Source organism: Ochotona curzoniae, unplaced genomic scaffold (assembly GCF_017591425.1).
Source record: "Ochotona curzoniae isolate NIBS_2020 unplaced genomic scaffold, NIBS_Ocur_1.0 contig_4064, whole genome shotgun sequence".
In the NCBI taxonomy this organism is placed as follows: Eukaryota; Metazoa; Chordata; class Mammalia; order Lagomorpha; family Ochotonidae; genus Ochotona; species Ochotona curzoniae.
Window position 1 is genome coordinate 554,696 of NW_024466107.1, and position 137,223 is coordinate 691,918.

The 137,223-nt window shown below is 52.4% G+C and overlaps 2 protein-coding genes across 6 annotated transcripts; both read right to left on the bottom strand.

The window, feature by feature from the left end:
- Nucleotides 1–3,064: 3,064 nt before the first annotated feature.
- SNRNP48 (small nuclear ribonucleoprotein U11/U12 subunit 48) lies at nt 3,065–29,256 on the bottom strand. 3 transcript variants are annotated; one of them, XR_005884293.1, is made up of 10 exons: nt 29,101–29,256; nt 24,276–24,389; nt 23,968–24,028; nt 23,317–23,388; nt 18,904–19,092; nt 17,861–17,982; nt 12,649–12,737; nt 12,177–12,338; nt 7,607–7,763; nt 3,065–3,194 (listed from the first exon to the last, which is right to left on the bottom strand). XR_005884293.1 is itself a non-coding variant. In XM_040984014.1 (9 exons), exons 1-9 carry the CDS (start codon nt 29,239–29,241, stop codon nt 7,718–7,720), a joined length of 996 nt encoding a protein of 331 aa, XP_040839948.1. In that variant the 5' UTR covers nt 29,242–29,256; the 3' UTR covers nt 6,104–7,717. The 3 variants fall into 3 exon arrangements, 1 of the variants encoding a protein (XP_040839948.1); XR_005884292.1 differs by lacking the exon at nt 3,065–3,194 and adding an exon at nt 5,838–5,874; XM_040984014.1 differs by lacking the exon at nt 3,065–3,194 and having other exon boundaries at nt 6,104–7,763.
- A 3,405-nt stretch (nt 29,257–32,661) lies between these two features.
- LOC121159024 (desmoplakin) lies at nt 32,662–74,986 on the bottom strand. 3 transcript variants are annotated; one of them, XM_040984013.1, is made up of 24 exons: nt 74,765–74,986; nt 63,730–63,832; nt 61,198–61,346; nt 60,154–60,325; nt 56,860–56,988; nt 55,592–55,642; nt 53,964–54,125; nt 53,445–53,549; nt 52,713–52,808; nt 52,285–52,410; nt 51,671–51,823; nt 50,298–50,452; nt 48,880–49,006; nt 48,052–48,253; nt 47,264–47,490; nt 45,876–46,042; nt 44,863–45,001; nt 43,126–43,319; nt 42,111–42,273; nt 41,584–41,667; nt 41,087–41,194; nt 40,474–40,572; nt 39,232–39,729; nt 32,662–36,577 (listed from the first exon to the last, which is right to left on the bottom strand). In XM_040984013.1, exons 1-24 carry the CDS (start codon nt 74,935–74,937, stop codon nt 33,329–33,331), a joined length of 6,831 nt encoding a protein of 2,276 aa, XP_040839947.1. In that variant the 5' UTR covers nt 74,938–74,986; the 3' UTR covers nt 32,662–33,328. The 3 variants fall into 3 exon arrangements, with proteins under 3 accessions (XP_040839947.1, XP_040839946.1, XP_040839945.1); XM_040984012.1 differs by having other exon boundaries at nt 38,764–39,729; XM_040984011.1 differs by having other exon boundaries at nt 37,435–39,729.
- Nucleotides 74,987–137,223: the final 62,237 nt, after the last annotated feature.

Sequence of the window (137,223 nt, forward strand, 5' to 3'; positions counted from 1 at the left end):
TTGCATGGCATGTATGTCTTTAATAGAGATGTTGGGAGCTGGCACCCTTTCTCACAGCCAAATACTGGGCACAGGTTCCCCCGGGCTCTGCTTTCAACAGGGGCCTGAATGAGTTCACCCACAGGACAGGACAGTGTGACACTTTGGGGAGTAGCCTGGACTGCCTGTGACCTCGAATTCTCTGTTTGTTGGGCCACAGTCAAGTGGTCATTGAGTAAAGAAACAAACAGAATGGCTCCGGGGGAGAGCACAGTGGACACAGCGGGTAAAGCTGCTGCCTGCAGCACAATATCCCCCATGGGCACCAGTTCAAGCCCTGGCTGCTCCACTTCCAGTCCGGCTCCCTGCTAATGTGCCTGAGAAAGCAGTGGAGCACGGTCCGAGTGTTTTAAGCTCCAGCACACCGGTGGATGGACCTGGAAGAAGCTCCTGGCTCCTGGCATCCACCTGACCCTGTTGAGGTCATCTGCAGACAGCAGACAGGGGTGTGTGTGTGTGTGTGTGTGTGTGTGTGTGTGTGTATGACTCTGCCTTTCTCTTTTTCCAAGATTTTTTTTTTTTAATTGGAAAGTCAGACTTACAAAGAGAAGGAGAGACAAAAGGAAATATCTTCTGTCTATGGTTCACTCCCCAAGCGGTCACAAATGCAGCTGAGCCGATGTGAAGCTGGGACACAAGCCGGCGCCCACAGAAAATCCCAGTGTGGAAGACAAGGATTCAGCCACTGAGCCTGAGCCATGACACCAGGCTTCTGCCTTTCAAATAAATAAAGAAGTCTTTAAAAAAAAAGCTGGATTCCAGATTGAATGGAAACTTCGGGTGCCAGGACCCAGCACCCCAGGCATACGTTGCTCCCAGAGGTGACACAGGGGCCAGGCTGCCTGCTGCAGCGGATGGATTCTGCAGGAAACCATGCAGGCTGCACATGCCGAGGGCCAAATCGGGTCTCTCCACATCCCCACCACCACCAAAGTCAAGTGTGACTTGGTGAGGCAACAGTCATTCAAAAGCTCAGGAAGTTCAGGCGGGGCCACTCTCATCCAAGGACAGGTGTCCTCAAAGAGACATGAGCTCGCACGGGAACGCACGCGCGCGCGCGCACACACACACACACACCCCTTCCTTCCGTGGCTTCATCTGTTCTTTATCTGCTTAAAATACACATGCAACGTCTCCGAAGAGAAGCCACCTAGTCAGACCCAGCACCCCGGCTAGCACCTCTGAGTAATGTGCAATTCTGTCAGTGAACTCTGACCGCTGTGCCTCAATCATCTCATGGCCTACAGCCAAATGAGCACCTTAACCACCTTGGACACACTGTCACAACAGCAGGGAAAGATCTGTTATGAAGGGCCCAGGGCGATAGCCTGATGGCTTAAGTCCTCGTCCTGCATCCGCCAAGATCCCATATGGGTACTGGTTCCAATCCCAGCTGCTCCACTTCCCATCCAACTCCTTGCTTGTGGCCTGGGAAAGCAGTTGAGGACAGCCTAGGGTCTTGGCTCCCTACACCCACATGGGAGACCCAGAGGACGCTCCTGGCTCCTAGATTCAGATTGGCTCAACTCTGGCATTACAGTCACATGGGGAATGAAGCAGCAAGTAAAAGATTTTTCTGTTTCTCCTCTCTCTGTAAATCTGAATAATAAAAATAAATAATTTTTTAAAAACAGTGATAACTATCACGGAGCCACCATTTGGGCAAGGCAAGAGTGAGAGACAGCGTGCAGCATTTACTAACACAGAGCACCTGTGACGTTCCACCAGTGGGCACAGTACCCACCTCCAGGTCGCTGGTCCCTGACTGGCCAACGGCCACAGCAAGCTTTCAGAGCTCCCTTTCCTTGCACGGCCCATGAAAACAGAATCTCCACTTACATAGCTCATGTAGCTAGAACTAATTTGGTTCCAAAAGACAGAAAAAAACACATACGTAACCTGAACGGGACTAGCAGCTCCTGAAGAAATGGATTAGCTAAAATATCTGCAAACACCCACGGGCAGTTTCCTGCAGCGTCCGGAGCAAATGTCTAGCAACGTTGCCAGAATCCAGTTCCCTTCATCACATGGACTAGCGACTCGGCTCTATTTTGTGTTCTGACATTTTCAGTCTTTCCACATTTCTACAGGAAACCTGGGATGTATATCTTCCCGCTTTTAAGCTCACTCAGAGTTCATCTCATTGGACTGCGTCGTATTCGATGCCAAGAAACTGGGATGTCTTGATTGCTCATACAGGAGCCACATGTTCCAGATGTTGAAGCAGACAGGATGAAAGAGGGTTGAAGATGGGTCTCCCTGAGAGATAGTGGGACGTGGATATCAGAGAAGCGGATGGATTCTGGGCAGCACAAGATGGAGCGTGTGGCTGTCCTGGCTGTCCACCCTCTGGCTTACCAGAGCGACGTTCAGAGCTGCCCAGACGCTGATGGTGGTACACTCAGTGGGGAGGCAGCTGCATCAATGACTCCGGGGGCCAGGGAATTCACACAGAGGAAACCCCAAGACAGGAAGCCACCGGAAAACAGCGTGGGTCGTGCATATGTCAGAAGGCATTACCCTGAGCTCTGACTGTTCTGAATCCAACTGGAAAGTTCTTTTCCATTCATCATGCTAACATCTGACGACTTTGTGTGTACCCACCCAAACATTCAGTTTTGTGAAGAAATAAGCTCTGTGAGTTGCTCAAGAATATTGTAGGTTAGGAGCGGGTGTCCATACTTCTCAATTCCAATGCCAAAAAGTTGCAAATCTAGAGAATAGCAAGAACAATATGATATGTGCCTTCAGAAATTATCTTTTGTCCAGTAGTAATGAGTGTGAGGCATTGCTTGTGTGACGAGCACTCATCCACATGAAATGTTTACATTAATTTTTAGGCAAGCCGCTGCAGGCACAGCTTCACGTTTACTGTGAAGACACAATACAAAATAACTTGCATAGAGAGAAGAGTCTTAAAAAGCTTCTTTTCCCAGACAGAGCTCAGGAACGCTGGTCCCAATCCAAGAACCCTCTGAGCAGAGAGCATCGCGGAGGCAGGGTCTGTGCAGTAGCCCGAGGGAGCAGCCACTGTGTATTGTGGACTGGTGCGCCAGTTTCTCATCCCAACAGATTCTCAGAGAAACTATTTGAAATCTAAGGTGAAGAGGACTCTTGTGGGAGTAAATAGAATTTGCAGATATGGAACTACAAGGCTTGGAAAAAAAAAACCTCATTTTTGCAACTCACATTTGTTGGCAGGGCACACGCAAGAGTCTCGTAGGTGGGGGCAACAATCCACTGGGGAATAGTCTCAAGAGATAAGAAAATAAAAAAACAAATGCTACACTTCCATAGAATAGGAGAGTGGAGTGGTAACAAAAGAAACATGAGCTCTTCTGCCATTTTGGTCTGTTTCATTCATTTTCATTTATTTACCTGAAGATTAGGAGACATCAAGAGAACTGGCAGCCAGAGATGAGCAGCGTCTACTCCCCCTGTCGCTTGCACCGTCAGGCGGGCCAGGCCAAGCCGGGAGCTGAAGTGCAGTCCACATCTCCCGGTGTGTGGTGGGCTACAAGCCCGGGCCATCACGTCCCTCCCCTCAGCTCCGCTGTGGGCAAATGGGCAGCTGGCTAAGTGTGGGCAGGACCAATCTCACTTTCCTTCCCAGAACACACCTGCCGTTTGTTCATCCTGCATTGGATGAGGCCCGCGGCCTCACACAGGAGGCTGGGCGTGGGGGAAGGGCTCGGCAGCACTGACCGCCGGGAGGCAGCTCTGTCTCACCGAAGCCCCACCCCGGCTCCCTCAGGATGGCTGTATTCATGCATGGTGGGCAGCATTCATGTGTGAACGTATGTTTACCACTGCCACATAAGTCCTGTTCTCACTTGTATAAAACATAGATGGATGTCTGCACTACGAGTTGTTATGGTTGTGGGGACAAGCACGGTAGGGAAATGAGGGGCTGGCACAACAAGCTCACAGAAGCTGCCTGTGGCACCAGCTTCCCACAGGAGTACCTGTTTGTGCCCCGCTGCTCCGCTTCTAATCCAGCTGACAACACATCTGGAAAAGCAGAGGAGGATGGCTCAGGTGCTTGGGACCCTGCAGCCACCTGGGAGACCCAGAGGAAGCTCCTGGATCCTGGATTCACACCCAGCACAGCTCTAGACATTGTGGCCACTTGGACATTTTGGCAAATGGAAGATCCCTCTGTCTCTCTCTCTGTCTCTATGTCTCTCTCTCTGTCTCTAACTTTGATTTTCAAATAAGAAAATTGATAATTATTTCTTTGTAAAGTAAACAGAGGTACCAAGGACCAGGTCACTGCCGTCCGTCTTCGCTGGGAAGCAGGAGCCGAGATGCAATCCTGCACTCGGGCTTGGGGAGTGGCAGCTTAAACTGCATCATAACCACTAAGCCAAATGCCAGCCCTCTTAGATTTTGAGGAAAGATCTCTCTGTGTCAGCATTACAACTTTCTAAAACTGAAAGCAAACAATATTGACCTTTTTAAGGAGTTGATATCCTCAGGTGGAACACACACTCACGTGTCCATTACAGCCCAGAAAGCCCAAAGGGAATCATGTGGCTTTGGGAAGGTTGCAGAATTTATTGTGAGTGTTTTCAACTTTCTGACACGGGGTGGCAGTGGTGAGCGGCACATAAACCAAAGAGCCGGCAAAGGCTGGACTGCCAAGGTAGGCATTAAAGACAAGTGTCCTGCGAGACAGGACTGCCCTGGGGCCCAGCTCCGGCCACTCAGAGCTTCCCTGTCCGAGCTGTCCAAGCAGGAAGAGCCACAGGCTCTGGAGGACCTGCTCCACTGCAGCGCACGTGGAGTTGGCCTGAGCACAACTACAGGGATTTACTTTAAAGTTCAAATTGTTTACTAAGAACTCATCTGTTAGGCTCTTACAATACACATTCCCACAGGATGTGGCCAGTGGTGACACGTTCCACAAGTCCACAGACACGAAGTGCGACCCATGCGAAGTGTTGCTGGGTGCTACTGCAGCACCTCGGAGGCACCTGCCGAGACAGCGGGTAGGCAAGGCGGTCAATGAGAGACGGTTGAGCCAGAAGCCTTTCCAACTCAGCTGCTGGAGTCTGAGCAGCTAAGGAAGTGAGGAGGGCGGGAACTGCAGACATTCCTTGCAAACAGCGGGATTTATACTGTCCAGTTTGCTTCAGCCATCACGACCCTGGCCCCTCCTTCGTCCCGGCCATGGCCGTAACTGGGAGCTGTCCCCAGCGTAATTTTCAGATGAATAGAAGATGGCCTCTGGGCCTGCGTGGGGAGCAATACATCTTCCTCTCTCATGCTCGCTCTCCTCTCCCCTGTCACTCTGTCACACAAATATCCAAATGATTCGTTTCCAGTTTTTCACTTATCTACTTGAAAGGTAGAGCAACAGAGGAAGGGAGAGATGGAGATCTTCAGCCCACCCCACCGTGGCCACGGCAGCCGGGCTAGGGCAATGGAAGCGGGAGCGAAGGATGCATGTGTCTGCATCCCCACATGCAGCAGGGACTCAAGCATCTGGGCCTTTCCACTGCTGCCCTAGGAAGGTCAGCAAGGAGCTGGACTGCCAGTGCAGCCGCCAGGACACGAACTGGAATTCCATACTGATGCTGGTATTTCTTCTTGATTCACCATCTTTTTAAAGATTTCTTCATTTTTACTGCAAATTCAGATACACAGGGAGAAGAGGAGAGACAGAGCGGAAGATCTTCCATCCATTCATTGACTCCCCAAGTGGTCACAACAGCCAGAGCTGCATCGATCCGAAGCCAGGAGCCAGGAGCTTCTTCCAGGTCTCTCGTGCAGGTGCAGGGTCCCAAGACAGCGTGCCATCCTCCACTGCTTGTCCAGTCCATAAGCAGGGAGCTGGAAGGGAAGTGGAGCAGCTGGACACAAACCATTGCCCATGTGGGATCTTGGACATGCAAGGCAAGAATTTAGCCACTAGGCTACCATGCTGGGCCCTAAAATAAATCTTTACAAGAACCAAGAAAGAGTAGGGGGTGGGTTTAGCTCAAAAATAGTCAAGGTAGGGGAACCCAACATGAAACCCTAGCTAAAAATGGCTCTGTGTGTGTGTGTGTGTGTGTGTGTGTGTGTGAAGGGGCAAGCTCCCCAACCAATGCTTCACTTCCCAAATGCCCACCACAGTGGCAGTCAGGCCAGAGTCAAGGCCGGGAGCTGGAAGTTAATCCGGTTTATCCACGGCGCCCAGGCCTCTGGGTGGGGAGGCCACTGAAATAGTTCAGTCCACATTCAGCCACTGAGCATGAGGCCTAAGAGCAGCTGGCTCCCCCAGGGCGCCCTGCCCAGGACACCTGCCGCAGGTGGGCTGCCATGCCCCCGCCTCGGAGTAACGGATTCTGCATTCCCGTGATCCCCGGGGCTTCAACAATGCGCTAGGCCGTCGGGACACTCGGGAATCCCGCATCCGCAGCCTGGGACAGCCAACTGGAGAGACACAGGACGAGGGAAGGACACACAGCGTCCGTGGCCTCCCGGGGAGCAGGGCCAGCAGCGCCTCCCGGAGCGGGCAGCACGGTCAGCCAGGCAGTTCTCCCAGCCGGCTCGCCTGCGTTCCCACTGGCTTCAGCTTACACACACACTGGTGATCGTGGTTGCCTGCTCAGTTCCGTCCCCAGCCCCTCATCCCATGCAAACCTAGGCTTACTGCAGCCCAGCGCAGCATACCACAGACCTACCAGCAGCCTACTTGGGGCGACCCCGATAACCCCTATCAAGCCTGCTCCCAGCCCTGTTCCTGCGCGTGCTAGTCTACGCGACAGACTAGTCTGTGCCACATCCCAGTTGGGTTCTCAGATATACCTAACAGTGTTGCAGCTGAGCTCGCTCTGCCACATGAACTAGTCCAAGCTGATATGGGTGATGGACTGAACCAGACCCTGTGAGTCAGATCTGGGGCCACCCCAGGAGGTTTCTTGGGAGAATCCCCAATCGGACCATTGGACTCAAAACTCCGGCCACAGGCAGTCATAGAATTTGTGGTCTGACTTTAGAATGCACATACTGGCACTAGGCCCTCCTGACTGCTGATGCCTATGCAGTGGACAGCATGCCCAGGTGCATAACGGGGACATGATGGCCAGCTCATTGGGGTTGGCAGAGGATGTGGAGTGCCATGTCACACGATGGAGAACAGAACAGGTTGGACAACTCTCCAGCAAGTGTCTGGGTAAGTGGATGTGCTAGGGTGCACTCTGTCAGCCAATGGACCTTGGAAGGATTTTCTCAGCATCACAGAAGCAAAACCAACACCATCTTGGAACCATCAAAACCACTCACGCAATACCCTCAGAGCATTCTCCACATCACGTGAACATCCCACCGCCAGGCACTGGTGCAGTCTGGCAGCTGGGAGCAGCCCCTCCCCAACACCCTGACACAGGCCATAAAGGAAAATGGAGAGCATCTGTCCCACCCACCTTCCTCTGCACTGCAACCTTCACTGCCCTGGTCAGTGGTCCTCAGGGGCCTTTATTCTTGTTAACATCAAAAATTAAAATTTAAAAAAAAAGTAACAGCATATAATTTATATACTTTAAATAAATGCCCAAAAAGACATAAACAAAGTAAGTACCAGGCAGCAAATCTTCAAAGTCAGTTGAAGCACACGAATTTACTGAAGAACAGTGAGCACCAATCCACCACACAGGCGTTCCCCAGGCGGCCACGAGCGCACGCGCGCACATCACATCTGCTTCCTTCTTTTATGACTATGGTGTCTCTCACCATCCCTGAAACGAAAGGAGTATTAAAAAACAATTATAAATGATGAACATTTTAACATCAAATTTAAAATAATTCAACAGTAATATACTTTTATCAGATATAAACTAGGACATGTTAAAACATGCATTTGGAACTCAGTAGTAAAAACAAGAAAGAACTGACCAGGATTTCTTTTAAAAATAAATTATTTGAGGGACACATGGAATGTGCAGAGAGAGCTCCTATCAGCTAGCTCTCTCCCCAAAGGCCTACAACGGCAGGACCAGGCGGAGTCAAAGCCAGAGCCGGGAGCTCCCCCAGGTCTCCCAGGACCGGCAGGAGCCCCAGTGCGGGCTCTGCTGCAGCCTCCGGGGTCCACACTAGGGCACAGCCAGAGCCGGGAGCTGCCCCCAGGTCTCCCAGGACCGGCAGGAGCCCCAGTGCGGGCTCTGCTGCAGCCTCCGGGGTCTGCACTAGGGCACAGCTGGGAACTCAGAAACAGGAACTCACTGAACTGCTAGGCTGAAGAGTGATTTTTTAAAGAGTAACCAAATTATTACTTATTAAAGAAAACAAATAATTAAAATCAATGAGCAAAATTAAAATATGGAGTAGCAAAATGAATGTTAAAAAGTGTTTTAAATTTCCCTTTTAAAATTAACTTTGAATCTGTATGAATGCTGGATGAATAAAGAATGCATCTCAAATGACTAAGTCACAGCATTCAGACAGGGTCCTTACCCTGGCTCCTCTCTCAGCTCCCCGGAAGTCATCGCACCCCCAGGGGTCGGCACCCAAGAGGATGACCCTCCTCTCCCGACAAGGATTTCACTAACACCAAGCTCACTTCACTAAAGGATCTCAGGCTTAGACTCTCAATGTTCACATTTCTATTTCTACTTCAAAGGCAAAGCCACAGAGACAAACTTCACGTGCTGGTTCAGCTTCTCCGACACCTTCAATAGCCAGAGACTGGGCCAGGCCAAAGCCAGGGGAGCGGCACTCTATTTGGGTCTGAAGGGGCCAGATCTGGTGCTGGCCAGACTGGGGTCCTTGGGGGTTGCCCCAACCAAGCCAGAGGACCCCGGAGTGCATGCAAGGTTGGGTCCAGAGTGGACGTGGAAGGGGTTTTCAAGGCTGGCCAGGCCAGGCTGCAGCACCCACCAGCACTTGCTACCAGTTCATGGGTCAGGTCTGGGGGCAGTCTGGGACACAGCACCTGCTGGCATGCACTGGGGCCAGGTCTGGGCCTGGGCCCGGCTGGGGTTTGCAGGGGTCACCCCAACCAGAAAGCGTCACCCACTGCTACATGTTGGGCTGGCATTGAGGACAGGCTGGGCTGCAGTACCCACTGTGCACACAAGAGCCAGGACTGAGGACCAACTCAGCAGGAACTCTCATAAGCTGGCCCGAAGGGTCCACTGCACCAGACCCCCAACCTCAGCCAACACCACACGGCCGCCTGCCTTGGCCTCAGAGCACGCTCTATAGGACTGGGCCGCCCCACTGCTGACTCCACAAAAGGAAAACCAACATACTGGGATGCACACCCAAGACAGGACAGCCAGCCTCTCTGGTTCCACAGAGGACCCGAGTGCCTCATCAAAAGACACAAAGAGCAGGTCAGACAGCACCACAGGCCAGGCTTTCTCCCCCAGGCATCTAAGGCTGTCGACACACCAGACAGACGGCAAGTACGGGAAGTGGTCACACCTGACCGCAGAAGCCTAGGCCATCTCAGAACAGTCAGACCACTCAGGACATTCCCCATCAGGCGACCAGCTCGCACAGCAACGAGCAACACCTCTGCAATCCCCACCCAGAGACCTGTATGGGTCTGCAACCCCCTTGCCTGTGTAACAAACATTTAAGAATGAATACATTAAAAAAAAAATCACATGAATTACAGGGAATTACCAGGCAACGGTTTCCCTTTTATAAGAGAACAACTATATCACAGCTAATTTTAAGCCTATGAAACTGAACAGTTCACAGTGAACAAAATGATGCTCAAAGCAGAACAAGAAGCTTCACAAAGCGGTGGCTCCCCGCCACTCTGGGCCGGGGCTCAGCTGCAAGCCCGCCATCTGCTAAGGGCACGCGCTGGAGCTGCCGTCTGGGGACAAAGTCCAAATACACGTGTGCCTGGGTGGAATCATGGCAAAATGGAAGACAATCAGCTGCAGCTGCATGAAAGAAGGGTCAGGGGATGACTGAGCTGCGCCCTCTGAGGAGCAGCGAGGTCAGCACGCAGCCGAACACAGGACTAAGAGCAGTGACGTGGCCAAGCAAAGAGAAACTGGCAGAAAATGCTCAGGTCCCAAGCTGTACACTTCAGGGCCTGTGCAGACATACAGAGAAGCAGGCAGCTGCCCTCCATCCAAGCTGGTGAGCTGCTCTCAGGAGGGCCTGTGCAGACACACGGAGACGCAGGCAGCTGCCCTCCATCCAAGCTGGTGAGCTGCTCTCAGGAGGGCCTGTGCAGACACACGGAGAAGCAGGCAGCCGCCCTCCGTCCAAGCTGGTGAGCTGCTCTCAGGAGGGCCTGTGCAGACACACGGAGACGCAGGCAGCTGCCCTCCATCCAAGCTGGTGAGCTGCTCTCAGGACGGGAATGGATTCCTGTGGGATTAGCTTAGAGATGAGCCTAGCTTGAGGAAAGCGCCAGCATTTCCAGATGAGCAACAGGGACAGAGGGCAGGGGCTGCAGGCGAGGCTTGCTCTGGCACAAGTGACAGGAGTCATGGCTGACTAGATGGCAAGCACTGAGAAGCGACAATGATCCCTTCAACTCTGGCTGAACCAAAAGAGGGTCCTTCCATGAACCAGCACAGGAAGGCTAGGCAAGGAGGAACAGACCTGGTGCACCTGCGTTATGGGAGATTCCAGAAAGCTCTGGAAACACAGCAACAGACCTCAGCTGTTTTAAAGTTATCTTAGCATTAAGTCACCTCTCTCCAGCTATCCAAATCTTGCTAATAAGGGAAAAAGTTAACTGATGTTTAAATTGGATCTTCTGACCCTATATATCCTGTAACCAAGGAATTGCCATCAGAGAAACGGGCAGAGGAGAGTTTGGCAAGCATCTTTTTAACAGCCAACACTGGGGTGATGCTGTGGCACAGGCAGGTTAAGCCACCCGCGACCCCAACACTCCACATGAGCAACACTGGTCTGAGGCCCAGCTGTGCCACCGCCACGGCACCTGCGAAAGCAGCAGCAGGTGGCCCAAGTCATAGCAGAGTCGCGGATGGCGTTCTACGTTCCTGGCTTTTGCCTGGCAGCTTGACACAGACCTGGCCATTGCAGCCAGCTGGGGACTGAGCAAGCAGACAGAAGGCAGATGGAATCATCCATCTCTCTCCCTTGGCGGTTCTGCCTTTCAAATAAATAAATAAATAAATGTTTACAAGAAAGTCAGCACACTACACAGATCACTTCCATTTGTCTTACTGAGAAAGCAGTGACAAAAAGGCAACCCAACATGCAATCACGTGTACCCAACAGTCACTGGAGCTACAGTCATCTGACATGAGCAACCAACGGGCATCTTATCAGACACTCTTTATCACAAGGGGCACAGCACGTCAAGCTGCTGCCTGAAACCAGCATCCCGTATGGGCGCCAGCTCAAGTCCTGCCAGCCTACCTAGAAAAGCAGCAGAGAATGAGCCATCCCACGGAGGTCTGGGCTCTGGCTTCATCCTGGCTCAGCTCTGATTGCTGCAGAAATTTGAGTAGTAAGCCAATAGATGAAAAATTTTCTCTCTGTCCAAACTGCCTTTGAAATAAACAAATAACAAACCTTGGGGCTCGAATTTTGGCGTAGCAGCAAAGGCCGTCACCTGTGACACTGCTTGGTGTCCTGGCTGCTCCACTTGGGATCCTACGTCTTACTAATCGCCCAGGAAAGGGCACGTGGCCCCTACCGCCCATGGGAAGCTCCAGGCTCTTGGCTTTGTCCTGGCTCGGTTTAGGTGACTAGGAACACTGAGAAAACGAGCCAGCAGATCGAATCCCTCTGCAAAGCCTTTCAAACAAATCTTACCAACTAACTAAAAGATGCCAGTGCAGGCATGGCAGGTACCACTGGCATCCCACATGCACAATGGTTCCTGTGTCAGCTGTTCCACTTCTGACCCAGCTCCCTACTGACTTCCTGGGAGGATGGCCCAGGAGTTGGTGCCCCTGTGCCCACAGGGGAGACCCGGAGAAGCCCTGGCTCTGGCCTGGCCATTGCAGGCATCGGGGGATGAGTGGTCCATCTCTCCCTGTCTCTCCAGAACTCTAAATTTCAAAAGAAAAAAAGGTAAACAGGAATTTAAAAAAATCTTCATTAATCAGTATCTCTTCCTGCCTTATTCTTATAATCTGTGATTTCCTCACAGCTACAGCAGCAGACCCTGCTGTTTCCTGTTCCGCCAGGGGGGTGAGACTCACCTCTCCTTCCTTCTTCTCGACTCACTGCTTTTGTCTTTCTCTTTATTCCGTTTTCTCTTGTGTGGGCTCCGACTCCGACCCCTTCTCCGGGAACCCTCAGTGTCAAAGTAGCTGCCAGCAGACTGTCGCGAATCTGCCGATGCTGACCGCCGCTCTTCCTTCCTGGAAAAGAAGGGGACGTGGGCCAGCTGGCGACACGCACAGACACAGACACAGACACAGACACACCAGCCAGTCGCTACTCCAGCACACCAGTGACAGGCAGGATCCAGGCACACAGGCTGATCCTCCACCTTGGACAGCATGGGAAACACCAAGCTCTCACACTGGATCACTTATTTCAGACAGCGTTGTCCCAAAGGCAAAGCCATATGGTCACTCTGAGTGCGTGATTCTGAGCACTGGTAGCAGTGCGCAGTAAGTATCTCGAAGGTCCCAGAAATGCAGCGACAACAGCCGAGCTGGGATGTACCTGGTGGCGCCGCCCTCGGCCTTGCCCTGCTCTTCTTTCCAGTGGTTACCGAGTTCTTCCATGTGCACGCTGATCACGTCCCGGATCACCTGAGGGGAAGCCGAATTCCAGGTAAGAAACTGGCCCCAAACCAGACTGCCCAGCTGGGAAAAGCACTGGTAGCCATCAACCATGTACTTACTAAGAACTATGAGTCAGAGCACTGTGGGACATGCGCAGTTTGGAGAGTAAAAAAAAAGATGCAAACTTGATTATAGATGGTACATGAAAATTCTTTCTCACCACCGCACCTTAGGCTGGTAACTGCACAATGATTGTGTTAAGAAATGTGCCTACTCGAGCCCAGCACGATAACCTAGTGGCTAGATTCTCGCTTTGCATCCACCGGGATCCCATATGAGCGCCAGCTCATGTCCCAGCTGCTCCACTTCCTATCCAGCTCCCTGCTTGTGGCCTGGGAAAGCAGTGGAGGATGACACAAAGCCTCGGGACCCTGCATCCATGGGGAAGGCCCTGTAGAAGCTCCTGCTCCCAGCTTCAGATCAGCTCAGCTCCTGCCACTGTGGCTACTTGGGGAATGAACCAGCAAATGCAAGATCAAGATCTGTCTCTCCTCTCTGTAAATCTGACTCTCCAATAAAAATAAATAAATCTTTAAAAATATGTATCTACTCCAATAAAATGCATTCTAACTGCTGAGGGGGATGGAGTCATGCTGTATGTATCCTAGCAGGGACAAGGTGTGTAAACAGGACTGGCAGAGCACACGATGGACCTGGGGCACACGACACGCATACAGGTAGAACAATGCTGCATGAACGACCTGGGCATGCGCTGAGTTCCAGGCTACAGAGACTTTTACAACAAGTTCCTCAAAAAAATCCAAATTAGGTCAAGATAGCAAAGTGCAAACCATTATGGTTATTTTCTGGATGTCCCAGTGAGCTACCAATCCCGTGTAAGTAATTCTAGCTAAGCTTTTCTCCTTTCTTAGTTATCCGTGCCTTCAAGCGGGGAGGCAGAGACGAAACGGAAACAGAATTCAAGTTTCCCTCATGTCTGATTGATGAAATTTTTCTAAAAAAAGATTTATTATTTTTATTGGAAAGTTAGATACACAGAAAGGAGGAGAGACATAGAAGATTTTCCATCGGGCCTGGCGCAGTGGCCTAGCGGCTGAAGTCCTCGCCTTGAATGTGCTAGGATCCCATATCGGGGCCGGTTCTAATCCCGGCAGCTCCTCTTCCCCTCCAGCTCCTTGCTTGTGGCCGGGGAAAGCAGTAGAGGATGGCCCAAAGCTTTGGGATCCTGCACCCATGTGGAGACCCAGCTTCGGATTGGCTCAGCTCCAGCCATTGTGGCCACTTGGGGAGTGAATCATCAGACGCAAGATCTTCCTCTCTGTCTCTCCTCCTTTCTGTATATCTGACTTTGTAACAAAAACAAATAAATCTTTAAAAAAAAAAAAAAAGATCTTCTATCTGCTGATTTGCTTCCCAAGTGACCACAATGGCTGCAGCTGAGCCAATTTGAAGCCAGGAACCAGGAGCTTTCGGGTCTCCCATGTGGGTACAGGGTCCCAAGGCTCTGGGCAGTTGAGGGCCAAACTGGAGCCGATGCAGAATCCCAGAGTGTGCAGGGTGAGGATTTGGCCTCTAGGCTACTGTGTCAGGTCCCCTGATGGGATATTCTTAGAAAGTGACTGCTCAGGCCCCATGCGGCTCAGTGCGGTAGCCTAGCAGCTAAAGTCCTCGTCTTGCACATGCTGGGATCTCATAAGAGCACTGGTTCTAATCCCAGTGGCCCCACTTTCCCACCCAGCTTCCTGCTTGTAGCCTGGGAAAGCAGTTGAGGACGGCCCAAAGCCTTGGGACCCTGTGCCCGTGTGGGAGATCTGGAACAGGCTCCTGGCTTCAGATCGGCACAGCTCTGGCAGTTGCAGCTGCTTGGGGAGTGAATCAACAGACAGATCTTCATCTCCCTCTCCCTGCCTGTATATCTGCCTTTCCAATTAAAAAAAAAAAAAAAAAAAGGAAAGAAAGAAAAGAAAAAAAGGGATTGTTCTCGGGTTCCAGGCTCAGAAGAAGTAGGGTCCTCTGTTTCCTTTCCTGGCACACTCTGTTCCTCAACAATAAACATTATTACTTTGTGTATCCAAAAGATTAAAAAAAAAAAAAAAAAAAAAACAAAGAGGAAGATTCAGGACTCAATGCATTTCCACATCCGTTAAACAAGCTGTTCACAGTTCCCAGCAGGCAAGGGGAAAAGGTTCAAACACCATGAAAGAGCTTTCACCACCCTCCATGACCCAACCACACCACACCCTGGGAGCCGGCCTCCTCTCACAGGGCCCCAGAACCTACCGCACCGCACTGCACCGCACCACACCGCACCACACCTCACCTCACCTCACCTCACCACACCTCACCTCACCTCACCTCACCTCACCACACCACACCTCACCACACCTCACCTCACCACACCACACCTCACCACACCTCACCGCACCGCACCACACCTCACCTCACCTCACCTCACCACACCACACCTCACCTCACCACACCTCACCTCACCTCACCACACCACACCTCACCTCACCACACCACACCTCACCTCACCTCACCTCACCTCACCTCACCTCACCTCACCACACCTCACCTCACCTCACCACACCACACCTCACCTCACCTCACCTCACCTCACCACACCACACCACACCTCACCTCACTGCACCGCACCACACCTCACCTCACCACACCTCACCTCACCTCACCTCACCACACCACACCTCACCACACCTCACCTCACCGCACCTCACCACACCACACCTCACCACACCACACCACACCTCACCTCACTTCACCTCACCACACCTCACCTCACCGCACCACACCTCACCTCACCTCACCTCACCTCACCATACCACACCTCACCTCACCACACCACACCTCACCTCACCTCACCACACCACACCTCACCTCACCACACCTCACCTCACCACACCTCACCACACCTCACCTCACCGCACCGCACCACACCTCACCTCACCTCACCATACCACACCTCACCTCAACTCACCACACCACACTTCACCACACCTCACCTCACCACACCTCACCTCACCTCACCACACCTCACCACACCACACCTCACCACACCTCACCTTAACACACCGCACCATACCATACCACACCACATCACACCACACAGGAGTAGGCCTCCTTCTCAGGGACAGCTCCTCAGGACCTCACCACACCACACCACACCAAACGCACACACACCTCACTTCACAGCACAACACACCACACACCATACCATACCATACCTCACCGCACCACACCACACACACCTCATCACACTTCACCACACCCAGCACACCACACATCTCACCACATCTCACCACACCACACCACACCACACCACATATCACATCACATCATAACTCACAGTGGGAGCAGGCCTCCTCTCATGAGGCAGCTCCCCTCACCTCACCACACCATACCACACATCTCACCATACCATACCACACCACACATCTCACCACACCACACCACACACCACACCATACCACACCACACCACATCACACATCACACCACACCACACCATACCACACCACACCACACCACACCACACCACACCACACCACACACCTCACCACAGAGTGGGAACTGGCTTCCTCTCACAGAACTCCTGTGCAGGAGCTCCCATCCCTGCCACTCCTGCCTCCAGGAGTTCCACTGGCCACAGACTGAAGATACTCAGCGCACTCCCCTAAAATGTGTCTGTGCTGAACAACTGCACACACGTTTCTTGTCACCGCCTTCTAACCCATACAGCATAATTACTATTTACACAGCACTTCCACTGTACTAGGTAGTATAAGCAACACAGAAATATTCCGCCCCCTTATGATCTCAGCATGCATCTTGCAATCAATCCCTCCCTGGTACTGAGGGCTAACTACACTTCTGCTTCCCTTAAGAACGGCTGCTGGTTTCCATCTAGAAAATCCTGATGTACCACTCTCCTGCCCCCACTCTTTCTGTGGAAAATTTAAACTAGGCCATGTCTCAGCTAGCAGTGACGTGAGTCATACGCCTGCACTCAACGCCGAGGTCCGCCCTTCCGGGGGCAGCCCCACCAGAGGGCTCTCTGTGGCTGTCCGCCGGCCCCGCACAGGCTGTCGGTGTGGCCCCGCACAGGCCGCCCAGCACAAGCTGCTGAGCAAGGTCGGTGAGCAGAGCCTGCGTTAGCCTCCCCGCTTCTCCTTGGCCTTCCACCGTCACCTTCTCTAGAAGCTCAGACCAAGTCTGTCTGAAAAAAGAATCATTCTCTCCTCCCATACATGTGATCTGATCATTATTTTAATACTTAAACACAATTCATACTTTGAATATCTGTTTTACTTGTTCAACTATTAAGTTGGGGGTGGATCTATGCGCCATTAATCTTAGGTATCCACATTTGTGTGCTATGCACAGTAATCATAGCATGTCATCAACGTTTTATTGAAATATGTCCTAACCCAGGACAAAACATATAAAACATCAAAGAAGGGAGAAACAGATAAAATGTTGAAAAAAACCACTATGATATGATGAATCATCAAAAGATTTGTACACATAAGTAGAGACAGATGAAAGATACTTGGAGTCTACTTTGAAAATCACCAATGAGGGAGCGGAGAAGACAGGCAAAGAATGTGGGACCAACAGGCCTAGGGCGCACCTGCTGGCCGCTGAGGACGGGGAATGAAGGCGTAAGCGTTCCTCACTTCAGAAATGTTCACTGACAATGGAATGACAAGATGAGTTCATCGTGGTGCAAGTTTCTAACCCATGTATATGATGAAGTCTTCAAAAATGTTCACAGTGGCCCAGAGCGATAGCCTAGTAGCTAAATCCTCACCTTGCACGCACCAGGATCCGTTGCAGGCACTGATTTGTGTCCCAGCTGCTCCACTTCCCATCCAGCTCCCTGCTTGTGGCCTGGGAAAGCAGTGGAGGACGGCCCAAAGCCTTGGACCTGAAGAAGCTCCTGGCTCCTGGCTTTGGGTCAGCTCAGCTCCAGCCATTGCAGCCACATGGGCAGTAAACCAGTGCATGCAAAATCTTTCTCTTTGTCTCTCCTCCTCTCTGTACATCTGCCTTCCCAATAAAAATCAATACATCTTTAAAAAGAAAAAGAGAAACAGATGGAGCCCAGCGTACCTCAGTGTACGATTTCTTAGTTATGTGGACATTCTTGGCTCTGTAGGACTGACGCCTCCTTTTGTAGTCTCTCACTTCTGCCAGGATTTCAAGGTAAGATTTTGGACTTTTTCGACTATTCTCTAAAGAGAGAAGAAATTAACATTAATCCTTTGAAGTTATAAATTCTTACGACTTAGCAGGTTAAGAAGAGCACAGTGGTATTTCAACATGTTTCAAAGCAGCACAGAAATACATAAAAGCTTCTACAGTCCCTGTGTGTACATACAGACGTGGGTATATTTAGATATGGGCCAAGTCATTCCTTCCTCTGGCAGTCAGTTGGACATTGACTGCCGAGGTACACAGATGAATAAAGCATAGTTGCAAGTAACAGCCCTCACAAAGAACATACACTCAATATTCCCATCTTATGTGGGGCCAGTGCCACAGCATACAAGCCTAAGTCTCAGCAACGCATAAGGACACTGGTCCAGATCCTGGCTGCTTTGTTTCTGATGCAGCACCCTGCTTGTGGCCTGGGAAAGCGTGGAAGATGGTTCAAGCCCTTAACCCCCGCACCCCCACGAGAAAGCTCCTGGCTTCAGCTCAGCTCCGCTCTGCTCATTGCAGCCATCTGGGGAGTGAACCAGTGGATGGAAGACTGTCGCCTTTAACTCTGCTATTCAAACAAAATCACGAAAAAATCTTACACACACACAGAGAGACATACAGATTGCTATCTGATGATACAGATTCATCCTATTCCAACTACAACTGGTCTGGAAAGCCATCTGAATGCACAGGATCTAGCGTGCAGCATCAGAGCGCAGGCTCAAGTTCCATTTGCTCCACTTCCAACTCAACCTCCCACTAAGGCAGCTGGGAAAACAGTGGGCGAGGGCCCAAACTCGGATCCCTGCCACCCAGGGAGAGAGCCAGGTGCTGCCTCTGGTCTAGCCCAGAACTGGGTACTACCAGTTAGGGAATGGCCTGTAGACTGACATCTCTAACCCCTCCCCACTGCCGTAAGAAGCAACGTAAGCCTGGAACGTTCCTCAGACCTTGATTGACCTTGGCGGCCAAGTCCACGAAGAGATCAGTGTCGTTGTCGATGGTCTGGGAATCGGAGCGCTGCTTCTTGGTCTCTTCAACCACGAAGTCGTAGAGGGCAAGGCGATCGGCTTGGGTCAGATCACAAACAGACCGTTTGTGGTTCAGAGGAACTTCAACAGGCGCTGAAGAATAGATTCCTAAAGTAAAGATAAAACCACAAGACTAAACAATACATGAAACACCTGGATTTAGCATCTACCGTTTACTGAACATGCGCCAAAATAATGTCATATTAATACCAACGACTTCTTCCCATAGTAATCGCTGAATACATAAGACATCAATCTCTGATCAACGCTGACTCTCCTGAATGCTAAATCCAGAGTCAGGACATACTAGAGATGCTTGCTACACAGGCAGAACTACCGAAGAGAATCTTGGGTAAGCATTTCTCACGGGCTATCTGTATCACGAAAGTCTTTCTTTCTGTGCTTGTTTCCCCAGAGATGCTGAAAAAAAACCTTAACAGATAACACATTATAGTCTCTGAAAATAAATTATAAAAAAATTTGTTTTTGAAAAAAAGTTTTTTTTGCATAAAGTATCAAGCTTCAAGTTCATATTCAAAGTAACTGTATAACGACTTAGAAGTAAGGGCCAGAAGCCGACTGGGCAGCAAATCTGCCACACTTCCTCAGACCGGAAACACAGCACAAATGAGAACTGAATCTAATTTCTCGAGGAGGAAGTGTACTGGTGTAACCAACTTAACTGAAGACCCTGAATCGCACTGCCCCACCCCCTCCCAACAGTCACAGAACTTTCTAAATCTGTTCATTAATGAAAAAAAGTAAATACAATACCTTGGTATGATGTATTAAACATTGAAGAAAATTTGTTTGGGACTCAAATTTTCTCAAATAAAAATGATTACAACTGTAAATAAAACAATTTAAAACAATTCTCTTTCTAGACTTCAGGCCTCACTAGCGCAAGCAGAGAACATGAGCTACAAAGGACTCGTCTCAGTGTCTCCTGGTTGATGGCAGAGCAGCGCTGCATCCGTCACAGCTCGTTCCAGGTCCCCACATTCGACAGCCTCTAACTGCTTCCGGGTGAAGGGGCACCCGGGCTCCAATGAGAGCTTGCTGAGCTAGGCACTACAACCGCGAGAGACGACTTGCCGTCAGCGTCCACGTCCAGGGGACAGCGACAGTGGACTGGAAGCCATGCTTTAACAGCTACGGGGAACAAGACACAGGCCACTCGTCCTAATCAGGGATTCATGGGGAAGAAGGGTTCCCTCTCCAGGCAATTTTTGACTCAAATTCTGGCAGGAAGTGGAACAGCCCCTCCATGCAGCCAGGGGTTAAAACATGTAACTTCATAGCAGAATGATCAGAAGTTAGCTTTCGTAAGCCTACCTCCTTTGAACACTAGAAATCAGTGACGATTTACAAACAAGCTCCACATGAACTCTGCCTGTCATTTTTAAACAAAGAAATACAATTTCTTCTTAAACAATTGTGGCATTTCATTTTAAATTTCTCCAGGATATCTTCAGACTGACACTTAAATTCCTTCAAATTCAACCAAAACTCCAAATCAGGACCACAATATTGCAACAGCTATTGAACTAAAGGTTAGAAATGTGAGTGACACTTTTAAAAGGATATCATTTGCAAAAAGGATACTGCATATCTTTAAATAAGGAGTACATTCAGGTTCCTAATTCCTCTTTATACTCACCCCAATTACTGAAAAAGAAAAAGTACAGGAAAAGTTAAACAACAAACTGCATTCAAATCATTCAGAACACAGATATTTCTGACAAAAAGAGAAAGATGGAGAAATACTTCCATAAGCGCACATTCCTATAAAACGTAACTCTTCACACGTTTCGGTATGCTGCCATTAGCCATCCCCAGCCCCCCAACTCCCTGATCTTTGGCAGTTTTAAAAACAATGGCAACAATAAGAGCTCAAGTCTGACCATTTAACTATCTTCAAACACACGGGCCCAGTCCTGGGCCACCATGTATGCTCCGCACAGCTGTGGAAGCCCCTCTACTCACCTGCCAAACCGGAAATCTAACCTGCTTTTTAGAATAACACTCTCTCAGCCTGTTTGTCCCTTCTGCCATCTCGGGACATTTTCGAGTAAAACAAAGAATATTAAACAGTAGTCTCAAAAACACAAATTCAGATTTTGTAAAAGAATTCAGACAATTCCATAACATTAGAAACAAACTGAGGCCCACTGAAATAAAATTCTAAGTAGCAGGAACAGACTGGGTCTGAAGTTACTGAATCCTGGTTCCAGAAGGTTCCTGCACAGCACACTGGACTTAAAGTCATGGACGTGCATCAAGCACAATGCATGAAGTTGGAGCACAGCAACTCGTGTATTTAACATTACAGGAAAAAGACAAAGCACGAAACAGAAAATGAACGTAAGTGATTGTGTCTGCAATTAACATCTTGGCTATAAAATTAACCAAAGCATATCTGAAAATAAACAAGATCCAATGATTGTTCAAACTTTCATAGAGTCGATGACTCAGGGGTCTATACTCAAGCTAGGCCTGGGCCCTGACAAAATTCAAACATAAATACAGCCCTGTCAAAAAACTGACATTTTAATGCATCACAAATATTAGATCAGAAAACATAAAACTGCTCGTGTGAGACATTCTTCTTCCTTCAACACACCAACAGAGAAATTTTAAAATGTCAAAGTAAAAGCAGATCACAAAAATCCTGGTGCTGAGCAGCTCCAGAACTCCACGCAGAATCTGAAGAGTGGTCTCAAACTGCGCACAGCCTGAGGACAGCTGGGAGTATTTTCCAAGACACGGGAAGCCGTCCTCTGCGTCACCATGTGTTGGTCTCCCAATGCCTGAGCATGGGCTAGGTGGCCAGCAGGGACCCTGTCCCCGGGAAGAAAGCAGAAACAGGCACGAGGCTGTCACGCCTCCAAGGCTTACTTCCCCACGATGAACTGATGCAGGAACAGCAGTGACACGAGAAGGCATGCGTGGGAAGTTTGTGATATTCTTCTATGGAATGAATAACAAAAACGAGCACATCTGAGCATGTGCACGGATTTGCAGACCCCTGACCTAGGAGAGCTGCTTGGTGAGGCAGTGTGCCACACCTCAGAACTTGGTCCGGATCCAGCTTTGCTCTCACGCAGCAGAAGAGAGCTACTGCCCCTGTGCCTGCTTCTCACCAAACAAGGGAAAGACACTGTGCAGCCAGCATTGTTGTGAAAGAGAAATGAAATACACAAGAGCTTTGCAGAAGAACCATTAAAACCTGACGTTGTGAAGAGCCTGGCAACGCGCGGAGCAGACCTGATTCAGTCTGTCACAGGTTCCCTTGTCTGCAGAAAGCACATGGACCCTGACTGGATCCCCGCGGCCTCTCCCATCTCTGACATGAACTCAGCCAATCAACCGCACCACTTAAGCCTCAAATGTTCACTCTTTCAAAACCCTAAACTTCTATTTTTGCACTGGTTCATTAACTAAACGGGGCAATGGCAGAAGCAGTAACAGGCTTGGCTGCTCACGGCTCAGCAACCTCTAGGAACACCACTAAAGCCCAACATCTTCCCAAAGAAACCTGGCCCCTGGCTCACAGGCTCTGAGGCTGGCCCCTGGCTCACAGGCACTGAAGCTGGCCCCTGGCTCACAGGCACTGAGGCTGGCCCCTGGCTCACAGGCTCTGAGGCTGGCCCCTGGCTCACAGGCACTGAAGCTGGCCCCTGGCTCACAGGCACTGAGGCTGGCCCCTGGCTCACAGGCACTGAGGCTGGCCTCTCCAGCAGGCAGCAGAACAAGTGTGCTTTAGCCAGCGATCCAGGAGCCCCGACTCAGGGCAAGCAGCCTTCCTCTGAGCCTGGGCACCCCGGGGAAATCAAGGCCAGGCATCTGAACCTGCACACTAGAAAAAAACCAACCCTCACTACAGCCTGCTCTTGTGGGAGAGGAGATCCCAGCATAGCCACAGATGCCAAACCTGCTGGGCTCCTGGGTAAAGCTGTGTCTGCTCTTGTGGGGGAGGGGATCCCAGCACGGACGCAGAGGCCTGTCTGGCCTACATGTCCACTGTGACAACCCACCAGCACCTTCAGGAGCAAAGCTTGGGGCAAGTATTCACTAGAAAAGAAATTCACTCATTAGGTAATTCCAAAATATCAATCTGCAGCTAAGACGGTGCCCACATGAGCCACATCTGAGCAAGACATACTCAACAAATGAAACGGGAACAGTGGGTTGGCCTCAGGTCTAAAGGTAAAACTTCACCTTCCCCAGGTAGGCTTTCAGCATTGGTTTGTCTCAAGCAATCTGCAGCAGGTGCTCACGGAAGAAAACTTACTTAATTCACCGAGTTAGTTCCACTACGAGGTTACTTACTTTGGTTGCACTCGCCATCCTTCCCCGCTGCAGCTCTAGCCTGTTTAATGACGTGGAATTGTGAGTCCTTATCTGCCAGATAAAGAGGTAACGCGTAAGCGCGTCAGAAACCGCGAGTCCACAGTTACCTGATTCACCAGTTCACAGAGCTGCCTGTGTCACCTGGACACAGAACGCCTTCACGTCTGTCCAGAGCCTAAGTGACCATACCTCCAACTGACCAACCAAGCGCCAGGCAGGCCGCCCTGCCGCAGCGGTTACACACTCTGGACTAATAACAGCTAACATGGCTTCTGCTTCGGCCGAGAGCCACGCCCAACTCCAAACATCATTATTTAATCCTCACGAAGTAATTCTCTCATCATCCCCATTTTATAAAGAAACTTAGGCAACCAACTCTGAAAGTGACAGGGCTGTTACTGACTAACCCAGGAGCCCAAGACCTGACCTCCATCCGCCGTGTCTTCAGACATACCTCTAGTCTGAGGCGACTGTCCCACCACACTGAGGGTTGCCTGAGTACCAGAGGGCATGACCTAGGCCCAGTGAACATGGAGCCTCAACTCTTCTCAAGTTCTCAGTGTCCTCCATGTCCTTACAATGCTTAGGAAATTCATTATCATTCAGAAAAGGACAATGACTAATACTTACTCAAAGTAATTGAAGGTACTTTTACATTCTCATAGAAAAAACCAGGATTATACATTTCTTCCTAATAGTAAAAAAAAAAAAAAAGTTAGTGCTCTCAAATTTCAAAAATGGCTTACGTTAAGATTAGTACAACTTACACACTTTTGGAACTATGACATTAGAAAACTGTCATCCTTTCCTATAACCTCTGTTTTGAATAAGGGTCACTGAAGCTACTGAAGGCATATCGGAAGACACCTTCCAAATGCTGCCATTTCCTCATGCACAGACGGCACGGCACGCATGTACAGCACATGAACACACACTACCTCTTCTTCCTTGGTGTAGCCCAGCTTCCTCAGTCTGCACGATTCCACATGTTTTGCTAACGAGGATTTTGGCATGCGATGATTTGAATCATAAGGACATATCACAATTTCATCCTATAAAATACAAAATTTTCAAAATATTCGCAACATAATTGTACCAACAAACGTTATTGCTTGATTGGGGTGTGACATGGCATCTTCTCCTCAGGTGTCCCTCAACTCAGGTATGTTCAAGTGTTTTAGAAAAACTGCCCCATTCCTCCATCTTGCTGAGACCTCCGCCCTCTCCTGGGCTACAGAGATGGAGGGTGAACCCAGCAGAGGAGCTGTGGGAGCAGTGGCCAGTGGCTCCTGCTGCTGAACATGACAACCGGGACCCAGTCGGGCAGGGCTGCAACCCAGGCTGGGCAGGGCTACAGCACCCACTGGTCTGCATGGGAGCTGGGTTGGGGGAGAGCCAGGCTGGGCCTAAGCGACCACACCCACTGGTGCATGCATGAGCCACAGTTAAGTGCAGGCTGGCTGGGCTTTGCTGCAGCATCAGCTGGCAAGTGCTGAGATTAGGGGCAAGTCCTGTGCCTGGAAAGTGCAAGATTCAGGGCTGGGAGTGGACCCAACAGGGAAACTGTGGGCTGCAGCTCCTACTAGTGAGCAGGAGAACCAGGGCTGGGTCAGACCTGGCGACACAAGCATGAGCGTGGGTTGAATAGTGGGGTCAGTTGGATTGAGCCAATGCCCAACGATGTGTAAAAGTTGAATGGGATGCAGGACAGATTGGACCAGTCTGCTGCACATACCAGCATGCACAGGAAACTGGGTTGGAGGTGGGCCTCGTAGGGACTATTGGAGGTCCCTGGGACTAGGCTGCAGTTCTCACTGGTGTGCACGAGGGTCAAGTGTGTGGAGGGCAGGGTTAGGATGGCACGCAGCATCCGCTGGTTTGCCCATGACATTGGGCTGGGGACAGAACTGACCATGCGACTATAGTCACAAGTGTGATCTATGTGGGCAACAGAGTGAGCCAGACCCCAAACTGGCTGAAACACATAGGAGTCAGGTCTGGGGTCACCTCTGGCCAAGTGTCTTTGGGGACTCCCCCAACTGGATCACTGGACTCAGAACTCCAACCATAGTGCAAATCACAGCACCTGTGCTCTGACCATGCTCAGGGGAGACATAACAACCAGTTCAAGGAGGCCTGCAGAGGACATCTAGCACCATGGAGGACAGGCCAAATTGGATAGTCTCCTGGACAAATACTTCAGCAAGTCGAGACCCTAAGCTGGACAACGTAAGCCAATGGACCCTGGAAGGATTTCCTTAACCTTGGAGCAATGAAATCAACAGCATTTCAGAAGAATCAAAACCACTTAGGCAGTATCCTAGGAACATGCTCCACATTGGGGATGCTGGGATGACACTGGGTGGCTGTGCTCCTTTCCTGGGTACTGGGAGTTACCCACAGAGGGCTGGGAGCGACCCTCTCCCCTTCTCTCTCTACTTTCCCCAGATACAGAAAGAAACAATGAGATTGGAGGCAGTTGTCTCATCCACTTTGCCCCATTCCTCCACCCTCCCCACCCTCACCGGTGCCCCACAAGGCCATGCATTCGTCCTCTGTAGCCCCGGACGGCTGGTGCCCCACAAGGCCATGCATTTGCCCAGTGATTCCTCATCGCTCCTGAAGCCGGTTAGCAGCTCACCCACCGAAGCTACAGAACAACTCAGTCTTTACGGAAGGTCACCTGCAGTGCCCACCCACACTGGTTCCACTGGGCCCCTGAAGGTCGGGGTTCCATGTGTGCCCAGTGACCGATTACTCTTCTATCCACACTTGTACAAGACCTCACTCTGCAGATGACTCCCAAAACCTACATCTTCACAACTTGCTCTTCTGAGTACTTTAAAGACACAAGTCAGCACAAGCAAAAAATGAATTTGTTACATTCATAGTCTCCTATAAACCTGAAACCTGGTCCTCTCTGTTTTCCTACTTAACTCACAGGTCCCACTTGTTTAAGCCAAAAACCAAACAAAACACCTGTTCTTTCTCCACTCAAATGCACTCAATCACCCGTCCTGCCATTTTATTCCTAGATACCCTGGAAGTCCCTGCCACGGTCTGGCCACAGGGCCCTGCCCCAGAGCTCAGTGCCCAGCTGCAGCACACCAGCGGCACCCACTACCCGCTCGTGCTCACACTACCTGCTTCCTGTCTTGCTGCCACCCAGCCCACTCTCCACGCTGGGACTCGTGTCAGCCTCGGCTCTGCCACTTGCTGGACCAAGCAGGTAACCTGTCTGCCCTCACCCACCAGACACACTCAGCAGGACCTTATGAAGTGATCCTGGAAACTAAATTATTAATATATTATATTAAGTTGTTACACACAAGTCCACGCTCTGGCTGAACTGGAGTCAGAGAGGCAGGAAAAGGGGACACATTGCCCGCCTCCCCTGCCATGGAGGCCTCCCCATTGCCTCCCAGTGTCTGCAGGGCAGGAAGCTGGAACCAGGTCCTTACAAACAGTAAGCACAGGCAGTTATCACTGCATTAAAGGACAGATGTGACTGTGACATATCACTCCTCTATTGGCCTCATTTTTAAAAGAGAAATCTAGAAGTTTTGTGCCCCAGGTGAGTGGTGGCCTGATGCTGGTACCCCACACTGTAGCACTGGCTCAAGGCCTCACTGCTCTGCTTCCAATCTAGCTCCTTGCTGCACAGGGCTGGGAAAGCAGCACAACCCTGCTACCAAGTGAAGATCACAATAAAGTTTCTGGCCCCTGGTTTTGGCCTGAGCAGACCCGGCCACTGCGGCTACCAGGTTAGCCAACAGATAAAATATTTCTTTGTCTCTCCCTTTCACTCTGCCTTTCAAAGAAATACATCAGTCTTCAAAATAAAAATAAAAAGATCCAGACTCCCTAACAGCCTGCCAAAGGTCCTGCCCTTCACCCAGGCCTGCCAAGGACCTGTGGGATGCGGGTCCCGCCGCTGTGCCCAGGCCTGCCAAGGACCTGCAGGATGCGGGTCCCGCCGCTGTGCCCAGGCCTGCCAAGGACCTGTGGGATGCGGGTCCCGCCCCTGTGCCCAGGCCTGCCAAGGACCTGTGGGATGCGGGTCCCGCCGCTGTGCCCAGGCCTGCCAAGGACCTGTGGGATGCGGGTCCCGCCGCTGTGCCCAGGCCTGCCAAGGACCTGCAGGATGCGGGTCCTACCGCTGTGCCCAGGCCTGCCAAGGACCTGTGGGATGCGGGTCCCGCCGCTGTGCCCAGGCCTGCCAAGGACCTGTGGGATGCGGGTCCCGCCCCTGTGCCCAGGCCTGCCAAGGACCTGTGGGATGCGGGTCCCGCCGCTGTGCCCAGGCCTGCCAAGGACCTGTGGGATGCGGGTCCCGCCGCTGTGCCCAGGCCTGCCAAGGACCTGCAGGATGCAGGTCCTGCCGCTGTGCCCAGGCCTGCCAAGGACCTGCAGGATGCGGGTCCTACCGCTGTGCCCAGGCCTGCCAAGGACCTGATCACCACGCTCCTTCCACCTACACGTGATACTTCACTCATGTTGGCATCCCTTTGTCTCTAGATTCTCTTTTGTGTTGTTGGTGTTGCAGTTGTATTTGCCTGTTTCTTCCCTTGGCAGTTTAGAGTTTATTTCTGCCCTAAATTACTTCCTGAATAACAAGAGTGGAACAGCCAAACAGCATTTACACTGTGTTAGGCACAAGTAAAATAGAGATAAAGTGCAGGGAAGATGGTCATAGGTTATTTGCAAATACTACATCATTCTGTAACAGGAACTGAACTTGCACAGAATCCGGTATCTGCCAGGGTGTCTTGGAAGCGACACCCACTGGCCTGGCACGGTGGTCTAACGACTAAAGTCCTTGCCTTGCATGCCCGGGATCCCATACGGGTGCTGGTTCTAGTCCAGGAGGCCCCATTTCCCACCAGCTCCCTGCTTGTGCCTGGAGAAGCAGTCAAGGACAACCCAAAGCCTTGGGACCCTGCACCACGTCGGAAACCCAGAAGACGCTCCTGGCTCCTAGCCTTACATTGGTTCAGCTCTGGTGATTGGGGCTGCTTGGGGAGTGAACCAGCACATGGGGGATCTTCCTCTCTCTCTCTCTCTCCTCCTCTCTGAATATCCAACTTCCCAATAAAAATAAATTAAATCTTAAAAAAAAAAAAAAAACACACCCACCGCCTCACAGATAACCGAGGGTGGCTGTCTCTTCCTCCCCGACACCACACAGTGGCTTCTGAGGACAGGAACGGTGGAGGAAACCGCATGCGAGCAGAAACGTGGGTTCAGCACCCAGGAACTGCGGGTGTCACTTGACCAGATGTTTAACTTGGCCTCGCTCCCTTATAAAGTCAAGTGCCCCCGGAGCAGAAGCCAGGATGCCGCGTGCAGCCCACTGCTGCCAGTTACCAGCAGGAGTCCCGGACAGCCCCGCTCTGTCAGGAGTGGCCACAGCGCCTTCCTCCCAGGGTGACCCTGCCATGTGCCGGCAGGAGCCCTGGACAGGAGTGGCCACAGCGCCTTCCTCCCAGGGTTGTCCGGCTGTAGGACCAAGTAAACGGGCGTCCGCGGGGTCCCGGCCCGGTGCGCCCGGCCGCTGCCCGCCATGCCCTCCCGACCTTCCCGGGGCCCTCCATGCCCTCCCGGGGCCCTCGCCGCTGCCCGCCATGCCCTCCCGACCTTCCCGGGGCCCTCGCCGCTGCCCGCCATGCCCTCCCGACCCTCCCGGTGCCCTCCATGCCCTCCCGGGGCCCTCGCCGCTGCCCGCCCGGTGGACTCGGAGCGCGCCTGCCCCTTTCTCTGCACCTCCGCCGCGTCCAGCTGCTCCAGGCTCCAGCCCAGCGACGCCGTGACCTCGTCCAGCGTCCGCCAGCAGCTCTCCACGAACTCGCTCAGCTCCGCCTGCAGCCGTCGCCGCTCCTCCAGCGAAGGAGGTTCGGCCGCCATGGCCACGGCCCACCCGCCCGGAGAAGGCGGAAGGGGCGGGGCTGGCGGCGGCGCGCGCGGGCCGCTGGGAACTGGGGGCGCGGCCACCTCCGCCACGTGACTGCGCCCGGGCAGGGCGGGAGCTGTGGTTTTGAGAGATGGTTTCCGGTACGCTCCAGCGACTTCCTGTATGGTGTTCCTTAGCTGCTGCCGCTTGCTGGTCTACGTTCTATCCTCTCCTGCAACTTTATTGCTTTTTATTTATTTTTTTTTAAAGATTTATTTTTGTTATTTTTTATTGGAAAGGCGGATATACAGAGAGGAGAGACAGAGAGGAAGATCTTCCTCCGATGATTCACTCCCCAAGTGAGCGCAACGGGCCGATACTATGCCCATCCGAAGCCAGGAGCCTCTTCCGGGTCTCCCACGCGGGTGCAGGGTCCCAAAGCTTTGGGCCGTCCTCGACTGCTTTCCTAGGCCACAGGCAGGGAGCTGGAAGGGAAGCGGGGCTGCCGGGATTAGAACCGGCGCCCATATGGGATCCCGGGCGTGCAAGGCGAGGACTTAACCACTTGCGCCACCGCGCCGGGCCCCACTTTATTGCTTTTTAAAAGAAAAAAAAAAAAAATGTGTATCCTTCTGCTCCTTAACCATTCCCATTTTGCCGCGCTTGGTTTCTCTTGGAGTGTTATCATACATTGTCACGCATTCCTAAAAATGTTCCATTTCTCACTTGTCCCTCAAATTCTTTCTGCCAATTTTATTGCTTCAATGCATCAGTCATATTTACTCACGGTCCCTTTTACCCTAGAACACTCTTCTCCAACTTCCTTATTTAAGATTTATTTTTATTGGAAAGTCAGATATGCAGAAGAGGAGAGACAGAGAGGAAGATCTCCCTTGTGCTGGTTCACTCCCCAAGTGGCTGCAATGGCTGGAGCTGAGCCGATCAGGAGCCAGGAGCCTCTTCTGGGTCTCCGACGTGGGTGCAGGGTCCCAAGGCTTTAGACCATCTTCCACTGAATTCCTAGGACACAGCAGGGAGCTGGACAGGAAGGGGAGCAGCTAGGACTTGAACCATATGGGATCCTGGCACATGCAAAGCAAGGATTTAGCTGCTAAGCTGTTGGGCTGGACCTCCAACTTCCTTTTTAAATTAAGACTGTGGGACTTTGCCACCCACATGGCACACTTGGGTGCCTGGTCTGAGTCCACCCCAGGAGGCAGGGGCAACGGCTCAGGTGGAAGGTCCCTCCCTGCCTCTGGGATGAGACACCCAGATGGAGTTCCTGGCTCCCTGGCCTCTGCCTGGCCCGGGCCATTTGTGCCAGCATTTGGAGACCGAACCAGTAGATGAGGGAACCCATCTCCCTGCCCTTCAAGTTAAATCTAAAAAAATAGAGGGATCTGCATGGTGGTATTTTCATTATTCACTAAATATATTCGCATAGAGTTTGCTTTGTGGTAGGCATCTTTATCTTGAAAAGATTTAAAGTATATGGGAGGATGGACGTGGGCATTTTAATAAGGCACTGGAACAGCCGCAGATTTTATCCCCATGGTGCTGAGAGAACTGCAGTGTTCTTTTCAAAAAAGAAAAATGATGACAAAAGTCTGATCAGTACCCAAAAATATGAAAGTGGACCAATAGCTGCAGGGAGGTGTGGATTAAGGTGTGAGTTTACCAGTCATATATTAACATCCTTCTCATCTCCGTGGTTAGATTGTGTGGGAAGCGGGGATCTAGTCGTGGCTGTAGCATGCTGACTCCGTAGCAGTTACATGAGTTTCCATGGTCTGTAATGTACCATGTATGGGAACCTTACCCCAAACATGACCTGCGCTGGGCCAAGCGTGTGCCCTGTGCAGGACACAGACCTCTCAGTGCAGTGACAAATTAGCCAGCAGTTTGTGACTGGTCAGCACTTGTCCACTGACTGCACCCTCTTGCTGTTACTGTAACATGAGCAGCCGTTCACCGGTGCCACCACCATCTGTGGAATCATCACACTGCAGGCGGATTGCCAGACCCATGCTAGGAAGCTTTGTCAAAACTCAGTCGGGTCCCCTTTCACCCATATGTTACAGCCCTACACTACCAAGTGCTGTGGGGCTGTAGATGAGGGTTGTAAGACGGTGATCTGGGTTATATGGGTGGGCCCCTCACTTTGTGAGACATTGCTTACCATTTGCTCAATGTGAGCGCCATCATAAGACACGCCTATGAGCTACAAGGTGGTGTCCCCAGAAAGCAGCCATGACCGTCTCCTGATCTTCAGAGCTGCATGAGGGCAGCCTGCAGTGGCAGCCAGCTCCCCAGCCCTAGCCCAAGCAAGCACATCTCCACAGCAGAACTGGCTGCTGCTTATTTCTGTACCATGCATTTCCAGTGGGAATTCATGGCTTCTAGAACAGTGCATGGCACACAGACATCAGTACTCTGAAAGATATGATCTTCAAGGCTTCGAAATTAGGAGTGTACCAGGAGCGAGAGAAGGAGAGGTGAGCTAAGGAGGAGAGCATTGCCCTGCAGGAGAGGTGAGCTAAGGAGGAGAGCATTGCCCTGCAGGAGAGGTGAGCTAAGGAGGAGAGCATTGCCTTGCAGGAAAAATGGCTGTTTAATGAGGAAGGGGAGGTTTTCAGTCTAAGTGCCAAAAGCCTTCATTAGGCAAGTATTACCCCAAGTCATGATCTTTTTGATTCTATACAGGTAGTGTTTGATCTGCTCTCTTTTCTCTGGAACCTGTCTTTGAAAGCGATCCCACTGATGGCTTTACGTGTGCCTTCTACCCCGCTGCAAGTACAAACCAGTAACACTCAGGGAATTTGTCTATTCTTCTGAATCTTCGAGATACCCAGCTCGATACTAGACATGGTACAAGTTCAGTAAACTCATGTCAGATTTAATGACAAACGTCTGGCTTTCATAGCTTCTCTTCGATCAAAGCGAATCGGCTTATATATTACACTGGCATTCAGTAGAGAACCACAAAGTTTTCTGGAATAATTTTCAAAGATTGAAAGACTGAAGAACAGCTTTGTTCCCCTCTTAGGGACAAAATGAAATACCCTCTATTTTTGAGGGTACCTAAAAAAGGAATGTAACCAACTTTTATGCTGTTTTTTCCCCCCAATTCTGAGATACTGACTTTTTGCCACTGCTACTTGGCACTTACTGCCCAGAATAAACTAGGTGAGCTCCAAGCTGGCCTCTTTCTACCAGTTCATTCCTGAGCAAACTATATGACAGGCACTCAACAAATACTAGAAGAACCAAGTTCCGAGGAAACCCTCTAACAAGAATTCTAAGACTGCTTAAGGTCTTGCTTCCCAGGATCTAGCTAACAAGTAGTTTTAGGCCTACTCTACAATAAATTAAAAACCTGCTCTTAAAGGCCCTTGTGGATACAAACAATGTTCAATGAAAACACAGAAACTTCAAAAGTCTAAAAGTTTATTGCTAGAACTGCAAACTTCATAAAGATGCTTTTTTAAAGTACATAGAAAATGACAAGCAAAATAAACAGAGAACTTTGACCCAAGAAAACTAAAGATTACTGCTATCACGCCAATACAGTCAAATTAATAGCAAACCAAACAAGTACATTAAAGGGCATATGGGCTTTACAATCCACATCCTAAAGGATCCTAACAAGGACTCACTCCCAAACAGTCGGGATAGGGATGGTTGTGCAGGGATGCGATTTTCTCCTAATACAGAACATGAAAATATATGGATGAGGGGCCGAACGGCTAACGTTACCAGTGACCAGTTTATTTCCAAGTACTGAAATCTGGATTATAGTCCAAAGAAGTTGAAGCAGAATTGGTCAGAAATCTAAACAGAGCGGAAACAAATTCTAACTTCGATTTGTGCTATCCTTACAGCTGATCATTCGGCACACCAGTGCACTGCATTACATGAACTAAAAAGAAAATGCCACCACAGCCTTTCGCTAGCTGATGTCAAGCATGGCTGTTTTCTTGAAGCACAGCAAAATTCTATCACTATATCGCCAAGCACCATTTTTTAAAATTGTTATTATTATCACTACCTAAGTGGAAATCAATGCCAACGAGGGCACAGAACACCCGCCCAAGAAGCCCACTAGTGCCCGATAGAGCTACTACTGAAGGAGTAGGAATAGGAGAAGGAGGAGTTGCCCGTGGCGTCGAAGCTTCCCCTCCGGGAGCCGGAGCGCGAGCCGGAGCGCGACCCTGACCGCGAGCCGGAGCGCGAGCCGGAGCGCGAGCCGGGCGCCGAGGACATGTTGTAGGGGCTGGGTAAGCCCTTGGAGGACACGGACGCGGCCTCCAGAAGGCGTAGCCCCGTGATATCCTCCACCATGGAGCGATTCATGGCATCCTTGTAGGAGATTTTCAACTTGGTCTTGGGGCAGGTGAGGATCTTGGCGTAGCTGCTGGTGTCTTGCAGCCTCTGGGCGGCTCGGCCGTCAATGAAGCCCTTCCTGATGGCCTCCTCTGTGCTTATCCGGCCGTGCACTTCGGGGTCGACGAGGCCCCCCGTGAGGAACTGGAACTCCAGGAAGCGCTGCCCGGCCTCATAGGGGAGCCACTTCTCTTTCACGGCCTCGGCGGCCGACATCTTCTTCTTGCCCTTGACGCCCTCGAAGCCGATGAAGGCTTTCTGGGCGGGCTTGAGCCTCGTGGCCATATCCTGGTCAATGAGCCCCTGGGAGACGGCGTCCTGCAGCGACAGCTTCTGCCCTGTGGTGGGGTGGATGATGCCGCCCGTGCACGCCTGGGCCTCCAGCAGCCGCTGCCCAGTGATGCTGTCCACGATGCCCCGCTCGATGCCCTCCGTGATGGAGATCTTCTCCAGGTTTTCCGTGTCAAAGATGGCCGCAATGGGGCTGGACTCTTCCAGCGGGTCGGACAGCGAGCTGCTGCGGATGGTCAGATTCCGGACGCTGGAGATGGTGGAGATCTTGCTGACGGACTCGTGTCTGGAGCTACTGAAGACATCGTCACCGATGCTCCCGGCTAGGCCGGCCCCTCCGCCGCCACCGCCACTGGCGCCGTTTTTCAAGGAGATCATGTCGGCAAACTGAGTGAGACTGAGGCTGCCGGACCGGTACTGATCAAAGAACTTCCTCTCCACCAGGCCCTTGTCAATGGCGTCCTGAATGTCGTACTGGCTGCCCGTCTTCCTGTCGACCAGCACGACGCGCGTGGAGCCGTCGGAGCCCGTGATGGTGATCTCCTCCCACTCGCACTCCTGCTCACACAGCTCCTTGAAGGTCTCGTAGTCGATCAGGCCCTTCTTGTAGGCCTCCTGCACGGACATCTCCTTGCTGCTCTCTGGGTCCACTATGACCACTCTCCGTTTCCGCAGGGTGTTCTTCTGGGACGTCTGCACCTGCTTCTTCTTTTCCTTCAAGGGCAGAAGACAGAGCCCCGTCTCCTCGTCCTTAATGCATCTTTCTTTGAGCTGCAGGTACGTGAGATTTTCTTCCGTGTTGGGATCAAAGAATCCTTTCGTGTCGTCGCTCGGATCGGAAAGGATCTCGCTGAGCTCCTCATTGAAATAGCCCCGCTTGTAGGCCATGTCCACGGGTAGGCGATGGCTCTCCTTGGGGTCAATGATGCCCCCGGTGGCGATCTGGGCTTCCAGTAGGCGGATGCCGTGGCCCTTCTCGATGAGCTCCTTGTTCATGGCTTGGAACAGAGAGATGATATTTCCGGTCTCGGGGTCGTTATAACCTGTCACGGCTCGCTCCGCAGACAGCAGCTTCTCCTTGAACTCGATCCCCACCAGGCCTCTTTTATAGGCCTCCTCCACCGGTAACCTCAAGTTGCTCACAGGGTCTACGATGAAGCCAGTCGCAGCCTGGGCTTCCAGCAATTCCAGAGCGGTGCCTGGTCGGACCAAGCCAATTTTCATGGCCTCATAGATGCCGAGCTTCTGCTTGGTGGTCTCATTGTAGATGCCTGCTATGCAGCTCGAACCCTGGAGGAAGTCCTTAATTCTTTCGCCGACCTCATCGTAAGAAATCTGGCCCGACTCCAGCTCGTTCACGGTGGACGGCCTCAGGATCCCGGAATCTACGAGCTCAGTGACGGTCACGGGCTGGCGGATGCCCTGGAAGGACATGCTCCTCTTCTGGACCGACAGCAGGAGCAGACCCGTGTGCGGCTCCACGCGGCACCGCTCCCGCAGCTGCATGTAACTCACCTTCTTCTTCGTGACTGGATCCACAAAGTTTTTCTGACTGTCTCGGGGATCGTTCAGGGACCGGTACAAATCTCTGTCAATGAGCCCGCGGGCCAAAGCGACATCTTTTGGCAAAAAGACACTGTTCACGGGGTCCACCACGCCCCCCGAAGCAAGCTGGGCTTCCAGCAGGCGCATGCCAGTCTCCCTGTCGATCAAATTTTTCTTGATGGCTTCCGACACAGACACCGTCTTGCCTGAAAATGGGTCATCGAAACCCGTGATGGCCTTTTCCGCCATGTAGATCTGCTGGCGGTCGTCGAAGTCGATGAGGTCCCGCGCGATGGCGTTGTCCACGGTCAGCTTTTCATTCCGGTGGGGGTCGATGACGCCGCCCGTGGCCGCCTGGGCCTCCAGGAGCATGACCGTGGCCTCCGGGCTGATGAGCTTCTTCCTCTTGGCCTCCACCAACGAGTATTTCTCCTTGGGAGAAGCAGACGCTCCAGCGATGGCGCCCGCGCCCCGGAGGAAAGGCTGGATTTCCGAGGCAACCTCTTCCACCGACTTCTTGCCCTTCAACAGCTTGTCCAGCGTCGTCTTGTCGATCAGCTGGCACTCGTAGAGCTGCATGGCTGTCACCTTCTTCCTCAGCCCGTCGAACACCAGCTTGGAGGAGTCGACAGTCCACTCGCACTCGGTCTGGGTCTCCCGGTGGGACCCGTACGGGCGCTGCTGCAGCTTCTCGATCTCCCGCTGCAGCCGGGAGCGCTCGGTCTCGAGCTGCGACTGCGTCTCCCGGCTCGAGTCCTCCAGCTTGCGCCGGCACCGCTCCTCGATCCTCTTGATCTCGGCCTGCAGCCGCTCGATCTCGCTCCGCAGGCTGTTCTTCTCCCGCTCGCTCTTCTCCCGCTCCGACTCGATCTTCCGGATGGCCTCCTCCTTGCGGGAATACTGCGTCTTCCACTGGTTCAGGTCGTTCTGGATCTGCTGCTTCTCGCTCTCCAGGCGCTGCTTCACCCTGGTCTCCGCCTCGAGCGTGGCCTTGGCGCGGCTCAGCTCGTCCTCCAGCCTCTGCAGCCTCGCCTTGTCCTGCTCCAGGACTTTGATCTTCACCAGCAGGCTCTCCCTTTCCTGTACCACGTGGCTGCACTGGTTCTTCGATTCCTGAATCCTATTAGATGCCTAGGATTTAGAAACAAAGAAAAGAGAGAAAAAGAATCATGACTGCCAGAATTTAACTTCCTTCTCCATCTTAAACAAAAATGAGTTCAATTCTTTTCCTCTCTGTGTTCTCTGGATATACTTTTAGTTATCACAAATGCATGGCACATTCTAGAGACCTGCGTTTGCCATTTTCATAAATGGCAGATACTGTCATGATACTGATTTCCACACAGGAACTCTACAGCTGTCTTGTTAATCATCGACAAACACGCACAGGTTCATTCCAGGCCATCCTACCTGCTCTGTATCTACAGCTCATCAACCCTGGCTACACTGCCACGCTTACTGAAGCAACACGACACGTGAACACATGGCCGCCCCACCCAGCCCCACACAGACACTGTCTATGAAAGGCAGACGTATTAGAAATTAAGTTATTTTTGTATTAGGAGTTAAACGGACAAGACCAAGTAAAAAGAAGTGCATTAGGATCAGGAGCAAAGGAGAACAGCCATGCTTGCAGGAAAATCTTCAAGCAGAAAAGTGATTTTGAAATTGCGCCGAGTCACGGCTCACTCAACAAGCACGCTCTCCCGGACGGTAGCGTGGCACACTCAGAGGCGGCGGCACGTGCCAGGCGTTCCGAGCGGGGCCACGTGAGCTGCACACGTGGCCTTTGACGCACTGACAGAACGGGCCAAGCAAGCAAGGACGTTGCTCTAAAGCAGTTATCTGGGTTATGGCAAGCAGTGGCGGAACAAAAGAAAAGTCAGACTTGTAAAGGCATCCGTGCAGACAGCAGAAGCACAGTTCAGCCTGCGTGAGAGTTAACGAGGCGACACACAGTGAAGCTGGGATCAAATATTTGTGAATACCTCTAAAGCCTGCTTTTGGAATTTTTCAATTTCCTGTCTCAAATTTTCCCTCTCTCTCTGCAAATCATTAATGAGGCCCTGCAGCTCCAGGGTCCGGTTGTTGCTGATCTGCAGCTGGCTCCTGAGCTCGGAGATGGTGGCGTTCTTGTCGCTGTCGGCCTCGCTGCGGCCCCGTCGCAGGTCGTCGTACTCCAGCCGCAGGTTGCGCAGCTCCTCCTCCAGCATCAGGTGCTCCTTGGTCAGGTTCTCCGTGAGGGACTGCAGCCTCTCGATCTCGATTTTGCTTTCGTTGAGGCTCCTGCTCTTCTCTTCTATGGCCTTCTGGAAATGCTCGTTCCTCAAGTGGGCCTGCTTGACGCTCTCCTGCTCCTGCACCAGCTGCCGCCGCAGGGCCTCCACCTCAGCGGAGAGCCTGCGCAGGTCCTCCTGCGTCCTCTGCTTCTCCCGCAGGTGGCCCTCCAGCACGTCCCTCTGCTGCCGGAGGTCGTCCTCGCTCCTCTTCTTGACCACGGATGCCTGCTCCAGCTGCTGGGTCAGGCTGCTGATTCTGGTGGCCTGCTCCTTCAGAGACCTCCTCATGCCTTCTAGCTCCTCTTCCAGCTTCTTCCTCTTGGAGGAGTCTTCGGAGGCCGTCCTCTTGAGCCAGCTCAGCTCCTCTTCCACCTTCTGCTTCTGCACCTGCAGCTCTTTGAGAGAGCTCTGGAACCGCGCGAGATCCTGGTCCTTGGTGGCCCTCTCCTGAGCCACCCGCTCGTAGTCGAGCCTCAGGCGCGTCAGCTCCTGCTCCTGCACCTTGAGCTTGCCGATCGTCTCGGTGGCACTGCTGTTTGCCTTCTGCAGGTCGTACTGGACCCTTTGCAGCTTCACGTTCTCGTCTTCCAGGCACTTCCGCTCTTTGGTCTCTTTGTCTATCAGCTGCTTCAGTCTTTCGATCTCCTTGTTTTTGTCCTGAATCGTCTTGGCAGCGTCGTCGAGAGACTGCTTGTACCGCAGGCCCTCCTCCGTGCGCATCTGGGTCACCTGCCTGAGCTCGGCCTCCAGCTGCTGCTTGCGCTGGGCCATCTCCGAGCCGCTGGCCTTCTGCTGCTGCATGCTGTCCTCCACCCTGCGGAGGCTGTCGGTGGCCTGCGCGAGGGTGCTCTTGAGCCGCTTGACCTCCTCCGACAAGCTCCGGTTCTCCCTGGTGAGCTGGTCAATCTGTGCGCGGTACCCGCTCGTGTCCTCCTCCTTCTGCATGGTCAGCTGGTGGATGGTGGTCTTGGTGATGTTGATCTCCGTCTCGAACTGGTTCTTCAGGCTGATGATCTGCTCATCGTAACTGTTCCTTACCTTACCCAGTTCATTCTCATACTCCCAGCGGCGCTTGGCCTCCGCCTGGAACTCGGCCTTGAGCCGCTCGATCTCCTTGTTCTTGTCCTGGATGGTCTTGGCGGCCTCCTCCAGGGACTGCTTGTGCCTGGCGTTGTCCTCCGAGCGCTGCTGGATGACCTGCTTCAGCTCCAGCTCCAGGTGCTGCTTCTTCTGCTGCATCTCCGAGCCGCTGGCCTTGTGCTGCTGGGCGGTCTCCTCGGCGCGCCGGCGCTGCTCGCTGGCCTGCACGATGCCGTCGTTGAGCCGCACGATCTCGTCCTTCAGGTCCCGGTTCTCCCGGGACAGCCGGTCCAGCTGATTCCGCAGGTTTTTGGAATCATCCTCTTTCTGCATGGATATCTCCTTGATGGTGGTCTTCGTTATGTTAATCTCTGTTTCGTACTTGTTCCTTAAATTACTCATCTCCTCATTATAGTGGTTCCTTACCTTTGCCAGCTCACTCTCATACTCTCTCTTCCGGGCGCCCTCCTCCTGCAGCAGGACCCTCAGCCTCTCTATCTCGTACTCCTTCTCCTTGATGGCTTTCTCAGACTCTAGCTTCTGCCAGCCGAGGCTCTCCTTCTCGCTCTGCCTGGCTTTCTGCAGCTGGTCGTAGTCGCTCTTCTGCTGGTCGAATCTGTCTTCCACGGTCTTCCTCCTCCTCTTCTCGTCCTCAATCTCGTACGTGAGCCGCGTGATCTTCTCGTTGAGCTCTTTGATTTGGGTGTAGCACTTGTCCAGGTTCTGCTTGGCCGACTTCCCGTCCAGCTCTGCCTGTCTCTTGAGCTCCTCCAGGCTCACGAGCTTCGCCTTGAACTGGGAGCACTCCGCCTGGTACTTCTGCAGGTTCTGATCCAGGAACTTGTTCTTGTTGCAATTTTCTGAGTTGGCATCTCGGGCCAGTCTGAGCTCCTCTTCCAAAACCTCAATCTTGGTATTTTTCAGCTGTGGAAGACAAAGCAGAAATTACATTGTATTCACATCATAAGATAGCAGCCGTTCTTTCCCTCCCAGGCACTCTGCATTCTCACCAACACACACACACACACACACACACACACACACACACACACACACACACGCACACACACGTGCACACATGCGTGCACACACGCACACACTCGTGTGCGCGCACGCCCTCTTAAAGTATGATCCAAGGGGAAACTACGAGACAAACATTCGAGAAGCTTGGATTCTTAATTTTCCCATCAGCTACTGGTTGGCATGATTTTAATCAATGATGCTTGTTTCCTTATCAGTTAAAATGATGTGATTTTATGCAAGATCAAAAGCGATGGTCTCCTAGATGATGTTCCATATAAACTCCAGGCCAGTATCAGAAATGAAAAGTGAACTGAACACGCACAATTCCAACCCAGTCTGCCCAGGAGGCACGTGTATCCAGAACTCCGACACCAAGGGTGAAGCAGTGAGCCACCCAAGCACGAACTGGAGTGACTGCTTCTTGACAAAGGCAGGTAAGTGCAATTTTGCAACTATCCCCAAAGTCTCTGTGGGCAGCACTGTGGAGCAACTGATCCCTGCCTTAGGAACACGCTGTCTACTCAATCCAAAATTTACAGGAAACACAGTTGGAACTGTATGTTTTGGTTATAAGTGGCAGTAATAATAACAGTCTCTCCTTGTGTGTTTCTTTGATGCGCCAAGGAAATAAAGTCAGGGGGTTACCTTCAGATCCTCTAAACTCTTCAGCATCTCGCTTAAGAATCTGTAATAGTCTCCAGATCTTGTAAGTAATTCTATGTACCGAGCGTGGATATCTGCAGCCTGGAAAAAACAAACAAACAAATAAATAAACTCAAGAAAAGTTATATTCAAGTTGACCAACTTTGTTTTCTAAAATAATGAAAATAGTGACGTAATGCCCTTTTTTGGTGAGGAATGTAATGGCCTTCTCTCTATCAGGCTAATTCCAAAACCTGGAATCACAACAAAACAAATGCAGAAGTGAAAGCAGCCCTTCCCCATAGCCCCAGCTAGCTTCCCTAAACCAGCCGGCAGGTGACAGGCTCTGCTGTCTTCGGGAAGTTGTCATTTTAGAACTCTGGTATGCACTGTCACTTTTTAGAGCTGTCCCCAACCCCATGCAAGAAATCTAAGTTCCATTTGGCAAAGACTCTAATCTCAAAATGGTATACTCAAGCCTTGCCCTGGTCATTTCCTCAGCAGTGTCACATGCCACAGCCGTAAGAGAGGGGGCATAAACCCAGCCTAGCTGAGGGGCGAGTGCAGACACTGCGGGGCGAGGGAAGCGAGGAAGGCAGACGGATGGCACACGCACCTCCTGCATGATCACCCCGGAAGGGGACTGCACCATTGATCTCTTGATGGGTATGTTCAGGAGAGTCTCCAGCCCCGAAGTGTACGACGCCAGCTGGAGTTCGTAATCCTGCAGGAGAACCGAGTTAAGACAGTCTAAGTGTGCTGGAAGGCCAACTGACATCTGTGATCCATCATTCTAAGTCATCACGCCGTGCTTTGAATAACCAGCCTCAGAAGCCGCATGACCCTCTGCTCACCTGACTAAAATTATGCAATGATGCATCTTTGCACTCTAAGAATTTTGCACATATCACTAAAGAATAAAGACTAACCCGTTCCCACAAATACCATCAACACACCGTGAAGTCAAGTTAGGGAATTGCCAACTTTGCTGGTTTGTTTTGGACAGAATAAACAGCCCCATGACCGTGCTCACGGAGTTCATCCCCGCGAAGGCAAACTGGCAAGCAGGCGCTGATGACGCTTCTGAGGGAGCCGCAGGTGAAACCAACTTACCTTAATCGAATTTGCACAAAGTTCAGCAACTTTTTGTACTTCCTCTGATTTGTCTCGTTTGCCAGATATTTCATTGTGCAAATTCTAAACAAAAAAGAATATATTTACAAACATTACAATACACAAATGTTTTAAAATTTTTTTGATTTTGTTTTTACTGTAAGAGTTTTCGGTTTGTTACTACTACTCATAGTTTTGGTCACAGCTTAGGAAAAGGAAGGAAAGTCTTCCATTCTATGTTATCTAGAAGGGCTTCTTGTCTAGTTGGCACTGCTCTTTGGTCCTCAATTTGCAAGGACACTTTGCAATAACACAAAAGCAACATCAGATTTATACATGATTTATATGTTCACAAGTGCATCTCTGCAAATATCTCAATGGCTTTTCCTCCAGGCATTCTTTAAACATTTATGACAAGGAGGGACAATATAAATTCATCGTTTCAGACTCAGTCGCTGCTGTGAAAACGGGGCCACGCAGTTTCTAGCGCACTAACTCCCACACAGCCGCGGAACGGCAGGTGCTACCTTCTGCTCATTCAAGAAGCGCATGACGGTGTTGGAATCCCCAAACTTCATGGATTCCAAGGAGTCCTGGCGGCGCTTGGCATCATAGAGCCACTTGCAGAATCCTTGGTAGTTATCGCGATAATTCCTCAGTTGCTTGATTTGTTTCTCCAGGTCCCATAATCTGGGGGAAGCAGATAGAACAAAATTACTGTTAGTATTTCCTAACATGCGTAATGCAGAGCTGCCCAGCACCACTACCTGGGACAAACCCAGGAGAGATGAAACCTCTGCCCTCTGCTGCTGAATCTGAATATAATAAAATCCACTGAATTTTACTTTAAATCAATAACTGTAAGACAGATGAGTTATAGCTCAATAGCAACGCTTTTCAGAAACACCCACGAAAGCTGGCAGCTTGATGGCACAGCAGGTTCAGCCACTGCCTGCGACACTGGCATCCTCTGAGCACTGGCATGAGTCCCGCCGCCTCCCTGCTAATGGCCTGGCAAAGCAGCACAAGGTGGCCCAAGTCCAGGGCTCGGGCGCCCAGGCGGGAGACCCGAGGAAGCTCCTGGCTGCTGGCTCCAGCCTTCCTGGCCCAGGAACAGTGGCTACTGAGTGGATGAGGCCACTGATGGAAGGTCTCTCACTCGTCTCTTCCTTCCTCTCTCTTTCACATAAATTAAAACCAAAACCAAATATTGCTTAAACAAAAACGCTGCCAGTGAAACAGACTACAAGAAAGGCCATTTGGGAAGTACGTGAGGCTTTTATCTGCAGTCATAAAAGTTTGGGAAAAGTTCACTCTCGGTAGCTGTACCAGCTGACATCATAACAAGAGCTCTCAGGGAACCAGACGAGCCTGTTAAACGCCCCCCGTATTTCTACAAGAACCTGGAAGACTATCACAGTAAGTCCTCTTTCGTTTAGAAGAAGCAAGTCCATGAGAAGAGGCAGCCGTGGGGGCAGCCGATGCGGGGGCCTGAGACACCCTGCCCACTTGTCCCCCGCGGCCGAGGCTGGGCCCGCGCACCTGTAGTCGATCTGCTTGTCGATTCTCTGCCAGCGGTCGGTCAGCTGCGTGACTTTCTCACTGAGCTTGCCCAGGTCCAGGTCATACAGCGGGTACTGCTGTGAGGTCTGAGAGTGGATCTGCTGAGCTTTCTGCAGCTCTGTCTTCATGGTGGCCAACAGGGACTTCTTCAAGTTCAAGTCGTTCTTTATTTTCTGCGAGAGTAGGAAGAAAAAAAGGGCTTTCAACCCTATTTGTATTTTTCAGTGATAACAATCAATCCAAGAAAATAAATCTGCTGAATTGTGTTTTCCAGTATTTCTTCTACTAAACTAGTTCCCTTTTAAAACAGACGAAAGATTCAACATGCAAGCTCCTTGGAGAAACGCTGCAGCGCCTATGGCATGCCCGCAGCCATGTGACATCTGTGACGACGGTCCCAGTGCAGGGGTCTGCGGAGGCCGGAGCCCGGTTTCACTCAGTACTCCCCAAGCAAACACCAGCACAGACCACTTGCCCAAATATGTGGTGACTTCAAAGAGTTTATGGAAAATGGTATTAACAGATCTTTTTAAATGCAAAATTTTTTTTTGAGACTCTTGCATTTTTTCCATAAAAACACACTGTTCATGTGCTTTTTGAAGGCCCTTTATATGAATGGATTTACAAATTTTTTGCTTTGGGACCTGGCGCAGTAGTCTAGCAGTTTTAAGTTCTTGCCTTGCATGCAGCCAGGATCCCATATGGGTGCTGGTTCTAATCCCGGCAGCTCCACTTCCCATCCAGCTCCCTAGTTATGGCCTGGGAAAGCAGTTGAAGATGGCCCAAAGCCTTGGGACCCTGCATCCATGTGGGAGACCCAGAAGAGGCTTCTGGCTCCTGGCTTTGGATCAGCTCAGCACCAGCTGTTGTGACCGCTTTGAGAGTGAATCAATGGACAGAAGATCTTTCTCTCTGTCTCTCCTCCTCTCTGTATATTTGACTTTCTAATGAAAAGTAAAATAAATCTTAAAAAATATTTTTTTTCTCTGAAATAAACTTAAGAGATAAGTTTATTTAATAGAGGTTTATTTAATTCTATTTTCTCTAAACTTTGTGAGGTCACCTCACAGTTCCTCTAACTGGGACAAATGGTACCAAGCATAAATGGCCAATGAAACTGAGAAACCCTGCAAACATAGATACCCGGTGAGCTCTAACAACTGGGAAGGGGGTTCTTGTGCTGTTTCTTGTAACTGTCCCCTGCCACAGGCTCAGGGTGGAGAGGCAGCATGCTCATCTGCTTAACCCAGCCTCACATGACAGGCCAAGGCTGGAAGGCAAAACTCTAACTGCATGAGTCGTCCCCTGCTGCCTCCCGGGGCTGCGTGAGCAAGAAACTGCATGCAGCAGCTGCAGCTGGGCATCACACTCCAGGGCTCTGCTGTGGGCATCCCACCATGGACAAAGAGCCCGCTACTGTGGGCATCCCACCATGGAGAAAGAGCCCTCTGCTGCAGACATCCCACCATGGACAAAGAGCCCGCTACTGTGGGCATCCCACCATGGACAAAGAGCCCGCTACTGTGGGCATCCACCATGAACAAAGAGCCCTCTGCTACGGGCATCCCACCATGTACCAAAGCCCTCTGCTGCGGGCATCCCACCATGGACAAAGAGCCCTCTACTGCGGGCATCCCCACCATGGACCAAAGCCCTCTGCTGCAGGCATCCCACCGTGGACCAAGAGCCCACCCCAGAGAGAAGCTGCCCTGCTACCTTCAGTCCACAGCGGTAAGCTTCCACTTTGTCAAGATCCAGGCACACCGTCTCTTCTTCAGTGAGTCTGGCTTCGTAAACCTTCAACATGTCTTCAGTTTGCAGGATGGCCTGGAGCAGGGCTCGCACCGCGCACAAGCTGGGACGAGCAGGAAAAACGCCAATGACAATCAGACTGGGAACATCCTGTTCTCATCACTATTAATGCAGCAGAGGTGGTCCAGCAGATGAGATTTTATTTTGCCTGTGTTACAAGCTGCAGGAGCAGTAGACTGTTCTTGTACCATGATTCTGACTATGACACATTCACAAGGGAATTCAGAGATATGGGCCTCGGGACCATCAAAAGAGCTCAACTGGCTAATCCTCTGCCTTCAAGCGCCCAGCCTATGGACCCGATTGGCAGCCTGGCTATTCCACTTGCCATGCAACTTCCTGCTGGTGGCCTGGGAAAGCAGCAAGGGATGGCCTAAAGCCTTGGGACCCCGCACCCATATGAGAGACCCAGAAGAAGCTCCTGGCTCAGCAATGGCCACTTGCAGCCACTTTGGGGCATGAACCAGTGAATGGAAGATCTTTGTCTCTCCTCTCTGAAAAATCTGCCTTTCCAGTAAAAATAAATAAAATTTTTATAAAAGAAGATATGGCTCTAAAAGTAAACCTTACTTCTAAGACATGTTAGATTTCAACAGAATGAACCCAAGATGATAGAATATTCTCTAAACCTGAAAGCTCTCTGCCCCGCCCCCCCCCAGAGCAGAGACCCCAGGCCCCCACACAGAGCAGAGACCCCGGCCCCCCCACACAGAGCAGAGCCCCCAGGCCCCGCAACACAGAGCAGAGTCCCCGGCCCCCCCACACAGAGCAGAGCCCCCAGGTCCCCCCCCACAGAGCAGATCCCCCAATCCCCCCCACACAGAACAGAGCCCTCAGGCACCCCAATCCCCCCACACACAGAGCAGACAAAGCCGGAGCAAAGCAGAACAGCTGAGGGTGGGATCCGCTGAGCCAACCTGTTTAAATAGCCATCTGTAACACCATTGATATTCTCCAGCTTCTGGAACAATCCAAACACTTCATTCTGAAGATAGCAGTACTTCTCGGAACCTCGGAAGTTGGCAAGCAGGTCTTTGAGCTGGTTGAGAACTTCAGCAATTGCTTGTGAATCATTCTGCACGCTCTGTTAAGGACACAGGTACGGATGTTTTAATTTTCTAGTGTATAATTTTCAGATGCACGATTCACCGCTTTGCCATATGGGGCAAAATGTGCTACAGGTGAGCAAGTGACCGTGTGTGGCACCTTCCACAGTTGCCCTGCTTGGACATGGCAAAAGCACCTAAAATAGATCCTCAGCCAACTACAAACATATGCATCATGATAACACACAGTCCTCCTGCTGCACATTACACTGGAACCTTTAGGCCTGGTCACCCCACATAACTGACCTCCCGTACCCCGCCCCCAGCCCACCATCTCCGACTGTCTCAAGATCCCACATGCACGTGAGAGCACCCGCTCTCCGCCCTCGGTGTTAGACACACTGTCCTCTAGGAGCAGCCATGTTGCGGCCCATGGTGGAGCCTCCTTCAAGGCCACATGACACTCCACTGTGTGTGCGTGTGTTTACCCTACTCCTCTGGCCTGCCACGGTCATGCTCACATACCAGCTGTGTGAGTCTTCTGCCTTTGAAAAGTCCAGGATTCAACAAACAGAGGCACGAGAGACCCAATGTTTCTTATCTAATAATGGCCTTCTTACTTCAATGCTCTCACTTGCGACATGCCAATACAGCAAACCAGGCCTGGCTGGGACACACCTGGATCATGGTCGAAGCTGTCTACACCTCTGAGATCATGTCAGTTCCCTTCCTAGGAATGAAGACAACCCCATCTATCCACAGGGTGTTAGGTAGAAGCCAAACCGACATTTACGAAAGCTTCTGAACTAGACCAACAGGAGAAATGGCTGGAAAGCAGTTCGCTTTGGGACCAGCATACTGGAGCAGTAGGTTAATTCTCTGTCTCAAGGGCTGGGATCCCATATGGGTGCCGGTTCATGCCCCGGCCACTCCACTTCTGATCCAGTCCTTTGCTTATTGTCTAGGAAAGCAGCGGGAGATGGCCCAAAGCCTTGGGACTCTGCACCCGCATGGGAGACCCAGAAAGAAGCTCCTGGTTTCAGATCAGCTCAGCTCCAGTCACTGTAGCCATTTGGAGAGTGAACCAGTGGATAGAAGATTATTCTCTGTCTCTCTGTGTAAATTCTGCCTTTCAATAAAAATACATAAATCTTTTTAAAAATTTAAAAACAGAAATTGCTATTTCTTGCCTACAGACATTGAAACGATTTCCTGCTTGGTTCACACACGGACCAGGCAAAGCACGAAGCTACACCTGCCTTGAGCTCGTTGATTTTCACTGTGATGTGGTGGGAGGAGCCTTGGTCAGTCAGAAGGAGGTTCTTCAGGCTCATCCTGCCCTCACAGTGCTCCATCTGCCGCCGAATCTTCTGCAGCTCCATCAGCAGCCACGTTTCCTGCTTGTCATTTTCTCTGTTGGTTTCAATTACCTTATTATGGTTCACGTCTTGGCAGGAACCAACATGGGTGATCTCGGTTGTGGTAACTGGAAACAAAAAGTCGAGACCACAAAAATTAGAACTCTTGGTGTAAGGAGGCTAGACCTCAAAAATTAACCACATTGTATAAAAATATACCAACACTTCTGACTTTCTGATGAAAATCTAATATTCCTACAACTCGATGTGGTTTGTCCCCAAAGTTTCTGGGCTAAGGGCTTGGGTGTTAGAGGCGAGCAGGTGCAGCTCTCAGGGACATGACTGGATCAGGGGCCAGCATCCCCAGAGAGGATGGGAGCCCTGGGTCTCTCAACAAGGGGTTGTCATCAGGCGAGGCCTGGCCCCTCTGCACGTGGTCATTTCTTCTCAGTGTCTCTGCCCGTTTTCCTGCAGGCACTGGGAGGCCCTAACCACGTCCCAGCCTCCAGACTCCATCAAGAGTTCAACAAAGTCCCACTTGACGAAGTGCCCAGTTTTAGGGATTTTGTCATCATAACATGAAATTAGACTACAATAACACCTTTCAGTGAAATGAAAGGTCCCAAGGTAAAGTTTTATAGAAAGCAGTTTTCTTTGCTAAGCGCCCACGCGGGCTTGCCCCAGCTGACCTGTCTGATGCTGCGGGTGGCCGGGCAGCTGGATGACCAGCGTCTGGTAGTGTTTCTGGGCGTCGGTGAACTGGGACTGTATCTTGCGCTTGTCATCGTCACCGAACATCTCTGAGCCCTGGCTGTTGCGGATGAACTCTTGGTAATGCAACTCCAGGTCGGAGATGGTCTTCATGTAGTCTTCCTGCCTCATGGTCTTCAGCTGGAAGAAGAGCAGGTATGGCTTAGGACACCTGCTTATCTCTACAATGCCTCCAAGAGGCTGAAAAATACCCCCCACGGTCCATTAAGACACAAAGAGCTTGTCCTCAATGGATCCTAATTGTTTCCCGTGGCATTTCTCCTTCAAATGAAACACACTCCGGAAAGGCCCAAATGTAAAAAAAGGGGCACAGCAAAGCTGCTCTGGTTGAAACGAGAAAAGGGGTCCGGGGCCCCCTAAACACAGCTATTCTGCGCTCCTCTCCTGACAATCCTGTCGCCCTACAGATTCCATACCTGGCAATCTGCAGGCCACAGCTGGAAAGTCACTCGCTTAGAGCAGCCAACGAACACTCTGGGTTCTTCCCAGAGTGTGATCCCACCTTCCCTGTGACACAGTGAATGCCTCATGACCAACTCCTTTACTACGACTAAGAAGAATCGCCACCAGCCAGTGCTAGCCCCTGCTGCTCTCTGCCGGATGGACCCAGACTTCTCAGCGAGACAGGGCCGACTCCTGCACTCAGGGTTAGGGTGAGGGTTGGGTTTAGGGTTTAGGGTTAGGGCTTAGGGGTTAGTGCCCACAGCCTCTCGTTGCAGGCAGCCCACGTGGAGCCGAGCACACACCTTGGCAATGGTCATGGCCCTGATTTTCTCAATGTCGATCATGCAGTAGTGCCAGGACACCAGGCTCTTCATGTTGATGTACAGCTGGTTCCACAGGGCCAAGATAGCTTCATAGTACTGCTCAATCCTACGAAGCAAGCGGAAGCCGGTTACAGCCACACTGCCGCACCAGCAGGAAGCCGGGCCAGGCTCGCCCACTGGGTTATACAGCCACAATCACCGCTGGCAACGCAGCAGGACGAGCTCTGACTTTCTAAGCTGTCAATGCTCCAATGATGGGAGCTAAGCTGCTCCCTGGAAGGCCATGTCCTCCGTCACTGGGATCACTCCAGCTGAAACAGTTCTGTGGTGGCCCTGCTGGGCTGACTCTCCGCGATTCTGGCTAAGTCTCTCAGAGGAGGCTGCCTGCCACTGCTTGGCCCTAAGTCCGTGCCAGTTCACAGGACCGTCCTCCATACTCTGCTTGGGGCTGAGCAAACTTGGGCAAGGAGTTCTCACGGTCATACTAAAAGCATTATAAATCCATGGCTCCACATGAAAGGACCCACTTCCCAGGACTTGGAAATCACATACTTCCAACAAAGTAAGCTACACTTTGGTGCCAAAAACTGCAGAAAAATTTTGTGAAATCTTTTCAGAGTTTTTTTATAACATGCCTTCCACGGACTTCTTGAAGGTCCCATGTGGGTGTGGCCTTCACACTTCTTTTTGGTAGCAAAATAAACTTATCTTTTTAATTCCGTGTTTCACCGTCTGTTTGAAATGTCCCTGTATTATTGTTTTAATACATTTTAATTACTTGTTTACGTTTATATACTTGAAAGGCAAAGAGACAGCCTGCACCACACAAGGCTGGGGCCACAGCCAAGGGTCAGAAATCCACTGGGGTCTCCCCTGTGCATGACAAGGCTTCAAACGCCTGGGCCAGCAGCGGCTGCCCCCAGAGCAGCAAGCTGGACAGAAGCTGGGCCACACACGCACCTGAGCCCTCCGATGTACAGGCAGGTGTCCCAAGACGTGTCCAAATGCCACCCGCCCCGACTAGAACCAGTACCTTCCTGCGATGGCACACACACAGGGTTTCTTGTCAGCAGGCCATTCTAGTAAGGAACTGCTTTTTACATAAATAAATGTCTTACTTATTAACATAATTCATGTATTTGAAAGGCAGATAGTGTCAGATCTCCCATCTGCTGACTCACTCCCTAAATGACCATGACGGATGGCCTGGACCAGGGCCGAAGCCAGGAACCAGAAACAAAGTCTAGGTCTCGCCCTTGTGCCTCCCCAAGCGTCACTGTTAGCAGGAAGCTGCCATCGGGCAGAGCTGGGAACTGAACCTCTGATGTCCACCCCCGGAGCCATCTAAGTTCCCTGCCCAGGCACTGGCTGCCTTTTGGCTGACTTGCACATCTTACTTGGAGGAGAGCTCCACGGCCAGGGGGTTCGGCGGCGGGATGATGAGGCTGACCGAGGGCACGAGCATGTCCACGCCCCCCGGGCCGGTGACGTACCACTTGCTGCGCTCGTTGTTGTCCTTGAGGATACACTCGTCCCCTTTGTGCACGATTTTCTGAAAGGCAAGCGGCCCTGCCTTCAGCTTTGCTCAGAAGCACACAGCCTTGGTTTTTGTTTTTTCCCAAAGGAAGCATCACGAAAAATGAGCAAAGCAGTGGAGCTTTCAGCTGACTGTCCGCCTCCCCGGCGAAGCTGATCGCTTCGCAATCCGGCCATACCTACAGCTTAATAATGAGTGTGGGTCTGAAACGTGTGAAAGAAGGAAGGACTGTGCAAACACAGCCCGAGGGAGCCCACCGTTCCTTCCAGAAAGCAAGCCTGCTCCCTTCCTGGCTCTGTTTCCAGGAGCTCGTGTTTTATGTATTAGCTCCTAGCGTGGTGGTTCACTTGTGTCACTCGTTTGCTCTTAAATTAAAAAAAAAAAAACAAAACATCAAAACAAAAGCATTCTGATCTGTCTCCAGAAAAGCAGCTTTTTCAAAATTATCTCCAGCTTAGAGATCTCAAAGTGGCAGCTTAACACGAGAACCATTGTCTGGACTAACAGAGTGGGACAAGCCTGATTGTCAAGAATGCCCACCTCCCATTTCAACTCACTGTCTCTTACTGCACAAGCTCTGAAAAATATTTCTGCCTGGCTAAACAGACTCCAGTGTTTTAGAAGTTAATCTTCATTGCCCTGAAAGTTTATCTTCCCAACAGGTCACAGTTCATGTGTCTAAGTCCTCCATAATTTTATAAGGAAATAGCTGTGGGAGCCAGATGAGCCCCGCAGACCAGGATCTTTCTAAACGCTATGTTTCACAGAGGCCAGAACTGCTGGCTCAGTCAGCATCGCTTCTGAGGCAGCATAGCCACATCCTCTCTCATCTCTTAGGTTAGGCGGGACCACGGGCCCGTCGGAAGGAGTGAGCTTTCAGAAGAATTTGAGCTTTGAGAGCAACTGTGGTCCTGCCTGGCTCAGAGCGGTCTGCTGCTTTACACAGACGCCGTGCTTAGTGAGGCTGGGTCACACCTGGTTCTCTCAAGTCACAAGACTCTGTCCATGAGCGGTGGGCAGTGTGCAATCCTCTGGCCACAAAAGACCCTTGGACCGCTGGACTCAACATTTAAAACCATTTATATGCTGCAGGCTAATTTTTAAGTCCATGAACTTGTATGGCCAGTGAAGGGTGCTACAAATAGCCAGATGGTCCCTGGCAGGAGAGAGGGCCCCCGCCTCTGCCCAGGCAATCCCAGGTGATTCCAGGCACAGGGCGGCGGCCGGGCATACCTGGTCCTGCTTGTAGTCGCAGAGCGCCCTCAGGATGATGGGCTTGCTGCTCCTGTAGTCTGGGTTCCGCGGCTTCAGCTGCACAATCTTCTTGGACTTGTTCACCAGGTTCTGCACCTGGCGTTTGTATTCCAGGATTTTCTCTCGCTCTTTCTGCAATTGCAAAGAAAATCGTACGTTAATGTCACCTGATACAGACCACAACAGAGACACCCAGGGGCATTGAGAGATCTTCAAATGAACGGAACTGCCACGACGTTGTGAGCTCAACAGCACTGGAATTGCATCAGCAGGAAATGTGAGAAGCTGTCCTGCCAGGCCTCCCTGCGTGCTTGGCAGCCACGGATGCAGGGGACAGGAAAGCCTTGTGTGAAAGGCCTAAGTGACAGAACCCGAAGCACGCTTTCCCAATGGAACATCAGGGCTCTGCATTTATGCTCTGAGCAGATCACCCACATGCTGAAGCGCAAAGAAGTTCCCTGCGGGGGCCGAGCACAGGAAGCACACTTTGAGAGACCCCTGTGAAGTTGCGCAGGGGGGACAGGGCAAGTGTGTGCGCTCCGCACATCAGAGCAGCTCAGCAGCGCGAGCTGCACCGGGGAGCAGCACCCTACCTCGAGCTCTTTGATCTGCTCCAGCAGGTGTTGCAGGGGCATGTTCTTGTCACAGGGGTACTTCTTCCTGATGGAGTCCTGGAGGCCCTTCAGGTAGGCTTCAGTGGACTGTGCCTCTTCAAAAAACTGTGGGAGAAGAGCAGGATGCCCAGGTCACAGTGAGCAAAGCAACAACTCCAGACACAGCAGCAAGTCCTAAGCAGCACCCTCCACTCGCTCCGTGTCAGGGACCGCCATCCCTGAGCTGTTCAGCAGGTGGCTAAAGGAGCTGAGAGCAGAACGTATCTACACAGTGGCCTCGGGAGACCAAGCGTGATGGGTGGCCAGTCTAAAATCGAAGCCCCTCGAAGCGAAAAGCAGCAATACAGGACGCGTGCAATAGTTCCTTTTTAGAGTTTTTAGAAACCCAGTCGAGAGCTAAGACAAACCTGGAAGTAGGCGGCGTTCTCCTTGAGGTGCACGTCGATGCACTTGGTGATCTGCAGAATCCAGCTCCACTGCGTCTGCAGGGTGTCCATGTACGCCTGAAACGGGGAGACGGCGCCTTAGCCTCGCAGGCGCCCAGCAAGCCCCGGCTCCCACGCCGACGCAAGCAAGGCTTGGTTTCCGGAAACTGACAACAGAACTTGCCACCAAGAACTCTTGGCATGGTGGAAATCTTGAAATCAGCTTTCAGAAACAGATGGAGTGTTGCTGCAGAGCAGGCCCCGGGCACCACGCCTGGGCAGGATCGTGCTGCCACAGCCTGGGCTGCTGCTGGACAGCTTTGAGATCACAGCGCGCCCCCTTAGCAGGGAGTCCCGTGGCATGCACAGCCGGGAGTCGCTCCAAGTCAAGGACCATGGCCACGTCAGTGCCAGCAGCTCAAGTCAGCTGGACACGACCCACAAGTGACCGCCTCAGACAGAGGCTTCTGCGTGGCCGCAGGCCATCTACGCCCTGCAAGATCACCGGGTCTGGCCCTGCCTGCCAAGGGAAGTGCAGGCGGAACCTGGGATTCAGTCAGTTTTTAAGCTGGTGATTGTTTCCGGCCCATGAATGATGCTGCAAATATCCAAGCAGTCCTGGGTGAAAGACCCATCCGTCCCTGCTCACCTAGGCAGCCATGCCGTACGGAAGGGCCCTTTCCCGAGGAAAAAGTTAACTCTCATGACGCCTACCTCGATTTTGTCAGAAGCCGGATGCTGATTGAGGACAAGCTGGTCACTTTCTTGTTTGAGTTTATTCAGTTCTTTTTCCTTGACTTCCAGTTGACTCATGCGTATCTGGGAATGAAAGAGGAGGAGGTTAACGCTTTCTAGCAGGTCCCTCCTGGTCCTGCAGCCTGCCTGCAGCAGCTGGGGCAAGGCGTGCATGAACCCATGGGGGTTGGTGCCGTGTCTTCCGCTCGTAAGGCCAAGAGGCACGCGGCTGGGACCGGACCAGTGGCACGGCTTGGCCCAGACCGCGACAGCGCAGTCCCATCCTGAGCACTGATTCCTAACTCCACATTTCAATCCGGCATGCGGCAGGGCCACAGAAATGCCCGCTGAGCTTGTCAGAAGGAACCGACCCTCATCTCGCCTAACCCCTTCCATCTGCCGGGATATCGCTCAGGTCAAGCTGAGAAAGGCCCCGAGAGAGGAGGGCTTGCACCTCGGCCGCTCGGCGTGGCGAGCGACACCGAGCACCGCGCTCACCGAGAAGGCCTCCTGCTTCTGAGCGATGTTGGTGTTCTTGTCGCTCCAGTCGTACAGCAGCTCCTCCTCCTCGCAGTCGTTGATCCACATGATCTCGCGGGAGGTGGCCTGGATGATGTTCTGCAGCTGCCGCAGGTGGTCCATCCTCTCGAAGGATGCTTTCTGCACAGCCAAGCCAAAGGCAGCGTTAGAACGGCGACCCCAGAGCCCGGAGCCCTCCCAGACGCGCCCCGTGCGAGCCCTTCTTCCAGAACAATCACAGGGCAGGAAACCTGAGTGCTTGGGTGGGACAAAGACTCATTCAACTTGGTAGGAGCCGAAAAGCAACTTCAGAATCAACTCCGAAGGGTCTTGATTCAAACATACTCAATTATAAGGTTTAGACCATATGGGGAAAATGGGATCTTCAATAAATAAATTAAACTTCTCCTACCATCTCCTTCACCTCTCCATGCACACATCAGGAAAAAACAAATTTTCCAGATGCCGTTGGTCCCCTCTCGGCCATGTTCGGCCATAAAAGGGAAAGGCCGTGGCAGCGCTAGCCAGGGCACTTGGCGGACGAGTACTGCCAATGAGGAAGCAGTGACGAAGTGAGGGCAAAGGTGGCACAGCCAGGCATGAGTCAGGCACCCCACGATGAGACGGCCGCAGTGTGAACCAGGGGCCATACACACCATGGTGGGCCCTTAACATTCCACTGCCAGTGATTTCCAGTGAGCTGCCAGCTGCGCCCGTCGACCCAGTCCTCAGCCACCTGCCTGTCATGAAGCACCACGCGACTGCTCCTCTTCCAGGAGCCAAGTGACCGAGAGCCTGCACAGGACACCGATGACCTCACCAGCACACTGGTCTCGGGAAAACCAGGGGCTTTTGTGTGTCTGATGCTTCCTCAAAACAATGTAATTCAGACTGCACGGCTTTAACTGCCAAGTGCCCTTGCCATGACATTTACCGAGAAAACAAGGGCTGGGCGCTACCTTAAAATAAACCTAAACCTGGCCTGGAAACACAATAGCTGCAGCCACCAGATGAGCGCCTAAGAGTAAGGGAGGAGCACCCAGCCCAGGGACCCGGCAAGCACCCAGCCCAGGGACCCAGCTCAGCACCCAGCCCAGGGACCAGGCTCAGCACCCAGCCTGAGGACCAGGTTCAGCACCGGGCCCAGGGACCAGGCGCAGCACCCAGCCCAGGGACCCAGCAAGCACCCGGCCCAGGGACCCAGCTCAGCACCCAGCCCAGGGACCAGGCTCAGCACCCGGCCCAGGGACCCAGCAAGCACTCAGCCCAGGGACCAGGCTCAGCACCCGGCCCAGTGAACCCACAGACCAGGGACCAGGCTCGGCACCCAGCCCAGGGACCCAGCTCAGCACCCAGCCCAGGGACCCAGCAAGCACCCGGCCCAGGGATCAGGCTCAGCACTCTGGCAGGGACCAGGTTCAGCACCCGGCCCAGGGACCCAGCTCAGCACCCGGCCTGAGGACCAGGCTCAGCACCCGGCCCAGGGACCAGGCTCAGCACCCTGGCAGGAACCAGGCGCAGCACCCGGCCCAGGGACCCCGCAGGCCAGGGACCAGGCGCAGCACCCGACCCAGGGACCCCGCAGGCCAGGGCTGATAGAGGCTCACCAGCAGGTTCTCATACTCCTCCTCCAGCTGGTAGATGGCAGACTTCTCACGCTGCAATAGAACAACAACAAAAAGTGTTAGCCTCTTGTGGCTTTGTGGCCCAGAAGCAGCCCTGCTAAGCCCTTCTCGGTCAGCTGCTGGCCCTCTGGGCTTCAGCACAACCAAGTGCTAGCTCGGATGCCTGCGAGTGTCACAACTGGCCCAGAGTCACTGACACCTAACGGCTCACTGGGGACAACTGGTTTTTTGTTTGTTTGTTTGTTTTAACCAGTTTCAAAATGAGGGTAGGTAGCTACCCTCTCACAGCCAAAGCCCTCCGGCAGGGAACCAGTACTAAAGTGAGACAAATATGGGGGCCCAGCGCAGTCTGGCCTAGCGATTAAAGTCCTCACCTTGCATGTGCCAGGATCGCATATGGGTGCCAGTTCTAACTCTGGTAGTCCCGCTTCCCATCCAGCTCCCTGCTTGTGGCCTGGGAAAGCAGTTGAGGACGGCTCAAGGCCTTGGGACCCTGCAACCCATGTGGGAGACCCAGAAGAGACTCCAGGCTCCTGGCTTTGGATCGGCCCAGCTCCAGCCATTGCAGCCAATCAACGGAAGGTCTTTCTCTCTGTCTCTCCTCCTCTCTGAATATCTGACTTTCCAATAAAAATAAGTAAATCTAAAAAAAAAAAAAAAAGAAGAAAGTGCATGGAAAGTAGAACTGAAAGGGCCATTTATTTTCAGTGCCAAAAAGTGTTGAAATCCATATAAATTATATAGAGGGTCTTCAAAAGCCCATGGGGGAATGCAGACTACACAGGCAGTTATGGAAATTTTCGTTCCGACATTAATGGTCCTTCCACTTTCCCACGAGCCACCGTTGGACTCCACACTGCCCCTCCAAGTGTGACTGCTGCTTGTTCTTGGTTTTGTTTTCATTTTGCCAAGCACAGGAGAAGCGGCAGGCTGAGCCAGGAATTCGCTCCATAGAAAGTGTGTCTTAGATAAAAACGGTATCACGGTCCCGTGGTTTTTCCTCATGGAAGAAATGCCGAGCCACCAGCGCTGCCCGAGTGCCCGCCTCCCCTCGGCCATTCGTTTGGCTCCTGCTCGGGGCAATGTCACAGGGGCCTCCATTCTGCTCCCCATCTTCAGAATGGATTTTTACAAAGCTTCCAGTCTCAGCAAGGAACCAGGAACCTAAACGTGTGCACCCAGCTCCCTGGCAGAGCAACCACGCCACCGCCCGGTGACCGGGAGAACCCAGCAAGGGAACGGGCAGGTACCAGGTCGGCCTTGATCTTGTCCAGCTGCCAGCGGTAGTCCCCGATGGCGTTGTGGATGCTCCTGTGGCTGTTGATGTGCTGCTCCACCGAGGCCAGATCCACACCCCAGGCCATCATGTCCATCTCCGCCTGCCAGGGGAGAGGGGAGACAGGTGGCCTTAGTTCTGACTCACTTCCTTCCCCGTCCTGGGTCAGAGTCCAGGTGATACACACACACACACACACACACACACACACACACCCCCCACTGGGCTCCAGGACAAAGGCAGGACAGAAGCGGAAAGCGTTTTGGAAGCCGACGTGTTTCTCCAGAGGCTCCCGGACAGCTGGTGGGGCTTGCCAAGTCCTTCCCTTGGTTTGTTGATCAAGGACCTTTGGAAGGGAGATCCTTGCATCCAGGACGAGGACACCAAAGACAAGGAATTCTAAACGTACACACACCAGCACACATGTGGAAGGCTATTACAATGTGTGCACATATATTAATAACATTATAAAATATTGTTCATTCTCACTCTAAAATGCTCATCTAAATCACCAAGCACTGCTTCCCAAACCTGGATAAACTGATTTCGTTTGAGTCTCAAATTTGACAATGTCACATGGCAAGAAGCCACAAGTTTCACACCAGAGCAAGCCCGTGCCCTCATCCTTCTTGGCACAAGGACACGCAGAATTCCAGATCACCTATGTCATCTCTCGGCCATGCCGACAGTAAACACCCCGGTCTAGGATGGCAGCAGAAACAAACACACATTGTTCCGAGCCACGATCTCACATGCTTGGCAGGGCTTCAGGAAGGGGAGCCATGTCAGAGTCGGACAGAGGTTACCCGGGACTTTGGCCCTGCTCTCCTGCAACTGTTTGGGCTTTAGAAACAAAGCTGCCGGCTGCACACACCAGGAAGTTCATGAGACGGCCAGGCTGCGGCTCGCACAGTTCATTACCGACCAGGTGTGTGCTATCTGACCCAACCATCAGCAGCAGCACAAACCAAGGAAACCAAACCTAGCCTGGCACAGGACGAGGTGTGTCTGTGCCCTGGCCGCCTGCTGGCGGACCGCCTCTCTATCAGCCAGGTCCCAGCGCGGGCTCTCCCGGGAGAGAGAGCAATGCGGGCTAGGCTTGGGGGAGCAGAGAAGGGAGACCAAGGGCCACGGGGGACGCCAGAGCCACCAGCGGTGGGTGAGGCACGCATCTGGCACGGCTGGCTGCCTGCCAGGCCCCCAGAGCTCCATGACAGCCTGGTACAAAATGACAGGCAACCAAGCCCGTGGGAGATGCCGCCTTCTGAAACTTCAGACTGGTGAGTCTTTGCTAGAGCGTGTTCCCACAGAGCTACACCTCCTGTGAACCCAGGATGCCACACTGCGGGCATTCCTTTACAGCACTGACATGCCAAGAAGCAATTAGCAGAGACATGTCCTCTAACAGCTCCAAGGCCCCCCTTGGAGGATCCCTAAAATCCAAGGCCGCCTGTAATTCCCACTCGGTGTGGGCTGGGACACCCGCCTCCCCCACTGCTAAGCAAGCGAGACTTCGTCACGGCCTCATGTGGCCATCAGTCACGCATGGGTCTGCATGGCACCCTGGGCATCGGGACGTATGTGTCTAATTTTCTTCCATAATATTCACTGTCAGGACTGCCCGCTGAAGCCTCCATTCCTGCCACAGCACAGATGTGCACAGACTCTGCAGGCACTTGTGGCAAGGGTCCGAGGGAATGGGAGCACGCGCAAATGTCTGCTTTTAGGGCTCCGAGAGGTCTTCACCGATTCCTGTTCTGGGAAAACCTTGCCACTTGGAACACCTCAAAGTCTGTATAAATCAGAGAAAAAGCTAAGAGGGAATGAGTGGCTGGATATATATCCTCCAAAGTGCTCAGTACTTAGGGGAGAACACATGAGAGAGGTCGAACCCGGCTGGCCGGCAATGCACACACGGCTACCGGCCTCAGCACCACTGGCCTGCACCGTGGTCGCCACAGCTGGCCTGCACCGTGGTCGCCATAGCTGGCCTGCACCGTGGTCGCCGCAGCTGGCCTGCACCGTGGTTGCCTCAGCTGGCCTGCACAGTGGTCACTGTAGCTGGCCTGCACCGTGGTCGCCGCAGCTGGCCTGCACCGTGGTCGCCGTAGCTGGCCTGCACCGTGGTCGCCATAGCTGGCCTGCACCGTGGCCGCAGCAGCTGGCCTGCACCGTGGACCACTCTCACAGCCACTCCTGAGGAGCGGCTCCATTAGCAGTAGGCTTTCATTACAGAGTTCCCAGGTGCCTGATGATGGCATGGTTCTCTCACCACCTGTTCATTACAGGGCATAATTACTATGTGAAACCACAGGATAATTAGCATTGAAAATGCTCCTGTAGAAACTCGAGTTCCAGAGAGAATGTCAGCACCTTCCCTCCCACACTGGTGACACGATGGCTGCCCAAGGAGAGGACAGACACTTCAAAAACCTCAGGTGAGCCACCAGCCACGGAGCCCAAGCCAGGACATCCAGTTCCACCGTGCTGCCAGCGCCCCCCGTAGATAGCATTTTAAACAAACCAACACAATGTGGGGCTTTTTGTTTTCCAAAATGCTTATCAGTATCAGTAATGTGGAAATACGGATAGGTACTTTTATAGTCTGAGGACACTCTGCGGCTCCGTAATACAGACGAGCGCTAGAACTTCATTCGTCAATGAAGTTCTTGGTCACAAAGCGCCGTAGCAGGCATGTGGTAGTTTATAAGATAAATATGCAAACTCCACTTCAATGATACCTGCCAAACATCACCTATGTGACAAAGCTATGGGCTGATTCCCTAAATGACACAGGGAAAAAAAGTTGCCTGAAATATTTATTCCAAAATAGAAGTCCACTTTCAAATTATATAAGAGCGGACCCATACTGGAGCAGCGGTTAGAGTCCCGGCTGCTCATTTCCAATCCAGCTCCATGTTAATAACCCCGGGGAAGGCAGGGGAAGATGGCCCACATGGGTGCTCAGGCCCCGTCACCCATGTGGGAGGTCTGGATGGAGTTCCAGGCTGCTGGCCTTGGCCTAGTCCAGCCCCAACTGTCACAGCCATTTGGGAGAGCAAAGCAAAGGATGGCAGTCCTTCTCTCTCTTTAACTGCATCTTTCAAATGAATTAATGAGACAAAATCCTTTTCTGTTAATTGTAGAGGAGAAACATTGAAAAATTATATATGTGAACCATACAGCTGAAGCCATCACAGGCTTGGGGTGTCCACGCAGGCTTGGGGTGCCCACGCAGGTTCGGGGTGCCCACGCAGGCACTGCTTACCCTTTGCTGCCTCATCCACCCCACACACTCGCTGGTGAGGCGCTTGGTGAACTCGTCCCACCCGGAGCCGCTCTGACACGTGTATCCACCGCCCTTGGAGCTGGCCCTGCGCACGCGGGGGACGCTGATGGCTTTGTAAAGGGCTCGCATTTGCTCCTGGAGCTGCAGCAGTCTGAAAGAAAAGGGGACCGTTAGGGCCCTGCAGGAAAGCAGCTAGGAACACCGGGCCACCTCAGCCTTCCCTGTCTCGCTCAACACAGACGTCACAAATGTTGGCTTGGGGAACTTTCTTTTCTATACACCCAAAAAACTTCTGTCTCAGCAAGTTGCTCAAACACAGTCATACCGCAGGATGCCAAAGTACCTCGGCTTAACCTGTCGGCACCTTTGGTTTTTCCTGAGTTTTGCGCTGGGGATTTGCATTGATCGTATCAAGCTTGACCTGATGTGGGGTTTATCAAGTCAGACACTGGACGAGAACTTTCTATCCCTCCCAAACAGAGGGGCATCAATATTTACTCTGCAGAGTAAGAACTAGAGGGGCCGGCACTGTGGTACAGCCGGTACGGCTGCCGTTTGCTGTGCTAGCATATGTGTGCTGGTTCCAGTCCTGGCTACTCAACTCTGATCCAGCTCCCTGCTTATGTGCCTGCGGAACCATGGCAGGATGGCGCCAAGTACGTGGACCCTGCACCCACGTGGAGACCAGGAAGAAGCCCCAGGCTTCAGTCTGCCCAACACGGCCACTGCAGCCATCAGGGGATGTGAACCAGCAGACAGAAGAGCCCTCTCTGACTCCCCCTCTAACTCTGCCTTTCAAATAAGTCTTTAAAAAATCAAGTGAATAAGAACTAGCCTTTCTGAGAGGCCACACTGCCACAAGGCAGTTGGAGGTTTGAGCACAGCGGGCAGGGATGTAGAAAAGGCACATGGGGCAATAAGCCATCACCAAGCCTTCGTCAGGGAGATACAGGCACCCTGGCAGCCTGGCCTGCCCCTAGGCCCAGTGTGCCCCTCGCAGGGCCCAGCCCGCCAGGCCCTCACCTCTTCTGGTAAGCGTCACACGGCTGGCCCATCTGCCGCATCTCCCGGAGCAAGCTGTCGGTGACTTCCATCTGCTCGTTGGCCTGCGCGAAGCACTCATCCAGCTCTCTGCTCCGGGCCAGCTGTATTCCATCTCCGTACTTCAGTTCCTAGAAGAGAATATTCATGATGCGCCAGGAAAGGCTTCAGGGGCGCAGATGGGAGCTAAACTTCTGGCCGTACTTGGCTTTTATTTATTTATTTATTTGCTTATTTATTTACTATTGGAAAGGCAGATATACAGAGAGGAGAGATAGAGAGGAAGATCTTCCATCCGATGATTCACTCCCCAAGTGAGTGCAACAGCCGGTGCTGTGCCGATTCAAAGCCAGGAGCCAGGAACTTCCTCCAAGTCTCCCACACGGGTGCAGCATCCCAAAGCATTGGGCCGTCCTCCACTGTTTTCCCAGGCCACAAGCAGGGAGCTGGATGGGAAGTGGAGCTGCCGGGATCAGAATCTGCGCCCATATGGGATCCTGGCGTGTTCAAGGCGAGGACTTTAGCCGCTAGGGCCACGCCGCTGGGACCTGTACTTGGCTCTTAAAACACATTCATGGGATGCTAAACTTGGCCTTGTTTCCATAGGTTAAATGCCTTCATCACAACGACACGCGTGCAGGGCCGGGCTCTGTCGCGTTGTCATGGGAAGCCACTGGGGAGCCTGGTTTGCTTTCCACACACGAATGCAGACACCTCTCTGAGCCTTATGGGGCTGGGGCGGGGAGCACGCTTCACGGCCCCATCGAGAGACAACCAGGACTGGAAGCTGGACTGCTGACCCCCAAATACCTGAACTAAAGCCAAGTGCTTTCTGAAATGGACAAAATGACCCAGATGCAAGAACCCACACGACACCCCCACTAAGAACACCGATCACCTCCAAACAGAACACATGGGCTTGCGTGGAAGATCTGCGCGTCGGACACAGACCACATACCGGGGCTCTGGGAGCAGGTGCTTCTCACTTGCAGCCCTGACATGAAAATATCCGCATCTGGAACACAGCTCCTTGCTGGAAACGCAATCCGCCCGGAAGGGCAGCTAGAGCCTCACCAATCCCGACCTGCTATTAGCAGCTGCAGGGCAAACACAGAACTACGCAGCTAAAATCAGGAACCTGGATTTCTAAGGTTCCTTAAGCTACCTGTTGTGCAGCTGTCACAAAAGTCCCAGCAACTTGACACGTTCCTCAGTTTTCCAGCTGCTTAGTTCTCCACTAGCAGATGTTTTCCAAGATGGTTCCTCACGCCCTCCCCATAACTAATTAAGCAGATGTAGCATAGGGTTGACGCTGTGGCACAGCCAGTTAAACTGCCACTTGCAACAGTTGCATCACATGGGCACAAATTCAAGTCCTGGCCACTCCACCTCCAGTCCAGCTTCCCGCTAATGCACCCGGGAGAGCAGTGCACGACAGTCCAAGTGCTTGGGCCCCTGCACCCTCGGGGGAGACCCGGTTGGTGCCCTGGCTTCTGGCTTCAGCTTGAACCAGCCTCGGCATTGCGGCCATCTGGGGAGTGAACCACCGAATGGAAGAGCTCTCTGCCTCTTCCTCCACCCCTTCCCTCACTGCTCTGCTTTTCAAATAACTAAATCCTAAAAGAAAAAATTTACGCATAAATATAAAAAAAAAACAGGTCAGGCTGCATTTCTAGGAGGAAAAAGTAACATACACACCAACTAATGGCTGAAACTCCAGAAGGGAAGCCTTCCGCAGTGTAAACATGTGTGAACACTGGGACGCCCACACTCCACTTACATTAAGGAGACATGCCCTCCAACTCACGTTCAAACCGATCCTCTATGAAACACAGAAAGGCGGGATCTCACAGAGGCGTGCGGGGCTCACGCATTATTCGAGAGTGGGTTTCTACAGAACCAGTGGTGTGTGGCACCACTCCTGCCCGCAGCAGGGCCAGAATCCTGAAGCCAAGCTGCCTCTCTACTCTGCAGACAAGGTCAGAGCTGAGCAGTGGCGTCCACATTAGGGGAAGCAGGGAGGCTGGGAGGTGCCAGCTGGAGTGTGAGGGGTTGTAGGGGGGAGGCTGGGAGGTGCCAGCCGGCAGGTGAGGGGCTGTGGGGGAGGCTGGGAGGTGCCAGTCGGAGGGCGGGGGCTGTGGGGGAGGCTGGGCAGGTGCCAGCCGGAGGGCAAGGGCTGTGGGGGAGGCTGGGAGGTGCCAGCCGAAGGGCGGGGGCTGTGAGGGAGGCTGGGAGGTGCCAGTCGAAGGGCGGGGGCTGTGGGGGATGCTGGGAAGTGCCAGCCGGAGGGCGGGGGCTGTGGGGGAGGCTGGGCAGGTGCCAGCCGGAGGGCGGGGGCTGTGGGGGAGGCTGGGAGGTGCCAGCCGGAGGGCGGGGGCTGTGGGGGAGGCTGGGAGGTGCCAGCCGGAGGGCGGGGGCTGTGGGGGAGGCTGGGAGGTGCCAGCCGGAGGGCGGGGGCTGTGGGGGAGGCTGGGAGGTACCAGCCGAAGGGCGGGGGCTGTGGGGGAGGCTCACCGGCTGCACGATCAGCTCCGCCCGCATCAGGCAGTCAGCGCAATTCTGCAGCAGCTCCTGGATGGTGTTCTGGTTCTGGTGCCTGGGCATCGTGCCAGTTTGGCTGAGGAGACAAATGCAAACAGATCAGCCATGAGCTCGCACCTCTCCCCGGCCACTTGGTTTTGAAGTCATTTGGAACTCTCAGGAAGGCTGCACGTCTCACACAACCCTGCAGACTTCAAGCCGATTCCCTGGCCACACCGCTGGTCCTCGGCAATCGGGCTCTTCAGCGTGCTTTTTTCTTTCTTTCTTTTTTTCTCCTTATTGGAAATGCAGATTTACAGAGAGCAGGTAAGACAGAAAGATCTTCCATCCACTGGTTCACCCCCAAAATGGCCAAGATGGAGCTGATCTGAAGCCAGGAGCTTCTGGGCCCCCATGTGGGGGTAGCGTCCCAAGGCTTTGGGCCATTGTCCACTCCTCTTCCAGCCACAGGCAGGGAGCTGGATGGGAAGTGGAGCAGCTGGGACACAAACCAGTGCCCGCAACAAATCCTGGTGTTTGCAAGGTAAGAATTAAGCCGTTGAGCGTCATATTGGGCCCATTCAACATGTATTTCTAAATAAGGCCTTTTCCTGGAAGGTGTGTGGTAGGAAATTTAAAGAAGAATATTAGAGATGGCACAGAGTTTAAATAAAGAAAAGGAAACATTAATAAAACAATCTGAGGGCTTTTTTCCTAAGACTCATTTTTGGGAAAGGCACAGTGGTGGGGGTGTTCGCGGGGTGGCTACAGGAGACACACACACACACACACGTTCCATCCCAAATGGCCCCAGCTGCCAGGACTTGACCAGACTGAAGCCATGTCGGCAGCGTTTGAGCCTCCACCCATCTCCCAGGCACACCAACAGGAAGCTGGGTCGGAAGAGCCAGGACTCGAAGAAGTTTCCCAAGCGGCAGCTTGACCCATTGCACAACACTTTAAGAGACATGCTTAAAAGTTAAAATCCATCAAATCAGCATGTGATGTCTGTGAGAGACTCATGAATACGCCAGGAGGAGCCTCAGTTCCTGCAGGGTTTGGTGATCCCAGGCCTCACCCAGGGCCTGCCTGGGCTTGTTTCCGACTGGCCAATGCCTACCTGGCACACCGGCCTTTCTCCTGCGTGTGTGTGTGTGTGTGTGAAAGGCTCTCACTGTTGAAAAGGAAGCATTGGCAGCACAGGCTGTGTTCTGGCAGCTGGGATGGGCTCACGAGCATGTGGGAACTTCTCCCACAGCACCTGACTACGCCTCATCTCCCAGAGGGAAGCACTTTTTGCTTTCGCTACCATCTATCTGAGTCCCTCCCTGCATGCCAGGCCCCTCAACAAGTTAGCACTGGCTGGCGGGTGGGAGAGCAAGCCAGCCTCCAGGGAACTACTCCCAGTGATGACGGCAGCTCCCCGAGGCAGGCCCAGGCAGGGCGTCTGAGCCATCCGCCTATCAAAACGGGGAAACGCCCCTGCCTCCCGGGGGACGCAGCCCAGGACGGGCCAACTGGCACAGCCCTGGTGCTGAGATCTACAGACTACCTCCCAGCCACTGTCCCAACTTGTGCCGAACCATTCCGCGATGCACCTGCTAGGAAACAACAGGCAGAAACAGTCAAGAGACAGAGGAAAAAGTTATGAAACACGGAAAGTCTGTTGCGGCACAGGGTGTTTGGGAATTAGCAAGGTCCCAGGTCCTAACGCTGGTTTTCCTGCTGGAAGAGAATGAGAACAAGTTTCTTGGGAAGCATGCAGCAATTCTGCTTGGCAACCTACCTCAGACTGACTGCCACAGAGAATGCCAGCCCCCGGGCCCAACGACAGCGACGACTGAATACAATGACATGCTACGTGTGCCCATGTAAAAGCCACCGCCGACTGGGCTGCACGGGTGGAGGCCGGTGGGGAAGCTGGGAGAGACACACACGAACTTCGCACTTCCAAAATCACACATGTAGCTATTTGGGAGGCAGAGAGCTACATACTAGATACGGGGGCTCGCTGACCAAATAACCACAGGAACTGAGGCTGGGTGGGGGCTGAAGCCAGGAGCCAGGAGGCTGGCAGGAAGCCAACCACTAGAAATCAAACCTGGGGACTCTGATGTGAAGCGGAGGCTGACCGCTCATACCCAAGAACTCTGCATAATCGGGACAACTTGATCGCAAACCTAAAAGCACTCCAAGAAAACTGCGTTTAAGGGGTCTGGCGCAGTAGCTTAGCGGCGAAAAGTCCACACCTTGCATGCCCGGGATCCCATATGGTCACTGGTTCTAATCCCAGCCACCCCACTTCCCATCCAGCTCCCTGCCTGTGGCTGGGAAAGCAGTCGAGGACGGCCCAAAGCCTTGGGACCCTGCAACCACGTGGGAGACCTGGAGGAAGCTCCTGGCTCCTGGCTTCAGATCGATTCAGCTGCAGCCATTACAGACACTTGGGGAATGAATCAACGGACAAATCTTCCTCTGTCTCTTCTCTGTATATCTGACTTTCCAATAAAAAGAAAATAAATAATTTAAAAATTCATTTCAAAGTATTACAAATGGGCAGAGGCAAGAGTCTTTCTGTGAATTAAAGAGTGCGTACAAAGCTTTTTTCTTTTTCCTAAATGTTTGCTTTTCATCCACTTGAAAGGCAGAGCAACAGAGGCAGAGAGAGCTCTCCCATCATCTGGCTCATTCCCTGGTACCTAACCAGCAGGGCTGGACCAAGGCAAGCCCAGGCACGCAGAACTCGTCCGGTCTCTCGGGCAGAGGGCAGGGGCCTGGCCGAGACACTCGCGTCCTCCCAGGCACGTGAGCAGGCGTGGGAGGCTGAGAACCCAGGGCTCAACTGACTCGTCCAATGCACGATGCTGCTGCCACTACAACAGACCTTCCAAGATTTTTTGAATAGAAGTCCCTTTGATAACGTGTTGTGATACATGAGACATGGAAGATCAGCAGCAGAAGTGTACAGAAATGTGGCCTTGCCATTGTGCTGGCAGAGATGCCCTCAACCCACTCTGTATGTTGGGGTTCAGTTCTCCACTACGCCCCCGACTGCTGCTTCCCACTATCGTACCCTGACAGGTAACAGACTCAAACAGCCACATCACTGTCCCCTGGGGGAGGCCTGGATGCAGTGCCCAGCCCCCACTGCAGCCTGGTCCAGGGCCAGCCTTGGTGGGCATCTGCCAAATGACCCTGGATGCAGTGCCCGGCCCCCACTGCAGCCTGGTCCAGGGCCAGCCTTGGTAGGCATCTGCCAAATGACCCTGCAAATGAGAACTGTGATTTTTTTCTCCTTTTCCATGAATAACTAAATACAAATCAAAAAGACAGTAATAAAATAGAACAATTATAATAACAACAGATTAGAATAAAATTATTTAAATTGACACATCATTTATTTCTGGAATTTTCCTCTTGTACCTCCACCTGCAGGTAACTGACACGATGAAAAGTGCACCTGTGGCTTAGGGCGAGGCAGAGTGGTCCCAAAGGCATGGCCTCCTAGCCTGTCTTGCATCGGCAACAGCCCACCCCCATTGGCAGTGAGGCCAAAGACCTCCTTGGCCAGCACTGCCGGGCCAGACAGGAAGCCAGCTGGATACCTTGAAGGTGCCTCAGTCCATCTGAGATCACAGATGGGTGCCAGGGAGGTGCTGGATAAAGGCACACAGAGCCAGCTGGGCCTACAGGTGAGAGGGTTTCCACCCGTGAGGTTGGCGTGACACCCCGTACACCAGCAGCCAGGCGCAGCAGCCCAGGTTACGCAGGAGGCGCTCCAGGGAGCACACACGTGTTTCCAAAGTGCCGTGTAACCAAGCGTGCGGGGCTCAGCATGCATTTTATTAGCATATACTTTTAGATCATTGGTTTTAATCTCAGAAAATGCATCTAAAATTGCTTTGGCTCATTCATCCTGTAACTCTCATATTGGAAAAAGCTTTCCTCATTGAAACCAATATGAGAGTCGCTAAAACTGGCATTGTGGTATTATGGGTTAAGCTGGGATCTGCAGTGCCAGCATCCCATATGGATGCCAGTCTGAGTCCTGGCTGCTCTACCTCTGATTCAAATTCCTGCCAATGTGCACAGGAAGCTACAGAGGGTGGCCGATGAGCCTGGGGCCCTGCACCTACGTGGGAGATTGGATCTCGGCTTCACTTACAGTTACCTGGGGAGTGACCCAGCAGGTGTAACTTCCCCATCTCTCTCCTCCCCCTCCCCCAGCCCATGACTTTGCCTTTCAAATACATAAAATAAAATTCTTTGTAAAACAAAGTCTCTGCTCTGGTTTGTAGTTACTAAGTTTCTTCTTCAACTGACACAGTGCACTTCAGAAAAATGCAAATTCCGCCCAAGCTAAAGAAATAATTTGAAATAGGACTTTCTAATCTCACAGTCAATACCACTGCTTCTATTCAGAAAGTGGAGATTTTAAATCATGTTGGGAACAGAACTGACAAAACCCAAGGTTGTGAAATTGTTAAAATCTATTTCAGTGGCATGGAAAATTGAAAAGATCAGCTTGAAGAAACAGGAAATTTACCTGCATCAAATCAAGCAAAGGAATACTGATTTCTAAATTGAACAACTGACTTTGGAAAAAACTAAGATTCATGCTTGAAAGTTTTTCATTCTGTCAAACTGTTTCACCTTCAGACTCACGAGGCCAGTGATCGAACTGACAAAGACACTGCCGCGCAAACGTTGTCCCTTAAAGCTGAACACTAAAACTTGTTGAAACAAATCATGGCTCCAGTGTTTATACACATCCTTCCCCAGTGCTGAAAGAAAAACCCAGCCTGGTCTGCTCTGAGCACAGGTCACCAACACACGTCTTCCTTCCTTGTTCCTCCTCTGCCTCAGCTCCGTCTTGATTCAATCAGCAAGCGGAGTCTCCGTGACTCTCTCTGTGCTCAGGTTCAAGGGACAAAGTCCAGGAAACACTGTGTAAATCTTCGTTGGCCATTGTAATTACGTAACGCATGGCTGCTGACCACAAGGCCTGTTTGCTTAGCTCTTTGTAATGTTTCGTGGCATTTCCCACATACAATATGGGAATTTCTTCAAAAGCTTGTAAGTGAAAAGGAAAAAACCATGTCTCCTTCTTCGTTTCCGGTTGTTAGCTTACCCTCCAGACCAAGAGAGCCCTCACATACCAGCTCAAGAGTCAGGTGCTGGTCTCCAGAAGCTGCAAACCAAACGCACTCGGCCTCCACTTGGGCTCTAGCTTTTGGCACGCCGGTGGCCCTGCTGCTGGGGAGTCACGGCTCCCCCACGCTCAGGACGCAGAGGTTTGCACGCAGACAGTACTGAGTGCATGTCTGGCTGGCTGAGTCAGGCAGGAGGTAAAACAGAAGACCAGCTCAGAACATCGCCACTTGCTACCCTGATTTCAAAAGCTCCCCCAGGGAGTGCAGCCAGCGCTCCAGGTCCCATCCCGACCGCATGCAGAAAGGGGCTTCTCTTCTTAGCATGCAGGAAGACAGCCTTATCTGAATCTTTATTTTGTCCTCGTCCGTGAGCTGTGAATTCCTTTCTGGGACGCTCACTCTCCAATTTTACACTGTCAGTTGCTGGACTTCAAGGAGGGGCACAAAGCAATCATCTGTCATGGACTTCACCAGGACTTTGAAGCCACGCAGAGGCGGAACGCACACCCAGCTCTGACCCTGCAGGTGCACACCGAGACACTGAGCACACAGGAGGGACGTCCACTCACGGACAGGCAGAACACACACCAGCTCTGTCCCTGCAGGTGCACACCAAGACACTGAGCACACAGGAGGGACGTCCACTCACTGTGCCTGGACTATCCACACCTGCCACAGTTGGGGACACTGACATGGGGGTGGAGGTGAGGCTGGCACAGGACAGAAGCCAAGTCCTCACTTCCTGAACTCTCCCTGCAGGGCTACTGTTGTTAGGGCACAGCTCTGAGATTTTAATTTGCATTTCTGTCTTGGTCCCAGTCTATTATTTTAAAGACATCTCCTGCAGCAAATGGGATGGGGCAAGAAAAGCAGAAAGAGAAGAAAAAATGAATTGGGTATGCAGGGTAAGGCCTTCTCCAGAATTCCTAACAACGCTGGAGGGGCTGGCATTGTGGCAGTGAGCAAGGCCTCCCCTTGCAATGCTGGCACCCCAGATGGGCACTGACTGGAGTCTCAGCTGTCCCACTTCCAACTCATCACCCTGCTGATGGCGTGGCGAAGCAGTGGAAGACAGCTCAAACGTGTGGGCCTTGCGACCCAACGTGACAGACAGCGAAGACAGGTTTCAGCCTGGCTGAGCCTCGGATGTTGCGGCCTTTTCGGGAACGAATCCGTTGATGGAAGATTGGACTCTTTCCCTCCCTTGCTCTGTGACTCTTTCAAATAAATCAATCTTTAAAAATAAATAAATAGGGCCCAGCGCGGTGGCGCAGTGGTTAAGGTCCTCACCTTGCACGCCCGGGATCCCATACGGGTGCCGGTTCTATCCCGGTGGCCCCGCTTCCCTTCCAGCTCCCTGCCTGTGGCCCGGGAAAGCAGTTGAGGACGGCCCAAAGCTTTGGGACCCTGCACCCGCGTGGGAGACCCGGAAGAGGCTCCTGGCTTCGGATCGGCATAGCATCGGCCATTGTGCTCACTTGGGGAGTGCATCATCAGACGGAAGATCTTCCTCTCTGTCTCTCCTCTCTGTATATCCGCCTTTCCAATAAAAAAAAAATAATAAAAAGAAATCTTTTAAAAATAAATAAATAAATAAATAAGGGCCTGGCACAACAGCAGTAAGCTCCTTCTGGGTCTTCCACGCAGATGCAGGGAGCTCTAAGTGGAGCAGCCAGGACTTGAATCGTGCCCACATGGGATGCCAGAGCTGCAGACAGAGGCTTAACCTGTGATGCCATGGCACTGGCCCAGCGAGTGGCACATCTTAACAGCATGAAAGAAATTAAGCGGGGATGACATATGAACATCTGGTCCTTACAAATCCAATGCCAAACCAACATTTCTATTTGGAATTATTTCCCTATGCAAAAACTTGCATTTGTAGGATGGCAGCCTAAAAAGTCACTGCCAAGATTTCTGGCTTTCCATCAAAGAGCCGACTCCTCCCACTGCCCCATTCCCAGGTGTCAGACAGCGCTAGGGAAGTCACGTTCGTGTCAAAGTGTCTCATTCCGAACAAGCCTCATCCCATCACAGTGTTCATGAAACTGGACTTCACACTCACGAAATGTTTCAAAGACACCGCCCCTCCCAGCCCAAGGTACTGGGGGTGAAAGGGAGTGTTTTATTGAAAGGAATGATTTGCTGTCCAAATCTTGGGGTCTATGGGACCACAACTTTGACCCCTCCCAAGGGGCGGGACCACTGAATCAGCCCGCAGGAGAAAGTAGAAAGCCAAGAGATGTGGCAACGCCTGAGCTAGGAGCACCAAGGCCTTTCAGCTGAAATGCTCCTTCTAGAACCTTCTAGAACCTCCACGGCTGGAAAGACTGGTTAGCTGAGAGTCGAGGGCCCTCGGTCACACCCACTCCTTCACTCCACCCTAAGAAGTCAGCATGCAAGCGTGATGCACATCAGCAGTTTCTTTCTTCCCAAGACATCTGAATCACCTGACCAACAATGAAACTGTGTCTGTATCCAAAGAAAAAAGCTACTGTTGAAAGTGCTTGTGTCTCACCCAGTGGATCTGGCCAACAATTAATCAGCTTAATGCAGAACCCTATTGTCTTTTATTCCCCTAAGCAGACGAAAATCCAACAAGAATATTACTCAATGAACACAATGGTTATGAAACAAATACTTGCCAGGAACACAACACATTAAAAATAAATAGAAAGTTGTGTTAGCAAATAGTTGACCAGCAAAACAGATGAATCTTAATAACAAAGACTTGATCTTTTCTTGGGTCCTGGGATGCGCTGGATTCAAATTCAGCTCAGCCACTCACCTTGCCCTTCCCTCACGCTCCCACGTGTCAAGTGACAAGGTTACTGGGAACTTGAACTCAGGTACATGGCATCCCTGGCACATCCCCGCCTGGCCCCTGGCACATCCCCGCCTGCCCCCTGGCACATCCCCGCCTGCCATTTGACAAGTAATGGTACTACTACTGACGAGAGAGCCGATATTTTTTACAAAATATATGAGCTAGCTAAATTCAGTAGGTGTTCCAATGCTACCCACCCTCGGCTGAGTTAACCTGAATCTTAACTTGAGTGGCTTGCCGGGAAAGTCCTTAGAACACGCAGGCTCTGAGTCACCAAGCCCGCGCCTGTTTACTCAGGCTCTACCTTGCCTCCCAGCTGAAGCTGCGGCTCCACCTGGGCGAGGCCCGCTCTCTCATCCCACTGCCACCTCCATGGACACTTTCATTACCTCCCTCCCCCGCGGGGGCAGGTGCCAGGGCTTCCTCGCACCCACACCTTCTGGAAGCCCCTCCTCCGTGGGCTTCAATGTAGGCCTCACGGCACACACGGTCTGCCTTCTGCGCTCACAGTGGCTCCTCAGCAAGCAGATCGCTGGCGCTTTTGCCCCCTGGAATGCTCGCCGCCGCCCACCCCTGTCTACCAACTAAACAAAGTCTAACTGAGCTTTCTTGCTATGGAAGGTCTGCCTAGCCCCCTCCTCTGGGCTCCTGTGGGAGGCAGCTGGCGCCTCTCCTGGCCCTGGCCCTTTCCCACGCCATCCTTGCGCACCTGTCTTCCTGGAACGCCTACTCCCCTGTGTGGGTCTCCCCAAATCACACAGTGCCAACAGCAGGTGCTCCAGCTCCACCTACGGAATTCAGAAGACTGTGGAGTCCCAGGCCTGTCCTACTTACAGGTCACACTGTGAAGGCACAGGGAGGACCCACGCAAGAGGCCCTGGGTTCTCACGCCAGGCTGGCGGGAGTGGACCCCGCTCCTGGGCATGTCTCAGCTTGCTAGGCAATCTGGTATGTGCGATCCTTTCTCCCACTCTCAAATTCACTGCAAAAACAGACCTGTTCGCTCACGCTAAGAAACAGTAAGTTAATAAAATAGACATCAAATAACGTCACCCCTACCAGTTTCAGTTCTGAAATCCTGACACCGAAGGAAAGGCTGCCGGAACACTCTGCAAGCACGTTATTTCTGAAGCGTAAGGACGGTGTGCTAAGCCTCCCATCGCCGGGTGACCGTGAAGGATCCGTGCGGCCTTGGTAAGGACGGCACCATGAACGTGAAATGCAATCACAACGATCCTGCTTCAGCTGAAAACCTAGAGTTTACATCTTCAAGCCCACGTTGCCAAGCAGGTACCATGGATCAATCATTAACAAAATACTAGCCGGAAGTTGTTAAATAACTTTGTCAGATTCCATCCAACCTTACTCAAAAACAAGACAAAAGCCAGGCAGGTGGCGAGGGGCGGGGTAACTGCCGCACCAGTGAGATGAAGGCTGCCCTTAAAATGTCAGTGGGGAGCAGACAGCCCGGAGAGGGAAGACTGGGCTCCAGAGCAGTTTATTTAAGGAAGGGCTGCATACAAGCACCCCAAAAGTCAACGCCACACAACTCCGCCAGCAAGGGTGGCAGCCTTTGAAATAAAACAGTCAAAATCCAGGCAGCGGCTTTCCTATCGGTGTGTGTGTGTGTGTGTGCGCGCGCACGCGCGCGCTTTCAAAAGTAAAAACAAAAACACCACTCACCTGTACTTGGAAAAACTTCTGGATCAGAAAAAACATTTAGGGTTGTGACCGCAGGACGCGGAGCAGAGGGGCCGGGGCTCCCGGGGCGGAGAAGCCACTCACGTGACAAGGTGAGTTCTGACAAGGGCCCCCTGCCCACAAAACTATGATGTAACCAGAAAAACAGGCCGCGCGGGCCGGACTCCCGCCCGGAGCCGCCAGGAGCTGGAAACACAGGGTCAGCACTTGCGGGCTGTGTGGCAGGCGGCAACACCCCTGCAGGACAGGGCGGGCAGGACACGGGGCAGGGCACTCCTGCGGGGAATGGCACACCTTGGGCACCCCCAGAGCCCCCCACACCGACAGCGAGCAAAGCCCCCCAAGCAGGCCGACCTCCCGCGGGGTCTGCCTCCCCTCGGGCAGGCGAATGTAAAAGCCGATAGTTGGATAATACAGACTTCACCTTGGAAACAGATGGGACGACTCCCTGAAAGAAACGTTTCCAAGGGGAATCTTAGTAAAACCTGCGTCGTGAACCAAGGAATCAGCTCGCAGAAATCTTCCTTCTGTACAAAAACTACGCGGCAGAGAAAGAGTTACGTGGGTGGATCAGGGTTAACAGATAAGCGACCCAGGCTAGCAGAAGTATGCTAAGCACTAAATGCTCACAAAAGCTACGGAAGGAACCTCGGGCCTGTGTGTAAAATCCCCACAGTTAAACTCAGCCTTTTCCCCGATCCAGGAAGTCTTGGAGAAAAAAAAAATCGATTTCAGGGATCGGTAATATAAAACAAATAAATACACAAACCAAACTTAAAACCCAAGTTTCTGATTCCTCGCGTTCGCTTGGCCTGTGTCCCCTGGAAATCCCCCGGGAATAGGTTTGTTCAACCAATGGGACAATTTTTTCCGATTGTAAATAAAAAGAAAGATTGAGACGAGCCGGATACAAACATGAGAAACTTGGTGAAAGCCAACCGCGCAGGAGTGTTTTCCAGCCGCTCCGCCCAGCCCCGGGCCTGGGCCATCAGGGTTGGCGGCTCGGGGGCCCCTTCTCCAAACAGCCCGGCGTGGGCAGGGGACCCCCGGGCTCCGGGACGCGCCCTCGCGAGCGCCGGGACGCGCCGGCGACCCCGCACGCACCCCGGGCTCCCGCGCGTCCTGCGCAGCCCCGCGTCCAGGCGCCCCGGGCCAGGCGCAGAGCCCGGCCGGAGAGACGCTGCGCGCAGCCCGGGGCGCAGAGCCCGGCCGGGCCCTCGGCTGACTGACTTCTGGGTGAGGGTCGAGCCCCGGCCCCTGGCGCCCGCGCGCAGCCTCGGAGGAGGCCCCGGCTGCCGCTGGCCCGCGGCCTGGCGCTCGGCGCCGACGGCGCGGGCCCGGTACCCACCCGTAGCCGTCGGAGTTCTGGTCCACCGTGCAGCGCCGCGAGTAGTACATCCTGCTCGTGCCCCCGCCGCCCCCGCCGCCCGTCACCTCGAAGCGCAGGTCCGGGCCGGACTCGGCGCGGGTCAGGCGGCCCAGCGTGTTGATCCGCGGGTGGGAGCCTCCGTTGACGCTCATGGCGACGGGCACTCGGGAAGGGGCGAGGCGCGAGGCGCGCGCCCGGCGGGCGCTCGGGCAGTCCCGGGAGGGCGGCCGGCAGGGCCGAGGGGTGCAGCGGGCGCGCTCGGGGCGGCCGCGGAGCGGGAGCTGCGGCGGGAGCTGCGGCTCGGAGGGCGGCGAGGGCGCAGAGGAGCCGGGGCGCGCCGGGGTGTCGGTGTTGGTCGGCGGGGCCGCGAGTCTCCTCCCCGCTGGCAGCCGGCGCCCGGGCCACACCTGGCCGGCTCGTCCCCGGGCGAGGGCGGGGTGCGGCCTGCCCGCCCCTCGGCCCGCCCTCCGCGCCCGCCGGGGGACGCCAGCAGGGCGCGGTGCCGCGACCCCGGGCGCGACTGCGAGCGCTCGCCCGGCGTGGGCCCCGAGCGCCGGCCCGGCCCTGGAGGATTGCTGTGGCCCCCGGGAGGAAGTCGCCTGGAGTGGAAGAGCCGCCCGCTTGCACACTCGCTCACTAAACGTGTACTTTGGCTCATCCCGGGAAGCGATAGCGACCAGCGGAGAAACAGGAGGACGCGGAGAGCCGGATGGGGTTGGTTTGGGGCTTTAAAAAAAATGCAGTAATCCAGGAAAGTGCTTCAGAAGTCTGACTTCTGACATATAACACCGATTTGTTTTAATACAAAGAACCACCGATTTCTACGAATCTCCCCATAACTGATGTCTTTGTCATGGAGATGAACAGGACACTACAGCCGACTTTTCGTAAGAGAATGAAACTTGAGGCTGCGACTTCCCGGCTCCTCCCAGCGGCTCCTGACCCCCAGAGCACTCCGGGTGCCTGTCGGTACCCATCTCTGGGGTGTCTTCTCCCTACCAGGGGACAGATAGCATCCCACTGGGCACAGAGGAAGGCTTGGCAGCCAGAACGTTCCAGCAACCTGTTCCAGGGCCACTCCCATTTAATGGCTGCGAGTGAACTAGCCAGAAGTGCCCTCCGACCGCGCGCGGGGATCCCACTGTGTCCCACCCCTGCTTCCGGTCACTTGCAGGCTGTCACATCAGCCTTCAGGGAGCACGAAGACCTTTCGGCATTTCTCTTCTGCTCCAATAAGGCCAGACAATTCGCCCTGAAACTGTAGATTCTCCTAAAGTATTGTTGAATCGAGGGGAAAAATACAAAAGAACCCTCCCCCCCCCAATCAAACTACATTTGCAGATTGTAAAGGATGTTGGTAGTTTTGTAAAGTTTGTCAGCCCTTGACCATGAAACACTATCTTGGACAAAATGTCCCTTTTCTTCACAGCTCAAATTCAAGGAGCTGGACAGCCAAGGTGAAAAGGTGACAGCACAACCACTGCTCCTGTCCCAGGCCTGTCCCGTTCTCCGACGTGCTCTGTGAAGGAGCCCAGGCCAGGCTGCGCAGAGCCACCTGGCTCCGAGACAGGGACGCTTCAATGGACAAGGCTCAGGGAGTCCTTAGCAGTGACTGTCACTTCTTAAAAGAGCAACACCGGTGAGGACAAAAGCCCCTCTCAGCCAGGGGGCACCTGGGAGAACCCACGTGGGGCAGTCGGGAACGCTGGGGCTCCCCACACACTCCACCCAGACTCCAAAGCTCCCTGCGGTTACGTGATGGGAAGAGGGAGAAACAGAGCCTGCCCCTCGGGCTCTTCTGCTAGTCACTGCTTCCTCAACTCCTGCAGCAGCTCCCCCCAAAGACCTGCCGCTCACCACCATGCAGACCTGCAGAGAGAGGCAGGTGAGAGATAAGACCAGCGAAACCCGTGGACGTGCGAGAACCCAGTCCTGCCCACCACGCTGGGGGGTCTGGGCTGGCTGGCGGTGCAGCGACCACCGTTCTGTTCCTGGTGCTGAAGCTTCCTCGGGCAACAGATGAGCTTTCTCACGTGCCAAGAGGAGATGATAGTGACGCTTGCTCTCCAACTCTCCAATGACCTAGAGAGTAGCAACTGAGACTGGGAAACGTGTCTTAGAGCTCACAGGTGTCGCCTGTGGGTCAAGGGCTTGTTGAATGAGCGCCTTTTTGCTTCGTGAGTCGCTATACCTTCATTGATTCACATTTGCTGGTTGGACTTGACTGGACATCCATCCGCACCAGGCATCTGCAGCTTTAGTGCAGGACACAGCGAGAGAATAAAGCCAGATATTGTTCCGTAGGTTATCAGATGGAACGAGACAGGAAACAAGCAGCCAGTCACAGCAGTGCGGCGTGAGCTGTGCGGTGTGAGCGTGGCGCGTGCAGAGCGGCTCCAGAGCGCGTGTCCTACAGCAAGCTTCCTCCACAGTCCCTCCACGTCTTCCTGCGCTGAGCCACGCAAGGGCAGCTATTTCTGCCCTGCCACTTATAGATACCGTGCTGGGACTGATAGCGACAGGTCACTGACGGGCAGCCTTCCCTTGGCCGACCTTGGAGACGACCTTGCAGTTGGGAAAGAGCCATTGCTCGTGTGCGGAGCGCATTTTTAAAGCTGCACAGAACACTTTGATTTCAGGGACAATCCCATTGGGGGGGTCCCCACATCTCATTGTTGGTGAATGATACCTCTTAGTCACAGGAAGAATTACAACCCTGAGTGAGCTAAGATAGCTTCCTGCCTGCCTTGGGAGGCATATCTTTTTTTTTTTTTAAAGATTTATTTGTTTTTATTTGAAAGACAGACTTACACAGAGAGGGATTTCCCATCCACTGGCACATTTTCCAAATGGCCACAGTGGCCGGAGCTGAGCCGATCCAAAGCCAGGGGCCAGGCATTTCCTTTGGGCCTCCCAGGGCTTTGGCCCATCCTTCGCTGCTTTCCTAGGTTGTGAGAGGGGAGCTGGACCAGATATAGAGCAGCCTGGAGTAGCAGAACCAACAACCAACAGGATGCCAGCTCTGCAGGCAGACGACTAGTCTGTTGAGCCACTGAGCTGAACTCGGGAGTTTTACTGAGTCACACCGACAGGCTGGGATTAGAACTAGAACTTGAGGCAAAGGGAATGCCTAACACAACGGCAGGCTATTAAAATTTTAGTAGGATGCACGCACACATAAAGGCATTTCAAAAAGTTCATGGAAAACAGAATTGAAAGGTGAGTGTTTATTTTGGTGTTAAAATGTTTGAAATTGGGGCTGGCGCTGTGTGGTACAGCATGTCAAACTGCTCCCTGCAGTGCTGGTATCCCACCTGGGTGCCTCTTCCAACCAAGAGTCACTGCTGCTGCAGTGGGCCCACCTCACCGGTTATGTGCTAGGGAAGGCAGCAGAAGTCGGCCATGTGGGAGACTAGGACAGAGTGCCGATGTCACAGCTTCAGCCTGGCCCGCGCTGGCTGTCGGGGTCATTGGAGAAGTAAAGCAAAGGATGGAAGATTTTACACTCCCCTCGCTATATGTAACTCTGCCTTTCAAATATGTAATCTAAAGAAAATTTTAATTTAAAATCCATGCATTTATTTGTCTTACTGTTCCACTTGCTTTTTAAAATTTGTATTCATTTGAAAGGCAGAGAAACAGAGAAGGCGCTTGCATGCACTAGTTTTCTGCCCTCCATTGCCCACAGCAGTCATTACTGGGTCAGCGTAAAGCCGCTTCCCCCAGAGTCCAATGCGGATCTCCCTTGTCGGGGCTGGGACCCAACTATGACTCAATGCTTCCCGAGTGCACATTAGCAGGAGACAAATCGGAGGTGGACCGAGCTCTTGAGCGCAGATGCTCCAATGTAGGATGCTGGCGTCCCCAGCAGCATCTTAACCGTTGTGCCAAGCCTTCTGGCTTTTCCATCGGTATACAAAAGTCAGAATCCTTCAGGAATCAGCGATGAAGAAGTTAGGAATTAAACCTGATCTGCAGTGTGCTCTGATAGGCAAGCGAGACATCTTAACTAGTACTTTTTAAAGATTTATTTATTCATTCATTCATTTGGAAGGCAAAGAGAGAGAGACAGATCTTCCATCCACCAGTTCAGGGCTGGGCCAGCTCAGAGCCAGGAGGCAGGAACAGTTAGGGTCCCCTGGCGAGCAGTAGGGATCTCATACCTGCGTTATCATTGCTGCCTGGCAGGCGCATCAGATTGGCAGCAGAGGAACCAAGCCCTGGACCATCGCTTCTGTGTGGCAGACGAGTGTCTCCAGCGATAGCTCACACGGCAGTACCACAACACCCACTCCAGTGAGTGTTAGGCTAGCCAGCCACAAAACACACATTTTAAAAAGATCTAGTTCATTCATTTGAAAAGCAGAGTTACAGAGAGAGAGGACTTCATATGCTGGCCGGGAGCGAGTCTCCCACAAGGACACAGGGGTCCAAGCAAAGGTACATTAGCAGGGAACTGGATTGGAAGTAGAACTGCTGGGATTCCAACTGGTCCCCATAAGGGATAGCAATGCTGCCATGCTCGGCCACAGCACCAGTCCCCAAACTCACATTTTAATGAAATGAATTAGTGGGTCCCCAAATAAACTTCTCTGGGTTGCCCTATACTTAAAAATGTCAGCATTTTGTTTTATGATACTGCCACTGTATCAAAATTCCTGTCCAATCAGGCATGATGAATACATTTCAGAGTCATGACTTGCTATCAACCGGAAACCAAGAAATTATATGAAGGGGTATTTCGCTACACTAGACACAGGGCTAGCTGGCGACAAAGCAGCCTGCTCTGCAGCAGCCAGGCCAGCAGGAATGTCTCATTGCATTCCTGAAGATGAGGTCATTGTCTTCACAGCCTCAGGTCCAGCACAGGGGTGGCTGGCCCTGCAGCTCCTCCTCTGCGACCAACCTCACCTAGGAAACTTGCACACTTAGCATGTGTACTAACATCGTGGTGCACTGTGCTGCGAACCACGTGTGTTTACTTTCTATCCAGTATTATGAATCACCCAGTCATGATTTTTAAGTGTATTAGAGAGGTGGTCATTCAGTCTAGCACTTCAGACACTGGTCAGGACACCTGCTTCCTGTGTTGGAGCTCAGTGTGCACCTCCCGCCCCTGGTCAGCCTCCTGCTGAGGCAGTCCCTGGGCGGCAGTGGGCACAGCTCAGGGTACCACAGGACACCTGCTTCCCGTGTTGGAGCTCAGTGTGCACCTCCCACCCCTCGTCAGCCTCCTGCTGAGGCAGTCCCTGGGCGGCAGTGGGCACAGCTCAGGGTACCACAGGACACCTGCTTCCCGTGTTGGAGCTCAGTGTGCACCTCCCGCCCCTGGTCAGCCTCCTGCTGAGGCAGTCCCTGGGCGGCAGTGGGCACAGCTCGGGGTACCACAGGACACCTGCTTCCCGTGTTGGAGCTCAGTGTGCACCTCCCACCCCTGGTCAGCCTCCTGCTGAGGCAGTCCCTGGGCGGCAGTGGGCACAGCTCAGGGTGTCAGGATCCCGCTCCCTGCTTGGGAGACCTGGATAGGGTTCCTGTGTGCAGGCGTTTGCCAGTCCTGGCCATTGCAGGGATCAAGGGAGGGAACTGAGAGATGAGGGCCCTTGTCTGTGTCTCTCTGTGTGTTGTGTATCTCCAGTTGATAAAAAAGTATTTTTAAATGGGTAAGGGAGTACATAGAAAGACTGGCCTAACCAACACTCTGCCAATATCAAGGTAAAACTTCATTTGCTTTTTTGGATGTAGCATGCATTGCTTTGAACAAGAGAAATCAGAGGTTAATTTACATACATAAAATGAGGGGCTCCAGTTGGGGGGCTGCAGGGTCTCCCCTACTGGGCTGCTGCTCCCACCAGACAACTGTGGACCAAGATGGGTTGGGGAGAGCCAGGCTGGGCTAACCAACTGTATACACGGGTTCAGGCATGAGCCAGGCTGGTTGGGCTTTGCCGCAGCATCAGTTGGCAAGTGCTGGGAACCACCTGACAGGCGCGAGACCCAGGGTTGGGGTGGACTTGTTAGGGAAACTGTGGGCACCTCTCTGATGAGCTGCAACTCCCACTGGTGAGCATGAGAACCAGGGCTAGGGGCAGGTCTGGCTAGACAGACAGCAGTACCTGCTGCATGAATATGGGCTGCAGAGTGAAGTCAGTTGTACTAAGTTTCAATGCCCATTGATGTATATAAGAGCTAAATGGATACAGAACAGACTGCGTCAGTCTGCTGCATATACTGGCATGCATTGGATCAGGCCTGGGACCAGGCCCAGTGGGGGTTGTTAGGGGTCGCCCCAACTAGGCTGCAGGTCCCACTATGAACATGAGGGCAGAGTGTGTGGTGGGCAGGGGTTGGGCTGGGCCACAACATCCATTGGTTTACATAAAAAACAGGGTTGGAGATAGAACTGACTCAGCAATTACAACTACTACTCTGTGTGTGTGTGTGTGTGTGTGTGTGTGTGTGTGTGTGTGTGTGTGTGTGTGTTTATGCTGACATAGGTAAAGGACTGAGCCAGACCCAATACTGACAATCACACACCAGAGTCAGATCCGGGATTGGCTCAGGTGAGATTTCTGTGGGGATCCCCCCAAATGAACTGTTGGACTCAGAACTCCAACCATGGGAAGAATTGCAGGACCTGTGGCCTGACCGTGGAGACATACGTCAGACCTGGACCTTCTAGGTGGCTAAGACAGAGCAGTGGATGGCACGCCCAGATGCACCTGGAGGATATGGCAGTCTACTGGGGCCTGCAGAGGAAGGAGGGCAGAACAAATTGCTCAGCCAAGTGTTAACAACAAATATCTGGGCAAATGGTGACTCTGGGGTGGATTGTATCAGCAAATGGATCTTGGGAGGATTTCCTCATCCTTGGATTGGTGAGATCCACAGCATCTCAGAACTGCTGAAACCACTTGAGCACAACCCTTGAAGCAGGCCCCACATCGGGGGCCCTGGGAGGCATCTGGTGGTTCCCCATCCCAGGGTCTCCCCTAACTTCCCCCTCCCCTCAGATGTAGTGATCTGCGGGAGGAAGGGGAGGGAGATTTGGAAACAATGATCTCACCCTGGTCAACCATGTAAACACCATCAAAAATAAAAAATAAAAGCAAGATTTAAATAAATAAAATGGGGGGTTTGTGACACATCAAATCATAATGGAAACAACCAGAAACGAAGAGATGTAACCAGGTGAAAGGCAGATTTGCTTCTGCAGTGGCCGCGTGTCCACCACCGAGGCTCTCACAGAGGCTGGCAAGTCCCCACCGCACTGCCACTTTATCCTCAGCAAGAGTTTATCACACACACGTGGTCTGTGCCCCAGACAGAAGTGTTGGCATCCGGGAGACAAAGGGACAAGGAAAATGACCAAACTTGTCCCTTCATTTAAATCGGGAGACAAAGTATGAAATAACAAACTGGTGCGTTAATAGAACACGGAAACCAAGCATCTAAATAGAATGGAAGCTGGAGCTTAGGCCAACTCTAATTTTAACCACCGATCCCAATGCAAAGCCCCAAGAGTGGCATTTTTCTTTGCTTGCTTGTTGTTTGTTTTGACAGATTTTGCAAGATCACAGTAGGAAGAAAAAACAAAAAAACACCTTCTCAGAACCTGCATCTTGTCCTCCGCTGAGAAAACTGAGACCTTCAGGAGCCACGGCATTGTGGCATTGTGGCATTGTGGCATTGTGGCGTTGCTGCGTTGCAGCGAGGGCCCAGCCCACCAAGGCCAAGGCTGAGAGCAGCAAGGACGGGACTTGCTTAAACAATGAACCCAAAGTTGGGTTATTTCTCCCTTGCTGGTTATAAAGTCTTCGTTAGCATAAAAGTACTCAGAAAAGGCAAAAGCAAATGGCAAAGAGGCAAAGATTTAAACCAACCAGAAGAGGCTTAAACATTTTTCACTAATTTCCCTCCAGTTTCTTTTTCCCAATGAATTTTTCTAACTCTACTTTAGATTTGCTATGCAAGTTTGTATTCAGTTTCTCAATGTAGCATTGCACCAGGAGCATTTCCCAGCTTCACACCAAACACCTGGCTGTGGTTGCTGTAACAGGTGCACTGAATTCCCAGAGGCACTTGCTTTGAAAAGGCTCTCTGGAACCGGCAAGGTGCAGATCTTGCCACATTCCTCGGGAGCGCCTTCCCCTTGTTCTAGAACTCTTCACATCAATGGTCAATAGTGGTCACTGTGGATGGAAGGCCGGAAGGGGAGAGGCGGTGAGCACCTCTTTGGTGGATGGTGATTGTGATAGCCACCAGAGCGTGTGTAGGAACACAGCCCTGCCCCAAGGGACCACGCGATTCCTCCAGAACCTGTACACAGCACCATCAACAGCAGAAACAAGTGGGTTTCCTTCTGGAACCTTCAGTGATCTGCGGGCCATTCTTAGGAAGCTGTCGGAGGGGTGTTTGTTTTGTTTTGTTTTTCTGTTTTTGTTAGCCAGCTCTTGACAATTTGAGTAAACTCTGAGCTGACCACCAGATAAGCAAGTGTCCCTTTAGCAGGACAAAGAAAAAGTTGAACAACTCAGGAGATTAAAGCACTGTTCTTTCTCCTATACGCTAACTGGATTCGGAGAGCACGGTTGACTCATTTGTAGATTTCAACCCAAAATGTTAAAATCAGGCTGGCAAGAAACTGAAATGCTTCACATACAAGGGAGAAAAGTTCCAGCCGAGCTCCACAGCAGTTTCAACAAAGCCTGAAGCAGTTCTGTCTTGCAGGATGGGTGTGGAACGGCACACACCATTCTGGCGAAACCTGTCTGACGGCTCCTGCAGTTTTAACTGCTTAGCAATTTGGCTTCAGGTGGAACTGAACAAAGCAAGCAAGTCCTTTCCCACCAAGACACTCAGAAGCAACGCCATCTGTCAGCTCCAGACAAACTTTTATTTTGCTTTACTAAATAAGGAAAAAGCAAGCTCATGATCTAGGATAGGGCCCACTGCCTCGCTAACAACAAACCAGCATGTCCATGAATATTTCATGTACCCTAAGGAAATATGTAATATGTAAAAGGGGGCTTCTTAAAACTGCTTTTTTTTTTTTTTAACTACAGAGGGACTTTTTGTTTTTTGAGAGACTTAGATCATCATAAAATGTGTCTTGGTTTCAAAGTCAACATTATGAATGAATATTAAGAAAACAAGTGTTTAAATAGACACAGGTGTGGGGCAAAAACTCACATTGTAAGTTTGGTTTTTTTTTTTGAGGCAATGCTTAACTCAGATTTTTTAAAACTATTTTGGGGCTGGAATAGTGGCTCAACAGGCTAATTCTCCACCTGAAATGCTGGCATACCATGTTCCACTTCCAATCCAGCTCTCTTACGGCATGGGAAAGCAGTGAAGGATGGCTCACGTTCTTGGGTCTCAGCACCCACATAGGAAACATGGAAGAATCTGGTCCCTGCCTCCTGACTTTGGACTGGCTCGGTTCTGGCCACTGTGGCCATTTGGAGAGTGAGCAAGTGGCAGTAAGATCTCTCTCTGTCTCTCTGAAAATCTTACTTTCAAAATAAAATAAATGAATCTTTTAAAATATATGTTAGAAGAAACACAGGGATGTGGAGGCTTGGAGGTTGTCTCTGAAAAATGAAGGTACAAAAGGGTTATTAGATTACACACTTATAGCAAGAGAATTTTGGTCTTTTTATTTCTTGTTGTTGGATATGAAGGGCCAAAGGGCAGAGACAAAGAGAGAGGTCCATGCTCTGGCTCATCGCTCTGAACGCGTGACTGCAGCAGGCTGAAATCACGAGTGGGAAACTCGGTCTGCGCCTCCTAAGTGGGTGCCAGGGGGCCAAGCACTTGCGGCGTCGCCCAGGGTGTGCCCTGGCAGGGAGCTGGGACTGGAAGTGGAGTGAGGCCTGAGCCCTGTGAGTTAGGGGACTGGCACCACAGCCTGCACCTCAATCCTGCCCCAGTGCCATCACACTTTCTAAGCAGCAGAGTAATCATAAACTTTTCTTTTGCACATTTCCCACTCCCTAGGATTCACTGTTTTATTTCTTCCTGTTGCAGAGCTGTCTTCATTATCATTAATTTGCCTCCACCCTGCCCTAATTTAATGTTCGTATCTGCTGTTCATTGCTTAAACGGTGCTTTCCTGAGGTCCCCCAGCTTGCTCCGAGAGACCGCTTGCAGCCCACTGGGCAGCGTGGCAGAGTGCACCTGCTCACCATCACACCTCGCCCTGCCCTGGGCTTGCCAGACCCTGCGCTCTCTGCCCAGTGGCTTCACCTTCTTGCTTTACTCCCTCATTTGGGTGGCACACATCTTTCACCGACTTCCGTGGGAGAGTACACGGGTTCTGAGAACTCGGAGGGCTGAAAGTGTTCTTGCTGCAAGAGTCACAAGCCATGGCCCAGGCTTGTCCACTGTCACTTCCATTGTATTTCAAGTCTGCCCGTGTTCCAGGCCTTTGCTTTGTGTGTCAGAGGAAGGTAAGCACCCCCCTCTCTGCTTCCTTCCTTGGGCTCAGGGGTTACAGACATCCCCAGGGTGCCTTTGGATCACAGAAAAGCAGCCCTGGAAGCAGTGTGGTGGCCCGGTGAGGTAAGCTGCCACTTGCAAGGTTGGCATTCCAAAGCAGAGTGTGGGCTTGCATCCTGGCTGCTCAGCTTCCCATCCAGCTGTTTGTGAATGCACCCGGGACGTGCTGCACCCTGGCCCAGGCATTTGGCCCCCCTCCCACAAGGTTCTGGAGCTGTGTGTGTGTACACGTGTCTCCCTCTCTCTGCCACTCTGGTGTTTGCATAAATAAATCTTTCATTTTGAAACAAAAACGTAAAGAAACAGCACAATATTATCCACCTTTAACCCTGGATTCTACCTGCCTGCTCTTCTTCAGCCATTTCCCCAAGCTCGCCAACATTTAAGTGACATCACTGCATGGAAACAGGTGGTCATTTCAGTAGCCAACAGCGTATCAGAACTAAACCGAGGATGGACTGTGTGTCTGACACCGTAACTGCTAGTTAATTCACACTACATCTGGGTTAGTCCTCAGAACCACCCTGCTAATTGCCATGACACTGCTGAGACATGAGAAGGTGATGGGCTTGTAGAGCCAGCCGGGCCAGGAAGGCCAGCAGTGGGGTCCGGCTTCAGTTCTGTCCCACTCCAGAGAAACCTCTGTCTGAACCATTCTTCTGTGTCACCTTGGTCAGGGGCGCTGGCGTCAAATTGCAGTGGGTTACCTGGGATACCAGCGTCCCACGTGCATGCCGGTTGAAGTCGTCCGAGCTCTGTTTCCAATCCAGCACGCTGCCAATACACCCAGGAAGGCAGTGGAAGTCGCAGGTACTTGGGCTGCTGCCGTCCGTAGGAGTGACCTGGCTCCTGGCTTTGGCCTTTCCCAGGCCCAGCCATTGCAGTCTTGTGGGGAGTAAACAGATGGAAGAGTCTCTCTCTTTCTCTCTCTCTACTGTTCTGCCTTTTGAATAAATGTTTTTAAAATGCACAACTCAGGGTCATCTAGTGGTCCAGTGCAGTGGCTCAGCTCGCTGGCCCTCAGCCCTGCAGTGTTGGCATCCAATATGGGTGCTTATTCCTGTCCTAGTGCCCCATTTCCCCTCCAGCTCCCTGCCTGTGGCTGGGGAGAACAGCAGAGGATGGCCCAAAGCCTTGGACCCTGCACTCATGTGGCCGACCCGGACAAAGCTCCTGGCTCCAGACTTCGGATGGTTCACCTCTGGCCATTGTGGCCACTTGGGGAGTGAACCAGAGAATAGAAAATCCCCATCTCTCCACCTCTCTGTAAATCTGCCTTTCAAATTTATATAAAAAATTATTTATTTATTTGAAAGTTAGAGAAAGAGAGAGAGGGATCGAAACAGAATCTTGCATCTGCTGGTTCACTCCCCAAATAACTACAACAGGCTGAACTCAGGAGCCTGGGGCTTCATCCAGTCTCCCTCACAGGTACAGGGGCCCGGGCGCTTGGGCCAGCTCTGCTGCTTTCCCAGGTGGCAGGAGCTGGATCAGACGTGCAGCCGCCTGAACGTGAGCCAGCGCCCATGTTGGATGCTGGCACCACACAGGCTGCAGCTTAGGCAGCTGTGCCATGTTGCCAGCCCTTATTCGGTTGTTCTTGCTAAACCACAGTCTGGATATTTCAGAAAGTTCATGGAAAATTTTTATTAAGGGAAAAAAGTATGAATTTCAAAAATGTTGCACCAAAATATACTTACTTTTAATCTCCTTTTCCCATCAACTTTTTAATCCCAAGCACACCGAAAGCTTAGCAATGGCCACCTCTGGACTTTGGAGTAGTAACTGTTTACACCTTAACTTCTCAGTATCCTTATTTTGCTCTTCATGCTAACTACATTGTACGAAAATGACAAGACAAACCTCTGAGTTCAATAACTTCGCAACTGTAAACATACAGTAACAACAATATAGGCTATAATATTTAGCTGAGACTCCGTGTCTCAATTGTCACTTTGTCCGTCTGGAACAGGCAGAAATCCCCTCAGGGCACAAGTCCTGCCCCTCACAACCCCTATTATCCCTGCAGCCTCTGGGTGGTAAACACTCATCACGCAGCCACCAGCCTACTCGCCAGCAGTTGTAGCTGCAAAGCCATCAGACCCACGACAGCTTCCTGCCCCACCCAGCCGTGCTGAATGGTTAACCACAGCTCTGGGCTCATGACACATGTCATCGCTGGTCTCCGCACATCCCCCTGAAGGGGTACGGAGCAGGTGTGTAGGGCAGATGGAGGGCAAGGGGGCAACAGGAGGCACTGCTTCCAGAACAAGGAAGAGGGTGGCCATGCCTGCCCCATCACCCCTGACTTTACCTGGGCCCTTTTCCTCCCCACCTCCTCTGACAGCCTGCCTCCCGCCCCGCCTTCACTGGACTCCACCTTTGTCCGTGCTAATGAGCTCAGCCCTGCTCAGTTGTCTTCCACATTTCCTAGGTTGTTTGCCGGCCCCCTTGTAACCCTATCATCATTTACTTCTCTAAGGAAAACACAAAGGCTTCCTGCTCAAGTCACCCTGAGCTGGACTCAGGTCTTGCCACGCCACATGCTCACACAAAGCAGGCGGCAGTCACTCCACGCTCATCCTGTGTTCTCTGCAGCTCTGGAGTCTCCTACAGGGAGTTGAAAAAAGTCATCAGGGGCAAGCCAAGAGGACAACTGGCCTGACTGTGGGCCCGTGGTTTAAAGGAGCCCAGTGTGAACGCTCAGAGGTCAGGGGAAACGCAGGTGGGGGCGCCCCCATCCCCCTTTGTCTCCACAATTGCTCCCCTAATCAGAGATTGGGCCACATGCCACACGGAAGAGACTGTCCGTCCTTTCCAGGCTCCACACCACACAGCAGCGTCAGTCTAACGTGGCCCACCGTCAGCCTGTAAGACGCCCCCTCCCCAACATGACCCTCTAAGTCTCCACAGCCGACCGGCTCCTTCTCCAACAGTCCCTGCCTCCGTGCTTTGGTTCTGTGACACCTCCTATCATCCCAGACTTCCTGTTCCATCCACTTCTTACCATACCTCCCAGCTCACCGAAGCCCAAGACTTTCTGTGGAAACTTCAGCCCATCATCCAACCAGCCAGCCAGCCGTCCTCCCATCTTGGCCCTCCTCCTGTTCTCTGTTTACTGAGTATCTATTACGAGCTGGTCATGGTGCTAGATTCTGGGGAAGCAGAAATAGACGCCATGCTTCCCATCCTAGAGGGATTCACACACTCACGGAGGCAATAACAGCTACGTTAAGCTGGCACATACCACTCACGGGGTGTGGTACAGAACCTGTAAGTGCGCTGTCACGAATTATCTCCACCATAACACCCATGTTATAGCTGCTACATATTACAGGCATTATAATCTCAATTTTATTGATGTCAAAATGGGGGCTCCCCAGGTCAGGTCATCAGTCCAGGGTCACTCAGGTGGTAATTATCAGGGCAGGAAGAGGTATTTATGAAAGCTCTCCCTGATGCCCAGGTGCCTGGGCACACACTCGCTCGCATCACACCACCCCTCCACCTCTCTCTGCCCCTGTCTCCCAACACCTCTCTCTCTCTCTCTGCCCCTGTCTCCCTCCACCTCTCTCTCTCTCTGTCCCTGTCTCCCAACACCTCTCTCTCTCTCTGCCCCTGTCTCCCTCCACCTCTCTCTCTCTCTGCCCCTGTCTCCCTCCACCTCTCTCTCTCTCTGCCCCTGTCTCCCAACACCTCTCTCTCTCTCTCTCTCTGCCCCTGTCTCCCAACACCTCTCTCTCTCTGCCCCTCATCTCCCTCTGAGCTCATCACATTTGGGGACTGATCATATATAAATATTTTGTGTTCACATTTTTAACTTATTATATATTTTTTGTCTTTACATTGGCCCAGTTCAATCTGCAGATGCCGTAAGCCCGCAGGGGTTAGAAACGCAGCTCAGGACGCCACGCCCTGCAGAGCGGCATGGATGGACTCGCTCCTGCCGCAACCGCTTGGTGATGTCAACAGCTCAACGTCCTCTAGAGCGAGGAGGAGGTCCTGCCTGAGTTCCACAGGGGTCACAGACACTCTCAGGGACCCTCAACCTGATTCTAGGTCCACGAACCTAAAACTGAGCAACGGTGTACTTCTCCCAACTGGTGAAAGAAATCCTGGACTAGGTTCACATGATTAAAATAAAATCTTTGATGAATTTAACAACACCTTTATCATACAGGAAAAAACGAGGCTGGGGCTGCTAAGAGTTGCTGCACACAGGCCGGCAACCTTGGGTGGAAAGCAGACATTTTCCATCCGCAAAGGCATTCTTCGCTCGCGAGTCAGCAGGAACATTTTTAGCGGACGAGGATTGGGAAGCCAGGGAAGACAGGTTGTCTGTCCAGCACGTTCCCAAGGGCAGCCCGTGCCTCGTCAACTTTTGTCAGTGCTTGCCAAGAGAAGGGGGCGTCTCCCTCCGTTACGTGCTGTGTTGAACCCACCTTGTAGCTCATCTTGTCAACAGGAAGACTGTATTGTCTGGTTAGAGAATGTTTCTAATGCTCCACAAGAATTCATTTAAAGGGGCCCAGCGGCGTGGCCTAGCGGCTAAAGTCCGCCTTGAATGCACCAGGATCCCATATGGACGCTGGTACTAACCCCGGCAGCCCTACTTCCCATCCAGCTCACTTCTTGTGGCCTGGAAAATCAGTTGAGGATGGCCCAAAGCCTTGGGACCCTGCACCCTCGTGGGAGCCCCAGAAGAGCTCCTGGCTCCTGGCTTTGGATTGGCTCAGCTCCAGCCATTGCGGCCGCTTGGGGAGTGAACCATCGGACAGAAGATCTTCCTCTCTGTATATCCGCCTTTCCAATAAAAATAAATAGATCTTTTTTAAAAAAGTAGAAATAAGAAAGAATTATCCATAGCCGTATCTACATATATGTGTTGTATGACAAACATAAATCCGCTCACAATACTTGGTCTGCCCGCGCAGGGCTGCTGGACGGTGTGGGGCAGCTGGACGGTGCGGGGTGCTGCACAGGGTGGGGCTGCTGGACGGTGCGGGGCAGCTGGACGGTGGGGGCTGCTGGACAGTGCAGGGCAGCTGGACGGTGCGGGGCAGCTGGACGGTGCGGGGTGCTGGATGGTGCAGGGCTGCTGCACAGGGTGGGGCAGCTGGACGGTGGGGGCTGCTGGACGGTGCGGGGCAGCTGGACGGTGCGGGGTGCTGGACGGTGCGGGCTGCTGGACGGTGCGGGGTGCTGGACGGTGCGGGGCAGCTGCACGGTGTGGGCTGCTGGACAGTGCAGGGCAGCTGGACGGTGCGGGGTGCTGGATGGTGCGGGCTGCTGCACAGGGTGGGGCAGCTGGACGGTGCGGGGCAGCTGGACGGTGCGGGGTGCTGGACGGTGCGGGGCAGCTGCACAGTGCAGCGGGGGGGTTGTTGACAAGCTTTGTAAGAAGAGCCCAAGGCAGAGACAGCGCGGGGTGGAGGAGGCGGACTCCGAGGACAGAGAGAACAAAGATCAGTCAGGACAACAAGCGGGAAGCTGCGTGTGCGTGCGCGCATTCACACGTGTGCGTTTCAGAAAATAAACCAATATAAACGGCTTGGATTTATTTACAAGTGGTCCCTAAAGGGCGCCGCTCTCCAATGGATGTTCACGGAAGCTCCTTGTCAAACAGTTCAGCAAGAAGGCTGACTCCATCCAGACCGCTGTGTTTGAGCCGTTGGCCCCACTGCTTTGTACCAAGCGGGTCCAACTCACACCAGGACACGAGGGGAAGGGTGAAGACAGCATGGTCAGCCATCATGGCTGCTCATGTAAAAATGTTGACAAGGGTGCTCTCTCCACCGGAGCAGGTCAAAGCCAACTGACTGACAAAGTGGAAACATTCCAAGCCAAATGAGATTAGTGGGCAGCATTAGAATGAAGATAGGGATCACGTTGGGTGGGCGCTGACTGGGAGGGGTGAAGAGGGGCTTCTGAGTGATAAGCTTTATTTGTTGACCTAAAGTATGGCCAGGCACGCAAAAAGTCATTTAGCTAAACACTTAAGATTTGTACCTGTTTCTGGGTATATATTTCACCTCAGTAAAAACATAACTGACTGAGTTCATGGAGGGGCTGGCATTGTGTTGCCTGGGCTGAGCCATGCCTGTGACACCACACTGCACCGACGATGGGGCATCCATCCTGGGTATCCTGCTTCCAATCTCATTTCCTACTGATGCACTGAAAAAAGCATGGGAGCTGGTGCCATAGCACAGTGGTTAAACTCCTCACCTTGAACGCCCCAGGATCCCATATGGGCACCAGTTCTAATCCCAGCAGCCCTGCTTCCCGTCCAGCTCCCTGCTTGTGGCCTGGGAAAGCAGTCGAGGATGGCCCAAAGCTTTGGGACCCTACATCCACGTGGGAGACTGAGAAGAGGCTCCTGGCTCCTGGCTCCTGGCTTTGGATTGGTTCAGCTCCAGCCATTGTGGCTGCTTGGGGAGTAAATCAATGGACAGAAGATCTTCCTCTCTGTCTCTCCTCCTCTGTATATCTGACTTTCTAATAGTAAAAAAAAAAAAATCTTAAAAAGAAAGAAAAAAGCATGGGAAAGACCAAGACAGAGCTTCCAATTCCAGGTTTCAGCCTGACCCAGGCCTGCATGTTAAAGCAATCTGGGACGTTAGCCATGTGGTGGAGTCTCTCTCTCTCTCTCTCTCTGCTCTATTGCTCTGTCCTTCAAATAAATAAATCTTTTATTTCAAAAACACCTCCACAGTAGCCTCAAGGCTACCTCATAGGCAATCAGACTTAGAGAAAAGCATGAACAATTAAAAACTTCCGTACATTCTCTTTGAAGAGTTGAGCTGGTGGGCAGAAGGCTAGCGACAAAGAAGGCTGCTGATAGGCCAGCTGTAATTAAAGGAAAGACAGGCTCCCAGGACCACAGAGACAAAACCGCCGGGCAGATAAAGCCAGGGTTCTGTCAGGTCATGTGGTCACCTCGCCTGCGCTCTGCTAATTGCCTTCTGCTCTGGGATTCCTAGAGGCCGCATTAGCCTGCTGGGAAAGGAGGAATTCCCATGGCTGGCCACTCGCCAAGGCCGCGGGTCACCTGCTGGGGAAGGCTCAGTGAGGGCTTTCTGCTGACCCCCGTCCTCACCGGGCACCAGGTCTAGTGTGAGTGCAGCTCGCGTGGCCAGCGAATCCTCACTCAGCAGGACACACCCCTTCCTCTCCACCTTGTATCTGACAAACCCAGCCGAGGGCCTGGGAGTGCCCCACGTTTCCCCACGGGGGGCCTTCAGGGGCGACTCCGGGTGGGCTCACCCAGGGCTCTATCCCTCCCCGCTACGTGGGACACAGCGGAGCCATCACTTCACAAGCACTTGACCGTCACCTAGTTAGTTCCCTCCAACCGCGAAAACTGGAAAAAGCATCTACAATTCTTTCTGGGGAAAGGAACCCCTCACAGGAGGTTCAGCACGGGGAAGCTGCTGTGGCCCTGTGGGTTGAGCCGCTGCCACAAAGCGCAGATCCCCTAGCAAGGCACCCAGCGCCTGCTGCTCCTACCCAGTTCCCTGCTGACAGGCTTGGGAGAGCAACACAGGATGGCACCGGTCCTTGGGTCGCTGCCGCCCTTGCGGAATACTGGAGGGACTTCCTAGTCCCTGGCTTTGGCCTGGTCCAAAGAGTTTTACCCAGGGCCATCCCATCTGGGGGGCCAGTTCATGCCCCATGTGCTCCACCTCCGAGCCAGCTCTCTGCTTATGACCTGGGAAGGCAATAGAAAACGGTTCAAATGCTTGGGCCCTCCATGCATGTGGCAGACCCTGCACACGTGTGGAAGAAGCTCCTGGCTCCTGGCTTCAGATCAGCCCAGCTCTGGCTGTTGTGGCCATTTGGGGAGTGAAGCAGCAGATGGAAGATCTGTCTGTCTTTCTGTGTCTCTAAAAACATGCCTTTCAAATAAATAAAAAGTAAATATCTAAAAAAGAGCTTTATCTAGGATTGGCACTGTGGCTAACTGCCACCTGCTATACTGACAACCCACTTGGGCACTGTTTTGTGGCCTGGCTGCTCCACTGCTAATCCAGTTGCCTGCTATGGCCTAGGCAAAGCAGCAGAAGACGGCCCAAGTGTTTGGACCCCCTGTCCATGCTGGATGCTCAGAAGAGGCTCCTGGCTCCTGGCTTCAGCCTGGCCCAGCCATTGCAGCCACCTGGAGAGTGAACCAGAAGATGGAAGATCTCTATGTTGGTGTGTCTGTCTCTCTCCCTCTCTAACTCTGAATTTCAAATCAATAAATATATCCTTTTAAAAAATATGTGTTTGTTTTCATTGGAGAGGCAGATCAGATTTACAGAGAGGAGGGACATCACCTTCCACCATCTGGTTCACTCCTCAGTTGGCTGCAACAGCTGGAGCTGAACCAACCTGAAGCTGGGAGCCAGGAGTTTCTTCCAGGTCACACAAAATAGTTCCACCATTTTTAATATTTCAAAAAGAAGCTTCTGGCAATATCACGTCAGCATATGGTGGTATTATCGAGACAGGCTTATCAGAAATACATTCCTGGGGCCCAGTGGTGCTATATTGAGCTAATCCTCCCCCTGTGGCACTGGCATTCCATAGGGGCTCTGGTTTGTGTCCTGGCTGCTCCACTTCCCGTCCAGCTCCTGCTCCTGGTCTGGGAAAGCAGCGGAGAATGGCTCAAGTCCTTGGGCCCCTGCACCCAGATGAGAGACGCAGAGGAGGCTCCTGCCTCCAGCTGCAACCATTTGGCAAGTGGCCCAGCAGATGAAAGATTTATCTCTCCTCACTGTAAAATCTACCTTTCAAATAAAAATAAATAAATCTCAAAAAAAAAAAATACACTCCTGCTTCAACAGATTCATGTAAAATTGCTGATGCTGTGCAAGCTCTCAGGAGTCAGCAGGGACTTGGAGCTTCCGAGAAGTTCAAAAATAAGACTCACAGCAGCTCACTGTGCTGTCAACTCCACAGCGGCCACGCGCCAAGGCTGTGTGCACTGTCCCCGCAGACAGCAGGGGCCGCACAGGAGGGCGAGACGGCCGTCCAAGGAGAGAAGGCAGCTGCTGCCCAGATTTGTGGCTTCAAACCAGCTGTGCACACAGAGCAAAGAAGCGGGGAGGTGCAAACTGAACGTGGGGGAGGGAGGGAGGGGAAGAGGAAGGGGAGGGGTACACTTAGCTGGAGAGGAAATAACTCAGAAATGAGAGGAGACTTCACCTGCAGGACGTGGGGACACCGAGACAAGGAGAGGCCGCTCTGATGGAGACAGAAGCTAGCCAAATCAGATTAACACCCTCAGCCAGCCTCACAGCTAATCTCAGTATCGCCTTCTGCTAGAAACCAGCGAGTCAATCGCTATCTATGCTTTCATAAACACCAGTTTAAGGAGCTCTTAGAAAGGCTAAAAAGAAGCAAAAACAAACAAACAAACAAACAAAAAAACCCTCCTATCCTTTTAGACACTCATTTTGATAAGCGCAAATATTTTTTAAAAGATTTCTCCATTTGAACAGCAGATCCTTCACGCACTGGTTCATTTAATAAGTCGTTCACTGAAAACTGACAAGGGGGTAAAATGAAAGGTTACACTGAACAGGACAAAGCAGCTCCCGCACATCTCCTTGCAAAGTGTCGACCTGGGTCTTTTTGTTTTGTGATGCAATTGGCAAAGCTGCATGTGACGCATCCACATGCAGTGGAAGTGCTGGTTCAAGTCCCAGCTGCTCTGCTTCCAGTCCAGCCTCCTGTGAATGCTCCTGGAAAGGCCTTGGGTGACGGCCTAAGTGCCTGGATCCCTGCCACCCGGTGCAACCACAAATCAGTAGGCATCAAATTAAGGGGGCTTGGCTATAGGCTGGGGGTCGATGAAGCGCATTGGCAGTGTGTGACGTCCTGGGGCTTTCATCAGATGCCGAGCTGAAACCACAAGCATGCATTGACCATATAATCATGTTTTATAACTCTTCACTTTATTCCCGTGTTGGCTTTCAGCCACATTATTTATGAAGCTGCTCCTTATCTGGGCTCCCCCAACAGAACTGGCAGGTCTTCCGTGACGAGTCCATAAAGTGTTGTGAACAACTGGACAATGTTGAGCCTGTGGTGTAAATGATGCTAAATCTTGGACTAGCAGAATTTTCAGATCTAAAACAAGCAAAGTGTTTTTAAGATACTGACATTTGATATACTCCTTTTAAGTTTCTATTTATCTATGTTCACTTCATTTGGAACACAGAAAACTGAAGAGATAAAGAGAAACAGAGAGAGCTTCCACCCTCTGGCTCCCTCTAAATGCCTGTGACAGCCAGAGAGGGCTCAAGGCCAATCCGGAGCCCAGGACTCCACTACGCGGGCCGCCACCTGCGACCTTCTAGAGCACGCATTAGCGGCAAGTGCAAGTGGAGGCGCCAGGACTTAAGCCATGGCCATGTGTGCTATATGGGCATCCTAGGCAGTGGCTTAAATGCCTAATCCTGGGACTGACCCCATGACATACCACATGCTATCCCTGCCTGGGCACCAACATCCCCTGTGGACGCTGGTTCAAATCCCAGCTGTTCCACTTCTGACCCAGCTTCCTACTAATGGAAAGGAGGACAGAGGATGGTCCACGTGCTTGGCCCCCTGCACCGATGTGGGAGCCCTGGAGGAAGCTCCTTGCTCCTGACTTTGAACCTGCCATTGCAGCCATCTGGGGAGTGAACCAGAGGATGAAAAATCTCTCTCTCTCTCAGTAACTCTGCCATTCAAATAAGAATAAATAAATGCTTACCCTTAAAGGCTCTCTCTTTTTTTAAAAAAAATTATTTTTATTTGAAAGGCAGAGTTATAGAGGTAGAGAAAGAAAGAGAGAGAGAGGTCTCCCATGGACTGGTTCACTCCCCAAATGACCATAAAGGCTGGATCTGGGCCAATCCAAAGCCAGGAGCCAGGAGCTTCCTCCAGGTGCCCCACGTGGATGCAGGCCTCCAACCACCTGGGCCATCCTCCGCTTTCCCAGGCCATTTACAGGGAGCTGGATCAGCTGTGAAATAGCCAGGCCTCAAAACAGCATTCATACATCACAGCACAGGCCCAGAGAGGCGCTTTTGAAAGAAGAATTTGGCTCCTATACATGAATCATTATGTCTGATCGCCAAACGACACACAGTCAAGTAGCAATTTGGAAAGAATTGGAAAGGAGCGCTGAGAGCACTGGGCGTGGAGCGAGACCTGCTTCGGGGTTGGTGGGCAGAGCTGGTGGAACTTGTCTGACGACACACAGCAGAAGTTCTGTGACAAAACCAAGACTTGACCCACGCCTGCAGGTTCCCAGCCCTGCTGATTCCATTCCCCAACAGAGCTTCTCAAAGCCAGCTCCTCCCCCTACAGTCAGGCACGGCTTGTAGACCGAAGCAGCAAGAATGGCTTCAAGTGGAGTCCGCCATTCACGGCCTTGCCTGTAGCAGCAGTGCTTCTGAACACCTGCTGGGCATCAGATCTGAAGGGGCCTTGGAAAACCACAGCCGTCAGGCCCCTGACTCAGCTGCGTAAAGCGGGGACCCGGGCCATTCAACCTATGAAAACACCTCTCCCAGATGATTTGAATGTGTAGCCAGTTTGATGGGAATTGGTGCTTAGCAGCCCTGGGCTCAGCTGAGTGCCCACTGGACTCCCTGGGCACACTTACCTGGCACAAGTTGTAGCATGGACACTGGCCTTTGCAAAAGTTTCCCAGGTGGGTCTAGTGTTGCCAGGAGCGAGAGCCATTCAGCTCTTGCCTAAACTCACCATCCGGAAAGGCCCGAGGATTGCTGGCCTTCATCTTCCAGGGCTGTCGGTGTCCAGGAGCTGCTTGTTGAAAAAGAAAATGGCCTTCTGAAGGCTAATGTTAAGAGGGAAGGTAAGGATGGCCTCCAGAAGGCCAATGTTAGCAGGAAGGAAAGGGCAAGCTTAAAAAACAAGAAGCATTTGGGACTGGTGCCAGTGCTTTATAGGCTAAGCCCCCACTTGTACCAGCATCCCATATGAGGACCAGCTCAAGTCCTGATGATCCACTTCCCATCCAGCTCTAAGACATATGTATTTGTTTGAAAGGCAAAGTGATGGAGAGGGGAGAGATACAGAAAGAGAGAGGGAACTGGTTCACTCACCGGCGTACTCTGCCAGTGGCCGCGACAGTCCGGGCTGGAGCAGTTTGAGACTAGCAGCCAGGAGCTCCATGCAGATCCCAACATGGCAGGGGGCCAAGTACTTGGGCCATTGTCTGCCAGCTTCCCCAGATGCGTTAGCAGGCAGCTGGAATGGAAGTAGGCTAACCACTCCAGTGTCACAGGTGCTGACACCCGCCACCACATCGATCCCCAACCAGAACGTTAAGTGGCGATGTAGCACATGTTTGTGCTTTGTAATCCCACGTTAGTAACCACCGGGATGAGGAAGGAGTGCCACTGTGAACAGGGGCTGCTCTTCGTCCAGTGGATGCTGGTCTGTATTCCTCCTGTATGCTCTCCCATGGTTTCTGAATGTACAGAAACTTAGTACAGAAACCACTTTCTTAACCAGAAAGAAAGCAAAAAATCTTTAGCAAACTTCATGGTTCTCAAGGCTGAGGAATGACTGTCAAACATGTGTGTAGATGCCCTGGCACTCGGGAGGGGAGGAACAGTCTGGCCGCGATCTGAAAGCTCAGCAGGTCCGTCACACCCTTGTAAGCAGGCGTGGATTTTGCAAGCCTGCTGTGACGCTTGCCAGAATCAGCAAAGTCGGTGTCAGACAGGTGACCGACCAAGGTGAGGTTGGCAGCACACCTCGTCTGGCCACTTGTTGTCAACTCCAACAACATGGAGAGGAGCTGCTGCTGGCAGCGTGAAAAACATGAGCAGGAAATAGTCATTTACCGCGTTGCATTTATTTGAAGTGCAGAGAGAGAGGGTGCTGCTCTCCACGTACTGGTTCACTCCCCAAATGCTTACAACAACCGGACTTGACCCTGGCTGACGTCAGGAGCCAGGGGTAGGGTGACCCAAGAGGAATTCTGTCCATTTTATAACAATCTACAACTTCTTTTAGGTCACAGAATGCTAAGGTTGACTACATTTAGGGGACTTCAAAATGTTTGCAGAAAAACACAAGGCAAAGAGAAATTGAGAGCCAGATGTTCAGCCTAGTGGCTCAGACACACGAGGGGCGCCCAGGTCCCACGGGGAGGTGCCTGGGTTCCATTACCGCCTGCAGCTTCCAGGTCCCTGCCTCCTGCTGCAAAGCCCGGGCTGCAGACCCAGGGGTACTGGCTCCAGGAACCCGCACTGGTGCCCACCAGGGGGTCTTTGATGGGTTTCATTGCTTCCCACAGACCCTGGTTTGGGCCTCAGCTTAGGGCTATCATGGTGGGCCTTTGGACGCTGTCTCTCCTCTTTCTGCCACTCAAATAAACACAGCTTTTTCAAATGTAAGTTTATCTTCGTGCAAAAACTGTGAAATCCCTAGTTTTTCATAGTATGCGTTTCCATAATATGAACTTTCTGACTCCACCTAATATATCTTATTTGCTTTTTCCCAAAGAAACATTCTTTTATTAATTTTTTCATACACAGAGAGGAGGAGAGACAGAGACCTTTTGTCCATTGATTCACTCCCCAGGTGGCCGCACCAGCCTGAGTTGCACCAATCCGCAGCCAGGAGCCAGGGGTCCCCTCCAGGTCTCCCACGTGAGTGCAGGGTCCCAAGTCATACTCGACTGCTTTCCCAGGCCACAAGCAGAGAGCTTGATGGGAAGTAGGGCTGCTGATATTAGAACTGACACCCGTATGGGACCCTGGCATGTGCAAGGCGAGGACCCCAGCTGCTAGGCTATTGTGCCAGGCCATGATTCATTAATTTTTAAAAGACAGAACATCAGACTAAAGCCAAGGGGATTAACTTGTTTATTTCATTTTATTTGAAAGGCTGAGAGAGACAGAAAGATCTTCCATCTGCTGGTTCACTCCCCAGATGTTTGTAACTGTCAAGGCTGGAGCCAGGAGCCAGCAGCTTAGTCCAGTGTCTCAAGTGCTTGAACCATCATCACGGGGCCTGGGTCTGCCCCGTGAGTGCCTGGCATCTAACCTGGGTTTGCCCCTGTGAGTGACCAGGACTGAAACTCACTGCCTTCCAGATTGTGAACTAGCAGGAAGCTTGGATTGGAGTTGTAGCTGGGAGTTGAACCAATCACAGCATTGTGATAAGGGTTGCACACATCCAAGTGCTGCTGGGATCTGTGCAGTAGGTGTGGATGGCACGAAGGTGTAAAGAGAACAGCTCCCCTGCTTGACAGGGCCCGGGGGAGCTTCCAGCTGTTTGGCAGGACCCAGCAGATTTCTCTCTGACCACCTTGACGTGGTCTCACCCCCATTTGCATGGACACCCAAGCACCCCGCTAAGAATTCTGTAATCTATTGAGGCATTGTTGTTTGCCCCTGTGAGATGGCTTTGGCAACTAATGTGAGCTTGAGAGTTAATGTCACTGATAATGTCTTGGTGAGTGGGCCTTCGACAATTTACATGCAGGAGCACAATTAAGCCCGTGCCATTTCTGGACACCTTATTGGGTACTTAACCATTGCCTCAGAATCTGTCCCAGACATGTAGCACACCTTCTGGGAAAGGGCTTGATAAATATTCTAAATATCAATGCAAGTGATGGGAGTGAGAGCTGAAACTGCTATGGCAAAAATATAGTCATTGTTATCTCAAAGGCTAGCCTGTCTTTGCAATTTTTAGGAGTGTAGGAAATGTAATTGTTTTAGATTTTAGGTTTTTTCCCTTGTAACCTATTTTCCCATTAAATGATGGGTAAATTGTAGAAATAGAAATGTGGTAGGAATGTACTACTGATTAGCAGGTAATCGCATGTGCCTTGGCCTTGGAGTCCTGGCTGTTGCTCCATGGCTGCTGTTGAAGAATGAATAATGGCTTGCTTCGAAGAATATGATTACAGTATTTTGCAGAATTATCTTTAGGGGCACCTGCTTAGCCTTGAAGTGCAGATGGAGTGACCAAATGTCTGTACCTGCCCCCCTTAGTCTTGAAGTAAAAACAGAATAATTAGTTGCTTGTGCAGAAGCTTGTGAGGTGTTTCAAGTAAATAAAAAGGACAGTTTTTTCTGGAGCTGGGGTGAGAACGCACCAAGTGTCTGTGTCTGTGTCTTTCTTTTTTGCTGACTCCATGCACCCTTCCCGAGCTCCGAACTCGGCTGGAGCTGGACTCCGGCAAAGTGGTATCTTTTTTTTCTTTTAAAGATTTATTTGTTTTGCCTTAAAGTCGGATTTCAGCAAAGAATGGACGGACAAAGAGAGATCCTCCATCATCCAAAGGGCTGCAATGGCCAGAGCTGGGTTTGTTCTATGCCGGGAGTCAGGAATCTCCTCCAGGTCTCCCACGTGAGTGCTGGGTCCACCGCCCTCCCCTGGAGCTTTCCGAGGGCATCAGCAGGGAGCTCACATTGGAACTGGGGCCCACACGTAATGGCAGTACCATAGGCAGAAGATTAAGCCTGCCATGTCACCACGCCAGCCCCCAAAGCAGTGTCCCACTCTATCCTGTTTGTTCATCTTCGTAAACAGAACACACTCTGATTATCGTGCTGTTTCGGCTAACACTAGCACAAGGCTTGCATTGCTCAGGAATTCTGCCACGGTTTCACCTGACTAAACCCAGCCGGCAATCCTCGGAGTCTCACCCCTGCGGAGGGGTGAAGTAACAGCGGCACCCAGGAGCTCGGTCGCTTGTCCAAGGACGCACAGTGCCCTGGAGACGGGCCCAGACCCGGCACCGCCGTGAGCTCACTGCTGTGTCCCAGACCTCACGGGATGCTCAGGCACACTCCTCACCGTTCCCTCCAGACCAAAGCTTTCCCACTTTCGTGTGGCACCCACCACATTCTTCCCCACGGACAGCACACCAGGAAGTTTCAAAGGATTTCATGTTTGGACAAATTCCTCCCGATCGTAGGCCAAGGTAGGCAAAGGGTTCTGACTGATCAGGGAATCGGTGCGTGGTGTTCGCGCAGGAACCCCTCCCTCCCCACCAAATGCAACCTAAAATGTTAATATCTCTGCTGCAAATGGGTCATCAGCACGTGTAATAAATGTAGCCTCTGGTCACGTGTGTGTGTGCACACATAATGGCAAGAAATTAAGGCATTTTAATTGGGGCCACGGGGCCGGCGGGATTTCTGGGCTGCCCCACTGCTGACCCAGCTCTCTGCTATTGGTCTGGGAAAAGCAGATCTCTCTCTTCCCCCGCTCTCACCCCGTCCCTTTTGCTCACACTCTCTCCCTCTCTCTGTTGTTATCTCTCCCCCACTCTTGCTATGAAACTCTTTCAAAATAAATTAAATCCTTAACCAAAAAGTTATACAACATGCAAACAGTATATTTGGGCCCATGATCTAAGCATCTCATTTAAGTCATTTACCTGAGAAGTAGAACTCAAAGACAGACCAGAAGACAACTCCCACCTTGGCTCACTCCCCACGTGCCCACGATGGCCGGGGCTGAGCCGCAGGGAAGCTGGGAGCTGGCACCTCAACCCAGGCCTCCCATCTGGGTGGCAGAAACCCAACTACTTAGGAATCATGGCTGTCTCAAAAGACTTGCCTCAGCAGGAAGCTGGAGTCGGGCTCAAACCCAACCCTCTCATGTGAGATCTTGACAGCGTAACCAGTCGGTCCCATGCCTGCCCCAACCATCCTGACTTAATAGTTCTCGCCTTTATTCATCGCTTAGTGAGGAAGCAGTACTTTTAATCCCTGCTGTTTTTGGAGAGTAGGATGTCTCGACCTCAGTGCTGCTGACATGTTAAGGTTGGGTAACTTTTACAGGCGGGGAGTGGTTCTGGAGACCAAGGACTTCCCATGGGACACCTGATCTCAGACGCAGGGTGGCACCCAAAGAAGCCTGGCCACACGTTCCCTGGGGAGTGGGCCAGTGGGGCATGGAGGACGACTCACCTGCACAAACCCATCAGTGCGCAACCCAGCAGGCTCATGTCTTGCTGTGTTCCATCCCTAATTGTTTCAAAGTCCTCAAGTCTTTGAGATTGTACCAGTTCTCCTTGGTATGGATTCTCTTTCTCTCCTGGGCTCACCCAGTGACATTTCCAGGCCATCTGAAGGCCACATGCTGGCTGCGGCAGGGAGCTCTGCGAGTTCCAGGGAGGGGAGGTAGCAGAACAAGACTTTGATTACACTGGCAGAAAGGATCAGTTCAGAATGCCGACTGGATGCTGGCTGGGGCTCCTGCACCGCACCTCGGATCCTGGCTCCACTTCTCATGTAGATTTCTGCTAAGATGCAGCTTGCATAGTAGCAGACAACGGCTCGGCCAGCTGAGCTGGGTTGAAGTCCTGGCTCTAGCCTGGCCTAGCCCAGGATGTTTGGGGAGTCAGCAAATAGCAGAGTTCGCTCGTTCTCTCTCACATACACACATTCTCTTTCAAATAAAATAAAGAAATCAAAGTTTTATAAAACAGCGCTGGCTAGAGATGCCAGCTGGCTTTTATTGCTTATCTATGTGGGTTTTACATATATATTCATGTATGAATCAGGAAATTATCATTTCTGTTATTTGAGAGAGAATGAAAATTAAGCAAGATCTCCCACGGCTATTTCTGGTTGACCTTTAACCTTGAAGTCCGGTGACTCAATAACGTCAATGACTGATATTGAGTCCGTGCTGAAGCTGCGCCAAGGGCTGCACTCTGTCCTCTGAGCTCACAGCAGCGTGTCACGTGTTCCCTGTCATCCTCTCCATCACAGCTGATGGGGTGGGCTAGCTTGCCCGAGTGTGTGTTTGTGATAAAGTGAAATGCAGATTCCAACTCAGGCAGTGTGTCTCCAAGGTTTTTGGTGTGTGTGTGTGTATAAGCACACGTGTTTACATATTTATGCAGTTTTCCATTGTACTAAAATACATGTAACATGAAACTTCACCATCTGAACCACTTTGTTGAGGATCTATTTATCATTCAAAAGGCAGAGTGACAGAGAAAGAGAGATCTTCCCATCTGCTGGTTCACTCCCCTTGTTTCACAAATGTCAAGTCTAAGGCAGGTTGGAAGCAGGACCCAGGGACTCGATCCACGTGCCCCAAGCACTTGGGCCAGCAGGTGTATTCACAGGAAGCTGGGTTGGAAGGGGAGAGCCAGGATTCAGAATAGCTTATTCCTTGGAAGGCTGAAAAACAGGGGCTCATTGTGCGGCACGGCGATGCCGGCACCCACTCAGCCCTGTTAAGCGTCTTATTCAGAGGCGTTCAATGCAGTCATGGCTGTGTGCTGTCATCACCACCAGCCAGCCACAGAATTCTCCTCATCTTGCAAAACTGAAACTCCATACTCATCAAACCCTAGCTCCTTGGTTCTCCCTTCATCCTAGACCTTGGCACCCATCGTCCTGCTGCTGTCCCTGCGAGCCTGATGACCACAGGCGCCCAGTTTGTGGAATTCTGCGGTACTCGCCTTTTGTGGCTTGCTGTGTTAAGCCCAGAGTCCTCAGGTTCCCACAGCACGTGTCAGAATTCTCTTCCTTGTCAAGGCTAGGTGTGTGACCCTCATTTCGTGTGGCCATTTGCCTGTCACGAGAACCTTGGGTTACCTCTACCTGGGCTGTTGTGAATAACGCTGCTGTAACTAGTTGTGTTCAAAGATGTCTTTTGAGTACACACCAGGAGTGGAAGTGATGAGCTTATGATATTCTGTGTGTGTTTTTTTTTTTACTTAAAAACTTAAAAAAAAAAATTATTGATCTATTTTCAATGCATTTGAACGACAGACACATACCACAAGATGTTCTATCTGAGGGTTCACGCTCCCCGTGCCTACGACAGCTGGGGCCACACCAAGCCAGAAGCAGGAATTCCATGCAGTTCTCCCATGACGGTGGCACCAGCCCAACTGCTTCAGCCATCATTACTGCTACCCAGGAAGCTGCAACTGGAAGAAAAGCTGACATCCAAACCACAGCACCCCTGCCGGCTGGCATTCCAAGCCAAGGGCTCCACTGGGATGCCGGCTAGGGCCCGAGCAAGGGTTCCACTAGGATTTCTGCTGGTGCCCCGGGCGAGGGCTCCGCTGGGATGTCAGCTGGTGACCTGGGTAAGGGCTCCCCTGTGATGCCGGCTGGCGCCCCATGAGAGGGCTCCACTGGGATGCCTGCTGTCGCCCTGGGTGAGGGCTCCACTGGGATGCTGGCTGGCACCCTGGGCTAGGGCTCCACTGGGGGAACCTGCTGGCACCCCAGGCGAGGGCTCCACTTGGATGCCGGCTGGCTCCTCAGTCAAGGGCTCCACTTGGATGTCGGCTAGCACCTTGGGCGAGGGCTCCACTGGGGTACCTGCTGGCACCCCTGGCCACGGTTCCACTGGGTCCGCACCTGTGTAGTTTTTGAGTTGGTGTTAACTCTTTCCTCCACGATTGTGGCACCATTATACATGCTTACCAACAGCACACAAGGCTCTGGCTTCTCCAGCCGCCTGGGCGGGTGTGAGGGCAATGCTGAGGTTTTGAATTTAGTTATGTGGCCAGCCTTTCTCTTCCAGGCCTTTCCTCCTTAATCTCATAGGAGTCTTGCCCATGCATGCAAGCATACACAAACACAATGGATTCCTGTCCAGAGCATTCCTCGTTGCGCTCAGCTTGTTGGTTGCTCGGCAAGCTGGGTGTGTGGTTGGTGGGGAGCGCTGTGCTGGGTCACACATCGCCCACTTCTCTCTCTGGCCCCAGGCTCCTGGCACCAAGACCTACTCCCTTCTCCACTCACCAGGGTCTTTGCAAGAATTTAGAAGACATCCGGAAATCAATCACGTCCCAGGGATCTGCCTGATTTGATGCCATTCATTTTACTGGGAATGATCCCATAGGAAGCCTGTCCCAACTTGATCAAGGGCCCTGGCAACTTCTCCACCTGGCATCCAGAGCCTGGGCAGCAGGTGTGGTTGCCTGAGCAGAGAGGTGTGACTCAGCCTGCCCACGACTCAGCAGTGGCCCAGCCCTGGGCGGGGTGGCTCTCGCCTCCTGGTTTTCCTCTGTCTGCTTCTGTGCTTCCAGGCGGCCTGGGAAACAGGCGCTGGAATGACAAGGCTGTGAGTCATGGCCTGCCCGCCCGGGCGGCTCTGGAGTGAACCGGCGTCTCCAGGTCCCCGCAGCCGAGCTCATGGCAGCCTGCAGGGGCACCCCAGCCAGAGCCAGCTCTGAGCGCTGTCAGCAAACTCCCAACTCCCGGGCCCATTGCTGAGGCCCAGGAGGCAGAGTCTGTGACTGCTGAGGAAGAGTCCGTTTTACTGGTACGATTAGTATCTCTTTGCGAGCCAGAGACAGAGAGAGGGAGAGAATGCTCCCATCTGCTGGCTTGCGCTCCCCCCAGGCATCTGCCACGGCCAGCCTGGAACTACAGACACAGTGCAGGTCCCGCAGTGGGAGCAGGCACCCAGCTGCCCGAGCCAGCACTGCCACTCCCACCCCCACCTGGGATCCACACCCGCAGAAAGCCAGGATCCCACCCACGAAGCCAATGCCTGCCCAGAATTTTGGCTAGATAATAGAATTTTAGTATATAATATCATAACATTACAATACATAAATTATTACTATATATCTAATTTTATGATGTTGTATCCTGTGTTTATTAGTATTATTTTGTTATATAGTATATTTTAATGGTATTTATTATACTGTGAAATCATATTGTGCATTATAGAATATAGCTATGTAATTTTAGATGTATGATCTGGGATTTCAGGGCTACAATGGTGTGTGACATCAGTCTTACCCAGCGTTGTGGAACTGGCTCAGCAGAGCCAGCTGTTAAGCTCTCAGAAAATTTGCCAGCCAGGTGATGCCAGCTGGCAGTTTGCCTTCAGTGGGGTCATCTGCACTGCCGAGACTGGCACACAGTGTAAGGCACACCTTTCCTCCCCTGCTCCCCCAAAAGCTCATTGTCAGAAAACGCTTATCAGGAAATCATCAATCTTATCCTAACCCTTCATTTAGACCATGAGGAAATTGAGGCCTAGAGAGAGGAAGCGAGACAATGACTTGCCTGGGGTCACGCTATTAATCAGGAACAGAATTTGGAACCCATACCTTTGGCATCCTATTTCAGCGAGTGGATACCTAAGGCAGAAGCCCTGGCGCCCAAGCCGTGACCTGTCAAGAAGCAAACCACAAGGGCCTTGGTGCAGTATCAGTTGGCAGTGAGGGAGTTATCAAAACAAGTCCTCAAGGGAAAGAGAAGGCCCATAGACCCTCCTCGAATTCCCTCTAGAACTCCCTCTGGAATTCCACGCGTTTGTAACAGCCTCAGCAAGGACAGGCTTAGCGCGCTCCAGGGAAAGTGGTCCATCTGGGAGACTGGGAGGGGACAGTGCGGCTGCAAGGAGGAAGGACCGGAGCGCATGTGTGTGGACGCCATCGTTGGGGTGAGTTATCAGACGGCTGCTCTCATGCCTTGTGACCAGAGTGGGCCACGCAGAAGCATGGATGCACACACGTTTGTACTGTGCGGTTGCCCAACTGAGTTTCAAGTTGTGGGTTGGGACTTCAGGGAGACACCATGGCCAGCTGATACACGGAAAGAGTAGGAGAAGAGACATTCCAAACGGGATGCGAGACTTGACCCCAGAAAGTGGGGGACATGGGGAGAGGGGAGGGGCAGCAAGAGTTGTACTTCTGTGTGGGCCATTGATCACTCGGGGAGACCAGGGGGGAGCCTGGAGCCAAGAGAAAGCAGGAGCAGGTGCAGGATCCTGAGCAGGGCCGTGGACCCCGTGTCCTCCACGCTCACACTGTGACTGCTCACAGCTGGCGTCGTCACACCTGCCTCGGGACAGTCATGTTCCACCAACAGCCACATGTACCCTTTCTACCTTGCGCCTCTATCCTTCACCCCCATGGTTCTGGCGACAGCCAAGTCTGCTGTCTCCCCAGCACTTTGCGACTGCCCTGCAGTGGTTGTCCTATCTCTCTGATCTGTCATTGCACTCTTGGCCCTATGTGTAGTCCTGGGTTCATTGGAAGGGTGACACGACCCGAGTGTCCCTGACCAAGACAGGAGGCCCTTCAAGTCGTGGATAGGAATAGAGATAATCCACGCTATGCTGGCCAGACTCCACGGCCAGCTGCAGAGGCAGACACCCCTCGGGGAGGGGCACAGAAGCCAACCGTAACGAGGGGAGAAAGACCAGAACACACTGGAAGCAGGAGTGTGCCGCGTTTCACCCGCCCTGTGTTGAGAAACCCTTGATGCTCCCAAGGGCAAGCTGGCTGCTCTGGCATCAGAAGTGTCTGCCTTGTTCTCTGCTACTGCTTAGAAAGGTCTTTTTTTCCTCAGTCAGAGGGAGACAAGGGCAAGGTCCTATCGAGCTTTTACAAAAATATTGAAGAGGGCCCAGCGCAGTGGCGCAGTGGTTAAGGTCCTCGCCTTGCACGCCCGGGATCCCATATGGGCGCCGGTTCTAATCCCGGCAGCCCCGCTTCCCTTCCAGCTCCCTGCCTGTGGCCCGGGAAAGCAGTCGAGGACGGCCCAAAGCTTTGAGACCCTGCACCCGCGTGGGAGACCTGGAAGAGGCTCCTGGCTTCGGATCGGCATAGCATCGGCCATTGTGCTCACTTGGGGAGTGAATCATCGGACAGAAGATCTTCCTCTCTATCTCTCCTCTCAGTATATCTGCCTTTCCAATAAAAATAAAATAAATCTTTAAAAAAAGTTGAAGAAATGGTAGCAGGCTCAGGAGCTGTCGGTTGTGCAGTGGAATTCCTTTCCCTAACTTCTGATCCTTACCACTGTCTCCATTCTCCTCCTACACCCTCCAGGGCCCCTGTGATTCCTCCTCCCCTCTCCCCATCAGATGTTTCACAAGGCTGAGCTCCAGCGTCCTTGCTGTCAGTCTGCCCTCATTGGAACCATGGTCGTTAGAACTCCAGCTGGGACCCCGGGAGGGTGACACCACCTGCCCTTCTCCAGATCCACCCGGACAGGTAATTGTCTCAGCTCAGTATTTGCAAAAGGGAATTTTTTTTTTCCAGTCCAAGCTCAGGAAGTTGCAGTTGGCCTTGGCCTCTGTCCCCACCCTCTGGCCTGAGGTCAGAAGCCTCTGGACTCCGTGTCCCCTGCTTTCCCAGTCCCTGTGTCCCCACCCCATCCAACCCATCCAAGGTGCCACCATCTCTTCTAGCATTATTACAAAGCCCTCCGACCTGGCCTCCCTCCTGCCCCTCTGTCCACTCATCCTAAATCAAAGCTGGGTCAGCCCTGACCGATTTCCAGTGGAGGATTTCTGCCCTTCTGCCTGGTACCTGGCTCTGCTGGCCGTCACAGCCACAGGTGACACCCCTTGACCAGAACCTGTGCTGCTGCCACTCCCCGGACAGGACCTCAGGCCTCCCTCCTGCTGCTTCTCTGGGGTCTCTCTGCAGGCAACCTCACTGGCAAAGTGGAGCTGCTGTGTGTGCTGGGAAGAGCCCAGAGCACAGTAACCCGCCTGCCCGTGTCTGATCCAGTTCCCAGCGACTGCATCGGGAGAAGGCAGCGAGACACGGCGGGGCTGCCTGGGCTCCTGCCACCCACATGGCTGATGTGGATGAAGCTGCCGGCTCCAGGCTTCCACCAGGCTCAACCCCTGCCAGTGTGGTCATTTGGAGAGTAACAGAAAGATGCAAGATTTGGTTGTGTCCTCTCTCTTCCTCCCTCTGTGTATGTGTTGTTCTGCCTTTCAAATAATCTACACTGTCACGCCTTGGCACCACCACGAGTCGCTGCGAGGCTCTGCCTGCCCCAGCAGATCCCAGAATCCACAGTTGGATTCCTCAGATTCCGAGAAGGGTAGGGTTTGCAGAGAATGGCCACCTACCCTGCTGTGTCCGTAAAGGAACTTCTAGATGATTTGTGGTGCATAACACACACACAGTCTCCTAACGTTATTGCAGCATACTGTTCAAGAACTCGTGACCAGGGTTACCTGTGGCTAGTATTTCCTTTCACTCAGCCAGTTAACTCTTCAGTAAGAACAGCAGGGGAGTGTGGCCAAAGGCGCCGACAGCTCAAAGCAGCAAGGCCTGTGGCGGGCTGCAGCATCGAGGCTGAGTTTGGAGTGTGGTGCTTTTTTTTTTCCCAGAGTTTTTATTTTAAGGTTTATTTGTTTTGTGTGATTTTTTTTTTTATTGGAAGGGCTGATCAGATTTACAGAGAAAAGGATAAACAAAGATCTTCCCTCTGCTGGTGCACTTTTCCACGCAGCAACGACGGTTGGCGCTGAGCTGATCCAAAGCCAAGAGCCAGCAGCTTCTTCTGGCTTTCTCATACTGGTACAGGGTCCCAAGGCTTTGGGCCATCCTCCACTGCTTTCCCAGGCCACAGGCAGGGAGCTGGAAGGAAGGTGGGGCCACCGGGATTAGAACCGGCGCCCATATGGGATCCCAGTCTTGCATGGTGAGAATTGGGCCACTGAGCCTTCACACCAGGCCCTATGGTTCTTTTGTTTTTGTTTAAAAATGGGACACAAGAACTCTTGCATCGTAGATTTCACTAGTAGGACTTGTTTATCACAGGAGCGTCTGCTGGGACCCTGGTCCACAGCTCCCGTGTCAGTAAGAGGTGGGTAGACCAGCTGTCTCTAGCATCAGCTAGGCTATTTGTTAAGTCAGTAGGACTTGGGGAAAGAGCCATGCCTGTCTTTGTCAGGGCCATTCTGATGCAGCAAGAACAACCCTGGAGGTGTGGATTCTGCCTGCATCAAGGATTAGCACTGGATTTGTGTTTGTATCCCGGAGTTCTCGCAGGCAGCATGCCAGGTCTTCCCCATAGCTTGTATCCTAAGCCATCCTTGCTTTCTGAACACAGGTGAGATATTTGCATAACATAGATTCCCCTGTGTAACCGATTCTGGGAATTCTAATCAAATTGGCATCATTAGCATCTTGCAGGACTCTGAAAAGAACAGAAAATATCATAACCATGTGCCATGTGCTGACTGACAGTGTGCTGGGCTGTGCCATGTACCAGATGACAGGGTGTTCCTACATTTAGAACCTTGGCAGAGTACTTTCCAAGTGAAGGACTTGGGCTCTGAAGTACCCACGCAATCTGGGTAGACATATCCCCTCGACTTCAAATACGGCAGTTGTTTCGTAAACGGGCAGAAGCCGAGTATGGAATAATCACTTAGAAAGAACTCCTTGTTCTCTGCCCTACCACTTCTCCCTTGCTCTCTTCAGAAAAACAAACAAAATCAGGGGTTCTTAGGCCTCAGAAAGCAATTCCCTGAGAGAACTCAAAGTTGATGCATCCTTGCATGTGTAATGTGGATAAATGGATGGAACTCTGTGCGGTCTGCACCCGAGGAGATGGCTCAGCAGGGTTGAGAGGCACGGAGGACCCGCAGCAGGTGTCCTGTGAGGGCCTGAGGGCAGAAGGCTGGCACCCGGAGGCTTCTGGGGAGGAATGCAGGTGTTTGAATGCTCCCGTTGGAAAGGTACAATTTACACGGCTTATTTACACAGCATCGCAGAGATCCAAGGCCTCAGAAATGGTCCTTTCAAACTTTCGTTACAAAGCTGGAATAATCAGAGCAATGTGCTACTGGCGGAGCAGCCAATACAGAGAACAAGGAATAGAAAAGAATCCAGCATTAAATCCACCTGCCTACGCTTGAACCAAGTCCATTCAGTGGCTGTGGGTTGTGGAGGGTTTGGCCCCCAACCTCGAGTCTCAATTTACAGTTTAAACGAATCCACCTCTCCTGCCCCCCAGAAGGCTTATACTGCTGGCGTTGAGAGTCTAGCGGGCAGTGCTGCTGCCCAGGACATTCTGCAGGTAGTCCAGGCATGCCCCCAGGAGGCACTGCTCCTGCCCACAGGTTAGACAGCCCACCCACTCTCTCCCACCACATGACTATTCTCACACGCTGTGCCATGCCGTCCGCCAGAGCCTGGGGCCTCCAGGCGTGGACTGTGAACCTCCAAACCCTAAGTTATGCCTCTTTTCTTCACGAGCAGCTTCTCCGGGGTCCTCGGTGCAGGGATGCGAGGCTGACACCATGGGGAGCAACAAGCTACTCAACAAATGCCACTGAAAAAAATGGATTCACACATGCAGAGGAGTTCAGTTGGTCCCCTGCTTCATACTATATACACTAATATGTAATATACATTTCATGATGTCTACGATATACAAAAATTTGTTTAAATGAATCAATGATCCAAATACTTACTAGAGATAAAACCATAATATTCATTGGAATAGCCACATCAGAGAAGCCAGAACACGCAGGCCAGCCATTGTGTGGCTCTATTAAATGGACTGTCCAAGACACAGGCCAATTAAAGCGGCTACCAGGGGCTGGAGGAAGAGGAGCAGGACGCTGCTTGACGCCCGTGGTTTCCCTCGGGGTCGTGGAAAGTTTCCCAAGCAGATGGTGGTGACAGTTACGCAAGACTGAATATACCGAATGCTGCTGAATTGCACACTTACAATGGTAAAGTTTATGTTACAGGTACTTTACCATAATAAACAAAAATTGCAAAAAAAAAAAAAAAAAGCAAAGTAAAAGGAGAGTTGGCAGAAAGGAGAAGTGATTGCAAAGTGACACAGTCTTCAGCATAGGAGCTTACTGGAGGAGTGAGCGGCGTGGACTTACCGGCCTTTTATTCCAAACACGCTTTGTGTTAGACACAAACATATTTCTATTTCTACATACTACATACACAGAAGTCACAGGCACAAAAGATTCGCTTGAGCAAATATGAGAGTAGCAGGAGCAAGGATCCTCGCTGCAGGTGGGGCTGCTCATCCACCTGCACAGCCGTGCCCGACGCTGACGCGGTGATGCCAAGCTCACGTCCTCTGCCGTCCTCCCGTCTGCATGCTGAAGCTGAAAGCCGAAAGCCCAGATCCAACCCAGTGCTACAAGATGACCAGCACCAGCTGCACGATGCCTGCTTGCTTCCTGCCTCTCTGCAGAAAGAGAGGGAAAGACACACAGCCCTTTAAAATGCGTTTACTGGGCCCGGCGCGGTGGCGCAAGTGGTTAAGTCCTCGCCTTGCACGCCCGGGATCCCATATGGGCGCCGGTTCTAATCCCGGCAGCCCCACTTCCCTTCCAGCTCCCTGCCTGTGGCCTGGGAAAGCAGTTGAGGACGGCCCAAAGCTTTGGGACACTGCGCCCGCGTGGGAGACCCGGAAGAGGCTCCTGGCTTCGGATCGGCATAGTATCGGCCCGTTGCGGCTCACTTGGGGAGTGAATCATCGGACGGAAGATCTTCCTCTCTGTCTCTCCTCTCTGTATATCCGCCTTTCCAATGAAAAAATAATAATAAAAATAAAATCTTAAAAAAAAAAAAAAATGCGTTTACTTGGAAGGCAGAGAGGAACGACAGATCTCCCTTTTGCTGGTTCACTCCCAGTGCCCACGACAGTCCCGGAGGGTTGGGCCAGGCAGAGGCCAGAAGCCAGGAACTTGGGGTCTCCCAAGTTGGGGACAGGACAGCAACTAACTCAGATTCCCCCAAAGGATGTGCATTAGTCTTGAGGGGAAATGCCAGTAGAGTGCTGGTTCAAGTCCTGGCTGCTCCACTTTTGATCCAGCTTCCTGCTGCTAGCCTGGAGGGCATTAGGGGATGACCCAAGTGCTAGGGCCCTTCCACTAATGAGGGAGATCCAGAGGAGGCTCCTGGCTCCCAGCTTCCAAATGGCCTGATTCCAACTGCTGTGGCCATTTGGAAGATGAACCAGAAGATGGAGGATGTGTGTGTGTGTGTGTGTGTGTGACTTTGCCTTTCAAACAGATTAATATATATATGTATTTTTTTTTTAATGAGCGTCTTTAGGGCTGCCATTCCGGCACACTGGATAAAGCCGTTGCCCACAATGCTGGCATCCACATGGACAGTGGTTTGAGTCCCAGCTGCTCCACTTCTGATCCAGGTAAAGCAGCAGACTATGGCCCAAGCACCTGGGCTCCAGTCAGCACGTGTGAAAGCTGGAAGCAACCCCCGGCTTTGGCCCGACGCAGTCCTGGCCACTGCACAGCCGTCTGGGTAGCGAGCCAGTGCTGAAGATCTCTCTGTAACGCTGAAGGAATCTATGGGCACATGGCTCTTTTTAAATTTTTTGTTTTAAATTTTTTAAAAAAATTTTTACTAATATAAAGATAGCAGATTTCATATATTTAATAAATAAAATTCTAAGACAATGACCATACTTGCCTCCCTCCCTCAAGTCCCCTCCTTTCTTCTCTTCTTTCTCCTTTAATGTTTGCAATAGTTTTTTTTTTTTTCTTACACAGTTTTGGTGTTCTGTTAGACAAATATTCATGTATTTTCATTGGAAGGCGTATCTCCGGAGAGAAGGAAGACAGGAGAGAAAGATCTTCCATCCACTGGCTCACTCCCCAAGTAGCTGCAAAGGCCAGAGCTGAGCTGATCCAAAGCCAGGAGCTTCTTCCCGGTCTTCCACGAGGGACCAACCTTGACTGCTTTCCCAGGCCATACGTAGGGAGAGTTGGATGGGAAGTGCAGCCAGGACAGGAAGCCACAAATCAGCACGCACACGGGATGCAGGCACTTGCAGGTGAGGACGCCGCCATGGCCCCAGGCCCACAGCTGTAACAGCATCAGCGTACTTCTCAGCGTACCCTCCCACCGTCTCCTTCACTGCTGCCTCTTCCAACCACTCTGCAGTGTCACACGGATGGTTTAAAACCTTCCCTGGGAATAAGGAGCCCCGCGCAGGAGTCCTCACTGTTAAATGACAAGTTAGCTGCCTCAGCTGTGTGAACCTCCCGTAGGAAACGCCCCGGGCAAGGCAGAGGTGTGACTGAGGACCCTGGACGAGCTCTGCTCCGTTCTCTGCTCCACGCGAGGCTGGCCGTGAGAAGGCAGCACCCTCGCTAGGTTTTGCTTTATTTTGCTCGCTTTGTGCTGCTCAAGAAGTGTCTGCCCACGCACCCCCCATTAGACGGCTAAGCAGCAACTCCCAGAAGAGACGGGTTCAATTAGCATCACGCCTTTCATTACACTGCAAATTATATACTTCACACGTGTAATTATTTATTTTACGGCATTGTGCCATTCTATAGATAAACAAAGACTAAGAAAATGCCCTGGCTGTTCTGGGAGTGTCCTTCAGGTTGGGAGTTTCCCATTTTCTGGGAGAGTAATTGTCGCTGTAACCAATGACTAGGCTGGGACAAGCCTACAGATACACTGCTTGCCTGTTGCTGCATAGTACGCTCAGAAATCCCCCTCGTGAAGTGCTAGCACACACCTCCTCCTCGAGTACCAGGGCTGTTCACCGGTGCGAAACGCGGGTGTGATGGCGCCAGATGTCTGTCACCATGCGTTAAGGCAGACGGACACGCAGATTAACTCAAGGCCTGACAAAGACACAGAAGGAAGTGGACGGGTACGGGAAGGGGCTAGAGGACTTCTTGGGAAGCAGCTGGGTCTGTTCAAGAGCCGGTGGGCATGTTCAAGGCCTACCAAGGTCAGCCCAGCCAGGATGAGTGACCAGCAGGTTAAAGGCGCAATCAAGAGTGGTGAGTTTTGGATAACTCCTTGCAGATCAATAGTGCTGTGAGTGGAGTCGGGTCAATGGAAAGAGACGCTGCAGAGGTAGAACTAGAAGGCAGAATAAGGCCTGGGATTTCTCTGCTTCATTTTCCTCACATTGTGACGCAGGAAGCCACTACTTGTCCATTCAGCTCCTAGCCGATCCTAGCATTCTGGGCTGCGAGGTCGAACAGAGGTGTAGCAGCAGCCTGCGGGGCCAAGGAGCCAAACCACAGATGTGGTGTGCAGACGCACCCGAAACCCAGGAACATGGCTCTGCCCAGTGAGGGGGCCAGCTTCGTGCCCCCTGGGACACCAGCTTCCAACATGAGCACCAGCTGGAATCCCAGCTGCTCCGCTTCCAATCTAGCTCCTTGCTAAGGCAACTGAAAGAGCAGTGGAGGATGGCCCAAGTGCTTGGCCTGCACCCACAGGAGAGACCCAGGGAAGGCTCCTCCTGGCTTCAGCCTGGCCTAGCTCGAGCTGCTTCAGGTATTTGTGGAGTGAACCAGCAGATGGAAGATCCTCTCTCTCTCTCTCACCCGCTCTCTCCCTCATATTCCTCTCCATTGTCTTATCTCATTAAATTCTCTTTTTTTTTAGTAAAAGAAAAATTTAGATAGCCAATTTGTCCTCCAGCAAAGAGCAAAACAAGGACCTCCAGAAGTGGCTGCTGGACATGAGTGATGCCAGGGCCTGCTGGCGGCTCCCTAGATGTCCTGGGTCCAGACAGCCGGGCCTGGCACTGAGGAAGAGGTGCAGCGAGCGTGGCGTGTGGCACAAGGAGAGCAGTATACAGTGAGGCCGTGGAGTCCAGCACCCCTTTAGGGAGGGTCCTTCTTCTCTGGGAGGGCTGCTGCTCGGACGCCCACAGGTCACCATCATTCCTGGCAGCATAAGTTTTCTGCTCCCCAGACCCTCCGGGGAGGCATCCCCTAGGGCCCCCTGGGGAGTTCCCCCCTCCCCCCCTGCTTCCTTCCGCATCCTTCCTTTGAAATCCCTTTGAATCACGGACACTCAACAAATCATATTCCCACTGTAGAGCAAATAGCGCTGGAGTGAGTAATGACAGCCCCCACCTGAGAAAGGGGAAGGAGAGGGAAGCTCCCGCTTGGAAAGCTGCCCAGCGCTGCTCTTGGGGGGTGTGTGCTCAAATACAGGGGGTCTTCACAAAGTTCGTGGGATTCATGTGTGACAAGAAAAAAGCCAAAACACTGTGCCAGCCTCCGGAGAGTTTCATACCGAAACAAACCCTTACTTTCCGATCTGCAGTTTCTAAAATACCTGCACAAGGAATCCTCCAAAATTCCTGGGAGGCAGGCATTGCTAACCCTTTTTGCACACACAGATGTCACCGCAAAGTCCCTGTGATCCTGGGAACTCTGAGCCGAGCATCCTGCACCGCAGGGGCCTGCCAAAAGATGCATGGTTCAGCCAAATCCTTGGCCCTGTCCAGCTTGATAAAGGATTACGTAGTGTTTCCTGACCTTTAACCTTTTTTAGAATTTGAAAATTAGAGTGTGCATGTGCTGTGTTTGAGACACTCTCGATCCCGCATTCCATGGAGTGAGGCGTTGGATGAAGGTCAGCAGATCTTCTACATAACGTGACATTGCTACCTTCACCCCCAAACAGAAAACCACCACCACTCCACTTAACCAGCGTTCTTTCTTCTTTTTCAAAGATGTCTTTATTTCTACTTGAAAGAGTTACACAGAGAGAAAAGGAGAGACAAAGAGACAGAAAGAGAGATCCTGAATTTACTGGGTCACTCCCGAGTTACAAGAGCCAGAGCTGGGCCAGTCCAAAGCTGGGAGCCAGGAGTTTCCTCTGGGTCTCACTGGTGCTCACAGGGGCCCAAGGCCTTGGGCCATCCTTCACTGCATTCCCGACCCATCAGAGGGAGCTGGCTCAGGAGTGGGGCAGCTGGGGACTAAAGCCAGCACCCAGAAGGGATACCACCGCTGCGTGTGGAGGATTAGCTTAGTGCATTGCCAAAGCAGCCCCTTCTTCGTGATTCTGGGGCTACACTGAGCTGAACACTTCTAGCAATGCCCAGGCCTCACAGCCCAGATGCCCTGAAATGCCAGAACTGGGATGGCACTGACATATCAGTGGCTTAAAAAGCTTCCCAGGTGACTGTGCGCACAGTGAGCTGAAGAACCTCTGCGACACCCATAACCCTAAGCCATGACTCGGGAGCTAAGATGGGGAACTATGCAAGGGTCCCTGCCCCCACCACATGCATTCAACATTGTGCCAGGGATTCTCGCCATTGAGATAATGCAAGAAAAACAAGCAAAAAGCTCCTGGCTCCTGGCTTCAACTCGGCTCAGCTCTGGCCAGTGAGGCCATTTAGAGAGTGAATCAGTAGATGGAAGATCTTTCTCTCTGTATCTCCTTCTCTCTGTAAATCTGCCTCTCCAATCAAAAGAAATACATACATATGTATGTAACCAAATTGCAATTCATAAACAACCCATCATAAGAGCATCAAAAATATGTGAGAATGAGTTTAAGAAAAAAGTACAAGAACTTTGCAAGAATATTTTGGAAGTTTGTGGGAGAGAAAAGGAATCAAAATGCAGTCTTTAGGTACAGAAATGTTTTGAAATTCATGCAGAATTTTTGCATAGCAAACATTTTCCCTGAGCCCTCCTGTACTAAGACATGGCTGAGCTTCCTACCAGAGCTGAGTAACTGGAAGAAACGCCTCGTGTGCCAACCAGAAGGTTCAATATCGATGGAGAGCCATCTTTGTCCACTGACCTACAGCTTCCACGCAATGCCTATCACAACCTAAACAAGCTCTGATATTTAGTTTTTCAATAAAATCTAGCAGATCGCACACCAAGACAGACTTGCGCGATCTGTTGCCTAAATTCCTTCTAGAGCTCTACTACAATCCCGTGCGGGCATCCAGAAGGAAGCCCTCATGTTGGTGATGAGCTGACTGAAGCGATGCTTGGGGGAGAGGATGTAGCGTTCACTAGGTAACGTGATGCGCAGAGCTTCGCTCAGAAGCCCCACCAGGGAGGAGACTGAATCTGAAAACATCCAAATCTCTGCTAAGTAGGTTTTTGCTTTCTTTCACTCAAAGTGTGGATAAAAGTGGGCCAAAGACTTGAGGGGTCTTCATTGTCCACTGTTTCCTTTGCCAGCAGTTTCTCTCCCTAAGCAAGTTTGTCGAGCGCCGAGTCCCTTGGAAGAAGCACATCGCATTGTGCCAGGGGACATCTGCATTGGAGGGAAAGGCAGTGGAATTAAAAAAAAAAAAAAGATTTGGATGACACATTTTCCACTTACATTATAGTCAGAAAGTTTATTGGCCCCACTAAACAGAGTTCAAGGGGCCAGCACGATTGCTCAAAGGGGTAGGCTGCCCTCTGAAGCCCTGGCATTCCATATTGACACCAGTTCAAGTCCTGGCTGCTCCACTGCCAGTCTAGCTCCCTGATCATGTGCCTGGGAAATCAGCAGAAGATGGCCCAAACACTTGGGCACCTGCCACCCCATGGGAGCCAGAGATTAAGTTCCTGGACCCTGCAGGCAGGCCTAACCCTGGCTGGTGTGGACATCTGGAGAGTGAACTAACAGATGGAAGCTCTCTCCCTCTTCCTCTCTCTCTCTTTCTATCTCATTCCACGACCTTCTCTTTCAAGGAAAGAAATCTTAACAGACATTTATGCATACATGAATGAAGAGTTCAACAACTAAGAAGCAGAAGGCCCATGGTCCAGGAGGAAAGTGTGCTAGGGCTAGCCACAATAATGAAAAGATATCTCATCTGGGAGCTCTGGTTTTGCAGCTAAAGCTTCTTTCTGCAGAGCCAGCATCCCACATGGCGCTGGTCCGTGTTCCAGCTGCTCCCCTTCTAACCCAGCTCCCACTAACGTGCCTGGAAAAGCAGCAGAATATGAGCCAAATGCTCCGGCCCTGCACCCTGAGACGCCAGAGAATCCCTGGCTCCTGGCTTTGGCCTAGCAACCCAGCCATCCTGCCATCTGGACAGTGAGCTAGCAGACAGAAGACTGCTATCTAACTCTTTCAAATTAAAAAAAAAAAATTAACTTCATTTATATAGAGGGAAAAAATTTTAAATTAGATTTATTTACTTACTTATTAAAGTTTTTTTAGATTTATTTATTTTTACTGGAAAGGCAGATATACAGAGAGCAGGAGAGTCAGAGAGGAAAATCTTCCATCCGCTGATTCACTTCCCAAGCGACTTCAACAGCTGGAGCTGTGCTGATCCAAAGCCAGGAGCCAGGAACTTCTTCCGGGTCCCAAGACTTTCGGCTGTCCTCGACTGCTTTCCCAGGCCACAAGCAGGGAGCTGGAAAGGAAACAGAGCTGTCAGGATTAGAACCAGTACCCACATGGGATCCCGGCATGTGCAGGGCAATGGCTTTAGCCGCTAGGCTACCAAGTCAGGCCCAGATTTATTGATTTTTATTGGAAAGACAGATATACAGAAAAGAGGAGAGACAGAGAAGATCCTCTGTCTGCTGGTTCATTCCCCAAATGGCTGCACGGCCAAAACCGAGCCAATTCGAAGCCAGGATCCTCCTCCGGGTCTCCCACCTGGGTGCAGGGTTCCAAGGCTTTGGGCCGTCCTCTAGTGCTGTCCCAGGCCTCAAGCAGGGAGCTGCAGAAGCAATGACATCAGGATTAGAACCAGTGACCATATGGGACCGGGTGGGTGCAAGGTCAGGACTTTAGCCACTTTAGCTACTGCACCGGGCCCAGATTTATGTATTTGACAGGCAGTATTGCAGAGAGAGGAGATAACAGAAAGAAAAAGAGATTTTCTATTCACTGTTTCATTGCCCTCAAAGCCACAACAACCAGAGCCAGGCCACGCTGGAGCCAGGAGCCAGGAGCCTCACTGGCTTTCTGCATGGGTACCGGGGCCCAAGCACATGGCTATTTTCTGCTGCTTTTCCACCAGAGCTAACCAGACTCTGGATCGGCAGTGGAGCGGTGGGGACATGAACCAGCACCCACATGGGATGCTGGCACTTTTAATTGAAGGATTAGCCAGTTGAGCCATGGCTCTGGCCCCAAGGATTTTTAAGCTGACCTCAAAATATATTGAAAACTCCCAGGCAGGCTCTGACTCAGAATCTGCTTTATAGGAAAATGTGTACACGTGATTCAGATGGCCCCACTGCACACTGCAAACATGTCGGATTACGCAGTGTCAACTTTCACAAGTTTGAAAATTGTCTTCCATGCAGAGTGTAACAGCCCTGCTGGCGCTCAGGATCATATTCTGCTGTGATCACTCGCCCCAATTTATTCAAGGCTGCCAGGGATGTTCCCCACGGAGTCTCCAGGGGCAGAGAGGGTCGACAGTCAGGATGGAGCTGGCCTGCGTGCACTGCCTCCCTCACTCATCTTCCCAGGGCTTCGCGGGCCTCGCGGGGAGGGAGAGCTGGGGGCTGCCCAGGCCCACTGGACTGCTTCCAGCGTCGGCACAGGCTTGCTTTCTTGCCATTCAGGAATGGGCGTGGGAAGCAGCAGGCATACCTTCCCACCAGCGCCTCGGTCGGTCCACCGCCTGGGCGAGCAGTAACTTGCAGGAGGCAGGAGCCTTCCTTCGTTTAAAGACTTAGAAAGAGCAGTCTCCCTTCCCACCTGGTTGAGAAAAGGGATCTGTGAGGAAAACAACGAAACATTCCCCAAGCACATTTGCACCTGTCTCCTTACCCACAACTCAATAAAACTGAATTTTTTAAAAAAGATTTTATTTTACTTGTTTGGAAGGCAGAGTTACAGAGAGACAGAGAGAAGAGGAGTTATAGAGACTTTCCACCTGCTGATTGGAAAGTCTTTGGACTGGAGCTGGGCCAGTCCAAAGCCAGGAGCCAGAAGCTTCCTCTGGGTCTCCCATGCGGGTGCAGGAGCCCAAGTACTCGGGCCGTCCTCCGCTGCCCTCGCAGGTGCTGGACCAGAACAGTCAGGGCTGCAGTCAGCACCCATGCGGGATGCAGCAGCTGCAGGCGGCAGTGCCCGCTCCCTCTCGGTGCCAGCCCCTCCAACTGAATTCAACAGCAGCCTGTTGTGTCTGTGAAAAACCTTCTCCTATCAAATATGTTCAACTTCGTAGCCTATTTTGTTCAGTAAAGTAAAAAATTCTTTAAACGGAATCCTTTATTTTGGACATAGATCATGTTCTTGGCATTTTCTTGGCTGCCTATCCTCCAGCTTGCGTCAGGGTGTCCACGAGGTGGCAGGTGACGACCCAAGCACTGGGGCCAGGCCACACAGCGGGAGACCCAGCTGGAGGTCCTGGCTCCTGGCCTCACCCAGTCCTAGCTGTTGCAGGGATCCGGGCAGTAATTTATCAATGGCCGATCGCCCACTGCTCTGAGTGTGTGTGTGTGTGTCGCTCTCACATAAATGAAAACAAATAAACTTTTAAAACTAGAATGACCACGCGATCCGGGAACATTTCAGTTGAAAGCAGGGACTCCAACAGACAGTTCTACACACCTAATACTCCTGAGGAGCTAAGAGCTGAGAACCACCAAGTGCCCGCCAGGAGAGGCACGGGCACACCAAATGTGACGTGTGCTACTGCGCAACGTGAAGGATTGCCATTCCACACTCACTGAGATGGATGACACTCAACAGAGCCAGTCAGTCACCAAAAGGCCAAGCTCATCGCTCCCTGCAGATGTGAGCTGCCCACCAGACACAGGAAGGAGCAGGGAGCAAGATCAGGGCTAGGAGAGGGAGGTGGTGGATTGTGTTGAATGGGGTCACCTCCTCAACAAGCTTCTGGAAGAATCCGCCCTTGTACACATGTTCTCCTTCATACTTGATCTCAGCATCCCTCTGAAAGTCAAGGCCATCTCCCCCTGTCCACCTGTGTCACAGCCAACCTGGGGCTCCATGACCTCAGCCTGTCCTTGCCCCTCCCCCAGGGAGGCAGGTGCTTGCACCCCCGCACAGCACAGCACAGCACAGCAGTGGTGTGAGAAGCCCAGGCTCTCCGCGGCCTCGGTGGCAGGGCAGGGCCCTGGTGAGCAGTAGGTCTGCCAGCCACAAAAGAGGCTTCCCGTGACTCACCCAAGCCACTGTATCCCCTCACACCCCTGCCGCCACCACTATCGCCACGCCCTCCCTGCTTGCCTCCGTAGCAGCCAGGAGCTCCATGCACCTGGAGCCAGCAGAGGCTCCTGAGTCAGCCGACCATGCTTCCAGCCGGGCCAAGGCTTGCCTCCCGGGCTGTCTTCCCAACAAGACTCAAGGAAGCGACCCGGGTTATTTCATGAAGAACGATGTGACAGTAACAGTGGGGTGGTGGCCAGGTGAAGCATCATCCAGGAAGGCAGGCACCTGCAGACTGCTTTTCAGCCCCTCCTCCCATCCTTCTTGTTGCTTTTCACCGTCAGGTTCCGTTCAATGAATGTTGGACTCAGAACAATAACGTTGTCCCAGCCGCAGGCCACACACGGCAGCCTGGGGCTCCCCACGGGCCAGGGAGCACACGCTCGTGAGGCTGTTACGTTTTCTCTTTCTCGGTTCTACCACAAGTGCCTTTCTGCTCTTTCTGTAACAACAATAACAATTTATATATATACATATATATATATTTCAAAGATATATGCTATATGTATATTTGAAAGACAGAATCACAGCGAAAGGGGAAGACAAAAAGACAGAGAGATCTTCCACCTGTTGGTTCACTTCCCAGATGGTCTCAAGGGCCAGGGCAGGTCCCAGCCAAAGCCAGCAGCCTGGGATCCCATCTGAGTCTCCCACATGGGCGGCAAGGGCCCAAGTACTTGGGTCATCTACTTTGCCAGGACAGTAGAAGGAAGCTGGATGGAAAGTAGAGTAGCCAGGACTTGAACTGTGAATGCCCGAGTTGCAGGAGGCAGTGGACTCAGCGTGCTGCCCCACACACTGGCCCATGACAGCTCACTTTGGATCTCACTTCTTACCAGGCCGGCATAAGTTGAAAAGGCAGTGGCTGCAGGCTGTGCTACATTGCTCAGACTTGCATGTATATAAAAATCACCGGGGGATCCCACTGAGCCACTCTGATTCTGTATATCCTGGCCATGTCGAAGATTCTGGAATAAGCTTTCCGGGGCTGCCACTGGTCCCTGGACCACACTTTGAACAGCAAGCAGCTGGACGAGAAAGCCACTACAGATGACACTCGGGAGACCCACCCATCCCTGCCCGCAGCTTTACCACAGCCGGGTTACTCCCAAGTCTTTAATTATTCTGAATCTTCCAAGACTAATTTGGAAGGCACGCTAATGTTAGGACATGACAGCAGTGCTATCTGGGGGTGAGAAGTCAGGCTGGCATAGATGCCCGTGCCAGCCAGGGAGATGGGATCATCTCCGACCCTGCTCACCAGGGATAATAGACACGCTCCTTTCAAGAACAGTCCCAGCCATAATTGTTTGTTAAGCAACATTCCAGTGCAATAACCGAAGAAAATTAACAGGAGGTCATCTGGGGGTGGAAAGAAGATGTACCTTTCAAACCACCATCCATGTGTGTAAAGTACACAGTCCAGGCACCCGAAGGGATTTTACAACCTCCTGACAGTTATCAATGCCAGATGCGATCTTTCACCCCCTCATGCTCTCGCTGTGGCCTGCAGTTGGCATGGCAACACTGATAACCCCTGCAACCCAGAATCCTTGAGGCAGAATCACTTTTGAAATCTTCCAAACCATCACGCCATCAGCTAAGGGATGTCTGGGGCCCTGGAGCACGCTTTATGAATCCTGAAGCGCTGTGAGAAGTCAGACACTTCCCAGACGGAAGGCACAAGGCCGTGGCACGCGTGTGACTCACTGAGGCGCAGCCCCCGGGGGTGCAGCTGGGAGTACCTTCCACCTGTGTGGAGACAGCACTGACGAGCCACCGCGCAGGTGCAGCCCCCAGAGGCGCAGGGGACTGGGGGGACGGCAGGGGCTCTTCCTGGCCCTGGCTTCCTCTGCAGCGTAGGTTCCTTCAAGTTGTGTGTGTGTGTGTGTGTGTGTGTGTGTGTGTGTGTGTGTAGAGGGGCGGGGAGAAAGCACCTCCACCCACTGATCCACTCCCCAGGGCTGAGCGAGGCTGAAACCAAGAGAGTGGAACCCCATGCGGGTCTCCCACGAGGATGGCAGCGCCCAGACGCTTGGGCCATCGTGTGCTGCATTAACAGCGAGCGGCATCGGACGTGACCTAGCCCTGGTACAGGATGCCAGCATTACAGGCACGTGTGCCAGAGCTCCTTACCGCAGAGGGGAGCTGTAGGCACCGGAACGGGTGGGCTTCATGTTTACTAGCTGCTCCCGAGTTCATCTGCCCCTTCACGGGGGCACCGACTTACGCTGCCCCAGCGCCCCGTGCACCACGCGCCCTACGCGCCCCACGCACCCCATGCTGCCCCAGCGCCCCGCGCACCACGCTGCCCCAGCGCCCCGCGCCCCACGCTGCCCCAGCGCCCCACGTCCCACGCGCCCCACGCTGCCCCAGCACCCCGCGCCCCACGCTGCCCCAGCGCTCCACGCACCCCACGCTGCCCCAGCGTCCCGCGCCCCACGCTGCCCCAGCGTCCCGCGCGCCACGCGCCCTACACGCCCCACGTGCCCCACGTACCCCACGCTGCCCCAGCGCCCCACGCTGCCCCACGCTGCCCCAGCGCCCCACGCTGCCCCAGCGCCCCACGCTGCTCCAGCGCCAGCGCCCCACGCGCACTGCGGGATCCACTGGCTTTCACTATCCGGGAGTCTGCTCTCCCCACCTACTGTTCCTAACTGTCCCAGAGGAGAAACAGATGACACTGAAGTGTGCTCAGTGAAGAAGGGCTGATGCTACTGGAGGAGTCCAAGAGGAAGTTCAGATACACAATGTGACAATCAAGCTAACATATCGCCTCACCCAAGTCATCCCTTTGTTTTCGCCTGCCGTCAGTGCACAAGATCAGATCTCTTAGGAAGAATCAAGGGCACAAAGCAGTCTTATTAGCCACTCCCCCCATGTGGCCTCTAACAGCCTCCTCGAGGCCGAATCCCCACGCTGCACAGGTGCCCAGTGAACGCACACAGTTGGACAGTCGTTAACGTCTTCACAAAGGTGTGTAAGCATCGCCACAGCGAACTGTAGGGCGTTTTTACTACTCAGAAGACTGACACACTTAACGCCCCGACTCCCCACCCTCTCTGCCCAGGAGACCCCCAAGCAGTGCCCTGGGACTGCCTTGCTCCAGACTTCACACACAAGCAAACTGGGGCCTGAGTACTTCCCCTTGGCTCTCTTGACTAACACCGGCGAGTGAGGCAGCTCCCACAGCCATTCTTAGCTGCCCGTTACCAGTAAGTCAGGCAGTGGCTTCCATGCTTGTTGCCCATCTGGACTTTCTGGGCTATAAGCTAACGATTTTCCTTGATTGTAGCCAATTTCGATAGGGTTAGTTTATCTTCTGTGCAGTAGTGGGTGAAGCAATCTTACAGAAGTCCTTCTTACGGCACCTATGTTGCAGCTAGCGCGGGGAGTGGGGGCTGCGGCCCAGCGCTTCCGGTGCCAGCACCTTGTCATGCTTTCCAGAAATGAATCTCTCTGTCTCTCTCTGTGTCCCTGTCTCTCTCTGTCTCTCCCTCCCTCTCTCTCTCTCTCTCTCACACACACACACAACTCTTCCTGTCTCCCCAGAGCCATCTCCTTTTCACAGTCAATCCAGAGCCATTTGCTGCATTCCGAAGGGTTGTAAACCCGGAGCGCTCCTTCCTCCCCTTCTGGGTGTGGCTGTATACTCACCAGCAGTGAGAACAAAGGTCTCCCCCACCTCCAGAGCGGTGGGGAGGGGCAGGGTGCCAGCTGCAGCTGTCAGTGCTCGGAGAGCACAGTCCTGGAGTCCTCCCCACAGCCCAGGCACATGCAGGGCAGGGACACCGGCTCTGCTCTCCAGTGGGAACTGGGGCCAGCGCGATGACATCAGGGTTCCACTTAGCGGGAAAAGGAGTGTGGCAAGTCGCCTGGCTTCTCTCCCCTTGGCTTGGCTGCCTTGGTGGGTATTGTGGCCAAACAGACACTCAGCCACCTCTGGGGTGCAGTTCAAGGTCACAAAGTACACTCATGCTGTACAATCACCAGGACTTTTTCATCTTCCCAAGCTGACACTTTGTACCCAGTCAGCCATCGCTGCCCAGTCCCACTGCCACAGCCCCCGCCTGCCATCCCCCATCCTACTTCCTGGTGCGGTGTATTGACTCACGGTTTATCTGTCCTTCTGCGACTGGCCTGCCCCACTCAGCTTAAGGTCTGCAAGGGTCACCCGCATTGCGACACATCGGAGCTTCCCTTCCGGGCCGGCACTGGGGCGCAGAGATGAGCTGCCCTCGCTGCGCTAGCTTCAGGCTCTGGCTGCTCCACACTCTGCTAACACGCGTGGGAAGGAGGCAGCTGATGACCCCAGTGCTATGACACCTGCCACCCACACGGGAGACCGGAGTGGAATCCTGGGCTACTGGCTCTGGCTGAGCTCGGCCCCAGCAACCACAGACACTTGAGGAACGAACTAGTGGAGGAAGATCTGTCAGTCTGTCTCTGTTACTCTGCCTTTCAAATAGATCAGATGAATCTTTTAAAAAATAATTTCTTTCCTTTTAAAAATTCTTGTAGTAAAATTTGTTTCCTTTTAAAAAAACAACACAAAGCTATTTTAACCTTTTAAAACTTTCTTAAAGATTTATTTATTTATTTGAAAAAGTTACAGAGAAGGAAAGACACAAAAAATCTTCCATCAGCTGGTTCACTCCCCAGATGGCTATAATGGCCGCATCTAGGCCGGGATGAAGCCAGGAGCCTGAAACTTCATCCAGACCTCCTTCCAGGGGACCACGCTTCCGGCCGTTGGCAGGAAGCTGGATGGGAGGTGAGACGGCTGGAACTCCAACCAGTGTTCACATGGGCTGCCGGTGTCATAGGTGGGGGCTTTAACCTTGACGCCAGGATGGAACCTTGGCTGCCCTGAACCGGAATGACTCTTATCTCCTTGTGGCTCCTGTTGCCTGGGTCCTGTGCCCTCACTGGTTCTCCTCCTGAAAGGAGCCCGGTGCCTGGAGCCCTGGCCAGATTCTGTGCCTGCCTGTGGGCCCCTCGCGTGACAGCACCGGCCCTGGCCAGACCCTGTGCCTGCCTGTGGGCTCCTCGCGTGACAGCACCGACCCTGGCAGACTCTGTGCCTGCCTGTGGGCTCCTCGCGTGACAGCACCGACCCTGGCCAGACCCTGTGCCTGCCTGTGGGCTCCTCGCGTGACAGCACCGGCCCTGGCCAGACCCTGTGCCTGCCTGTGGGCTCCTCGAGCGACAGCACCGACCCTGGCCAGACTCTGTGCCTGCCTGTGGGCCCTTCGCGTGACAGCACTGGCCCTGGCCAGACCCTGTGTCTGCCTGTGGGCTCCTCGCATGACAGCACCGACCCTGGCCAGACCCTGTGCCTGCCTGTGGGCTCCTCGCGTGACAGCACTGACCCTGGCCAGACCCTGTGCCTGCCTGTGGGCTCCTCGCGTGACAGCACTGACCCTGGCCAGACCCTGTGCCTGCCTGTGGGCTCCTCGCGTGACAGCACCGACCCTGGCCAGACCCTGTGCCTGCCTGTGGGCTCCTCGAGCAACAGCACCGACCCTGGCGTCTAAGGCATCTTTCCAGCAGGTCGGCATGGCATAGCTGACCAGGGACTTGGTACCGTGCCCTTCTCCCCAGCACTGCCAAGCCAGAGTGGCCGTGCCTGCTCCCCTCATGTGCACAGTGTGACATTCTAAAATGTAGCTGTGTCGTCTTTGTCCTCATTCTGGCATGCCACCCCTCAAATCCTGAAATCTGCAGAACGCAAAGTGTCTGTGGGAGCCCGCACTGTGGCCCAGCTGGTGGCTAAGCCTCCATTTGCGACACTAGCCTCCCTTATAAACACTCATTCAAGTCCCAGCTGCTCTGCTTCCCATCCAGCTTCCGCTAACACATCTGGAAAAACAGTGCAAGATGGCGTAAGAGCTTGGGCCCTGCCACGCTTGGAAGACCAAGGCAGAGGGAAGACCAAGGCAGAGGGAAGACCAAGGCAGAGGGAAGACGGCCAGTGCTCGGACCACGCCCGGGAAGACCAGTATGGAGCTTTCCAAGTTCCAGGCCTCTGCCTGGCCCAGACTGGACAATATGAACGTTCAGCATGACCCAGTGGATGAAAAATCTTTCTCTCCTCTCTTTTTCTCCCTTTCAAATAAACACAGCACACATGTCTTTTAAAAAAGAAAGAAAGAAAGGCAGGATCTTTTAAGTTAAGAGTGAATGGCAGCTCTCAATAAGCTCAGATCAAAGTCGCTGAGGAGGGCTGGCCCTTCCTGCCCTGGGAGAGAAAGGCTGGGCTGAGCTCCAGGGCCGCAGCCTTAGTCACGCCAGGGTAACAAAGCCTCCATAAAAACCAGGGCAGGGTGCTGAGGTTGTTTTTGCTCTGTGTGTAATGAGACAAAAGTAACTGCAGTCATTCCACAGTTTTAAGATGTATTTATTTATTTGGAAGGCAGAGTTACAGAGAGAGAAGAACTGAGACAGATGGATCTTCCATGCACTGGCTGACTCCTTAGACGGCCACAACAACCAGGGCTGGGCCAGGCTGAAGCCAGGAGTTCTAAAGTTTGTTCAGGTCTCCTAAGGGGGTGGTAGGGGCCCAAATGCTTGGTTCCATCCTTTGCTGGTTTCCCCAGGCCATTAGCAGGGAGTTGGATAAGAAGTGAAACAGCCAGGACACAAATTGGTACCCATATGGGATGCTGGCATCACAGGAGCTGGCTTTACCTGCTAGGCCATGATATCAGCCACTCTTCCACAATTTTAATACCACCTACCATATGCCAAGCATTGTATAGACACAGAGAGACCCCTGCTCTCTGGCTACACAATACCAAGAGAACCAGATGGAGCCAGTGTCGTGCATAATGTTGAAGGCATGGCTTGGGATGCCTGCATCCTAGGGGGAGTGCCGGGCTCAAGTGCAGCTGCACTCGTGGCTCTGCATTCTTACTAATACCCACCTGTAGGTCCCTGCCACCCAGCAGGAGCCAGGATGGAGTCCTCAGCTCCTCACTGTGGCCTGATCTGGCCTCCGCTCCTGCAGGTATTGGCTTATGGGGAGCAAACCAACAGGTGGGAGATATTCTCTCTCTTTTTTCTTTCAAATAGAGTAGAATAACTAAATAATTTGAGGTCATCAGACCAAGGGGGTCTCAACGCCCAGGATTCCTGTGTAAGCAAACCGAAGCCCCACTCAGCCTGAGCAGCAGGACCAATCAGAAACCGCAGCTAAACCCGGAAGCAAGGATTCCCCACTGAGCTCATGCTCACCCTAGAAAAGCCTTCTCAGGCCCCTTCTGCATGAAGCGCTCATCGCGTGCCTGGTGATGCCCTGTTTGTAAAGGGCTTTTGGCTCAAGTGAAATTTGTGCTTATTTTGATTGTTAAAATATGTATATATCGGGCCCGGCGCGGTGGCGCAAGTGGTTAAGGTCCTCACCTAGCACGCCCGGGATCCCATATGGGCGCCGGTTCTAATCCCGGCAGCCCCGCTTCCCTTCCAGCTCCCTGCCTGTGGCCTGGGAAAGCAGTCGAGGACGGCCCAAAGCTTTGGGACCCTGCACCCGCGTGGGAGACCCGGAAGAGGCTCCTGGCTTCGGACCGGCATAGTATCGGCCCGTCGCGCTCACTTGGGGAGTGAATCATCGGACGGAAGATCTTCCTCTCTGTCTCTCCTCTCTGTATATCCGCCTTTCCAATGAAAAAATAATAAAAATAAATCTTAAAAAAAAAAAAAAGAAATAACTATGTTGTAATTGCAAGGCAGATTGAAACTTTAAAAAAAAAAAAATATGTATATATCTGAGAGGCCAAGTGACAGACAAAGCTAGAGAGAATGAGAGCTATCCCTGCCACTGGTTCACGCTCCTAAGTGGCCACATTAGCCAGGACTGGCCCAGGGCGCCTCCAGAGCCAGGAGCCACCTCCGGATCTGCGGTGCAGAGACAGGAACCCGAGCAGCTGAGCCGTCCTCGCTGGCCCCCAGGCACCTTAGCAGGCAGCCGGACCAGAAGCAGAGCTGCGGGACTAGAATGGTACCCAGGAGGGATACAGGCATTCACGAGGAGGGTAGGCCCACTGTGGCACCATCCTGACTCCTCACATGAGCTTTTTAACATCTTACATGCCTCAGTTTCCCTTTGAAGATTGGGATCACACAGTGCAGAGGTAGGCATGTAAATAAACGAAGCTGTGGCCTGGAGTAGCATGAGGCCCTGAGGGGTGCACCTAGCCAGGTGGGAGCGTGACCCCGGAAGGCTGGATCGGAGGAGGTGGGGGAGGCTCCTCCAAGGGCTCCAAGGGCTCCAAGGGCTGAGTCCCAAGTGGAAGAACTGCAAGCAGAACCAGAGGTGTGAAACAGGAACGAAGACGCGCACAGTTGAGTCAGACAGAGCAAGTGCGGGCATTTGGCCTGCTGGTTACGGACCCCATCCCATCCCAAGGCATAGGTTCAAGTCCCAGCTTTGCCAAGTATGCCTCGAGAGAGGAGGCTGCCAGTGAGGTCTCCAGCCTCTGGGTGCCTGGAGCCCAAGGGGAGACACAGACAAAGCCACAGGCTCCTGGCCCCAGCCCACGCTACTGTGAACATTTGGGGAGTGTGCCAGAAGCGCAAATAAACGAGAGAGAAAGAAAGAGAGCGAAGCTTGTCAGTGAGCCGCACGGGTCACGTTTGACCTCATCAGCACGAATTCCTGCCCCTTTAAGCTCCACATCAGAAGGCAGCTCTGGGGAAGAATGCACCGGGCGACCCCCACCCACGCGTGACGTCTGCTGGCTCACAGACTGCCTCCCAAGGCTTCCTGCTCTCTGATAACCCTGACCTGGCCGTCCCCTTCGCACACGTAGCTGCTTCCTGTATAAACAGACCCAGCACCAACCCAAATTCACTCCAAACCACCCATGCAACAGGTCCAGTAGAAAAAAACAAGTTCAGAAAAACTGCTTCGCCTCCCCAGCCCACTTGTCCCACTGTCCCCCCGCCCTGTGCTCTGGCCCTGGTTTCTAATGGAACCCATGGAACCCAAGCCCCCCAGTCTGTTCTGCGCTCCCACACAAGCTGTCTGCTCCAGCTTTCTCCTCAGCAGGGCTCAGTTTCATCCAGGCAGCAACTGGCAGCACGCGAAAGATGTGGAGGCCAGCAAGAGAGCCAGCAGCTGCTGGCTGAGCCTGAGCATCGGTGCCCAGCAGGGCCCCTCATCGGCGCCTTCCATGACACTGCCTGGAGACCTTGTCCAGGGGCCTCTCGTCTCCACATGGGCCCCTGCAAACTCTCCTCCCATGACCGGGCCTCGGCTGAGTTGCCGTCCTGTTCCTGCTGCCCAAAAGCCATTCAACAGGATCTCCAACAGCATGGAAAGGGCAAGTGTCCGGCTCAGAGGTTGGGACGCCCCATGCCTGGATCCTGTTCCCAGCTCCAGGACTCTTGCTTGCTGCTACCGCAGGCTCCGATCGCTCCAGGAGTTGGCTCCTGACACCCAGCTGGGCTAACCTGAAGAGGTTCTTGCCTTTGCGCTTCAACCCTGACCCATCCCCAACCATTACAGACACCTGGGGAGTGAGCCAGTGGATGGGAACTCTGGCCCTCAAGTATCATCATCATCATCAAGCCAGCTTTTAATTAAGAAGCCAATCGAGGCCAGCAGTGTGCCTTAGGTTATAAACCTCCACCTGCAGTCCTGGCATCCCATATGGGCACCTGTTCGCATCAAGTCTACTCCACTTTCCAACGCAGCTTCTAGTTTACGGCCTGGGAATTCAGGGAAGATGGTGCCGGTGCATGGGCCCCTGCTCCCACATGGGAGACCCAGAAGTTCCTGGCTTCGGACTGGGTTGCAGCTGTTGGGGGAGTGAAGCTGTGAGTGGAAGAGCCTCTTGGTGTGTCTCTCCTCTTGGTAACTCTTCGAAACAAAAGTAAGCAAGTCTTTAAAAAAAACAAACAAAAAACAGTAAATCAACCAAAGGACTCAAAGCGAAGTCTCAGGGGTATTTTACTCAGACATCTTCTGAGGGACAAGAAGCCAGGGTCACACTTGGCTGCACATGCATAGGAAAAAAAGAGAACGCGTGATGCTGGGATGGGATTCAGATCTGAAGAGGAAGGAAATTGTGATGTTGCCAGCGTGGATGGATGCTCAGGACAGGAAGCTCTGTGACATAAGCCCGTCCGGAAGGGCCAGTCCCGTGCAGGTGAGTGTCCTGGAGCGGGGAAGGGGTGGAGAGCCGTGGCTTCCGGGCCTGGGGGAGGGAGAGCGAGGAATCCTTGTTTGCTGGGCCTAGTTGTGTGTGTATCAGAAGGTGAGAAATTCCTGCAGCTGGAGGGTACAACGATGGCCACATGATGGAGTGCACGTGGTGGCTGCCACTGGACGGCCAGCTGCCAACACCAGTGCCTGGGAAAGCCCAGGCCCTGCTGCCCACCTGGACGCCTCAAAGCTACAGGAACACTGCTGCCTGCCACTGGACGGCCATCTGCCAACACCAGTGCCTGGGAAAGCCCAGGCCCTCTTAGCACTTTTGCTCTGTGGCCTCACAGCTGTCTTTCTTCTGTTTCTCTGAGGTCCCTGAGGACCCCTCGACAAGTCCATGGAAAAATGGAATCAGAAGATACATTTATTTTTGATGCAAAAAGATTTTTTAAATCCATGCAGTTTTTTTTTTTTTTCACAATGAATTCTCCCAGGGGACTTTGGGAGTTTTCACTGGCTTATTTCCACCAAAACCCAGGAGCACTCATATAAGTGTGTGTGTATATATATAAATAATCAAATATATACATATATTTTGTTATATATATATTTGATTATTTGATATACTTAAAGTATTCAGATATATTTAAACATTATTCTCTAAAATATTTAATAGGAAGTGTATGTCTAATGTGTGATTACTTAATTAAACAATTAAATATATAACATTCACTTGAAAGATGAGAGAGAACAGAGATCTTCCCTGCACTAGTTGAATCCCCCAGTGGCCACTGCACCATGCCGGGCCAGGCTGCGGCCAGGCACTAGAAGCTCCAGGGGTCTCCCATGCAGACAGCGCAGGGACCCAGGTACCTGAGTCACCTTGGCCTGCCATTTCCAGGGTGCACATGAGCAGGAAGGTACAGTCAGGAGCTGGGGCTCGAACCCAGGAACTCCAGGTGGGCCAGCGATGGCCCATGCAACATCTCAGCCACTGCAAATGCCTGGTCCAGGGTGTGTTCCTCCAAAACCTGGAGAGCCACCCCATTTCAGAATGACCTCAGGAAAGAGGTACCTCTGTCGCCCGGTCCCCAGAGGGCAATGGAAACTCAACGTCCCTAACTAGCAGCCGGCAGACACAGCTGGCCCCTGGGATGCTCCCTCTGCCATCCTGCAATGCCGGACTCCACTCCCCCCAGGCTCACACACTTCCCCCCACGTTGGGAATCTGTTGACCTGGGACTGAGTCTGGCTTGGCTGATCTTGCACAAGCCTACACTTTAAAAATAAAACATTGAGCTGATTGTGCCTGTTACCACACGAAGGCAGAATCAAGTGGTACTGGGCGGGGGTGGGGGGATGTCTCTAAGAAGGCAGAGGAGTTCTCATGAAAAGAGCCTGCTGCTGGGGAGGAGAAATCGGGCACCCAGGGAAGATGTTGGGAGGGAGCATTGTTCTGGTGCGGGAAGGGGATCCGGGAGTTTGGGGGCACCAGGCCAGGAGTCAGGGGAGCCGTCACCCAGAAGCAGATCAGGAGGAGCTCCGAGGCACCAGTGGAAACTGTGTGGGAGACATCACGAAGCCAGCACCGCTTGCTCCCGTTGGCAGGGGCCTCCGTCACACAGACCAGGGCCTCCATCCCTTCCCCGCACGACGCCTGTGATGAGGAGGCCGCCAACAGCCCTGAGAAGTCACCAGAGAGTTCCAGAAGAATCTGGGAGCCAGCTTTATGCCTCCCTGTGGTTATCCAATCCTCTGAAACTTCCTTCTTTGTCTTATTGCCCTAAGATGTACTGATTTTTTTTTAAGATCCATTTATTTGAAAGAGTGTCAGAGAGACAGAGACCTTCCATCCCCTGACTCACTCCCCAAATGCCCACAACAGCCAGGCCTGAACTCCACCTGGGCTCCCTCGCGGGACCCACAGAGCAGGGCAGCATCCACTCCCTCCCAGACGCACCAGCAGGGAGCTGCACTGGACACACAGCGGGGCTCTGACCCGGGATGCAGGCGTTCAAGAACTCACCTTCTGCTTCTTGACGAACCTGTCCTCGGGGCCAGGGCAGAGCACGTCAGGCCTCTGCCTGCGGCGCCCACATCCCATAGAGGAGCTGGCTTGAGCCCTGGCTGCCCTCTTTCCAATCCAGCTTCCTGATGATGTGCCTGGAAGACAGCAGAGTTCCTGGGCCCTGCCATCGTGTGGAAGACCCAGAAGAAGCTCCTGGTTTCCAACCTCACATGGAGCCAGCTCGGCTCTTGCAGCCATTTCGGGGTGGACCAACGAATGAAAGACCACTCTCTGTCTTTCCCTCTGTAACTCTGCCCTCCCAATGAATACTTCAACAAAAATATTTGTAAAGACGCAAATCTGGCCAGTAAAAGATGGTGGCAAAGGGGGCAGACATGTTTGGGATGATGGAGAATCATTAGTCAGGGTGAAGCACAGAGAACAGATTACAGGAAAAGATGGGGGTCAGGCCGTCAACAGGGGTATCTGGAGACCCCCTGGACATAGAGAACAGATTACAGCAAAAGATGGGGGTCAAGCAGTCAACGAGGGTACCTGGACACCCCCTGGACACAGGGAACAGATTACAGGAAAAGATGGGGGTCAGGCAGTCAACAGGGGTACCTGGAGACCCCCTGGACACAGGCAAGAGGCAATGACAGCAGAGCAGTGTTCCAGGGAACAGGAAACCCACCAGCCACAGGTGAGTAACGACCCGGACTTCAGCAACAACCAGGGATCCAGCAGCAGCCACGGATCGGCTCTTGCAGCAACCAGGTGGGAGCTTGGGAGTGCACGGAGAGCTTGGGAGGCAAAGGCAGGCTGGGACTGGCCAATCCTGCTGAATAGTTTGGCCCAGCAATGAACCAACAGGGGGCAGTGCACTCTGTGGGGCAGACCCGTGGAAGGACAGAGCTCAGAGCACAGGGGTCAAATGCTGGAGTGAGCACGTTTCTAGTTAGTCACACCAGGCTGATCCCATGGGGAGGACAGCGCCAGCTTCATGTCCTGCAGGATCTGTGTGGTCCACGGATCTGAAAGCCAACAGCCCTGGCTCTGCGGCAGTGCCCTGCTGGGTGCCATCTTGTACGTTTAGACAAGATCAGTGCCACCGATAAACCAGTTATCTGGGACAGCTGGCGTCTTCCTAATCCAAGACAGTGACTGAACATAAAAAACTGACTAGTAGACCTGTAGGTAATACATCTTAGAAATCTCCACTAAGGACAAGAACCTGCCAAACAGGATTGCAATGTCAAAAGTTAAAAGAAGGGCCCGGCACGGTGGCGCAGTGGTTAAGGTCCTCGCCTTGCACGCCCGGGATCCCATATGGGCGCCAGTTCTAATCCCGGCAGCCCCGCTTCCCTTCCAGCTCCCTGCCTGTGGCCCGGGAAAACAGTCGAGGACGGCCCAAAAGCTTTGGGAACCTGCACCCGCATGGGAGACTCGGAAGAGGCTCCTGGCTTCGGATCGGCATAGCATTGGCCGTTGCGCTCACTTGGGGAGTGAATCATCGGACAGAAGATCTTCCTCTCTGTCTCTCCTCTCTGTATATCCGCCTTTCCAATAAAAATAATAAAATAAATCTTTAAAAAAAAAGTTAAAAGAGACAGAGGCACAATGAATGTTACTGAAGACTCCCGGGTAAAGGAGCAAAAACCTCTCCCACCCTCAGAGCTAAGTGAGGAAGACACTGAGAAAATGGAGGACACAGAATTCAGAAAACTCATTATAAAGCTTCTGACCAACAATGAGAAGCACATGATACAGCAGTTCAAAGAATTTAAGGAATATGCCACACAGGAAATGAATCAAACGAAAGCTGACATTTCAGAACTCTGCTCACAACACCTGCTGGCGTGCACGTGGGGAGAAAGGCACCCTCCTTCACTGCTGGTGGGAGTGCAGGCCAGTACAACCACTATGGAAGTCAGTATGGAGAATGCTTAGAGAATTACAAATTACAAATAAGCCTGCCATATGACCCAACTATCCGCTCCTAGGAATATACCCAAAGCAAATGAAACCTGCAAATGAGAAGGGGATCTGTAATCCTATGTTTACAGCAGCACAATCTACAACGGCAAAGACATGGTTACAACCCAGATGCCTGTCCAAAGAGGAGTGGTTAAAGAAACTGTGGTACATCTACTCCATGGAATATTACTCAGCTGTTAAAAAGAATGAAATCATACCATTTGCGACTAGATGGTCCCAACCGGAGACTATTATGCTCAGTGAAATAAGTCAATCCCCAAAGGACAAACACCACATGTTCTCTCTAATAGAAGGAAACCATCATGCAAATTGGGACGTATAGTGATGGAGTGATGGAGAGTGCCATATCCTGATGTGGAGACACAAAGCAACATGCATCCCTACTTCCAAACAGAAGATGGGCTCCAATGAAACTGCTGGACATATCTAGACAAGGGGTTGACGGACTGACATTGTCTGTACTGGCAATGTAGGGGCATACTTAAATAGCACACTGATGGAGTTGTAAGAAGAACTATACTACTGTAACTACAGGGGGAAAGTCAGTCAGGGGTGGGATTGGGGGGAGCAAAGAAATCCCAAATTCTACTGAAATGTAGCATAAAATTCAAAATTAAAATAAAAATTTAAAAAGGAAAATGCAAATCTGTCCCAGCTAAGGCTTGACGAGAGCTCGGAAAAGAAACCGTGCTTTCCCGCACTTTGCAGGCAAAGGGTGCTCGTGTGGTCAGAACTGGAATGTCTGTCGGAGAGGAAAGGCACAGCAGGCAGATCAGAACAGGTCTTGCTTTTACTCTGTGGGCTGTTTAGTTTGTTTGAGAGATTGAAACAGCTCCCACCAATTGCTTCCCACCAAATGCCCATAATAACCAGGTCAGACCCAGAGGCAGCACGGGGTGCCAGGAACTCCATGCAGGTCTCACGTGTGAGTGGCAGGACCCAGCTACTGGAGTTGGAGGCCAGGGCCGGGGCTTGAATCCACACACTCAGATATGGAATGGGGACAGCCCAGCTGCTCAGCTCAACACCTGTTCCTCACTGCCAGTTGTTGTTTCAAGATGTGTTTTGCTTTTATTTGAAAGGTGGATTTACAGAGAGGAGATCCTCCAACAAGTCGTTTCCTCCGTGAATGG

What these genes read in the sequence shown, in the direction of transcription:
- SNRNP48 (XM_040984014.1), bottom strand. Translation starts at nt 29,241, where the DNA reads ATGGCGGCCGAACCTCCTTCGCTGGAGGAGCGGCGACGGCTGCAGGCG. An exon ending in GCTACACCAAGGAAGAAGAG is followed by an intron (nt 24,029 to 24,275) that starts GTAGTGTGTGTT and finishes TTTTACTATTAG; the next exon opens with GAAGAAATGTATAATCCTGG. An exon ending in GGATGGCGAGTGCAACCAAA is followed by an intron (nt 19,093 to 23,316) that starts GTAAGTAACCTC and finishes TCTTTACTTTAG; the next exon opens with GAATCTATTCTTCAGCGCCT.
- LOC121159024 (XM_040984011.1), bottom strand. Translation starts at nt 74,937, where the DNA reads ATGAGCGTCAACGGAGGCTCCCACCCGCGGATCAACACGCTGGGCCGC. An exon ending in TTTGTGCAAATTCGATTAAG is followed by an intron (nt 41,195 to 41,583) that starts GTAAGTTGGTTT and finishes GTTCTCCTGCAG; the next exon opens with GATTACGAACTCCAGCTGGC. An exon ending in AGAGTTTAGAGGATCTGAAG is followed by an intron (nt 39,730 to 40,473) that starts GTAACCCCCTGA and finishes TGTCTTCCACAG; the next exon opens with CTGAAAAATACCAAGATTGA.